The sequence below is a fragment of the Gopherus flavomarginatus genome, chromosome 10 (assembly GCF_025201925.1).
Source record: "Gopherus flavomarginatus isolate rGopFla2 chromosome 10, rGopFla2.mat.asm, whole genome shotgun sequence".
NCBI lineage: Eukaryota > Metazoa > Chordata > Testudines > Testudinidae > Gopherus > Gopherus flavomarginatus.
In genome coordinates, this window is record NC_066626.1 from 82604893 (window position 1) to 82746258 (window position 141366).

Genomic DNA, 141366 nt, shown 5'->3' on the forward strand with positions numbered 1-141366 from the left:
CTCCTCCCGCCCCTCGTCCTCCCCTCCCCCTCCACACCCCTCCCCAAACACACCCACCCTTCCCCTCCCCCTCCACAGACCCCCCCGAACTCCTCCCGCCCCTCGTCCTCCCCTCCCCCTCCACACCCATCCCCCGCCCCTCCCCCCCCACAGACCCCCCCCCCCCGAACCCCTCCATCCCCACACTCCGCCCCGGGACTCCCAGCTCCCCTCCCCCTCCAGCATCTCACACCCCCCCCGAATCCCTCCTCCACCCCCCGCCCTCCCCCACAAACACACCCACCCTCCCCCTCTACAGACCCCCCCGAACCCCTCCCGCCCCTCGTCCTCCCCTCCCCCTCCACACCCCTCCCCAAACACACCCACCCTTCCCCTCCCCCTCCACAGACCCCCCCGAACCCCTCCCGCCCCTCGTCCTCCCCTCCCCCTCCACACCCATCCCCCGCCCCTCCCCCCCACAGACCTCCCCCCCGAACCCCTGCATCCCCACACTCCGCCCCGGGACTCCCAGCTCCCCTCCCCCTCCAGCATCTCACCCCCCCCGTCTACACCCACCCCGAATCCCTCCTCCACCCCCCGCCCTCCCCCACAAACACACTCACCCTCCCCCTCCACAGACCCCCCCGAACTCCTCCCGCCCCTCGTCCTCCCCTCCCCCTCCACACCCATCCCCCGCCCCTCCCCCCCACAGACCCCCCCCCCGAACCCCTGCATCCCCACACTCCGCCCCGGGACTCCCAGCTCCCCTCCCCATCCAGCATCTCACCCCCCCCCCCCCCGAATCCCTCCTCCACCCCCCGCCCTCCCCCACAAACACACCCACCCTCCCCCTCTACAGACCCCCCGAACCCCTCCCGCCCCTCGTCCTCCCCTCCCCCTCCACACCCCTCCCCAAACACACCCACCCTTCCCCTCTACAGACCCCCCCCGAACTCCTCCCGCCCCTCGTCCTCCCCCGCCCCTCCCCAAACACACCCACCCTTCCCCTCTCCCTACAGACACCCCGAACTCCTCCCGCCCCTCGTCCTCCCCTCCCCCTCCACACCCCTCCCCAAACACACCCACCCTTCCCCTCCCCCTCCACAGACCCCCCCGAACTCCTTCCGCCCCTCGTCCTCCCCTCCCCCTCCACACCCATCCCCGCCCCTCCCCCCCATAGACCCCCCCCCCAACCCCTGCATCCCCACATTCCGCCCCGGGACTCCCAGCTCCCCTCCAGCATCTCACCCCCCCCCCGTCTACACCCACCCCGAATCCCTCCTCCACCCCCCGCCCTCCCCCACAAACACACCCACCCTCCCCCTCTACAGACCCCCCCCGAACCCCTCCCGCCCCTCGTCCTCCCCTCCCCAAACACACCCACCCTTCCCCTCCCCCTACAGACCCCACCGAACTCCTCCCGCCCCTCGTCCTCCCCTCCCCCTCCCATCCCCGCCCCTCCCCAAACACACCCACCCTTCCTCTCCCCCTCTACACACCCCCCCCGAACTCCTCCCGCCCCTCGTCCTCCCCTCCCCAAACACACCCACCCTTCCCCTCCCCCTCCACAGACCCCCCCCCCGAACCCCTCCCGCCCCTCGTCCTCCCCTCCCCAAACACACTCACCCTTCCCCTCCCCCTACAGACCCCACCGAACTCCTCCCGCCCCTCGTCCTCCCCTCCCCCTCCACACCCCTCCCCAAACACACCCACCTTCCCCTCCCCCTCCACAGACCCCCCCCCGAACTCCTCCCGCCCCTCGTCCTCCCCTCCCCCTCCACACCCATCCCCCGCCCCTCCCCAAACACACCCACTCTTCCCCTCCCCCTCTGACCCCTCCCCCTCCACACCCATCCCCCACCCCTCCCCAAACACACCCACTCTTCCCCTCCCCCTTTACAGACCCCCAACCCCTCCCGCCCCTCGTCCTCCCCTCCCCCTCCACACCCGTCCCCGCCCCTCCCCAAACACACCCACTCTTCCCTTCCCCCTCTACAGACCGCCCCCGAAGCCCTCCTCCACCCCCCGCCCCTCCCCAAACACACCCACTCTTCCCTTCCCCCCCTACAGACCCCTCCCGAACCCCCTCCATCCCCACACTGCGCCCCGGGACTCCCAACTCCCCTCCCCCTCCATCATCTCACAAACCACCTGTCTACACTCCCCCAACCCCTCTCTCACCCCCGTCCTCGCCTCCCCCTCCACACCCATCCGCCACCCCTCCCCCCACAAGCACACCCACCCTTCCCCTCCCCCTCTACAGACCTCTCCATCCCCACACTGCGCCCCGGGACTCCCAGCTCCTCTCCCCCTCCATTATCTCTCACACACCCCGTCTACAACCCCCTTGAACTCCTCTCCCACCCCTCGCCCCCCCTTCCCCCTCCACACCCATCCCCGCCCCCCACAAACACTCTTCCCCTCTACAGACCCCCCCGAACCCCTTTACCACCCCCGTCCTCCCCTCCCCCAACACACCCACCCTTCCCCTCCCCCTCTATCCCCACACTCCGCCCGGGACTCCCCTCTCCTTCCATCATCTCACACACACCCCGTCTGCAACCCCCCTGAAACCCTCTCTCACCCCCCGCCCAGCCACACAAACACATCCACTCTTCCCCTCCACGTCTACAGACCCCCCCCCCCCATCCCTCCATCCCCACATTCCGCCCCGGGACTCCTAGCTCCCCTCCCCCTCCATCATCTCACACACCCCCATCTACAACTCCCCGAACCCCTCTCCCCCACAAACACATCCACCCTTCCCCTCTACAGACCCCCCCCCGAACTCCTCTACCACCCCAGCCTCCGCCCCAGGAGCCCCTCGGCTCCACTCCGTCCTCCCGCTCTACAGACTTCCCCGAACTCCTCTATAGACCCGCCCCAGCGCGCTGACCCTTCACTCTAGAGACACCCCGCACGACCCCTCCCAGCACCCCGCCCCGGGACACCCCCAGCGCTCTGACCCTTCACTCTAGAGACACCCCGCACGACCCCCCCCAGCACCCAGCCCCGAGACACCCCCCAGCGCGCTGACCCTTCACTCTAGAGACACCCCGCACGACCCCCCCCAGCACCCCGCCCCGAGACACCCCCCAGCGCTCTGACCCTTCACTCTAGAGACACCCCGCCCCGGGACACCCCCCAGCGCTCTGACCCTTCACTCTAGAGACACCCCGCACGACCCCCCCCAGCACCCAGCCCCGAGACACCCCCCAGCGCGCTGACCCTTCACTCTAGAGACACCCCGCACGACCCCTCCCAGCACCCCGCCCCGGGACACCCCCAGCGCTCTGACCCTTCACTCTAGAGACACCCCGCACGACCCCCCCCAGCACCCAGCCCCGAGACACCCCCCAGCGCGCTGACCCTTCACTCTAGAGACACCCCGCACGACCCCCCCCAGCACCCCGCCCCGAGACACCCCCCAGCGCTCTGACCCTTCACTCTAGAGACACCCCGCCCCGGGACACCCCCCAGCGCTCTGACCCTTCACTCTAGAGACACCCCGCACGACCCCCCCAGCACCCAGCCCCGAGACACCCCCCAGCGCTCTGACCCTTCACTCTAGAGACACCCCGCACGACCCCCCCCCAGCACCCCGCCCCGAGACACCCCCCAGCGCTCTGACCCTTCACTCTAGAGACACCCCGCCCCCCCCGCTCCGGGACACCCCCCAGCGCTCTGACCCTTCACTCTAGAGACACCCCGCACGACCCCCCCCAGCACCCCGCCCCGGGACACCCCCAGCGCTCTGACCCTTCACTCTATAGAAACACCCCGCCCAATCCCCCCAGCACCCCGCCCCGAGACACCCCCAGCGCTCTGACCCTTCACTCTAGAGACACCCCGCACGACCCCCCCCAGCACCCCGCCCCGAGACACCCCCCAGCGCGCTGACCCTTCACTCTAGAGACACCCCGCACGACCCCCCCCCCAGCGCTCTGACCCTTCACTCTAGAGAGACACCCCGCCCACCCGCACGACCCCCCCAGCACCGGGACACCCCCAGCGCGCTGACCCTTCACTCTAGAGACACCCCGCACGATCCCCCCAGCACCCCGCCCCGGGACACCCCCAGCGCGCTGACCCTTCACTCTAGAGACACCCCGCACGATCCCCCCAGCACCCCGCCCCGGGACACCCCCAGCGCGCTGACCCTTCACTCTAGAGACACCCCGCACGATCCCCCCAGCACCCCGCCCCGGGACACCCCCAGCGCGCTGACCCTTCACTCTAGAGACACCTCGCACGACCCCCCCAGCACCCGCCCCGGGACACCCCCAGCGCGCTGACCCTTCACTCTAGAGACACCCCGCACGACCCCCCCCAGCACCCCGCCCCGGGACACCCCCCAGCGCGCTGACCCTTCACTCTAGAGACACCCCGCACGACCCCCTCCAGCGCTCTGACCCTTCACTCTAGAGAGACACCCCGCCCACCCGCACGACCCCCCCAGCACCCCGCCCCGGGATACCCCCCAGCGCTCTGACCCTTCACTCTAGAGACACCCCGCCCCCCCGCTCCGGGACACCCCCCAGCGCTCTGACCCTTCACTCTAGAGACACCCCGCACGACCCCCCCAGCACCCCGCCCCGGGACACCCCCCAGCGCTCTGACCCTTCACTCTAGAGACACCCCGCCCCCCCGCTCCGGGACACCTCCCAGCGCTCTGACCCTTCACTCTAGAGACACACCCCGCACGACCCCCCCCCAGCACCCCGCCCCGGGACACCCCCCAGCGCTCTGACCCTTCACTCTAGAGACACCCCGCCCCCCCGCCCCGGGACACCCCCCAGCGCTCTGACCCTTCACTTTGGAGACACCCCGCACGACCCCCCCCCAGCGCTCTGACCCTTCACTCTAGAGACACACCCCGCACGACCCCCCCCAGCACCCCGCCCCGGGACACCCCCGAGCGCTCTGACCCTTCACTCTAGAGACACCCCGCACGACCCCCCCCCAGCACCCCGCCCCGGGACACCCCCCAGCGCTCTGACCCTTCACTCTAGAGACACCCCGCACGACCCCCCCCCAGCGCTCTGACCCTTCACTCTAGAGACACCCCGCACGACCCCCCCCCAGCACCCCGCCCCGGGACACCCCCCAGCGCTCTGACCCTTCACTCTAGAGACACCCCGCACGACCCCCCCCCCCCAGCGCTCTGACCCTTCACTCTAGAGACACCCCGCCCCCCCGCTCCGGGACACCCCCCAGCGCTCTGACCCTTCACTCTAGAGACACCCCGCCCCCCCGCTCCGGGACACCCCCCAGCGCTCTGACCCTTCACTCTAGAGACACCCCGCACGACCCCCCAGCACCCCGCCCCGGGACACCCCCAGCGCGCTGACCCTTCACTCTAGAGAGACACCCCGCCCACCCGCACGACCCCCCCAGCGCGCTGACCCTTCACTCTAGAGACACCCCGCCCACCCGCACGACCCCCCCAGCACCGGGACACCCCCAGCGCGCTGACCCTTCACTCTATAGAGACACCCCGCACGACCCCACCCCAGTACCCAGCCCCGGGACCCCCCCCCAGCGCGCTGACCCTTTACTCTAGAGAGACACCCTGCCCTCCCGCACGACCCCCCCAGCACCTCGCACGACTCCCAGCACCCCGCCCCGGGACACCCCCCAGCGCGCTGACCCTTCACTCTATAGAGACCCCGCACGACCCCCCCAAGCACCCCGGCCCGGGACACCCCCCAGCGCTCTGACCCTTCACTCTAGAGACACCCCGCACGACCCCCCCCAGCGCTCTGACCCTTCACTCTATAAAAACACCCCCCCCCAAGGAAGCCCCCGCCCCCCGGGGAGCCTCACACCGGCGCTGCCCGTGGCAGAGCGCTGGGCAGACGGGCGGTCCCGCCCAGCAGGGCTCGGGGAGCTCCGGGGGACGTGCCCAGCGAGCCAGGCCCTGCGGCCGCAGAGTAGCCGGCGGGAGCGCAGCTCTCCAGCCGTGCTACGGAGGGTCTAGGCCGTTGCGAGCCGCGCCCCAGCCCCACCCGGGCTCTGGCCCCCTTGCGGAGTGCGCTGTAGCCAGCCCCGGGCGGCTCCCTCCGCCGGCAGCGCCCCCCTTCGCAGCGCCCCGCCTCCGCCCCCAGGCTCGGGTTAGGCTAGTCACCAGCGCGCTTGCCCTTCTCCACCCGGCAGGTAAGTGTCGGAGAAGCCGGGCTGCAGCTCCGGGATCCCGGCGAGAGCCGCGGGGTTCACACGCTGCTCGGCTCTACCGGAGCCCAGGGGTGACTCCGGTGTCGCCCCGCCGCTGGATGCCAGTTCTGCGCAGCAATCCGGAGTCGGCCGCCCGCCTGGCGCTTGGAGGGGGCGGGTGGTCCCGCGCTGACCAGCCCGCATGGCCCGTGCGGTGCGGGGGCCGGGCTGTCTGGGGCCACCGCCCGGGGGTTGCTCTGCGGCCCACGGATCTGGAGGGGTGAGGCAGCCCGCGGAGGAGCCGGCTCCCCTGGCCGCAGCCTACCTGGGGTGGTGCCGGATGGCTGGGCTGAGCTGGGGCATGTGGTGGGAGCTATCCTGGCAGAGCGGGTGGGGGTGGTGGCAACTCCCTCCGCCTCTTATATCAGCCCGGGGAGAGGGTGGGCGCGCAGGTGAGCTCCGGCGTGCCGAGGTGCGGCCTCGCTCAGGGGTAGGCAGGGCAGTCAGTGGGGGGCGCTGCAGGGGGTTCCTGGGGAATCAGCCCTGGTGTAACAACCTCGAATCACCAATTACTGGCAGGCATTTAATTTCAGAGAGAGGAACTATACAAAAATGAGGAGGTTAGTTAAACAGAAATTAAAAGGTAGGTGACTAGAGCAGGGATCGGCAACCTTTGGTGTGCCGAGTTTTCATTCATTCACTCTAATTTAAGTGTACCAGTAATACATTTTAACGGTTTTAGAAGGTCTCTTTCTATAAGATTATAATATATAACTAAACTATTGTTCTATGTAAAGTAAATAAGGTTTTAAAAATGTTTAAGAAGCTTCATTTAAAATTAAATTAAAATGCAGAGCCCCCTGGACTGGTGGTCAGGACCTGGGCAGTGTGAGTGCCACTGAAAATCAGCTTGCGTGCCACCTTTGGCACACGTGCCATAGGTTGCCTACCCCTGGACTAGAATGAAGTCCCTGCAGGCTGCATGGACACTTCTCAAAGACATCATAATAGAGGCCCAACATAAATGTATACCCCAAATTAAAAAAAACACAGTAAAAGAACTAAAAAAGAGCAACCGCTCTTTAACAACCATGTAAAAGAAGCAGTGAGAGAGAAAAAGGCATCTTTTAAAAAGTGGCAGTCAAATCCCAGTGAGGTAAATAGAAAGGAGCATAAACCCTGCAAATTAAGTGTAAAAATGGAATAAGAAAAGCTAAAGAGGAATTTGAAGAACAGCTAGCCAAAAGCTCAAAAGGTAAAAACAAAATGTTTTTAAGTGTATCAGAAGCAGGAAGCCTGCTAAACAACCAGTAGGGCCCCTGGACCATTGAGATACAAAAGGAGCACTTAAAAGATGATAAAGTCATTGCGGAGAAAGTAAATTAATACTTTGCTTCAGTCTTCACGGCTGAGAATGTTAGGGAGATTCCCAAACCTGAGCCGTCCTTTGTAGGTGACAAATCTGAGGAATTGTCACAGATTGAAGTGTCACTAGAGTAAGTTTTGGAATTAATTGATAAACTTAACAGTAACAAGTCACTGGGACCAGATGGCGTTCACTCAAGAGTTCTGAAAGAACTTACATGTGAAATTGCAGAACTATTAACTATGGTTTGTAACCTGTCCTTTAAATCGGTTTCTGTACCCAATGACTGGAAGGTAGCTAAGGTAACTTCAACGTTTAAAAAGGGCTTTAGAGGTGATCCCGGCAATTACAAACCAGTAAGTCTAACGTCAGTACCAGGCAAAAATAAAATTGTCAGACACCTAGAAGAACATAACTTGCTCGGCAAACAACATGGTTTCTGTAAAGGGAAATCATGCCTTACTAATCTATTAGAGTTCTTTTAAGGGGTCAACAAACATGTGGACAAGGGGGATCCAGTGGACATAGTGTACTTAGATTTCCAGAAAGCCTTTGACAAGGTCCCTCACCAAAGGCTCTTACATAAATTAAGATGTCAGGCGATGAGAGGGAAGATCCTTTCATGGATTGAGAACTGTTTAAAAGACAGGGAACAAAGGGTAGGAGTAAATGGTACATTTTCAGAATGGAGAGGGCTATCTAGTGGTATTTCCCAGGGGTCAGTCTTAGGACCAATCCTATTTAACTTATTCATAAATGATCCGGAGAAAGGGGTAAACAGTGAGGTGGCAAAGTTTGCAGATGATACTAAACTGCTCAAGATAGTTAAGACCAAAGCAGACTGTGAAGAACTTCAAAAAGATCTCATAAAACTAAGTGATTGGGCAACAAAATGACAAATTAAATTTAATGTGGACAAATGTAAAGTAATGCACGTTGGAAAAAATAACCCCAACTATACATACAACATGATGGGGCTAATTTAGCTACAACAAATCAGGAAAGAGATCTTGGAGTTTGTGGATAGTTCTCTGAAGACATCCGTGCAGTGTGCAGCAGCAGTCAAAAAAGCAAACAGGATGTTAGGAATCATTAAAAAAGGGATAAAGAATAAGACAGAGTATATCTTATTGCCCTTATATAAATCCATGGTACGCCCACATCTTGAATACTGCGTACAGATATGGTCTCCTCATCTCAAAAAAGCTATACTGGCATTAGAAAAAGTTCAGAAAAGGGCAACTAAAATGATTAGTGGTTTGGGTCCCATATGAGAAGAGATTAAGGAAGCCAGGAATTTTCAGCTTGGAAAAGAGGAGACTAAGGGGGGATATGATAGAGATATATTAAATCATGGTGTGAAGAAAGTAAATAAGGAAAAGTTATTTACTTTTTCTCATAATATAAGAACTAGGGGCCACCAAATGAAATTAATGGGCAGCAAAATAAAAGGAAGTTCTTCACATAGTGCACAGTCAGCCTATGGAACCCCTTGCTGGAGGAGGTTGTGAAGGCTAGGACTATAACAGGGTTTAAAAGAGAACTAGATAAATTAATGGAGGTTAAATCCATTAATGGGTAATAGCCAGGACGGGTAAGGAATGGTGTCCCTAGCCTCCATTTGTCAGAGGATGGAGATGGATGGCAGGAGAGAGATCACTTGATCATTACCTGTTAGGTTCACTTCCTCTGGGGCACCTGGCATTGGCCACTGTTGGTAGGCAGGATACTGGGCTAGATGGACCTCTGGTCTGACCCAGTATGGCCGTCCTTATGTCACAGCTGCACAGGCGACCAAGGCATGAGCTGCAGAACTGCTGAGCTCTGTCGGGGCCTGGCCATACCCAGGACGTGGCTGCCCTGGGCTGGGTTGGCTCCCACGGGCACCCAGTTCTTGCCCAGCAGTCTCCCCCCCCCCGTGTGAATGAACAATAGATTGCGTTATGCAGCCAGTACACATCTCCTAGGCCGCTTTTGTGTTGTGCCTTTATAAACACGTTAGCAAACCCAAATCCCCTGCCAGTGGGTCCCGTTATCTGCACTTATCAAAAGGGAAACGGAGTCAACTTGGAAATGCACGACTAAGTGCACAGGGGGTGTTTGGCGAGGCTGGGAAGGGAACCCAGATCTGCTTGGCTGCTTCTTGGCCTTTGCTGCAGGGAAACAGCTTCCCGCTGTGCTCTATCCCCTGGCGATAGACCTGGCCTGAGAGACTACGGGGCAGCTGTGGACATTGGGCCCAGGGCTGTGTATTGCCTGCATGGCTCCAGGAGCCCCTCGGGCATTGCACATGATACAATGTCTGTACCTGATTGTGGGGACAGAATTGGGAATGTGTGAGGGAATGTGTGAGGGGTGTGCGTGCAGACGGTGTGTATGACTGTGTGATGAGAAGGGAAGGTGAGCAAAAGAGGTGGATAGGCGTGGGGAACTGGGGGTGTGGGAGCAGGTGGGTGTATGTGGCCGTATTAGGGGGCATGTGTACAGTGCGGGCTGCAGCCTTGTGTGTGTTCTGGAAAGCAGGAATTGTGAGGCTATTTGCACCTCAGTGTGCACAGACCAGCCTGCGGGTGGGGCGGGGGTGTGGAATGAGGGGTATCATGCACCTGGGGTGGGAGTGGGCACGTTGGAGCAGTGTGCACACACCTGCCTGGAGGGCGGGCCGGAGGTGTGGAATGAGAGCCAGGTGTGTGTGGAATGGGGGGGGGTAGCATGCACCTGGGGTGGGAGTGGGCACGTGTGATCAGTGTGCACACACTTATTTGCCGGGGGGGGGGGGGGGACGAGAGGTAGCATGCACCTGGGCTGGGAGTGGGCACGTGTGATTGGTGTGCACAGACCAGATTGCAGTGTGTGTGTGTGTGTGGAATGAGAGGGGACGGGGAGTATGGAATGAGAGCGGGGGGGGGGAGGGCACGTGTGACCAGTGTGCCCACACCAGCCTGCGGGGGGGGGGGATGTCGGGTTGCATGTGCCAGGGGTGGGGGGGCACGTGTGACCAGTGTGCACAGACCAGCCTGCGGGGGGGGGAGGTTGGGTTGCGTGTGCCGGGGGGGGGGGCACGTGTGACCAGTGTGCACAGACCAGCCTGCGGGGGGGGGGAGGTTGGGTTGCGTGTGCCGGGGGGGGGGGCACGTGTGACCAGTGTGCACAGACCAGCCTGCGTGGGGGAGGGCGGGGGATTGCATGCCCCGGGGTTGGAGCGGGCACTGTGACGGCAGCGCGCAGGGTAACGCGCGGAGCTGGCCCCGCGTCTGCGCTGCGCCTTGCGGGCCGGGGGAAGCCGATCGCTGGAGCTGGTGCGGAGCAGCCGCAGGAGGCGTGTCTCTCCAGGCTGTCGCCTGTGCCGGAGGCCGCCCCAGCCCTGCGTGACTCACGGCGGCCGGGTTCGGCGCTCGCGGCGCGGGATTTCCAGCGCAGCCAGCCGGAGCGGAGCCCGATGTGGTGCATGGCTGTGTGGCTGCTGGAGAAGCGGAGGCGGCGGCAGTGCCTGACCCAGCAGCCCTCCCTGGCCCCCAGCAGGGACATGGCCGCATGTTGAGCGCTGTCCGGCGGCGGCCTGAGCGGGGCGGGAGGGAGTCCTGCGCAGCGCCGTGTGTCCGGGGACCCTGGCCGGAGGCGAGCGGCTCTGCTTCCTTCTCCGCGGTTGCGAGGTACGGTACTAGCCCGCCCCCCGCCAGCCTCTCTCCTCCATCGCCCTTTCTCAGCAGCTCCGCGCCGTGGCATTGACACAGACGTGTGGCCAGGAGCCTGTCTGGAGTCCCCATCGGCAGCTTCTCCAGCCTGGGCTGCTTCCACAGCCGCCGCGCCGAGGGCGGCCAGCCCTTGCTGGGGTCCGTGTTACCGCGGGCTGCTGCACTGAGTTTCTGACGCGAGTTTGCAGGCTTTCCCAAAATGTATGGGCTAGAGGGGCACCTCCCTCCGGTGCCAGCCAGGAAGCCCTGGGGCGCGGACAGCGTGCAGGGGCGATCAAGGAAAGGGAAAGGTTTGTGAGCCACTGAAGGTGAGACAGCAAAATTACAGCGCTAGTAGCAGGTGCACAGGGCATATAGGTGGGTCCCTGCCTCCCAGTGCTGCAGGCTCCTATGTAGCATGGCACCTATGTAGCCTGCACAGGGTCCTCTTTTCCCGTTGCTGTAGACTCCTGCATAAACAGGGTACCAGCAAAATGTGTTCCACTCTCCGAGAGGCATGGGCACCCGTACACATGGTGCTGGCAGAGCTGGCCTGTGAGTCTCACCTTCTGGTACCACAGGCTGGCTCCTAAGTACCTGTGGTGCCTGCACACCTGATATCTGCACTATTGCTTCCTGATGCTGCGTGTTCTGTGTTTTCATGAAGTGTCCATGCACCCTGCGCTGGGTCCCTATCTCCCAGTGCTGCAGGCTTTCATGCACCGCCTACATATTTGTCTGAGTCTCCCGTCTCTGTAGAGTCATGTGTACATGCAGTACATGTCTAATCAGCTTGTGCATGTGAAGCACACACAATATATTGTCAGGGTACATCTCTGTTCCTTTCTTCCTGAGCTGTATGTGTCCCTCCATAGCTACCCAGAAACCCAATTGTAGGGACCTTCCTTGTAATTGTCTCTTGTATTAATACCTCATCATCTGTGCATGATTTCTCTGTCTAGATCAGACCAGTGCTCCATCTAGTCTAGTATCCCGTCTCTGATGGTGGCAAGTATTGGAGGCTTCAGGGGAAGGTGTAAATATCCAAAGTGGACAGTTGTGGATATTCTCCCCTCAGGCTACCCTGTCTAAAGTAACCATCATCCATGTAAATGTCAAATCCCTTTCTGAATTCTGTTGTGCTCTTGGTTTCTCTGATATCAGTGGTGATGAGTTCCATGGGTTAATTAGGTGGTGCATAAAAAGTTTTTCCCATTCCTTAGTGTTACATTTGTTAACACTTTCAGTTTCATCCTGTGTCCCCTTGTTTTTGTGTTATGAGAAAGATTCTGCACTCCTATTCCCCCTATCTTTCCAGTTCTGATCAAGTTCGTATACCGGGCCTACCACCTTGGCATCTCAACACCTCTTTTTTATTTTAATGCTTCTGTTATATCCCCTGTTGTTCATCTCCTCTCTGAACTAAACAGTCCCAGTCAATGTCTCTGCATAGGAAAGTCTTTCCAGGCCCCTAATCATTTTCCTCATTTGTCTTTGAACTTCTTCTCTTTCTCCTTTTTCTAGCTGCTTAGTCTACCGTCTACCACCTAGATTCTCATACTGTTTCTATCTCCATCCCTCTGGTTTTATCTCAACCCACTTAGTTGGGGCTGCTGCTCTTCATGGGATTATAGATGTTAAGAGATGGAAAATGCCTCTTAGCCCACATCAAAACTCCTTTTCCAGGGAAGCCTGGAACAGAATTGTTCCTCACAGGGTTCTTTCCAGCCTTGCTTTCAGTGTACCAAACAATGGAGTGCCTACCACTTCCCTCAGGAGACAGCTCCAGAGCCTGGAAAATATTCTTGCATAGCTAGGTAAGTGTACGTGCTACAAAGTCCCTGTCCCCAGAAGTTTGGGTGGTCAGACTTGGCCTTCTCACTGGGCCCTTCTTACAAAGAACATCACCCATTTCAGACCCAGTGTTACCTCTAATCCAGAAGAATGTAGAGGACCAAATTCAGAGGTGGTGCAGGTTAGGATCCTTACGGTGAGACTACCTTAAGCCTACCTAGGACCTATTCTTCCAATAGGGAAGGAATCTTAAGGCTTCCATCCTGCAGGTTGCTCCAAGAGGAGGGATCCCAACACCAGCATGGAATCCCACTGAAGTAAATGGAGAACTGTGCGGTGGGAATTGCCTAAGCTACAGTAACGTGCCTCCTTTAATTTATATCCTCTCACCCACTCTTATTAGCTGCTTTCCTCACTGTCTTCCTCTTCCCCAGCCCCTCAGTGTTTGTTACAATGTAAACAGGTTCTCTTCCACTCAGCTAGACTCTGGGCCAAATTTAGAGCAGAAGTGTGTGAGCATGGAGGCCGTATGTTACACTTGGGTAAGTGAGACAGGTTCAAGCTAGTTTAATTCATAAGGCGAGGGGGATAGGAAAAGTGTGAGCTACATCAGCGTACGCTCTTGTAGACTTTAATTCTTAGCCTCCGTTTTGAATCAGGTATGCTGTCATGCTTCTATTATTGTAAATTAATTACATCAGGAATGTTGAATCATGGACCTAGAGACAACTTTGTAGACACTAAAAGGATGAAAGTCTCAGTGTTTAAAATTTCTTTGACTGTTGTTTTTTCTTGTATTCCTCATATGAAAACCCATGTGGAGACCATAGCAGACTGGGATGTTCATATTCACTTGTAGATCTCTCTGCCACAAAACTTTCCTCAGATTAAGCTTGAATTTCCCTTTCTTAATTTCAGATTGATCCTCTTGAGTTACACTTTGTTGGGCCCCCTTGGAAAAAAAAAATCCTTCACTGGTGTTTACACCCATGAGATCTTTCTAGACTGCTGGCATGTTCTCTCCACTCCCCGCCTTAGTCATCACTTATCCAAACTAGACTGATGTAGCTCTTAATCTCTCTTTTTAAATCAATCCCTCCAGCCCTTAGACTTGTTCTTCTCTAAACTCCTTTCAGGTTATAGGATAGGAGAAAATACCCTGCGAGAATGGTAGAAGAGCCACAAGAATGATTAAAGGATCAGAAAACATATAGACTCCAGGAACGCAATTTAATTAGTTTAACAAAGAGAAGATTAAGGGTTGACTTGATCACAGTCTGTAAGTATCTTCCTGAGCAGGACTGGCTCCAGACACCAGCCCAGCAAGCAGCTGCTTGGGGCGGCCAACAGTGAGGGGCGGCACATCTGGATCTTGGCTGGCAATTCAGTGGCGGATCCTTGACTCCCTCTTGGAGCGAAGGACCTGCCACCGAATTGCCGCCTAAGACTGAAGCGGCGGCGGTAGAGCTGCAGATCGCGATCGTGGCTTTTTTTTTTTTTGCTGCTCAGGGCGGCAAAAACCCTGGAGCCTGCCCTGTTCCTAGGGAACGAATATTTGATAATGAGCTCTTCAATCTAGCAGAGGAAGGTCTAACATGATCCAGTGGTTGGAAGTTGAAGCTAGACAAATTCAGATTGGAAATAAGGTGTACGTTTTTAACAGAGTAATTAACCATTGGAACAATTTAACAAGGGTCATGGTGGATACTCACTGACAATTTTAAAATAAAGATTGAATTTTTCTTTCAAGATCTGCTCTAGGAATTATTTTGGGTAAATTCTATGGTCTGTGTTATTCAGGAGGTCAGGCTAGGCCCTTATGGCCTTGGAATCTGTGAGTCAGACCAGGGGCTCAGTATCCTGTCTCTGAAAGTATCTGATAATAGCTGTTTCAATGGACAAGGAGATGAATGGACAAGGAGAGGACATGTTCCATACAAATCCCTAATCCTATTGTTAACCTCACTAACAACTGGCCTTACTGTATTGTGGTGCTAAGTTCCGCAGGCTAATTATGCCTTCTGTAAGAAAGTGTTGTTTCCTTGTATAGGTTTTACATTTGCTGCCTTTCAGTTTCATTAAGCACCTGTTCTTATGTTGAGAGAAGGTAAAGAAAGATGCCCATTTTGCCTTCTCTCTGCCGTACCTTACTATACATACCTTTATCATGTCCCCTCTTAAACTGAACAGCCCCAGTCTCTTTAATCTGTCTTCAAACAGATGTTTTTCCAAGCCTCTCATAATGTTCATTGCCCATGTCTGATCCCCTTTACTTCTGCTCTATCTCTGTTTAGCTAGATGACCAGAACTCAATAGAGTATCCCCAGGAAAAGTGTCTCATGGATTTACAGAACAGCGTTGGAATATTTCCATTGTTCTCCATCCCATTCCTTACAAAGCCTGACTTTGTGTTTGCTTTTCAGACTTCAGCTGCACAGGGAGCAGATTTCTACTAAGTTACCCAGGTCTCATTCCTGAGGGGTTACAACTATTTTAGAACCCAGTGAGATGTGTGAGAGGTTCAATTTCATGTGGGTTCTAATGTGCATTATCTTGCATTTGTCAGCACTGAGGGTGAAATTCTGGCTGTGTTGAATTAAATGGCAAAACTCCCATAGACTTCAGTGGGGCCAGGATTTTGCCCTGAATTTCATATGGCCCATACTGCCCATTCTCCTAATTTTGTGAGTTCCATCTGAAGATCTTCACAGTCTTCTCCAGTCTTGACAACCCTAAATAATTCTGTGTCATCTGTACTTTTGCCACCTCCTTGCTCAGTCTCTTTCCAAGATCATTAATTACAGCTCTGGTTGTAGAGTGGATCCTTGAGATACCAATTGTTAATGTCTTTCTGGCATTGTACCCAGAACTGAATGCAGTATCTCACACGAGATCCCACTAGAGCCACATGGAAGGGTTTTGGTCACCTTCTTGTCAGTGTGGCCTGTGAGTGCAGCCTCAAAATTGCAGTGTACTTCTTTGTAGACATATCCCGCTTCGGCGGCACTTCAGCAGCAGGGGGTCCTTCACGTGCTCCGGGTCTTCGGCAGCATTTTGGCGGGGAGGGGGTCCTTCCGTGCCACAGAAGACCCGGAGTGAATGAAGGACCCTCCACTGCCAAAGTGCCGCCAAAGACCCGGACCGCCACCGGGTATTTGAATCAGGCCCGCAGTTCCTAAAGCCGGCCCTGCCCAAGCTATTCCAGGCCACTCCAGGCAGCCTGCTGGCCCAAGCCACTCTGGGCCACCTGCTGGCCTGACCCCTGGGCCACCCACTGGAGCTGAGCCCCCTCTGGCTTCCCAGGAGAGGGGCATAAGGAGGAATGTGGCAGGTAGGGGGGCCTCATGGAGCAGTGGGGAATGGAAGGACATGGCAGGCGGGGGGAGAGGGATGCCTCGAGCTGTGGGAACCTCTATGGGGGGCACTGGAGTGAAGGAGAAGAGGGAACGACTCGCCAGGTAGTGGTGGGCGGTGGGGACCTCGGGGAAGGGGTGGAGTGCAGGCAGTCCCAGGAGTCTGGTGGTGGCTGCACCAGGGGAGGCTTAGTGTCCCCTGGCCATACCTGTCGCCCATGACAACGATGCTCAATGTGGAGCACATCCTGAAAGAAATCTTTTCCAAAGCCCTGCTACTGGCCTTCAGACAACCCCCCAGCCATACCAAGCTCATCATCAGAAGCAATCTCCCCACAGACCAGGACACACCCACTCAAAGCAGCACCAGATCCTGCCAGAACAGATGCAAAACCTGCAGATATTTTTCCACTGCTACATTGATCAAAACACCCCATAACCAGAGGTGGATTAACTTTTATTGGCACCCGGGGTTCAAACAACATTTGGGCCCCCAGAACTGGGAGGTAGGGGAAGGAGGGTTAGGCCAAGGGAGACATGGCTCTCCCATTTTTCAAAGTTATGCTATGAAACAGGGAGAATAGGAGTTCCCAATCTCCCTTCTTTATTCCCATTCAGTATTTTAGCTACTTCTCTCATGTCCTCTCTTCTTCATCTCCTTTCTAAAGTAACAATCCAAATCTTTTCAGTCTCTCTTCATAGGAGAGTTTTTTCAGGCCCTTTATCATACTCATTGCCCATCTCTGACCCCCCTCTATGTCTACAGTATCCCGTGTGAGATGTGTTGCCTGGTACTGCACACACGATTGTACATTAGGCCACACCATTGATTTACATAAGGGAATTATAATATTTTCTATGTTGTTCTCCTTCCCATCCCTTATGCTCTTCACGTCTTGTTTATAATTCCAGTTGCCCATTGAGCAGGGGTCTCCATTGAGCTGTCTACGGAGCTGCCCAAATCCCTTTCCTGTATTGATACAGTTCCTTTAGAACTCTGGAAAGTGTATGAGAAGTTTAAGATTTTTCTTCTAATGTTCATTGCTTTGCATTTATCAACACTGAACCACTTGTCCTCGTGTTACCCATTGCCCTAGCTTGTTTAGGTCCCTCTGAAGTTCCTCACAGTCCTCTCTGGAGTTAACTCACCTAATTAACATGGTAATCTTACTCTGCCTACTCCCATCCCATCCTCTCTGCATAATGGCTTTCTTGGTTTATCCTTCCCATTGGGGGTCAACTTGTTATCTGCCTTTGCACAAGTACATGTGGGAGTGGGGGCACAAGAAGCCTTTTCTCCTCTTGTAAGAACAGAGCACAGGAGTAGTCCCAGTGAGCAGGGACAGCTAAGCCCTTGCTCCCTCTCTGGTATAAGTCATTTGGAAAGGGGCAGAGATGTCTGGGCTATGTCCTCCCTTCCACACTGGCTAGTGGACCAGGGCTGGCACCAGGCAGAGCAATCTGTGCTATCCTAATGGAGCTCTCCATTTGCTCAGCACAAAATCAAAGCCTTGCACTGCTAGGTTCAGGGGCTGCCCAATGAAGGGAGGATGTCCTGACTGAACGGGAGATACTGAGCCCTTTGCATATGGCAGCCAGTGGAGGGATGAAGGGCCACAAGCAGGTTAGTGCAGCAGATGACAGATTGTCTTGTCCTGCTCTCTCCCCTCAGGTTATGACACTCTCCAAGTTTTCTGGATGCCTTCACATGAAAGAGAAAGGTTGAGATTTGCCCAGACTTGGCATGACGGTCCTTAGGTCTTGAACCAACATGGCAGCTGGAGAGTCCCCTCCCATAGGAGGTGTCTTCGTCAACCTGCAGCAGGTGAGGTGGAAATCCAACAGTAATGACTCTGGCCCTTCCTAAGGAGCCCTGTTCTTGCAGGACCATGTGCAAAGATCTGCCTGTGCTCTGGCCAGGGCATTCACAGAATCTGGGGATGTCCTTGTTGGTCTCCCAAGTGCCTCAGGCCTCGGTGAGAGCAGGGACAGGCGTGCGCATGGGGTGCGCCCTAATGCCCATGGGCCGGATCCAGCCTGCGGGATTTGCCCCCGTGGTGCCGCAGGCCCCGTGCTGCTCTCAGAAGCAGCCGGCCCCATGTCCCTGGGGCCCCGGGGGGAGGGGAGGGGGGCAGAGGGCTCCCTGTGTTGCTTCAGGCACCGCCCCCCACAGCTCCCATTGGTTGGGAGCTGGGAACCGTGGCCAATGGAAGCTTTGGGGGAGGTACCTGGAGGCACAGCACTTGGAGGCCTGGGCCCTCCCCCAGGGGCTGTGCCAGGACGTGGTGAGCAGGGTGGCATGGGCAGGGTCGCTCAGATGGGGGAGCAAGTGGGGCAATTTGCCCCGGGCCCCGCAGGGGTCCCCACGAGAATATAATATTGCAACTTTTTTTATGGAAGAGGCCCTCAAAATTGCTATGCCCCAGGTCCCCTGAATCCTCTGGGCAGCCCTGGGTGTGGGGCCAGGGCAGGCAGGCAGGGAGCACGCCACTGCAGGTAAGCGGTGATGGGCTGGAGCCTGAACCCCTCCTGCACCCCACCCCCCAACTCCCTTCCCTGAGCCCCCTGCCTGCACCCTGTACCCCTTCTGCACCCCAACTCCCTGCCCTGAGCCCCCTGCCTGCACCCCTCCTGCACTCCAACTCCCTGTCCTGAGCCCCCTGTCGCATCCCTTCTGCATCCCAACCCCCTGCCCTGAGCCCCTTCCTGCACCCCGCCCCCAACTCCCTGCTCTGAGCCCCCTGCCACATCCTGTACCCCTCCTGCATCCCAAACCCCTGTCCTGAGCCCCCTGCCTGCACCCCTCCTGCACTCCAATTCCCTGTCCTGAGCCCCCTGTTGCATCCCTTCTGCATCCCAACCCCCTGCCCTGAGCCCCTTCCTGCACCCCGCCCCCAACTCCCTGCTCTGAGCCCCCTGCCACATCCTGTACCCCTCCTGCATCCCAACTCCCTGTCCTGAGCCCCTGCCTGCACCCTGCACCCCTCCTGCACCCCAACTCCCAGCCCTAAGCTCCCTGTCTGCACCTCGCACCCCAACCCCCTGCCCTGAGCCCCCGCTGCACCCCCATGCACCCCAACTCCCTGCCCTAAGCCACCTGCCTGCACCCCAACCCCCTGTCCTGAGCTCCCTGCTGCACCCTGCACCCTCATGCACCCCAACTCCTTGCCCTAAGCCACCTGTCTGCACCTCACACCACTCCTGCACCCCAACCCCCTGCCCTGAGCCCCCTCATAAACTCTGCACTCCTCCTCTGCCCCAATCCCTTGCTCTGAGCCCCTTCCTGCACACCGCACCCCCTCCCACTCCCTGCACTCCCTCCCGCACCCCAACCTTTATGATGTTCACCTTTAAAAAAATAAATAAATAAAATTCCCTGGGTACACACCCTAATGAAATGTGCTGCACACTCCTGTGGCCAGAGAGTCAAAGTGGAGAAGACAGTGCATCGCTTGGGCTTGGCTTCGATGGCAGCTGTATAGCTGAAGCCTTTTGAAAGTCAGATTCACACTCCCTGCCTTATAGGGGTGGCTGATGCCTGGATACTGAGGTGAATGACAGTGACAGACAGATGGACAGACAAAGTCTTGCACTTCTCAGCAGTATCACGGCTTTTCTCCCCACTTCTCCCTTTGTCCCCATCCTCCCCTCTGCCTCGTGGCCCTTCTGGGCAAGGAGAACTGGACACAGCTGGCTTCAGCACCCACCAGAGCGCAGTCACACCAAGTGCTCCTTACAGGACAGAGTAAAGGGCCAGGGCCTGCTGGGTCTGGTTTCTATGAGGCACAGTTCCCAAATCCCTGGGCAGCCCACAGCAGGGTAGCAGCTCCTGGCAGCTTGCAGCAGCGCCCCCAGCTGGGCTGCTGGGGCTGAGAGCAGGCTTGGAGTGTGTGGGGGAGGTTGGCTGAGGCCATTTTGCTGCCTATTCCAGGTCAGCACAGACAGATCTGTCACAGTTGGCCCTCCTGTTACCGTGGAAACAGAGGAGTCCACAACAGCTCAGCACTGGCATTTTGGGCTATGCTGGTGGAAAATTTTACCAGCTGCTTCTGCTTAGGAAGTGAAAGGGGCCGAAGTGCCAGAGCTTAGCGTTCAAGCTAGTGTGGTAGCCTCTGTACAAGGAAAAAGCAGAGCACTGACATGTGCATCCTGAGATAAAGAGGCAGCAGGTGAGAAACTCCTAAGTAAACCAGCAGGGTTCAGACACCCCAGAGACTAGGGGCACAGGCCTCATCAGAGAGGGGAGAGTGTGGGGCAGCCAGTGTCATAGGAGCAACTGTAGGGAGGAAGCCTCACCTCTGAGTTCCTCACTCACTGGGGCCTTGAGAGTGGGTTTGAGACATTAGCCCCTCATCCCTATTGAAAGTGGAAGCTCCAGGACACAGTACCACCCTCACTACGTACCTAAAGGGAGCAGCAGGATTGTAGGGTGAAAACTAGCACAGACTCTGCAGTTGCCTGAACCGAGCAGGGGAAGTTCCATCAAAACACAGGATATATTCCTTATCTGTGAGAGCAGTTAGGCAATGGGATGGACCCCTCACTAGTAGGTGTTGTAAGCGCCTTCCCTGGGGAGAGACTGGAGCAGCACAGACAAGGTACTAGTGGCTGTGATGATGAAGAGAGGCCACTGGGATATGGGGGGTCCAGGCTTGAGGCCCCTACTGTGTTGTTTTTTCTGGCTCTCAGTTCAGATTGGGGTTCTGCTCCCAGGTACTTTCATAGCCTGCATCACTGTGGTGTGAGTAGCTTCACAGTGTTTGCCGCTTCATGGTAGCTCCTGAGCCCATGCGAAGTGGTGTGCCATTTGTGGGGCCCTGAGATCTGGAGGGCTATACAGGGTTTGATTGCTATCCGGCTGTTTCTGTGCAGGACAGCATTAATGCTGAGAAGGCCTTTCTCCCTGCCGAGGATGATGAGGATTTGGATAAGACCTTGTCAATCAAGAGGTTTGGGGACCTGATAAGCAAGTCAGCATCAAGGGATCTGGAAGAGCAGAGACGCAACTACAGTGAGAGAGATTTTGAATGTACGTAGGTTTGAACACTCTACCCGCCTCTGTGCCCACAACTGTCCTTCAGACCAAACCCCTCTATACCTTTGGGGCTCAGTCTGGTCTGCAGATCTCAGTAATGTGCTGTTTACCCACTTCTTGCAGACCGTTAAGGGAGTGGTTGCATATACCCAGTCTCGGCCCCATGCCTGTAGCCCCCATTCTCTGTCAGCTACTTTTTATAGTCACCTCTTGTGTAAAGGTTTAGCCACTTTCAGTCCACAGGATAGCATTCCTCAGAGGCTGGGAATACACTCACCTCCTCACCCTGGCAACTGGGAACCATCACAGCAATTTCCACAGAACTTAAGTTTTCTGTTGAAAAACATCTCTTGACCTTATGTCTGTGAAGAAACTTCCAAATGCGGCCTGAAGACAAGCTGCTTTTCTGAATCTGCAGATAAACAGCTTCAAAGCTCCTGGTGCCACAGGTTCAGGCATGCCTATAGCTTTCTCAATAGCGGCCATGAAACTGACCAGAATCGTGTTCTATGCAATGGTGTTGTAGCCACGTCAGTCCCAGGGTATTAGAGTGACAAGGTGGATGAGGTAGTATCTTCTACTGGACCAACTGCAGTTAGTGAGAGAAGTTGGTCCAATAAAAGATATTACCTCATCCACTTTGTCTTTCAGAATCATGTTGGTTTCATTCTGCAGCTGCTTGGGGAACAGCAGGAGAGGCAGGCATGGGAGCTGTTCACAGAAGGGCCAGAGCAGCAGAGACTGCCCTCAGCAGCCAGGGGTGAGGGACAGAGAGGGAAGCCAGTAGATTTCGTCTTCTGACTAGCAAGTGTCTGACAAATTTTCCAAGCTCTGGTGTTTCACTGCACGTCAGTTTCAGATTATTTTCCAGTTTAGATTTTGTGTGAGACAATCTCAAATATGTTATTAAATTTCACATATATCACACATGCTGCTTTCTAGTTGGCCACTCCTTTGGAATTTCTGTCAAAAAAGCACTGATGTCTCTGTTTGCTATAAACCATGCGCAACAGCTGCTTATTACTCATGCTTCCATTTCCCCCAGCTTCCATATTTTCAAAACATCAGTGCACGCAATCACCTGGACATGGAGTTGCTGGGCACTAACAGTTGTGTCTTAAGATGACAGATTCTAACACCTGAATAGATTAGTGATCGAACTTCCACTCAGAAGTATCACCTGCATACACCGGTGTTAGTGCTGGAAGTGTGTGCATGGAGGTGTTTGCTTGTGCCACCAGGACAGAGGTTTCTCTGAAAAACTGACTCTAGATTTTTAGTGTCCAATATTTTTCTGGAGAGAGAAGGAGCCTTATTGAGTGGTGATTGAGATGCTCATTCTTCTTTTCTTTTTTGGAAGTCAGGACCACATTTGTTTTCCTCTAGTATTTTGATGCCTCTCCACATTAGCCAGGACTCTTCAGAACTAATTATCAGTGGGTCAGTAAATTCATGAGCTAATTCTCTTAAGATCCTAGAATGACATCATCTGAGCCCACGGAATTGTATATGTTCAGATTTTACAAACATCCCCTGCTCCTTGCCAGGAGCCATTGTACAGGCTCTTCCTTCCAGACGGATTGTTCAAACTCCTTTTCTATATTTATCTTGTTGAAGACAGATTTAAAAGGAGCGGTTGAGTGTCTGAGCCACCAATGAGGTAGAGCATTCCAGGTGGACAAGAGAGGCCGTGGAGCAGGGAAGGAGAGGATATGCTGGGTGCACACAAAGGGGCAGAGGGACAAGTTGGGAGGAGGTACCAAGGTGTGGGTGAATCATGGGAGAATGTGCAAATCCTGTATTTAGAAGAGAGAAGTGGTGGTTTTAGCTCTGAGATGTGCTTTCTTGTTACGAATGCTCAATCCTGACTCAGAAGGCCCAGTGCACAGAGGTCAAGTGTAGAGTTCCTCTCTTCTGGTGGCCAAGCAGGCATAAGCCAGCCCTTTCTCAGCACTGTTTTGGGATAGAGATTGCAGAATCTCTTGCCCTTGGCAGGCAGCTCAAGCCTTCCATCAGGTCAGTGTTCAGGTTCTCTGTCTCAGCTTAACTTGCCACATGATGACCCATTCCAGTGGTCTCAGAGGGGAGCTGCAAAGGGAAGAGTGGGCTTGCACCTTTGTTTGTGCCTTTATGCTGGTGAAAGAGCCCCGGTAGCACTGGTGGATTTAGGTCTGTCATTCCCCCCCCCACCCACTTAATAGGTCTTAAGCAATTCAGGTCTTGCACACTCTGGAGACTCTATTGTGAGCAGAGAAGAGCCAAGGGAGTGGAAGCTGGAGCAGCACCACAAGGGGGATTTTTGGTCTGCCGTCTGTGTAAAGTGCTTTGGTTCCAGTTTGGTTTTGGGCATGAATATTTAACTCAAATGGCCAATGAACGTTTTGGGTGAAAGAAACTTTTGTTAAAGAGTAAGAGCTCTGCTCCTTCAATTGATGCCTGAGAGCTCATAATACACGTCCCTGAGGCACCCTTCTGCCTGGCCAAAAGCTTCTCCAGTAGGACCAGGGCAGGGCAGACTTAACAATCCTGATATTTCTCAGGGAAAAAAACAAGTCCAAAAAACAAACAAAATCCCCTCCCACCCAAAACACCATTACAAAATGCTTGAAAAACCAAACCAAAGCAAAACTGGAACAACAGTGAATCTGGCTGGCTTGTGTACAGAGGAGCGGGTGCAAGCTCCCATTTTAAACAGTCCTTTGTAGACCACTTTTCAATCCAAGCAGATTTTATTGGTTTATGATAGGAAAGAGGGGAAAGCCTGAAATAAAAGTGGATTGCACAAAATGTGGCAGAAAGAGCTGCTACGTAGATCCAAAGCTGCACACCCTGCGTAGCCACCAGTGTTTTGGTGACTTCCAGCTGCCTCTCTGGCTGTCTCAATGTCTCTGCTCCAGGTCCCACAGGGTCAGTGTGTCTCCAGCAGGTTGTCTTGGGGAGACTCTCTGTCTCTAGTAAAACCCTGCAAAAGCAGCTTTCTTTCCTTTCATGTGGAATGATAAGTTTATGTTTCCTAGTACACCAGTGTGGTGACAATTAGTGTATTTGAGGCAATGCACAGTAATGCCGCTAATTTCTTCTTGTTGCACAGTCCCTGTGACTCCTGTGGCTTCATACCAGCAAATTCCTTTCTGTGGATTGGTTCAAACGAAAAGCTTGTCTCTTCTTGGTTTTGATCCAGATTTTTAAAAAGTAGCCTTCCATTGGTACCTGCAGGCCCAAGTTCTATCACGCTGGTCACTAAGGACTGAATTTGCACCTGCAGTCAGGTACTGGGCCGCCTACATGGTTGTGCTCTCATGGTGCACCTGGAATTAGAAGGCCCTAAAAGATGTGGCCTCTAGCATTTTTGTGGACAGAGGAGGGCAGTTTGTAAAAGGTCCATCCTACTTCTACCAGGCTAAGGAGCACGGGCAGCCTGTTGGCCTTGAAGCTCTCAGTAGCCCACTGGATGTGCCCTCCCCTGCCTTGCAGCGCATTGAACAGAGACAGCTCCATCATGGAGTGTAATGATGGGCTAGTGAGGGTTACCAAGCAGGCCTGGCTCATATCCTTGCCACATAGCTAAGGAGGTTTACTCTGGCCCTGTGGGCTCTCCTCCAGCACTTAATCCCCCCTCCGTGCAGATTCCTGGAGTGATTTCTGAGGTGTCTGGCAGTGTTTGTCCCTGCTGCCTCCTGTCCCTGACTCTCTCTGTCTTTCTCAGTCCATCGCCAAACCTCCCACCACATCCACCATCCCCTTTCCACCCACCTGCCTCCTGCCCTCAAGTTCCAGAAGAGGCTCTCCCATGCCAGCCGGAGGAAGAGGAGAAAGAGGAAAAAGAAGAAAACCTCCGTGCCCCCCTCAGACATCACTCCCACCATCCAGGAAGTGAAGGAGGAGGAAGAGGGGGACGAGGAGGAGGAAGGAGAGTCGGAGGCAGAAGAGGCCCTGGAGAAAGAGGTCTCACCAGAGTCAGAGTCAGAGGCTCATGAGAAGAAGGACACTCCTCAGCCTGAGCTCCCTAGCAAACCAAAGGCAAGGCTGGGGTGGGAGGGGCCGGGAGAGTCTGGCAGGCTCCACCACTGTGTGCTGGGGGTCAATGAGGGGTAGAGTCTGGGATGGGCTATGCTCTAGGTGGTGAGAAGAGCTGAGAGAGTTCACGTTCTGGGGAGGAGGGGCTAGGATGGTCCATACTCTGGGTGGCATAGGTCTGGCTGGCTCTATACTGTGGGTAGCAGTGCTTAGTGGGGAGGGTATGGGATGGTCCATTCCCTGAGTGGCAGAGGGTTAGGTCTAGAATGGCTCACATCTGAGGGGAGCAGTGGGGGGAAGATCTAGGACCATCCTTTCCCTGTGGGGAGGGTCTGGTTCTTGTGCTCAAAGATGTCTCCTCTCTGCAGTTCACCATTGGGAGTGACGATGAATCCTGCAGTGCCTTGGCCTCTGCATGGTTCCATGTGGAGAAGGAGTGTGGTGTCATGTCACCGATGCCACACCGTGCTGACTTGCTGCAGGAGACGAGCCTGGCCTCTCTTGGCAGGTAGGATGGACTTGACCTGGGGCTGGCTGATTGATCAAAACATAACATCATCGCTGATAAAGTTTGCAGATAATACAAAAATTATGGGAGAGGTAAAGAATAAAGAGGAGCAATCATTGTTGCAGCGCAATCTGGAGGCCTTGGTAAGCTGGGCGCAAGCAAACAATGTGCACTTTAATGGCTAAATGTTCCTAGAAGCATGAATTTACAAAGAATGAAGGCCATACATGCAGGATGGGAGACTCTCTCCTGGGAAGCAATGACTCTGAGAAAGATTTGGGGGTCATGGTGAAGAATCAGCTGAATATGAGCTCCCAGTGTGATGCTGTGGCCAAAAGAGCTAATGGGATCCTGAGACGCACAAACACAGGAGTCGAGAGGTTATTTTACCTCTGTATTCGGCACTGAGGTGACCGCTTCTGGAACCCTGCACCCAGGTCTGGTGTTCACAGTTCACGAAGGATGTTGATAAATTGGAGAGAGTTCAGAGAAGAGCCACAAGAATGATTAAAGCATTAGAAAACATGCCCAGGCTAGGAGTAGTGTAGACCTGGCCTAGGCTTATTTTCTAATGCTTTAAAATCCACATCCTGAGCGACGCAGTTACACTGACCTAATCCCCAGCTTCTCCCACTGACATAACCCACTTGCATGAGAGGTGTAGCTAACTCCCCCGATAGGAGAAGCTCTCCCGGCAGCATAATAACATCTTCATAAGAACATAAGAATGGCCGTACTGGGTCAGAGCAAAGGTCCATCTAGCCCAGTGTCTGTCTACCAGCAGTGGCCAATGCCAGGTGCCCCAGAGGGAGTGAACCTAACAGGCAATGATCAAGTGATCTCTCTCCTGCCATCCATCTCCATCCTCTGACAAACAGAGGCTAGGGACACCATTCCTTACCCATCCTGGCTAATAGCCATTAATGGACTTAACCACCATGAATTTATCCAGTTCTCTTTTAAACGCTGTTATAGTCCTAGCCTTCACAACCTCCTCAGGTAAGGAGTTCCACAAGCTGACTGTGCGCTGCGTGAAGAAGAACTTCCTTTTATTTGTTTTAAACCTGTTGCCTATTAATTTCATTTGGTGACCCCTAGTTCTTGTATTATGGGAATAAGTAAATAACTTTTCCTTACCCACTTTCTTCACATCATTCATGATTTTATATACCTCTAACATATCCCCTCTTAGTATCCTCTTTTCCAAGCTGAAGAGTCCTAGCCTCTTTAATCTTTCCTCATATGGGACCCTTTCCAAACCCCTAATCATTTTAGTTGCCCTTTTCTGAACCTTTTCTAGTGCCAGTATATCTTTTTTGAGATGAGGAGACCACATCTGTACGCAGTATTCGAGATGTGGGCGTACCATGGATTTATATAAGGGCAATAATATATTCTCAGTCTTATTCTCTATCCCCTTTTTAATGATTCCTAACATCCTGTTTGCTTTTTTGACCGCCTCTGCACACTGCACTGTGTGAATGTCTTCAGAGAACTATCCACGATGACTCCAAGATCTTTTTCCTGACTCGTTGTAACTAAATTAGCCCCCATCATATTGTATGTATAGCTGGGGTTATTTTTTCCAATGTGCATTACTTTACATTTATCCACATTAAATTTCATTTGCCATTTTATTGCCCAATCACTTAGTTTTGTGAGATCTTTTTGAAGTTCTTCACAATCTGCTTTGGTCTTAACTATCTAGAGCAGTTTAGTATCATCTGCAAACTTTGCCACCTCACTGTTTACCCCTTTCTCCAGATCATTTATGAATAAATTGAATAGGATTGGTCCTAGGACTGACCCTTGGGGAACACCACTAGTTACCCCTCTCCATTCTGAGAATTTACCATTAATTCCTACCCTTTGTTCCCTGTCTTTTAACCAGTTCTCAATCCATGAAAGGACCTTCCCTTTTACCCCCTGACATCCTAATTTACGTAAGAGCCTTTGGTGAGGGACCTTGTCAAAGGCTTTCTGGAAATCTAAGTACACTACGTCCACTGGCTCCCCCTTGTCCACATGTTTGTTGACCCCTTCACTAAAGCACTACACCGACACGGCTGCACAGGTGCAGCGCTGTGCGTGAAGACAAGCCCTGATAGTCATAGATTCCAAGAGCTCAATCTCTTTTGCTTATAAAAGAGAATATTAATATATGACTTGATCACAGTCTATAAATACCCATATGGGGAACAGATCTTTGATAATGGGGTCTTCAGTTTGGCAGAGGAAGGCCTAACATGAGCCAATGGCTGAATGTTGAAACTAGACAAGTTCAGACTGGAAATCGGGTACATTTTTAATGGTGAGAGTATTTAACCATTGGAACAACTTACCAAGTGTCGTGGTGGATTCTCCATCACTGACCATTTTAATTCAAGACTGGAATATTTTAAAAAGCTCTGCTCTAGGAATTATTGTGGTGCAGGTCTCTGGCCTGGGTTATTCCGGAGGTCAGACTACATGATCCCAAGGATCCTTCTGGCCTTGGAATCTGTGAATTCTCCTTGGACTCTGACACAAGAGGCGGAGGCTGGGGAAATCCTTGGATCCAAGCTCCCCTTCCTTCCACTTCCCCGTCTCTCTCACCATGTGGGTTTGCCTGAGAAGGAGGGAAGGGTGCCAGCATGTGCCCACCCTGGTCCCCGAATCACTCACTTGCTCAGCCAGGTGGGCTACAGGACCCAACTGGGGCAGGGTCTGGATACAGCCTTCTTGGTTCCCAGGTACAGATGGTTGCCCCCACACTAGGCTCCCTTACCAGCAGGGGTATCACCTGGGGGGCACCATGCCAGGGAGGGAGGAGCTTGCCCTTCCAGACTGACTTTCCTTTGTGCCTTGTTCCTGACCCACAGGCTGGGACGCAGCGGTGCAGGCCAGGCCAGGGCTTGTGGACACAGAGCAAGAACTGTGAGGCTGTGGGCCCAGAAGGGAGTTCCATCCCGTGTAAGGAAGGGGGGCTTACCGTGTGGGAGAGGAAGCAGGAGCAGTATTCACTGGACCTCGCTTCTTGAAGGGCTAAGGGTGAGCCCCTAGCTATAGTTTGGGAGTCCCTGTGACATGGCTGCTCCTCAGAAGCTGTTCAGATAACTGGGTCTGAGGTCAGGGCCGGGGGGACCCTTCAGCCCAGAGGATGATCTCGTGAGAAAAGACCTACAAAGAGGAGCTCAGACTGGGAACAGCCTCTCCCCGTTCCATCCCACTCCAGCGCTGCCAGCTCTGCTTTGCTGCTACTGCCAGGTTCCTCATTTGTTTCCTCAGCCTCCCGGGGCCCAGAGAATGTCCATCTTGGGGATGGGACAGGCGCAAGCCCTGGAGCCAGGTGGTGAGTGGGCAGAGGGTGAGTTATGACCTGAAGGAGCGGGTGTGCATCGGCAGCATGACCACTCTGGAGAGTGCAGTGTACCAGCGCGTCCCTACCGATGAGGCCGAGGCCCAGATGCTGGCGTCTGCTGACCTGGACGACATGAAAAGTGAGGCCCAGCTTTGTGACATTTGTACAAGTGTCATCCACCCTCTACCCAACCTGTAGGCATCAGGCCTGTGCATTTCTTCCCCCCAGGCCCATCCCCCAGGCATTTCTTCCCCCCCACCCACCGGACCCATCCCTCTGGGTGTCAGGCCTGGGCATTTCTCCTCCCCACCCACCCCCAGACCCATCCCCCTGGGCGTTTCTTCCCCCACCCCCCGGCCCATCCTCCTGGACATCTGGCCTGGGCATTTCTCCTCCCCACCCACCCCAGGCGTGTCCTCCTGGGCATCAGGCCTGGGCATTTCTCCCACTCCCCCCCCACGGCCCATCCCCCTCGGCATCAGGCCTGGGCCTTTACCCCCAGGCCCATCCTCTTGGGTCTAAAGTCTGAGTAACCCAGCCATACCTTCCCTCCCCACTTTGTTTCATCCCTAAGACTCTGTCATCCCCCTGGGAGCTGAGCCTGGTGGATGGTCCCCCCATTCCTTGGATGCAGGGGCCAGGAAACATGTCCCCTGCTGTTTTCCCAGTGCTGTGCTGAATTTTAGTTGAAAAGTTGAACCGAAGTCCTGGCAGTTTATGGTGAGTCGTGACAGACCCCAGGGTCCTTGTAGCAGGGGTGCGGTTTTAACACCCTTGGCCTGATCCAATTCCGCCTGGGGGAATTGCAGTCTGCCTCCCTAGATACTGCCAAGAGTTTCCTTTGGTGACAGGATTTTGCTTCACTTCCTGTCTGAACCTGGTGTGCAGGGGTGCTGGGACTAGCGATTATGAGGGTGTGGCAGCACGCCCTGGCTTGACTGTAGTAATAACCAAATATATAGTCGCCACTTTCAGCACCTCTGCTATAAAAATGATCCCAGCTCCCCTGCTGGTATGTGGTGTCCCTGTGCTTTGCCCTCCCCTTCCCCCTACCGCGAGCTGAGGCTGCCTGACAGCGAGGGTGGGTGATTCCTGGGGAGCTTGTATCAGTTTAGTGAGTTTGTAAAGAGTTTTGGGGTCTATAGAACCATCCTCATTGTCACACAGGGAGCTGTCCCCTTCTGGTGTGGAATACAGGGGACCTTGGAGAGAGACCCAGGGCCCCAGTTACCAGATGTGCCTCTGACCTGGCGGTTTAGACAGTCTCGAGTCTAAACACTTCTTACAGCTTTGTCTGGAGACCGTTCACTGCATTCGCAGGCACCACTGTCTCAACAGTCACTTACTGTCCTGGAATAAGAGACCTCAGCTAACACTTCTTCCCCATTAGCTCTCCACCCTTCCTGCTATTCCAGCCCCAGGCTTCTCCCTTCCACTCTGCTGATGCTCTTCTATCCTGCCCTGCAGTCCTTAGCTCTCTTTCCCATTCCCACAGCTCTGCTACTGTCCCTCAATCCCAACCTGCAGCCCCCTTCTGCCCTGCCTCTGACTCCCCGCTTCCACTCTACTTATGCCCTCAGTTCAGACTCACTCACGTAGCTCCAAGCCTTTCCTCACCTCCCACCCCTTGGCTCTGTGCTTTTCTCACCTCCATCCTTTTACCCTCTTGATTTTAGGGCTCCATGCATCCCTTAGTTCCATTCCTCTCCTCTTGACGTACTTTCCCAGCTAGCAGTGACTTTGCTTGCCAGGACAGTGCCAGTATTGCAGCAGCCTTGTATGAGGAGCTGTCCTCTCTGAGAAAGGGAGAAACCCCTGCTGAAATGACTCTGAGGGAGCTCAAGCCCAGAATCATTGGATAATTGTTGCCCAGCTGGGACCTGTGACTTGTGTTTCCTGTTGTTTAAAGAGGTACCTGGGGCCCTTGGGGTGCAGCATGTGTCCTGAGATCTGCCCCGTGTGTACATGAGAGCAGATGGAAGAGACGTCATGGAAATGCATGCTCTGGGCCTGAGGACATGGAGAATTCAATAGGCTGCTTTCCAGGCTGGAGAGGGAGGGAGGGAGTCACCAAAGCTGGGAGAGCAGGAGAGGAGCAGGCAGTGCTACACATGCACAGGGTCTCTGGCCCTCCAGCAGGAAACTCCTCTGCTGACGAAGAGCCCCCCTTGGCTCAGGGAGCGAGTGGAGAAAGCTCTGCATTACAGTCTTTCCTGCAGCAAACCTCCCCCAGTGGAACCTTTCTCTCCAGGAGTTCATCAGTTACTAGGGCTGCTGCCACCAGCATCACATGCCTTCCCCCAGCTGAGGGGGACCCAAACAGTGAGGGCATAGTGGTCTCCATGGTGCTACGAAAATCCTGACAGGTCATCCAGAGCAGAGACCTTGCTGGGAAGCTCGTCTTCTGGAACTCAGATAAACGACACCAAACTCTGGTCTTGCAAGTGTGGTGCATAGCTCATGAGTCTTGACCCCTGACCTTGCCAAGGACACAATGACGGCCATTCATGATGGAGATGAAGCAGGAGGGGGTGACAGCCCAGAGTTGGGGATAGGCAGCTGCATCCACAATGCAGTCGGCTATGAAGACTTGGAGGAGTTTGCCCTCAGTTTTGAAGATTATGATTTATGGGAGGTCATCAGAAACCAACTGGGTTACCCTGGTGGGGAGCCCGTCTGTAAGTACCTGACCTGCACTCTTGCACTGCAGTGAAGGGCTCAGAGCCCTGACTGAGCTCTCTCTCTCACTCACTCACACATGCAGAGTGCTGTCTGTCCATTGCTCTGTGTCTTAGAATAGGTGCCCCTGAGATAGAGTTTGTGGCACACAGCTCCCATCCAGACAGTTCCCACTGTTTCCGCTATGTGCCCCTGTGTCTGAGCACTTGGAAGACGCTGCCCACTGTCTGTGTTGTGTCTCGGTGTTTGTGTAGGACCAATCACTGTGGTGTTGAGGCATTTCTCTGTCGCTGTCTTACCTGAGCAATCTTGGATGCAAATCCGGAGTGGTCTGCCCCACAGCCAGGGAAGATGCAGCTCTGGACTGGAACTTATTGTGGAAACAACATTTTGTCATTTGTCTTTGGCACCAAGCTGGCGTAGCCTGGTCGTCTGAGGATATGCAAAGCCTAGGGCAAAGTCTCAGGCTGTTGCTGTTTGCAGGAATTTGAGCTGGGGTCTGGGATCTGACTGCACTATCAGCTGGTATCAAGTTCTCAGCTCTGCAGTGTGGACTGAAGATAGTGAGGAAGGATTTAGTAGTATGTGTGGCCCTGGGTGTGAAACCTGCTGCTGGGCAGCTGGGCAAGGTCCAGTGACTGGAGAAAGAAGAAAGATGAGAAGAGGCATGAAAGAGAGGAGGAGTATGTGCATGTGCCTGTGCGAAAGAGAGAGAGAGAGAGGGAGGGAGGGAGGGAGAGAGAATATGCTGGGAGCAGTTTCTTTCTCCTCTCCTTTTATCATCACCTTGTCCATCCACTCACCTGGTTTTGGAGGCCCTCCCAGCGATTATATAGAAATCAGAGAGCCCAGCCCTGGGTCCTGTTGCCCATCTCTTCCCAGGGCAGGGTAGGCTGCATGGGTGTTGTTATGTGGGTTTTGTTAGGAGGTGGCAGCAAAAGCAGCCTGAAGCCAGCAGTATTACTACTTGTGTTTTATTGCGGTAACTGCCCAAAGGCCCCCCCCTTGTCTTGGGTGCTGTCCCAGGCCCAAGGAGCTCACAAGAGGCAAGATGGGCTTGTGGTTAAAGCCCTGGGCTAGGATTCAGTAGCTTGGGATTCCATTTCTGGCTCTGCTGCAGACTCTTGGTGTGAGCCTGGGAAAGTTGCCCCATCCCCATGTGTAAAACGGCGATAACCCTTCCTTCCTCTTGCCCTCTTTGGAGCGGACATACTGGGGGGCAGGCACTGCCTTGCTTTGGTCTGTGCAGCACCCAGTGTGCTGGGGTCTTGCCCTTGGCTGATGCCTTGAGGTGCTGCTGTAAAACTGTTGCTAATAAAGATGATGGGAATAGAAAGGAAAGTGCTTGATGAGTTGTCAAGCCCACTTTTTGTTACTTCCATTCTTTGAAATTTGATGATTTACACTTGACTCCGGCATTCCCTGGGTTTATGTGGCTGGTCTTCCCCCACCTTCTTTGGTGGTTTATTTTTACCAGCAGCGGTTTCTGAGTTGGACTGACTCAGTGCTCAGTCTCTTTGAAAGCTTATCTTAAGGGTGTGGAGGAAGCAAAGATGGGTTTCTTTATCTTCACTGTGACATCGGTAAATCTCAGTCAGCAGATCTGTTCTTGGTAAAGCACAGCATGGTCAAGCTAGGTGGTCTCAGTCCAGTCACAGATTGGGGTGCTCCTGTCAGAAGTTTTTTAGTTTGCAGATGCCATCCCTCAGGTTTCGCTGGAGCTGTTGTTTCAGGGAAGAGAACAGTCTTTTTTGTTTGAGTTTCAGCCAGCAACATGCACTTTGATTCGTAGATTCCAAGGCCAGACCATTGTGATCATCTAGTCTGACCTCCTGCATAACACAGGCCAGAGGCCTGCCCCACAATAGTTTCTTTTGAACTACAACATATTTTTTTTTAAATCCAATCTTGATTTAAAAATAGTCAGTGATGGAGAATTGACCACTATGCTGGGTAAACTGTTCTAAGGGTTATTTATTCTCACAGCTAAAAATATACACCTTATTTCCTGTCTGAATTTGTCTAGCTGCTTCTTCCAGCCGTTAGATCCTGGCAGATCTTTGCTAAACTGAAGAGCCCATTATCAAATATTTGTTCCCCGTCTAGGTGCTTATTGGCTATTATCAAATCACTCCTTAACCTTCTCTTTGTTAAGCTAAATATATTGAGCTCCTTGTGTCCGTCACTATAAGGCAAGTTTTCCAATCCTTTATTCATTCTCGAGGTTCTTCTCTGAACCGTCTCCAATATATCAACATCCTCCTTGAACTGTGGACACCAGACCTGGGTACAGTATTTCCACAGTGGCCACACCAGTGCCAAATACAGAGGTAAAATAACCTCTCTGCTCCTACTTGTAATGCTTGGATCCATAAGCAGGGGAATTTCATTAGCGCTTTTGGCCACAGTGTCACACTGATGGATCATGTTCTGTGAATTATCCACCATGATCCACACGCCTTTTTCAGAGTCCCTGCTTGCCAGGATAAAGTTCCCCACTTCCTGTAAGTGTGGCCTGCAGTCTTTGTTCCTATATAGATACACTTACATTTAGCCATATTAAAACAAGTATTGTTTGCTTGTACCCCACTCACCAAGTGCACCAGATCGCTCTGTATCGCTTACCTGTCCTCTGCATTATCTACCCGTCCCCAGTCTTTGTGTCAGCTGCAAAATAAGGTTCTTTAGGTGCTAGGGAGCTTTGGGCCATGGCTTGACTGTCTGGCACAGGTGCTGCTTGGCTGATGAAGGCCGGGGAGAACCTGCTGAGTCTCTTAGTGGAGGAGACTCTCGATGACTTCCTTTGGGAGGGACACGTACCAATCATTAGATCTTTGATCAATAAACTGTGTTTGGAAATTGAACATGAGAACAGCCATACTTGGTCAAACCAATGGTCCATCTAGCCCAGTATCCTGTCTTCTTACAGTGGACAATGCCAGGTACTTCAGAGGGAATGAACAGAACAGGCAGTCATCAAGTGATCCATCCCCTCTCTCCATTCCCAGCTTCTATCTCACTAGTTATCATCCTGTCTCACACTTCACTCCTGGCACAATCACAAAAAGGTAGTGATAAGGCAACTACTGCAGTCTCTGGTGTTCTTAGATGTTTGGCTTTAGGCCAGGGTGGGGCAGACGACTATGCTGAGTGTGTTAGGGCTTGTCTACACTGAACGCAGTGCTCAGCAAGCTGGATGAAAGCCTACAGGGCACTGGCAAGCCACACATTAACTGGCCACATGGACCTTGTTATTGCACACTAAAGTTCCATAGGTTGTAACAGCAGGACGTCAGTGCACTAGAGTAGTGGTTCTCAACCAGGAGTCTGGGGTCCCCTGGGGGTCCACGAGCAAGTTTCATGGGGTCTGCCAAGCAGGGCCAGTGTTAGGCTTGCTGGGGCCCAGGGCAGAAAGCCGAAGTCCCACTGCATGGGGGAGAAGTGTTGGGGCCCTGAGCCCCACCACCTGGGGCTGAAGCAGAAGCCTGAGCAACTTAGCTTCACAGTGCCCCTGGCAACTGCCTTGCTTGCTACCCCTGAACGCCAGCCATTGCTTTTAGATGCAGAAAACCAGTTACTGTGGCACAGGTGGCCATGGAGTTTTTATAGCATGTTGGGGGGGTGCTCAGAAAGAAAAAGGTTGAGAGCCCCTGCACTAGAGAACTTTTAGTGTGTGGTTGCAGGGCCACACAGTGACTTAGAGCACAGCAGGCTTGTCACACATTAGGCCTCTGTTTACACAAGCCTTAGCCGATAGTCTCCTGCTGCTGACTCAGAACAAGGGCCAGATTTACAATAGTGACCTCTAATTTTAGGTGCTGAACTTCAGATACCTTGAGCTTGATCTGTGGATGGGCAGAGCACCCAGAACTCCAACTGAAGCCATTGGGAGCCCTTCTGAAAAAACTGGGCCTGAGGTGCCTCAGGCTGGGTCCCTTACTGAGATACCCAAACCCATGGCTGGTTTTGGAGGATGTAGGCCCATCTTTCCATGTTGAGTCCTTTAGCTTTGTCAGCTGCCTTCCATCATGGTGACCAAGGGATCCACCGCTCCTAGCAGAGGTAGTGAGAGATTCCAATGCTTTCTTCCAAAGAGATCCCCACAGGCAGTATTTATAGGGAATTGCTCACCTGCCCTGAGTGCCCTTATGCAGAGCCTGCCAAGCTCCATCGTCTGGCCCTTCGTATTTACCGACTACAAGAGGCCACTAGAGGAGGTAGTGAGAGGCTTGGCCTCTTCAGTTTCACAGGCAGGGCCTTGCCATGGCTTCTCAGGCTCCTAGAACCTCAAGGGAACGTTACCTGGGGCTGTTCCTCAGGAGACCAGTGCAGAATGCTGCCCCTGCTATTGGATTGGGGTTTCCCATTGGGAGATTCACTGTGTGACCTCAGGCTTGTTGGGCCCCTGTTGCCACCTGCAGCATGGGGATAAATAACATTTCCCTACATCACGGGTGTGTTGTGAGACTAAATGACGCTCATATTCTCCAAGGATGGAGGCGCAGAAATGTATACATCAGCAAGTCAGTTTGGTATGTGCCTTGTGAACATAGTGTTAAAAGGTGTATTCACATCTTGTGCCCTCACTTCATACAGATCACACATGCTCATTGCACTCACACACCAGCCACACGCTTCTTTTCACATGCATTCGCATCACATCCACATTCATAAAGCACATTCATGCACAAAGACACACACCATACAACTAGTGAAATCCGTATGCATGCACATGACTGCAGAGACAACATGCGGCCCCCGTGCAGTGCAGCTCCCAGAACACCACCAGCAGCTCACTGGCGTCGATGGGCAGTTATTGGCTTCCACTGATATTCCAGTAATGGAATATGGAGGAGTCCAACTGTCAGCAGGACTCACATCAGCCGCGCAGCCAATCCCCACAGGCTCAGTATGGATCTATTCTATCTTTAACGTAGTGACCCAGATTCCCGAGGAGCGAGGCTGTGGTGTGGCTGTCCTGGCACTGGAGACCTTCCTGTGGCTGGAAGGGGCCCACATTCCCGTGGGTACAGGGGCATAGTGCTGCAAACCGTTCTGACGTGCTGCAGCGCCAGCGGGGAAATTGCTTTGCTTTAAAGTCTGGTGCTTTTCACATTCTGAAGGTCAAAGTTCTTGAGGCCCAGCTGACAGAGGACAGCGCACAGATGCTGCTTTTCATCCTGGGCAGGGCAGGGCTGTCCTGAGAGACTTGGGGGCCCCAGGCAAGATGACTCTCCTTTCCTGATGAACCTCTCAGGGGGAACAGATCTTGGCTTCCCCTGCAGGCTGGCCTGAGGAGGCTCCACAGATCCCCACATAATGGGAAACAGTGGACTGGCCTAATCCACCTTTCGCTGTGGCTCATCACCTTGTAACAAAGCCCAGAATTTCATTGCTCCCTTTCATCTGTGTTCTCCAAGGAAGCTTCAGCTTCTCCACCTTGGCTTGGGCAATGGCATGGGAGCCTCACCCATCCACAGCACACTGTTGTCACAGCACCAATGCAGTCAGAAGGACAGTCACTGTTCAGGTCTGTTGCATAGGGGTTGACGTCTGCTATCCCTTTTCTCTGGTATTGCTAATGCCGCCAGCACTGCAGGAGCCAGGTCTGTAGATATAACAACTAGCATTGTCAGCGTGCAATGGTCAACCTGTAAGGCAGCTTCGCTGTTCCGGTGTCTTTGAGTCAGCCAGCTGGACGCTGCAGCTCAGAACTGGAAGTGATCATGAAAGCTGCATGACTGATCCCTTGGAAGTCAGAGATTGCTAGAGTTAATTGTGCAGCCTTCATTCTGGCCCCTTGTGTGTGTTGCATTATTACACTGCAGCCTTTCACTACATGATCATGTAACACAGCATGTCATCCAGTGTTTTCTGCAGCCATAGATACTTCCACATATCACTGGCAGTGGCTGAGGAATCCCTCCCCTCCATGCTACAGGGCTGAGTTAGGCACAGTCACATATAGCATGGCCTTTCTGCATGTGGAGCATTGACGGAAATGGCCTTAGAAAATGAACCCCACGCCCCAAGCTCTGCAAGGACACACAATCTGATCTTCAGACTCTCCCAGCAGAGCCTAATCAGACCTAATTTTCACCATGTTACAGCAAAAACCCCACAGTCTCAGCCAGGAGAGCCCCTTTCCTGGGTGAGGTTTGTCTCTTGCTCACAAAGAGCAGAGGAACATTAAAATGGAATACAAAAATACTCTCCCACTGAGGGCTTCTTACCCAGCCCTAGGCATCGTCTCCCTGCGAGGCTGTTCCTGGAGCCACCGTTAGTGCCTGGCAGTCCCTGGGCATTCAAAGGCACCTCTCACTTGGGGCCGTTCCCCTGTCAGATTGTAGCATTGCACTCCCCGATGCTGTGGTGCTGGACTTGGCCCAAAAGGATCCAGGACATTGCTACTCCTGGGAAGTGCGTGTGGAATTTCGTCACTCACCTCCTACTCAGAAATGGGATAACCATTTTACTTGACCTTATATTGACAAATTCACGCTCAGGCAGAGAGCAGCTTGGAAAGCGTCGTCCCAATGGGTGATTGTTCTCAAATGTTAGAAACAGCCACGTACTAGGGGCTACAAGAACTTGACTTGCTGGAGCATGAATGCTCCAGCTGACATGGGAATGCTAGTAGGAGCTGCTGAGAGACCTGTGTGTCTGCCTTCCTGCCAGCACATTTCCACTAAACACACCATCCATCTTTCCTTCCTTGCTTTGTCTCCAGGCCACCGCTTTGAAGATAACCCTGGTGTGAGGCGGCATCTGGTGAAGAAACCATCTAGGAGCCAGAGCACCAGAACCAGCAGGAAGATGGTGTCAACCCCGTCTGTCAAGAAGAAGAAGAAGAAGAAAAAGCTGGACAGGAGGCCCCATGAGGTATATAAGCCACACCCTCTCCCGGTGGCCACAGATCACGTCAGGCCCCCAAAAGCAGGAGATGGGCTTAGAAATAACAAGACTTTAAACGTAGTAAATGTGGTGTTGTGATTGTTTGCTTTCTGCCTTCTGGTTTTAGGGTTCAGATTTTCAATCTTTCTCCACAGCCAGGATGGCTAGAAACTTACTTTTTAACATGAAAGCAGAGATTCTTACAAAAATCATATCCCTGCAGAAGGTCCGGTTTTAAGAAACACATCAAATATCCTGATAATTGCAATAAAATCAGGGGAGTTGACAGCACAGTAATGGCACCACTTTGCTGAGAGCAGTGACTGGATGGGAGGTCTCTTGGGCAGGGGGGAATCTGATTGGTGAGAGAGGCAAAATCTTCGCACTAGAGACAATGAGAGCTGCAGCGTAGAACCATTCACGTCCCTCCAGGGTCACTGTGTGCTCTGGAGTGGCATATGTGAAAGAATGGGTGTGCTAAGCTCTGGTGTTGTGCATTGCTGGGGACTCCTGCCAGCTGTCCCTGGGATATTTGTTCTAGCCACTTCTGGTCACCAAACCTTTCGTACGTTAAAGGAGAAAGGACACCATTGCTCCCCCATTCCTTTAGGTGGCCTGTGCCTGGGCCAGTTAGCAGAGCCCTTTGGCCCGGTGCTCTCTGCTCAGCTGTTGGAGTGAGGTGAGGACAAGGTGATATCGCTTGTGGAGCCGGTATTGCTGAGGAGGCTCCCCGCTGCTGTCGAGTTAAATGTTTTTGCTTTAACCCCGGGCGGCAGGTGTTTGTAGAGCTGAACGAGCTGGTCGTAGATAAGAACCAGGAGATGCACTGGAAGGAGACAGCGCGCTGGATCAAGTTTGAGGAGGACGTGGAGGAGGACACAGCACGGTGGGGGAAGCCTCACGTAGCCTCACTATCCTTCCGCAGCCTGCTGGAGCTCAGGAAGACCATTGCTCACGGTGAGTCTCAGCAGCCTTTGCATGACCGATGGACTCCTGCAGAGAGAGAACAGGAGAACTGCCCAGGTGAATTTGGGCCTCACCATGGAGGAAACATTTATAGGGCAGCTGCTACTCGTGGGTTCTGTGTCCTTAATAGATACTTCAACAGTGTCTCAACCCATGTTCTTTTAAGGAAAGCTAAGGAAGTGAGAGAGGCTCCTATGGCCTGTGTGACCAGGCTCTGGCATGGATGTCAGAGTTCCCACTCTGGTGTGCCAGGCCCATGTCCTATCAGACGCAACTGCTGACTCCAAGCACTGGCTGGAACATGTCCCCTATGTCAGGGCCTGCACATTGGGTCAATAAAGAGGCCAACGGCATTTTGTGTTTTAAAGTTTGTCTTTTCCATAGGAAATTCAGGTCCTCTCTAGGCAGAAGACTGTGCAACCTAGATGGGAACTCGTGAAACAGAACACACCATTGCCAAGAGCTGTGCGGTTGTGAGCTGCTGGTCGGAGGTGTTTTGTTGAAATGAGTCACATTCTCTAAAGCCCAGAATGGCCTGGGAGCCTCCTCCCAGGGTGACACCTCTTCCCCTGGTCCACATGCTCACAGCAGCACCTGAGCCAGGGCCCCCTCAGTAGGAAAGAGCAGGGGCTACTGGCAGGGCATTCTCTGGGTGGAGCTATTGACTTTGGAACTCGCTCCCCCTGGTTTGGAACAGTCTGAGTCTGCTGGCAGCCCCTGTGTGAGCAAGCATTTGGACAGGGGGGTTATTGGAGCAATGGGGCTGGGAGACTGGTGTGAGCCATATTGGCTGCCTGGGGCTCAGTGCGTTTTTGTTGGGGTAAGGGTGGCAAATGTGCTGCTCTTTTAGCACTGACATGATTTTGTATTGTATGTTGTAATGAAAGGTACCCAGAGCCCAAATGTAACAGGATGGCACCTCATCCTGCCCGAAAGGGGGTAGGCAGGCAGGGTGAGGTAAGACTCTGCCTTTACACAGAGAGGACTGGGGAAATGGGCTGAACAATCCTGAGGGAGGAGCCCTAGGACCAGTCTTGCCGACGGAGAAGGTCTGAGCTGAATTTATTTCTATGCTCTGAGAAGAGAAAGACTTTGCGCTGTTCCTAGCATCTAGACTATGTGGGAGAGCAAGTTGGAGAGGCCTCAGCCCACCCAGGAGAGGCGTTCTTTAGGTGTATTGGATTTAAATGCTCTGTACAAGAGCATCTCCAAAGAAACATGCACCTGCTAGAACCCTCCCACAGTACCAGGACCCTGGAGGTCACTCTGGGAGACATATGTCAGGATATTCAGAAAAAGCCCCAAAACAAACTAAAATGTTACTGCATGAATGTGAGTCTGAACACGTCTGAAATGATACAGGCCTGTGCCTCAGAATAACACGAGGGGAGCTTCAGACAGCCTGTAAAAGCATGGCAATAAAACGCTTCTCAGGTTTTCTAGGCCTGAAAGAAACCACTAGCAACATAGCCTCCCGATACACTGTTTCTAAAACTATTCAGTGCTGTGAGCCAGCTGCAGTGCTGCAGACAAACCCTCTGCACATGGGAACTTCACCCCCAACAGCTGCCAAGCAGGACCTGCCAGTCCTACTCTTTGACACCCACAACACAACACTCCTGCTACCACCTCAGCCAGTGCAGCAAAGAGCCCCTTTGCCCCTGTAACAGAGCGTAGCTGGCCCTCCTGGCTCCTGCCTCTGCAAGGCTCAGATAAAGTCACTCTGAGACCCTCCGGTTCTGAAACTACTGGTGCTTTTATTTACAAGTTTGTGCTCCCACCACCTTCTCACCATACAGCTTATGCAGTGCTGGGTTTCTTGTGCCTGAACCGGGGGGGAGGGGCTTTCTCTGTCTCTCTGCCTGCACTCCTTTACTCTCCTCCGTCCCACCACCCTGCTGCCTTCTTTCTACCTCTTCTATATCCCTGGGCTAATTGGGCTGGCAGCTGGCTCTCATTCCCCAATTACAGCAGGCTCTTTCCAGCCAGCTTGACTTTATTCACCCAGACGGGGCTGGCTTGGCAGGGGGCTGATTCTGCAGTCTTTCTAATCAGCACCTTGTCACAGCCCCCCACCTCAAAGCATAAGTGGGTCAGCAGCTAACCCCAAATGCAAGCAAGGCCCATTCCTCCAGCCTGGGTCCCCAAGGGCAGCAGCCCTGATTCCGGGGGCAGGGCAGTTTTCTCTCTCGGCAAAGCAAACAATTCTCAAGCTGCTAGACTCTGCCAGGAAACCCCAATCTTGGAGTGACTGGGACACACAAACCCAAACCAATGACAGATGGGTCTGGGCAGAACTACACCGACTCTCTCCCGATACAGACTCTCTGTGTAGAGGGAAACCAGGAGACACAAAGCCCTGACCAAGCCCAGAGAGGGCAACTGAGCAGCCAGCAGGGCAGAGGAGAGACAGGGACAGACACTCACATTGACTCCTGGGCCCAGAAAAAGGGAAAGAGCTTTCCTTAATTTGCTGGGGATGGTCCCAGACTTCATATCACCAAGTGATGAGGAAGCTGTGTGCAGCCCTGGGCAATGGAGAGAGATGCAGAGATGGTCCTACACAGCCACCACCTGAGTCAGGAACAGACACTAATGACTACGGTTAAGGTTTTGTCACAGTTATTTTTAGTAAAGGTCCCGGGCAGATCATGGGCAATAAACAAAAATTCTCAGAAGCCCATGACCTGTCTGTGACTTTTACTAAAAATAATGGGGGGGAGGCTGGCTGGGGGAGGGAGGACTAACAGCTCCAGTCCTTGCTGCCCACGGCGGCTCGGAGCTGTGGGGCCACCCCCACTCCAGGGGACAGGGCTGAAGCTGAAGCAGAAAATGTCTCAGAGGTCTCTCAAAGTCACAGAATCCATGTGACACAATCTTATCCTTAGTAATGACAGAGGATCATAGAAGCAAACCCTGAAGGCTGCATGAAGCCCCATCTGTGCAAAGGCCTGAGGGGTCTGTGTGACACACTGGCAGCTCCCATATAGCTCATCCGCCAGCGAGTTGCAATTGAATGGAAGCGTGTGGATGAGTGTGAGAGAGGAGTGACTGATGGGGGGGGGGTGAGTGGCTCGGGTGGATGAGAGTGTTAGGGTGTCTGGTGCCTGGGCATGAGTGTGAGGGGTGACTGCAGTGAGTGTGTTATGAGTGATGGGGATGTGTGGGGTGAGCCGTGTGCATGTATGAATGTAATATGGGCAGCCGCCTTCTGAGTGTGCCCTTGTGGCCAGAGGTGGCTCTGGAGCACCCTGCCTCTGCTTCCCCCCGTTATGCAGGCCCCTTTCAGTACTCATTCAGTTCACAGGTAGTTCAAACAACCCCTTCCTGGGGTCCAGTCCCCTCAGGTGCATGCTGACCTCTAGTCTCCAACTCCAGTTCAGTCTCTGTCTCCCGAGAATCCAGAATAACACAAAGTCTCACAAAAACAGAACACGAACTGACAGTGTTCATCCCAGCCCACCTCTCTGAGGGACGTTTTTCTGCTTCCCAGCACCTCCTGCCTGGAGTTTGGCCTTCTCCACAAGCCTTGCCGTCTCTCCCAGGCCTCCCTGCCTGGAGAGTTTCCTCACTCTCCTGCTTCTTGAGCTTTCCCCTTCTGCTGACTCAGGGTCCTTCAGGGTCTACAGACATAACTGCAGTTTCTTGGGCTTTCCTGTCCCCTCCCACTTCCTTCTCTCTTTGTACTGGAGTCATCTGACTCCTCAGGGGGATCATCTGGTAGTCAGGGCTGGCTTAGTCCAGCCCATGGGGCAAGCCATTCCGTCACAATGAGTGTGAGGGGTCAGTAGAGTGTGTTCGTGTATGCACATAGGTGTGGTGGGGGTGAGCAGTGCACATGTGTGAGAGCGAGGGGAGAGTGGTGTGTTTGTGGGTGAGGGCTCAGTGGTGCACATCTAGCTAGCTCCGGTAACAACAGCAGCAAAGCCGTGGGCACACTGGCTAGCCATTTGCATATGTACCCAGGTGTACACATCCTGCACTGCCATTGCTTCGCTGCAATTGTTCTTCAGGCTAGGTAGCTCAAAACTAGCCTGGGTATGTCTGCAGTGCTGCAGTCTGCCCTCTGACTGCAGTGCAGACAAACCCTGAGCATGTAATGTGGGTGAACGGTGGTGAGGGGCAGAGGCACATGCGGGGGGTGGGGGAGTGTGAGAAAGTGGCTGATGCCAGTGTGTGTTTGACTGGCCATGGGGGAAGTGCCAGGCCCCTGGGCCTTGCTGAGCCCTGCCTAAAGGCAGTGCTGGTGATTGCTCTCTCCCAGCTGGCAACACCAGTATCTGGGCGGGGTCTGTGGGGATGCTGGAGGTGGGCATCGTGACCAGCTGTCTCCCCCTCCCTCGCCCAGGTGCTGTGCTGCTGGACCTGGAGCAAACCACCCTTCCTGGCATCGCTCACCTTGTGGTGGAGACCATGATTATCTCCGACCAGATCAAAGGGGACGACAGAGCCAACGTGCTGCGTGCCCTTCTGCTCAAGCACAGGTAGGCGGTCAGGAGCTGGGGACTGCGTGAGGGGGTAGCGGGGGTGAGGAGGGGATGCAGGAGTGATGGAGAGACTTGGGGTGCAGAGATGGAAGCAGAACCAGAGGTGAGAGGCTTAGAGAGCTAGGGCAGTAGAGGGAACAGAAAGGGAAGGGATGGAGGTACACAGCCTGAATTCAGAATAGGGCCTGGCCCTGGTGGCGGTGATGAAGTGGAGGAACCAGAGCCTCTGAGGGAGTGATGGAGGGGAAGGCAGGGCGTGTTCATTAGAGCAGGGCGATGTTGAGGGGGAGCAGGGAGAGATCAGAGCCTGAGGGCAGAGGGGGAGCAGGGAGAGATCAGAGCCTGGGGGCAGAGGGGGAGCAGGGAGAGATCAGAGCCGGGGAGCAGGGAGGAGTCACAGCCTAGGGTCACAAGGGAAGCAGGGCCATGCTGAGGGGGAGAGGGACTGTGGGTGTCATAGCCTGGGGCAGAGGGAGCAGGGCCACAGTGTGGGCTGGGGGAATTGGGAGGGGAGCAGAGCCTTGGGGGAGGCAATGGAAGAGCTAGCGAAGGGCCCTTGGGGCAGGACTCCTGAGAGGTTGCCAGGGGAAGGCGAATAGAGGGAAGGGAGGTGGGAGAGTGAACAGAGACAAGGCCTGTGGCCGGTGGTGAGGTAACTGCCCCTGATGGAAGCAAGGTGGGGACTGTGGGGCCAAGATGATGATGAGGTATAAGGGCTCTAGTGGGCAGTGAGAAGGGGTGTGGGGTGGAGCGAGCAGAGAGGAGCGTCCCAAAGGGATAGGAGCAGATCAGAGATCAGTTGCTTTAGTTCTTGCAAAGGGAATGTAGGGCACAGATGCCCTGCCCTGCCCCAGCCAAGTGCCGTAAACCTGTCCCCTGCATTCAGAGGGAGTTCAGTCCCTGTGTTCGTTTGGATCCGGGCTTCTGTCTCCCAACAGCACCTGCTCCCCCAGTGGGCCTGGCCCCTATCTAGACTAGAGGAATCTCTGAGTGGGGAATTCACATGTCTCCTGCCCAGCCACAGCTGGTTTGTGGGGATGAATTATTGATGCCTACTCAGTATTGGGCTTCCCAAACTGCAAGCGGCAGCTGAGTGCAGCCCATGAAACTCCTGCTGGAGTGTCCCAGCATCCTGCCTTTGAAAGGAAGCCAGAGGGCAGTGACTGTCCCATTGACACCCACTAGCACTTTTGAAAGCTGCTGGTGTCCTTTCCAGTCACCCCAATGATGAGAAGGAGGGGTTCTTCCCCCGAAACCACTCCAGCTCCAGTATGAATTCGATAGCGGGGAACCACCATCACAACCACAACCACACGGCCGACACGTGCGTGGCCCTGATGGGTGAGGAGCGCATTGAGATGCTGGACCCCAGAGCCCAGGACTCGGAGTGCAAAGAGGTGAGGGAAGGGGGACTTGCAAGTTATTGCTTTGCCCTCGCCCTACCTCCCCCGGCCCTGCCATGGAGCTTTTTGGGGCAGGGACCAGGGGGTGCAATCCAGCACCCTTTGGGGGCTAGATACTCACCACTGAAAAAAGCAGAAGCCTAGAGTGAGGCTTTAAATCTATCAATAAATATATGGAGCTGTACCCTATCTCATAGAACTGGAAGGGACCCTGAAAGATCATTGAGTCCAGCCCCCTGCCTTCGCTAGCAGGGCCAAGTACTGATTTTGCCCCAGATCCCTAAGTGGCCCCCTCAAGGATTGACCTCACAACCCTGGGTTTAGCAGGCCAATGCTCAAACCACTGAGGTATCCCTCCCCTCTCAAACCCATCTCTAGGCATTTGAATAAGTGGCCTGATCACCACTAGAGCTAAGTGCCTGGCAGCTCCCACTGAATCAGCAGCAGTTGCAGGCAGCCAGCACTTTGAATCCAGGTCGCTTATTGAGGTGCCTAAATATGGATTTAGGAACCTAATTTTAGACTCCCATTTTTGATGAATCTTGGTCTTAATTTATGGTGTGAGTGACAGCTCCCCAGGCAGCACTATGCCTCAGACCATTCCCCTAGACAGTGCAGTGCTGCTGCCCTCATTCAAGGGCTGGTTGGCTGCTGCATCACCTCCGAGTCTGCCTGCCTCTCTATCTCTTGTTGGCGCTAATGATGAGCGAGAGACTGGTGAGGATGCTGAAGGGGAGCCGTGTGAAGATGAGGATAAAGGAATGGAACTGGTGCAGGGAAGGTCTGGAGCCAGCTCCTTCTGGGGGTTGAGGGACAATATGCCACAACAGCAGAGGAGGAAATAACTGACCTGTGGCACCAGTCTGTGTTTTGGATCTTGTCAGTCCTCTGTGTGATCAGAAGCGTAGAGCAGGTGGGGGTGGTTTGCTCATAGACTGTGCTTGTCTCCTGGAGAAGTTTTTAATCAGCAGCATATGCCCAGAGACAGGAGAACAACTTTACTGGACCCAAGCGTTCCTGCTGGTTTGATGTATCCATATAGAATATCAGGGTTGGAAGGCACCTCAGGAGGTCATCTAGTCCAACCCCCTGGACCAATCCCCAGACTGTTTGGTTTTTTTTAACCCCAGTTCCCTAAATGGCCCCTTCAAGGATTGAGCGCCCAACGCTGGGTTTAGCAGGCCAATGCTCAAACCACTGAGCTATCTTTCCCCTCAGATGTCAGCACCTGTCTTAGATTGTGAGCTCCATGGGGCACGGACCTTCCCTTTGTGCCAGGCGCTGTACACATACATAACAAAGAGGCCCAGCTCCATGGCTGGGACCGTAGACGTGGCTGCAGTACATAAATATACTACTCAGCCTCTGCCCTTCCCAGCACCTTCTGCCCACAGATTTTAAAGTGCTTTACAAACATTATGAGTTAACCCCTCCAGGTCTAAGTGTAAATGCTGACATGCTGTGCAAGGTGCGGGATTGGGCCCAGGTGTAAATGGTGCCCTGCAGCACGTGGGGGGGGGGTCACTCGGGCGCAGGTGAAATGGTGGCGCAGAGAGAGTTGAGCCTGGATGTAGATGGTGAGGGGCAGCTGGGGGAGTCACGCCCAATGCAAATGGTGAAAAGCGGGGCAGGGGATCAGGCCCTAGAGTAAATGGCAACACATGAGGGGGTGGGGAATTAGATCCAAGTGTAAATGGTGACATGCAGCACTGAGTGGGGAAGGGGAGGAGTCTGGCCCAGTGTAAATGGTGATGCAGGGGGCTGGGTGGGGGAAGGGAGGAGTTGGCCTGGTGATGCAGGGGGGCTGGGTGGGGGAGGAACGGGGAGGGGAAGAGTCGGGCCTGGGAGTCCAGTCCTCACCTATGCATGTTTCTTTCTGACTGGGATAGAAAAATCTGCATCTCCACAGTTCCGAGGGGCATCGCGGCAAATATCTGAAACTGATGGAGAAGATTCCTGAAGATGCTGAGGCATCTGTGGTCCTCGTGGGTAAGAAGTGCCGATCAGAACCCTGCTGGGGAGGCCCAGTTCAGAGCCCAAGCTGGGGCCCAGCCAGACACATGCGCTCACCAGCCAATCTCTGTTATCCAAACTTTAAGGTGGGAGGGAACCACTTTCCAAGCCCTGGGAACCTCCCTCCAATAGCCCCTTCTTGCCTCTTCCTGCTGTCATCAGCGGGGGCTCCAGGCACTAGCACAGCAAGCGCATGCCTGGAGCGGCAAGCTGCGGGGGGCGGCCTGCCGGTCTCTGTGAAGGCGGCAGTCAGGCAGCCTTTGTTGGCACGCTTGCGGAAGGTCCGCCACCGCTGGTCCCGCAGCTTCAGTGGTAATTTGGTGGCGGGTACGCCGAAGGCGTGGGACTGGCAGATCACCCACAGAAATGCCGCCAAAGGCCACCTGACTGCCGTGCTTGGGGTGGCAAAAAACATAGAGCCTCCCCTGGCTGTCATTTTATGGGGGACTTGGTGGCTTTTGGGGGTATCCTTCAGGCCCCAAAAGCCTCTCTGCTACAGTCAGCTTGCCAGGCCATGCCCTGAGGGGGGACAGCATGTCCCTGGACTTTCCACAGGAAGAGCTGCTCCCAGCTTGGATGGTGGGGAGTGGAATGGGGACTAAGAAGAAGGCAAATGTTTGGCCCTGCCCGTCTCAACCCCCTTCTGGGAGGGAGGAATATTGGGTGGGGACCCTTCATTGAACGTTTCAGAGCCTTGTCAAGCATTGGATTCACTTTCCGATGACACTTGAGTATGGTGCATTTTCAAAATTGTTTTGCCCATCTCTGCTTAAAACCACATGCTTGGGCCAGTTTCAGAGCCTAGATAAGCAGGCTGGGTAAAAGCCCTGAGCCTCACCGGTAGAATTTGGTGTGAACCCTGCAGTGTTGTGTGAGTTGTGGTATGAGAAGCTGCCCAATAGCCAGTGGAATGACACTTCCCCAGGCACTTAGGCTGGCTGAGAAAGGGTCAGGATGGCCTCTTGCTGGCTGTGTGGACCACATAGCGGATACAGTACAGATACATTCTTCCTTCTCACAAGGAGACTCTAGAGCAAGGGAGGGGCCAGCTCCCTCCCTAAATCTTTCTGCAGACTCCTTAATTCAGGAATTTTGGTGGGGAAGAAATGGGTCAGGAGGTGTCATTGGAACTGGCTTCAGAGGAAACTGTTGAAAGTGAAGGTGTCCCTGAACATGGTGATGTAGGAAAAGGAGTGAGCAGAGAGGTGGAAAAATAAGAGGACACAAAATTATTTAGGTTAATCAAGACTAGAAGAGACTGTGAGGAACTACTAGGAATAAAAAAAGCAATCTATAGCCAATGAAAAGAAGGGGAAGTGGATACCAAGCAATGTAAATTAGGAGTTATGAAGTGCAGAACATTTGATTCAGGTATTTTTAAGGATGTCAGGAATGAAAGAAATCCTAGCAATGTTATAGGCACATTGCTAGCTGGATATGTAAAATTGCTAGTAATGATGCAGAGAAAACAGAAGTATTTCTGTTCTGTATCTGGAAAGAAGCGGGATGATGTACTTGTAGCATATGGAGACGATGAAGTACTTTCTGGTCCATTAGGAACCAAGAGGAGGATGTTAAACAACATCTGTTGGGGATAAACATTTTTAAATCAGCAGGCATGGATAACTTGAACTAGGGAGACCTAAGACGTTAGCAAAGCTTTGATATGGTCTCTCACAGTATCTTGCCAGCAAGTTAAAAAAGTATGGATTGGATGAATGGACTGTAAGGTGAATAGAAAGCTGGCTAGATTGTCAGGTTCAATGGCTCCATGTCTAGTTGACAACCGGTATCAAGCGGGTTCGGTCCTGGGGCCAGTTTTGTTCAACATCTTCATTAATGATCTGGATGATAGGATGAATTGCACCCTCAGCAAATTTGCAGATGACACTAAGCTGGGGGGAGAGGTAGATACGTTGGAGGGTAGAGATAGGGTCCAGAGTGACCTAGACAAATTGGAGGATTGGGCCAAAAGAAATCTGATGAGGTTCAACAAAGACAAGGGCAGAGTCCTGCACTTAGGATGGAAGAATTCCATGCATGGCTAATGGCATATTGGGCTGTATATGTAGGAGCATTGCCAGCAAATCGAGGGAAGTGATCATTCCCCTCTATTCGGCACTGGTGAGGCCACATCTGGAGTATTGTGGCCAGTTTTAGGCCCCCTCACTACAGAAAGGATGTGGACAAATTGGAGAGTCCAGCGGAGGGCAATGAAAATGATCGGGGGCTAGGGCACATGACTTACGAGGAGAAGCTGAGGGAACTGGGCTTCTTCTTCAAGTGCTGTCCCTGTGGGTGCTCCACTCTAGGTGACAGTGCGTCCCAGCGCTGTCGATCGGAGATTTTCGGTAGCAGTGCCTGGTTGGGGCGCACGCACCCAGATGGTATCTCTCGTCTAGTTGGAATCTTCCTGAGTGCGTGCGCCCCACACCCTCCTCAGTTCCTTCTCAACCGTCCTCGGCTGAAGACAGGACTCGGGGCAGTGCTACCTTCTCTTCCCTGGTCTCTATAGAAAACAGTAACAAAGAACATAGAAATAATTATTAGTTACATCCCAGTTGTTTCCCTTCCTTTAGTGTAGTTACATAGTTAGTTACTTAGTTTGGAAAAAAAAATCCCTCAGGCTTGTCTCCCATTGAGAGACTCTCCTCGGCCATCTCTGATTCATAATGCCAGGAGCTTCAGCATTCAAAAGGCGTATTTCCTGTCAGAAATCCATGCCACGGGCAGATGGGCACTCATACTGTGTGAAGTGCCTCGGGGACACCCACATCCCTGTGAAATGCCCCCCGTGCGCGAGCCTCAAGTCAAGAGCTCGTCGCGACAGGGATCTGCAGCTCAAAATGCTGATGATGGAAAAATCCTTACAGCCGCTTTCGGAGATGGGAAAGGTCAAACCCACTCCCACACGCGCCCAAGCCAGATCAGAACCGGTGGGCAGCATTGCTTCACCCTCCCTGGAGCAGAGGCAAGAAGCAGAACAGTCTCACAGGAGAGACTTTAACAAGGGTAGGGGGTCTCCCGCGAGATCCCTACCCTCTGTGCTGACAGCACCAAAGGCAGGTGCCTCAGCTTTTCTAATGCCTCAGCTGCAGCTCTAACAGAGCGCAGAGGCAGGGACCCGACCTCCCAGGTAAGGAAGGTCCTTGTGGCTCCGGTCCCCTCGGCACCGCAAACGGCCGCGGTGCTGGCGGCGCGCGCTTCCTGGGCACCACAAACGGCCGTGGGGCTGGCGGCGCGCACTTCCTGGGCACCGCAAACGGCGGCGGTGCCATCAGCGCGTGCCTCCTGGGCACCGCAAATGGCCGCGATACCGGCAGCGCGCTGCTCCTCGGCACCGCAAACTGCCGCGGTGCCGGCACCGCGCTGCTCCTCGGCACCGCAAACGGCCGCGATGCTGGCAGCGCAATCCTCCCCTGCAGGGAGAAGAACGTTGGCACCGAGACTATCTTCCCCCCGGGCACCAGTAGCAGACCCCCTGCAGGGCACCTCCAAGCAGTCTGCAGCACTACTGTCACTTGCACTTTCTCCTGCTAATGAGCTAGAGCAGAGAGCAGGCTCAGCTCAGCCAGGGAGCCGGAGCAACAGTTTCTCACTCAACGTGACCTTCAGTGCCACCTGAGCCCCACTCCCCGCTCCTAGGTACACAGGGCTCATTTTTTGAACCACCGCTCTCTTCACCTGAACTTTTTTTCACTGACGGTGAACTTGATTTACAGCAACAAGCGGAGTTCTCCCCTCCTGCTTCTCCTCCACAGGCACCTCTGCCACTTCAGGTCACAGCTCAAGGCCACCAGCCTCAGCTTCCCTACTTCGCCCCCCTATGGGCGACACCTGGATTCTCCCACCCTATGCCTTGGCTTCAGTGATACCCTTGGCAACATCCTCCTACTAGTCATCCTCCTTCTGAGCATCAATCTCCTCCTCTGTCCACTTCTAATGTGCCTGAACCCCCTCCTGAGTATGCAAATTACGCCATATCCTTAACTCTCCATTAGCCCTGGAAGAAGCCCTCCTCCCTCTGCCTCCACGGGCCGTGGACAACTGTAAACAATTTCAAGAACTTTTCAGGAGGTGGCACTCAGTCAAGATATCCCCTTTCAAGAGATTCAGGAGATGCAACACAGACTCCTCAATCCTTCAACTGTCTGTACCCTCAAAAATCGCACTCCCTATAAACGAAGCACTCCTGGAGCCAGCTGACACTCTCTGGCAAACCACAGCGTCTTTAGTACCAACTTGCAAAAAGGCCGAACGTAGATACTATGTCCCTGCTAAGGACGCTGACTTCCTATTTTTTCATCCACCACCGAACTCCCTTGTCATGGATGCAGCTGCACAGAGTACGAAACAGTCACAATATCGACCCACCCTGCAAGACAATGACCTTAAGACGCCTTGATGTCTTGGGCCGCAAGGTTTATATGTCCTCCACACTACAATTCAGAATTGCAAACTATTCTGCTCCCCTTGCCAGTTACGACTTTGATAATTACACTATACTTTTGAATATGCCTCCTACATTCCAGAGGATATGAGAGCAGACTTCAAATCAATCCTCACTGAGGGCCAACTGATTTCCAGAACAGCCCTACAGGCATCTCTAGACACGGCAGACACAGCAGCCTGTACAACTGCAACTGCTGTGATTATGCGCAGATCATCATGGCTCTCTGCATCTGGCATCCCCAAAGAACTGCAGACCAAAGTGGAGGATCTCCCTTTTGATAAGGACAAACTTTCTCCTACCCTCCTACCTTTCCCCGTCCCTCTTCAGGGACCCTTCTCACGACCACTTACTTCGCACAGAAGTGGTGCATCTTCTACAACTAGGTGCAGTGGAACCTGTGCCGACGCAAAATCAAGGGACAGGTTTCTACTCCCGTTACTTTCTAACTCAGAAAAAGACTGAAGGATGGAGGCCTATACTAGATCTACGCCGACTGAACAAATTCGTGAGGATACAAAGATTCAAGATGGTCACACTGGGCACAATAATACCTGCACTGGATCAAGGGGACTGGTTCAAAGCCCTCGACCTACAGCATGCTTACTTTCATATATCAATTCATCCAGCTCATAGACGCTTCCTACGATTCACAATCGGTCATGACCATTTTCAGTACAGAGTTCTTCCTTTCAGACCCGCCACAGCACCGAGAGTTTTTTTCCAAAACTCTAGCTGTGGTCATGGCTCACCTCTGCAAACACGGGGTCACGCTGTTCCCATATCTGGATGATTGCCTTATCAAGGGCAACTCCTATGGCGAGACACTTCAAGCTACCCGTTTCGCCATCTCCCTCTTTCACAGCCTAGGCCTCCAAATAAACATCCAAAAATGCACTCTGACACCTAAACAACAGATCGAGTTCATCGGAGCTCATCTCGACTCAATCCAGAGCAGGGCCTCGCTCCCATATCACGGATTCCTCGCTATCATGCAGCTCAAATGCACGCTCTCTATTCGTCCCAGGACACAGGCAAGATTTTGCCTACAGCTCCTTGGTCACATGGTAGCCACTGCCTTCGTGGTTCACCACGCCAGGCTACACATGAGATGTCTCCAGGGCTGGCTCAATTCTAATTTCAAACCCAACAGACACACCTTAGGGATGCTGCTAACTCCTCCTCCCAATGTTGTAGCTTCTCAGCATTGGTAAACAAGTCCAGAAAACCTCTGCACAGCGGTTTCCTTCCAGCAATGTTCCCCAACACTCATGCTCACCACGGACGCTTCCCTAATTGGTTGAGGAGCGCACCTAGGGTGGCACAGGGCACAAGGCCGGTGGTCCGCATCAGAGACGCACCTACACATAAACCTCTTAGAGCTCAGAGCAGTGAGGTGAGCATGCCTTCACTTTCTTCCCCTCAGAAAGAACAAAGCTCTTTGGGCCTTAAAAGACAACATAGCATGCATGTACTGCATAAACAGACAAGAGGGAGCCCAATCACATTCCCTTTGCATGGAAGCCATTCAACTATGGAATTGGTGCATACGACATCGAATACAAATCATCACCTCCTACCTACCAGGCTGCCACAACACTACTGCCGACATACTCAGCAGGCACTTTCTGACACAACCCGAATGGGAACTGCACCCCGCAGTACTCCAACAGCTCTTCTCCCTCTGGGGCAGCTCGTCAATAGATCTCTTTGCCACTACCTAGAATTGAAAATGTTCCATTTTGCTCCAGAGCGGGACTGCATCCCTAGGAGATGCATTCCTCATCCCATGGAACAACTCCCCCCTGTATGCCTTCCACCAATCCCTCTGTTACACAGGGTTCTTTGGAAGATTGCGACGGCAAGGCCTGAGTCATCCTTATTGCCCCAGCTTGGCCAAGACAGATGTGGTATCCCTACCTACTCTGCATATCCTCCTGTCATCCACGGGCTCTCCCCAACAGGCCAGACCACGTTTCCCAGGACAACGGACGGGTTCTTCACCCCAGCTCCAAAAGCTCCACCTCACAGCCTGGTTCCTTCATGGTTCCAAACCCATGAACTAGCCTGTTCCGAGCAAGTCCAATATGTCCTGCACAGTAGGAAAGACTTCACTCATAAAACCTACCTGCAGAAGTGGAAGCGTTTTGCTCCCTGGTGCTCACGTAATCACTTAGCACTCAATAACATGACCCTCCCTAACATTCTAGACTACCGCCTGAAACTAAAACAGGAAGGACTTTCGCTCAGCTCCATCAAAGTGCACCTGGCGGCGCTTACCACCTTCCATGACCGTTATTCATTCTTTACCCACTCCACCATAAAACGCTTTCTCACGGGCCTGCAAAATCTCCGCCCTGAAATTTACCCAACAGCAGCTGCATGGAATCTTAACCTTGTTCTTCATGTTCTCATGAAACCTCCATTTGAGGCCTTGGCTACCTCCTCTCATCTTCATATGTCCATGAAGGTGGCTTTCTTAGTTGCCATAACATCAGCAGGGAGAGTTGGTGAAATGAGCACCCTGATGGCCCACCCTCCCTACACAATCTTCTCCAAAGACAAAATCACTTTGAGACCACATCCTAAATTTCTTCCTAAGGTGGTATCGACCTTCCACCTCAATCAACCTATATACTTACCTACTTTCTATCCCAAACCTCACAAGACTCCGCAAGAGGCAACCCTGCATACTCTCATCGTCAGGCGAGCAATCACCTTTTGTTTAGACGGGACCAAACCATTTCGTCAGTCCCCATGACTCTTTGTTTCCATTACCGAACGATCAAAAGGTACGGCTATCTCTAAACAACATCTATTCAAGTGGATCTCTGACTGCATCAGATCCTGTTACCATGCGCAAAATCTTCAACCGCTCAAAGGCATTAGAACTCATTCCACTCGAGCCATGTCAACATCTGTTGCCTTCCTGCACTATGTTCCCATTCCTGACATCTGCAAAGCGGCTATGGGGTCATGTGAACACAAGTTTGCAAAACGCTATGCTCTCACGCAAGACACCAAGGCAGACACCATAGTAGACCATACAGTACTATCTACAGTACTCACTGCTGCATCTCCAAAGTCCCACGAACCATAGTGGGTACTGCTACACATTCACCTAGAGTGGAGCACTCACAGGGACAGCACTCGAAGAAGAAGAGAAAGTAACTCACCTTGCAGTAACTGAGGTTCTTCGAGATGTGTGTCCCTGTGGGTGCTCCACACCCCGCCCTCCTCCCTTCTACTTTGGAGTACTAGTATGATGCACCACGGTAGAGAAGGAACTGAGGAGGGTGTGGGGCACACGCACTCAGGAAGATTCCAACTAGACGGGAGATACCATCTGGGTGCATGCGCCCCAACCAGGCAGTGCTACCGAAAATCTCCGATCGACAGCGCCGGCACGCACCGTCACCTAGAGTGGAGCACCCACAGGGACACACATCTCGAAGAACCTCGGTTACTGCAAGGTGAGTAACTTTCTCTTGTTTAGTCTGCAGAAAAAAAGAGCGAGTCGGGATTTGACAGCAGCCTTCAACTACCTGAAGGGAGTTCCAAAGAGGATGAAGCTAAGCTGTTCTCAGTGGTGGCAGATGACAGAACAAGGAGCAATGGTCTCAAGTTGCAGAGGGGGATGTCTAGGTTGGATATTAGGAAACACTATTTCACTAGGAGGGTGGCGAAGCACTGGAATGGGTTACCTGGGGAAGTGGTGGAATCTCCATCCTTAGAGGTTTTTAAGGCCCGGTTTGACAAAGCTCTGTCTGGGATGATTTAGTTGGGGTTGGTCCTGCTTTGAGCAGGGGGTGGGACTAGATGACCTCCTGAGGTCTCGTCCAACCCTAATCTTCTATTATTCTAAAAGAATCAGTTGAGGAGATTGCTGGCCTGGTGCTGTTAATTATTAGTAAATCCTGGAAAAACAGAGAAATTCCAGAAGGGTGGAAGAATGCTAATGTGCTAGTATTCAAAAAGTGCAAAGGGGGATGACGGGATAATTGTAGGCTAGTTAGCTTGACATCGATCCCAGACAATTTAATGGAGAAGTCGGTGTGGGATTCAATTAATAACAAATTAAAGGATTGGAAAATAATTAATACCAGTCATCACTGTTTTATGGAGAATGGTCTTGCCAAACAAACCTGATTTAATTCTTTGATGAGATTACAAGTTCGGTGATAAAGATAACTGCCTAGATGTATGTTTGACTTAATATTGCAGAACATTCTGATTAAAAAAGGACACTGTACAATGTCAGTGGCGATTGATTGATTGGTGATCCATTGATTCAAGGATGACCTCTATCATGGATTTACATTTGGGTCCTGAAATGACTGAGGAGTCCGATCCTGGAACCGCAAATCCTCCCACAGTAGGTACAGATATTTTGTGGTGGGTCAGCTGCCTGCCGAGAGAAAGTTATTTCTTTTTCCTTCCTCTTCTCCCTCTTTTCAGCTTCGAGGAAGGGTACTTCTCCTCGAAGCAGGCCACTGCCTCATGGAGGTTAGGACACCATTGGGGCTGGCTTACTCTTCCCAGCTTGTGATATCCACATTAGTTTTCTTAAGATGTGCTTTCAGTGTGTCTTCGTAGAATTTCCTATGACCACCATGGGATCTCTGACCACCATGGGTGAGCTGAGAGTAGAGGACTTGTTTTGGAAGGTGAGAGTCTGGCTCCGCACACAATGTCCGGCCCAGCAAAGTTGGTGCAGGAGGATCATTGCTTCAATGCTGGTGACCTTGGTTTCAGCGAGGATGCTGGCATTAGTGCAGGGATCTTGCCACTTGAAGTGAAGGATCTTCCGGAGGCATCGTTGATGATACCTCGCCAGACTCTTTAAGTGCTGTCGATAGGTCACCCAGGTTTCGTATCCATAGAGGAGTGTATGAACAATTGTCTCATAGACCTGGTGTCTTGTCATAGATCACAGTCCATGAAAACACATCAGAGCAATTTCCCAAAGGAAGCACTTGCGCACTGGATTCTGTGCTGGATCTCACTGTTGATTTTTTTTATTTTGAGAAAGTTGGCTACTGAGGTAGCAAAAGTGCTCAGCTGTCTCCAAAGTCTGTCCCTTTATGGTGATTTGTGGTGGGTCATGTGCAAGGCCTGAAGCAGGTTGATAGAACACTTTAGTCTTCTCAATATTGAGTGAGAGTCCTAGGCTCTGGTAAGCTTATGCAAGAAAATCCTCTCAGTGTGCAAGAGGATGATGCAATCATCACCATACTGCAGATCAGTAATGGACACCTGAAGACTTTAGACTTTGAGCAGAGACGTCAAAGATTAAAGAGCCACCCATCCATTCTGTATTGAATGTCAACTCCATTGGGGAGGTGATCTTTAAAAAGGATCAAAATGACTGCTAAGTAGATGGAAAACAGGGTTAGGGCAACAACGCATCCTTTCTTAACCCCAGTTTTGATGACGAAAGGTTCCATCTCAAGGCCATTACAGAGAAATGTGTCAGTCATCTGATCACGGAGAAGCCTTAGGACCTTAATAAATTTCGGAGGGCAGCCAAATATGGCCAGGAACTTCCACAGGGCTTTGTGATTGACAGAGTCGCAGGCCTTTGTCAAATTGATGAAAGCCATGTACAGGTCCTAATTTTGCTCCCGAGATTTTTCCTGGATTTGGTGGTCAATGAAAATCATGTCCGTTGTCCCGTGGGATGGTCTAAAACCCCATTGAGATTCCAGCAATATTTCCTCAGCAAGGGGAAGTAATTGGTTTAAGAGGGTGTGGGCAAGAATTTTCCCTGCTGTAGATAGCAAGGCAATGCCTCAATAGTTTCAACACTGTGACTTATCTCCTTTCTTAAAGATTGTAACAATGTTGGCGTTCCTCAAGTCTTCTGGAATCTTCTCGTTCTTCTTCGAGTGATTGCTCATATCCATTCCAGTTAGGTGTGCGCGCCGTGCGTGTACGTTCGTCAGAAGATTTTTACCCTAGCAACTCCGGTGGGCCGGCAGGTCGTCCCCTAGAGTGGCACCGGCATGGCGCCTGATATATACCCCTGCCGGCCTGCCCGCTCCTCAGTTCCTTCTTACCGCCGTGTCAGTCATTGGAACGGCGGAGTGCAGCATAGCTGTCCTCCACGTCCCTAGCTCTCCATTGTCTCGTGTTCTAATAGTTGTATATAGTTATAGTTGTAATTAGACCTTTTAGTATTAGTTGTTAGTTGTAGTACTTGTTGTAAATAGTTAGCGGGCTTGGGCGCGAGCCCTCCCCCGCGCCCAGCGCCGGGCCCATGCCCGGCTCGCCAGGGTTTAAACAGTGCTCAGCCTGCAAGAAGCCGATGCCAACGAGCGATCCCCACGACGCTTGCCTGAAGTGCCTTGGGGAATTGCATATCTCTGAAAAGTGCCGCATTTGCAAGGCATTTAAGCCAAGAACAAAGAAGGAGAGGGATCAGCGCTTAAAGACCCTCCTAATGGAAGCAGCGCTTAACCCTCCAGCCTCGACGCCGAGCGCCGGCTCTGCTCCGGCACCGCACCGCTCCGGCACCGGGAAGACGCTCCGGCACCGGCCTTCCCCGGCACCGGGCCCAGAAGCAAGGCCTTCAACATCTGCCACTCCAGCCAAGCAGACGCGGATGGAGCGCCCGGCACCGTCTACTGCCGCGGCACCGATGATAGGGATTCCGTCGACTCTGGGCCCGGGAGGTCCGTCGAGTCTGGTCCCTCACAGCTCCCCCATAAGATCCGGGGTAGAGCTAGTGGTTCCCTCGACGCCGGAGACATTTGCTTCGGTGCGGGACCTGATTGCTTTGACTGAGCCTACGCTACCTCAACCCCTGGGGCCTCCGGTGCGGGTTCTGCAGTCAAAGGGCAAGCCTACGGCCTTGCGACCTCCATCGCCAGGTTCACCAAGCTGGCACCGATCCCCATCAAGGTCCCGGCACCGTGGACGATCTCGGTCAGGACACCGCTCGCAGTCCCGGCACCGCTCCCCACAGTGGTACCGGTCGCACTCGCGGCGGTACCGGTCGCACTCGCGGTGGTACCGGTCGTACTCGCGGTGCCGATCCTCTTCACGGAGATCCCGGTACTCCTGGCACTGTTCTGGCTCGAGCCACCGCTACCGGCACCGAGATTCCAGAAGCCGCTCCCGTCATCGGCGTTCGGCATCCCGGTCGACCTCCCGGCACCGCGCTGGTAGTAGGTCCCGGCCTCGATCCCGGCACCGGTACGACTCTCGGCACCGGTCCCCGGCACCGAGTAGGTCGACGTCGTCTAGACGGAGGGACCCGTATCAGTCCCGTTCGGCTCCACCTTGGCCATCCCGACAACCGTCTGTCTCCTCTCACACAGAGCACGTACGCTATGGACGCGGACAGACCTGCTGCTCTCTTCCAGGAGCCCCCTCTGCAAGAGCATGGACCACAGCAGTGGGGCTTCTGGACCCCCTGGGCATACCATCAAGCCCAAGGGCAGCAACAGGTTCCCCCGCATCCAGCTACATCGGAGCACAGGGCTCTGGAGGCCACACTATCTTGTCCTCTCCAGTCCCCTGCAGAGGAGGGATTGTCTCACCAGCGGGACCCTGACCTTCCTCCAGAGCTGGAAGCATTGCTCCAGATGGAGCATCCTGCAGATCCACTTCTGCCGGGGGTCTCTTCGTCATCCTCCTCGGATGAGGCAGTGGCTGGAACGATATCCACCAGCCCTCCTCCGCTCGATCTCAGAGCGCATCAGACCTCCTCCGGCGCGTGGCGCAAAACATGAATTTGCAGACCGAGGAGGTCTCAGAAATTGAGGATCCGGTGGTGAGCATACTGTCTGCAGATGCTCCCACTCGTGTCGCCCTCCCCTTTATACGGACCATTCAGGCCAATGCCACTACCATCTGGTAGTCGCCGGCATCAGTTCCCCCCGTGGCACGCGGCGTGGAACGCAAATACATGGTGCCCTCGAAAGGATACGAGTATCTCTATGTCCACCCACCCCCGTGCTCCCTCATCCTACAATCTGTGAATGAGAGGGAGCGTCACGGCCAACAGGCCCCGGCACTGAAGTCTAAAGAAGCGAGGCGCATGGACCTGGTTGGCTGAAAGGTCTATTCTGCGGGCACTCTCCAGCTTCGGGTGTTGAACCAACAAGCTCTCCTTAGCCGCTACACTTATAACACCTGGGCGGCAGTGGACAAATTTAAGGAGTTGCTTCCACAAGAGGCACGTCAGGAATTTGTGGCAATCCTTGACGAGGGCAAGAAGGTGGCACGTACTTCTCTGCAAGCATCCCTCGATGCCGCAGATTCGGCCGCCAGGACTCTGGCTTCTGGCGTGACCATGCGCAGGCTTTCCTGGTTTCAGGTCTCTGGTCTTCCTCCGGAACTCCAATACACCATTCAGGACCTCCTGTTTGAAGGCCAGGGCCTGTTTTCGGACAAGACCGACCCCAGGCTGCAAAGCCTTAAAGATAATAGGGTCATTATGCGCTCTTTGGGGATGCATACACCAGTCACCCAGCGCAGACCCTTCCGGCCCCAACAGCAGCGCCGGCCCTATCCTCAACCTCGCCAGAGGCAGGACTTCACCAGACGCCGAAGTAGGAACGGCCGGCGTAGGCAATCAGGCAACCAAGGGGGGCAAAACCAGAGCTCCTCCAAGGCTCCCTCCTGTCCGAAGCCTTCATTTTGAAGGTGCGCCCGAGGGCGATGCACCAGTTTCCCTCCCGGATCCATCCCCGCCATTCTCCAACCGTCTTTCGTTTTTCCTCCTGGCGTGGTCCCGACTGACATCAGACCGTTGGGTCTTACGCACATTACAAGCTGGATACCATCTGCAGTTTGTTTCGCACCCCCCCTTTCGCCCTTCTCCTCCGTCCCTCTTCAGGGACCCCTCTCACGAGCAACTCCTTATTCAGGAGGTGCGGACGCTCCTCGCCAAAGGAGCCATAGAGGAGGTTCCGGAGGCCCAGCAGGGCAAGGGGTTTTACTCCCGTTACTTTCTGAGCCCCAAAGCCAAGGGAGGCCTCAGGCCTATCCTCGACCTGCGCGAACTCAACAGATATGTCGTGAAGTTGAAGTTCTGTCCTTGGGGACCATTATCCCGTTCTTGGTTCCTGGAGACTGGTATGTCGCCCTCAACATGCAAGACGCGTATTTTCATATAGCCATCTTCCCGCCGCACAGACAGTTCCTTCGTTTCGTGATCAACCGCTGCCACTATCAGTTCGCGGTCCTCCCGTTCAGCCTCTCCACGGCCCCGAGGGTGTTCACCAAATGTATGGCTGTAGTCGTTGCCCACCTCCGTCGCAGCCGCATACATGTATTTCCATACCTCGACGACTGGCTGATTCGGGGGTCATCAGAGGCGCAGGTCCTCAATCATGTCCACCTAGTCAGCAGTCTCTTCGAGAACTTGGGCCTCATCCTCAATATAGAAAAGTCAACGCTAATCCCCACTCAGAGGATAGAGTTCATCGGTGCACTTCTGGACTCGACTCTGGCCAGAGCCGTTCTGCCTCTAGCAAGGTTCCAGACCTTGACGGGCATTATACGACGGCTGCAGTCAGCACCCTTGACCTCCATACGGATGTGCCTAACTCTGTTGGGCCACATGGCGGCTTGCACGTTTGTCACGTGGTATGCGCGGCTGCGCATGAGGCCCCTCCAGTCCTGGCTCATCAGTCAGTACCGTCCGGCCCGGCACCTTCTGGATGCGATTGTTACCGTTCCCCAGGACGTATTAGGTTCCCTGAGGTGGTGGCTGGACCAGTCCGTGGTATGTGCGGGGATGCCGTTCCATCCACCCCAGCCTTCGGTGTCCCTGACAACAGATGCCTCAGATCTAGGTTGGGGGGCCCATCTCGGAGCCCTACGGACACAAGGTTGGTGGTCACCTCACGAATTAGCCCTCCACGTACGAGAACTGAGGGCAGTCCACCTTGCTTGCCAAACATTCCATCTTCAACTTCAAGGTCGCTGTGTCTCAGTATTCACCGACAACACAACGACCATGTATTACATCAACAAGCAGGGCGGCACGAGGTCCTCTGCCCTGTGTCAGGAGACCGTGAGGCTTTGGGACTTCTGCATAGCCCACTCCATTCACCTCATCGCGTCCTACCTTCCCGGGGTTCGGAACACACTGGCGGATCATCTGAGCAGATCCTTTCTTTCCCACGAGTGGTCCCTTCGCCTGGACATTGCCCTTTCGCTCTTCCAGAGGTGGGGATGTCCCCGAATGGACCTCTTTGTGTCCCGAGGGAACAGGAAGTGCCAGATGTTCTGCTCCTTTCAAGGCCGGGAACCAGGTTCGATAGCAGATGCCTTCCTTATCCCCTGGACGACGCATCTGTTCTACGCATTCCCTCCATTCCCGCTCGTCCACAAGGTCCTTCTGAAGGTGCGCAGGGACAGGGCATGCTTGATCATGATAGCTCCAGCGTGGCCCAGGCAACATTGGTACTCCATGTTGCTGGACCTGTCTGGCTGACCCTGTCCCCCTGCCCCTTCACCTGGACCTGATCACTCAGGACCACGGCAGGCTACGTCACCCAGACCTGCAGTCCCTGCACCTCACGGCATGGCTCCTGAGTGGCTGACCCGGTCCGAGCTCCGTTGCTCTACCCCAGTGCGGAGGGTGCTCCTGGGCAGCAGGAAGCCTTCTACCAGAGAGACTTATTCAGCGAAATGGAAGCGCTTCACCTGCTGATGCGCGGAACGCAGTCTCCTCCCCGCTCAAGTCTCTGTTGCCATTATCCTGGACTACATCTGGTCCCTTAAGGAACAGGGCCTGGCGATATCATCTCTTCGGGTTCATCTGGCGGCCATCTCCACTTTTCACCCGGAGGAGGATGGCCGATCGGTGTTCTCTCACCCTATGGTGACGAGATTCCTTAAGGGATTGGAGCGTCTATACCCCCAGGTTCGACGCCCTACCCCTACCTGGGACCTGAACCTAGTTCTCACCCGGCTCATGTCCCCTCCGTTTGAGCCATTAGTGACTTGCTCCCTACTCTGTCTCTCCTGGAAGACTGCCTTCCTGGTGGCCATCACCTCAGCCAGGAGGGTGTCGGAGCTCCGGGCTCTCACCGTAGATCCCCCCATACGGTGTTTCACAGGGACAAGGTCCAGCTGAGACCGCATGCAGCCTTTCTCCCCAAGGTGGTCTCAGCCTTTCATGTCAACCAGGACATCTTTCTTCCTGTATTTTTTTCCCAAAACCCCACTCCTCCCACAGGGAACAACAGCTCCACTCGTTGGACGTCCGTCGAGCACTTGCATTTTATATAGAGAGAGCCAAGCCGTTCCGCAAAACCCCCCAACTCTTTGTGGCGATAGCGGAACGGGCCAAGGGGTTACCTGTGTCCTCTCAAAGAATCTCCTCGTGGGTGACGTCCTGTATCCGAGCCTGCTATGACTTAGCTCATACTCCTCCGGGTCACGTGACTGCGCACTCTACCAGGGCTCAAGCCTCATCGACAGCTTTCCTCGCCCACGTGCCCATCCAAGAGATCTGCAGGGCAGCGACCTGGTCCTCCGTCCACACCTTCGCTTCCCATTATGGCCTGGTCCAGCAGTCCAGAGATGACGCGGCCTTCGGCTCCGCAGTGCTACACGCCGCGACTTCTCACTCCGACTCCACCGCCTAGGTAAGGCTTGGGAATCACCTACCTGGAATGGATGTGAGCAATCACTCGAAGAAGAAAAGACGGTTACTCACCTTTGTAACTTGTTCTTCGAGATGTGTTGCTCATATCCATTCCACACCCGCCCTCCTTCCCCACTGTCGGAGTAGCCGGCAAAAAGGAACTGAGGAGCGGGTGGGCCGGCAGGAGTATATATCAGGCGCCATGCTGGCGCCACTCTAGGGGGCGACCTGCCGGCCCACCAGAGTTGCTAGGGTAAAAATCTTCCAACGAACGTGCACGTGGTGTACGTACACCTAACTGGAATGGATATGAGCAACACATCTCGAAGAACAACAGATACAAAGGTGAGTAACCGTCTTTTATATCAGATATGAAAAAAAAAGTGTTTGGAGTTTCCCTACCAGTTCTTCACCTCCAAACTTGTAGATTTCAGCTGGTCCTGCTGCCTTGCTGTTGTGAGTTTACATGTGGCTCATGTTACTTTTTTGAAGGGGGGAGGCGGGTCAGCAAGAGATTCTCTTTCATGTCGTTGAGGTATAGATTTGATACTGGCATCCAAGACCATTGACTCACAGTTCAGGAGTAGCTCAAAATGCTCCTTCTATCTGGCTTTGATGGCTTTGCTGTCCTTAAAATACATTGACCCGTCCTGGGCTCGGAGTGGTGTGGGGCCATGGGAACATGGGCCATAAATGGCTCTTACTGCATGAAAAAAACTCTTCACGTATGTTTATCAACATAGAGCTCTATCTCCTTGGCCTTTTCTTGCCACCCCTTATTTTTGATGTCATGGATTTTCCTTTGGGCTTTAGCCTTGAGTTGCTTGTATGACTCTTTCTTCTGCTGGTGTGATTTGTCATTTTGCCACATGCCATGAGCTTTTCTTTTTTGGTCAGGCAGGCTCTGAATCTCAGCACTGTTCTCATCAAACCAATCTTGGTGATGGCGGGTGACACAGCCAGTGGACTCAGCACGTGCCAAGAGAATGGCAGTCTTTAATCCCTTCCAGAGATTTTCATTATGATCATCAGCTGTAGGCATAGCAGTCCCCTCTTTGGGGACCATCACCTTGTTGTGGTGAAGGGGCTTGCGTGTTCCAATGATCCTCAGAGCTAAATTGTCAGGAGCTTCATGTTCCTGGTAGGGTTTCTCAAGGTGAACAGGCCTAAGGGGAAGTCCCAAACAAAGCATGGTCCAATCCCCCAAGTCCTTAATGGTGGATCAGGTGGAAGAGGGTCCTTGATCTCAATGCCTGTGAAAGCAGGTGAAGGCTGCAGCAAGTGGAGATCTCCAGTCGTCTTGGACTTTCCTTGCCACTGGGCCTCAAAACTCCAACTTGTCATGATCATGTGGTCACTGTAGGTGCACCTGCTTCCCCACGTTAATAGAAATCATGCGCAGGCTTCTACCATGGGAAATAATATTTTTCCAACCTTCCAAGCCCTGCGGCAATGGACTAGTGGTGATGAGGACAGGATTAGTGAATCTGACAGTCCCTAGCCACGAATCTGCACGTAGGCGGCGGTAGTTAGATGTTCGTCTGGCACCTGAACTGAGATGGGTGCAGTTCAGTAGCTACTATCACAATTGAGCAGTCCTTTTTAGGATCCCCTCTTGTCAAGGCTGATTCCCCACTTTGGCATTTGAATGCAGGAAGTGGGGGTCTGCAAGGATTCTAAAAATTAATACTGGTCACTTCAGGCTAGTATTAAACTGCCAAGGTTACAGCTTTTCTTTGACCTTGGATGGGTAGATGCTGCCACCACCCAACTGCAAACCCTCCCCCTTTGAAAACCCAGGAAGGAGCACTTGGGAATTCCTTCCTGTAGGGTACCCTCAAGGCTCTACACCACCCTGTCTGGGGAAGAGCTGAGAAAGAAACTGTCAAAGTTCCCTCTCCACGCTGAACTCTTGGGTACAGATGTGGGGACCTGCATGAAAGACCCCTGAGCTTCTTTCTACCAGCTTAGATTAAAATTTTCCCAAGGCACAAATCCTTTCCTTGTCCTTGGATAGTAATGTTGCCACCACCAAGTGATTTAGACAAAGATTCAGGAAAAAGGCGATTTGGAGTCCCTGTTTCCCCAAAATATTCCCCCAAACCCCTTCACCCCCTTTCCTGGGGAGGCTTGAGGATAATAATATAACCAATTGGTACAATGTGAGCACAGACCAAAACCTTGGGGTTTTAGGATACTGAAAATCAATCAGGTTCTTAAAAGAAGAATTTTATTAAAAAAAAAATAGTAAAAGAATCACACCTGCAAAATCAGGATGGAAGGTAACTTTACAGGGTAAATACAAAGATTTAAAACACACAGGATTCACCTCTAGGCTTAGCTTCAAAGTTACAAAAAACAGGAATAAAACTCCCTCTTAGCATAGGGAAAATTCACAAGCTAAAACAAAAGACAATCTAACACATTTCCTTGCCTTTACTTACAATTTTTGTAATCTTAGATGCTCATTTCAGGTAGGTTTTTAGGAGATGTTTTTTCCTGCCTGATCCCTCTCTCGCCCAGAGAGAGAACAAACAAAGAGAGCGCAAACAAAACTCCCCCGCACCCCAGATTTGAAAACATCTTCTTTTCTTATTGGTTCTTTTGGTCAGGTGCCAACCAGGTTATTTGAGCTGCTTAACACCTTACAGAGAAAAGGAGGGATTTTATGATACCCTTAGCTGTATGTTTATGACAGAAACAAAATCAGCTGTTGCCACCAGCTAATTAAACAACATGCACAAATCTCTTAGGACACAAAAATCCAATCTTGTTCTTAAAAAAGGTACATTTTATTAAAAACAAAAAGAGAGAAAATACATCTAAAAATGCAGACTATTGCTAGATTTTAAAAAGAACTATATATAAGGATTAAGCATCAAAATAACTTCCTTGAGGTGCAGCTTAAATATTACAAGCAAAACAAGAACACCTGGGGTTAGCACAGAGGAGTCCACAAGCCATAAAGTAATAGAAGAGATAAACCTAATCGCGTCTTCCTATACATTTCCTGATCTACTTACATATCTGGGGGTTTCAAATGAGTAGTTTCTAGGGATGTGTAAGAACCTGAAGGATAAGGGTTAAAAACAGCCCTAGGGAGGGCTGTAGCTGAGAGAAAGCAGCTACTAGGCTGACTGGGGAAAGCAGCCTCAGCAAGGGGGCCATGCCCCAATCAGGCCGAGGCTGGCTTAATGAGGGCCCAGCTGGCCCTTATAAGAGGGCTGGGGCCAGAAGCCAGGGACAGACTGTCTCTGGCTTTGAGAGGGAGGGACCTGGCTGCAGGGAGCTGAGAGAAGGTACCTGGAGTAGAGCAGGTCTGGAGGAAGGCCAAGGGAGCTGGGGAGCTTTGACCTGGAAAACCCCCAGGCTGTGGCCTAGTGGAAGGCCAATTAGGTACTGGGGTTGCAGGGGGCAGCCCATGGGTAGGCAGAGGCAGTAGGTTCAAACCCCTCTTGCCTATGATGAGTGGCTTTTACAGTGCAGTCTGCCCCAGTGAGCGAGGGCTAGATGGTGACTGGCAGTAGCCCATGACTGAGGCAAGGTGGGGATAGGGGTTGAGGGTTCCCCTGGGTGGGGTGACCCTGAGACTGTGGGAGTATTGCCAGGGGGCAGCATCCCAAAGACAAGGGGCACTGGATCCTGGGGAGGGACCTGAGGGCCAGTGGCAGCAGGGCACCATCCTGCAGAGGGCGCTCCAGAGCCTGGAAATGCTAATTCCCTGAGACGACCAGCAGGAGGTGCTGCAGCAGTGAGTCACACACCCCGACTGGATGATTTGATGATTTTTCATACCTGGCTCAAAGCTTCTTACAGCATTGCTGCTCTGTGTCTCCTCTCCGGGAGAACAACCACAGATAGACAAAAGAGGAGTCTTGTTTCAATTTTAAACAGTTCCAGCCTTCCCATTGGCTCTTTTGGCCAGGTGCCTACTCACTTCCCTTTACCTATTCATGGCAGCTAGACTTGTTAACCCTTTACAGGTAAAGCAAGTAGAGAACAGCTACTAACAGGGATTTTATAACTAACTGACTGGCTGGATGTCCATAAAAGATAGCTACCTTCCTTTATTTATCAAACCTCTGCTCATCCCGCATGGGAAGAGGGCTAGAAAAGGTGCCCTAAACCTAGGATGTCTCATACATTCCTGGCTGGATTACCACGTCTAGTGGGATCACTCTGCCTGCGGTTGAAGCTATAAAAAGAGAGTGACTTTCGCTGCATATAATGTTCACACCCTAATGGATAACAAAAATAATATACGGCCGGAAAGAAGAACTGCTACCTTCGCCAGGGAACTTACGAGATATAACATCGACGTCGCGCCCTGAGTGAGACAAGGTGCGCAGATGAAGGTCAATTGAGAGAAAAAGGTGGAGGCTACACGTTTTCCTGGAAAGGAAAATCTGTAGAGAACAGGCATGTTCATGGGTTTGTTTTGCTATTAGGAATAAGTTTGCCATTCAGCTTACAGAATTTCCTGTAAGAATCAATGAGCATCTTATGACTTCATCTTGGGCTCAACAACACTCGTATGCCCCAACGCTTGATTCTATCGAGGCTATCAGACAACAATTCTATACAGATCTTGACAGTCTTGACCAACATTTCCAAGGAGGACAAGATCATTCTCCTCAGAGATTTTAATGCTAGAGTCGGGTGGGAGTCAGGTCTCTGGAATGGATCTGGAGTAGGAAAGGCTAACTCCAACAGCATCCTCCTCCTGGGCAAATGTGTAGAACATGACCTGATTATCACGAATACCCTCTTTAGACAGGGTGAGAAGTGTAAGACCACCTGGAGACAGCCTCACTCCAGGCATTGGCACCTTTTTGACTATGTTCTTGTTAGAGCTCGAGATCGGAAGGATGTTTACATCACAAGGGCCTAGTGTGGTGCCTATGACTGTGCCTATATGGTGCCTATGACAGACCATCACCTCGTTAGATTAATCATGAATTTCCAGGTCACCTCAAGGCATCGCAAGCAGGCAAAATCAGTATGAAATAAATTCAACGTCAAGTCCCTTGAAGATATAGTGACTCAGGAGAAACTTCAGAAGTGTCTCCAAGAGAAGTTTGCCACAATATCAGTAGACCACAATGAATTGCAGACTGGCTCACAGACAGCTCTCAAAAGTAGGGACTCATGGGGGAGGGTGCTTTTAGTGGGGTTTTGCAGGGATCAGTGGTAGGCCTGATGCTATTCAACAGTCTCATCAGTGATCAGGAAGTAAATATAAAATTGCTTCTGATAAAATTTTCAGATGACACAAAGACTAGGGGAGTAGTAAATAATGGCTGGTCAGGTCATTGGTACTGAATGGTCTGGATTACTTGGTAAGCTGGATCCATGGAAACAAAATACATTTTAATACAAAAACAAAGTTGTACATCCAGGAACAAGGAATGCAGGCAACACCCACAGAATTGGGGCCTGTATCCTGGGAAGCAGTGGTTCTGAAAAGGATTTAGGGATCATAGTGGCCAAACAACTCAACATGAGCTGCCAGTGTTATGCTGTGGCAAAAAGTGCTAATATGGTCCTGGGATGTTGTGACATTGTGTTGTCCTGCTTCTGCCTCTTGTCTAGCCACAAACCACTCAGAGACCTTCTGGTCAAACATCTTGTGCAATTTATTTACGCTGTTCTTTCCATACCACCCTTACAAACTGGTGACACTCTGTATTTACCGTGGCATACATTGTCTAGCTCATTCCGCCAAGGAGGGGGGGAGATAGAAAGTATTTTCCCTCGAGAGATCTTCTTGGCTCTTGACTCTCAAAAGCCTGCCAGTGCCTCTCTTTTCCCCAAGCACTTCCTTCCTGTGCCTTTCTACTCTCTGGGCTAGTGAGTTGTAGCTCTCTCCATCCCATCCCCAGTCTGTCAGCCGGGCACAGCTTTGCCCTGAGGTCTACTCCAGGGTGACCCAATGATCAGAGTGCTAGTACAGCTGCTGTTGGCCAGCACTCTGTCGCAGTTGTATGAACAGGAGTAGCGAGTAGCAGGTGATTTTACCTCTGCATATGGCACGGGTAGGATGGAATTTGAAACACTGCCATGGGTGGTTGAAGGGCAGGGGAATGGGGACTTGTGGCTCCAGCCATGGAGGGAGGGGCAGGGCAGGGGGTCTTGGGGCTCCAGCTGTGGGGAGGGCACAGGCGGAAGGGGGGAGCTGGGGGCTAGCCCCCCCTCAAAGGGGAACTCCATCCTGCCGCCCACGAGTGCTGCGTTCAGTTCTGGTACCCACATTTTTAAAAGGATGTTGAAAAATTGGAAAGACTGCAGAAAAGAGACATAAAAATGATTGCAGGGCTGGAGAAAGTGTGTTCTTCAAGTGATGTCCCTGTGGGTGCTCCACTTCAGGTGTTGGTGCATCCATGTGCCACTGATCAGAGAATTTCAGCAGCAGTGCCTGTCTGGGTCGTGCATGCACTGTTCCTGTCTCACGGCACCGTTGGTGCCTCATCTAGCACATGCAACCCAACCCCCTTAGTTCCTTCTCAGATGTTCTCAGCCAGAGATGGAGCTCCCAGTGGTGTCCTGACTAGCTTGTTAAACACTTATAGAAATAGTTAAAAGTTTATAGTTCGTTACTAGTTGGTTACTTATCCTTCTTTGTGTTAAAAATATTATTTTTTATTTCCCTCTCAGACCATTAGGGTCTACATGGGGCTAACCATGCCCATCCAGTTATGCCTGGTTCACCAGGATTTAAACAATGCACATCATGCCCCGACGCTATGTCTGTGTCGGATGGACATTCACTCTGCGTCCTCATGGCAGATGAAATTCAGTGTTGATAAATGCAAAGTAATGCACATTGGAAAACTATACATATAAAATGATGGGGTCTAAATTAGCTGTTACCACTCAAGGACGATCTTGGAGTCATTGTGGATAGTTCTCTGAAAACATCCACTCAATGTGCAGCAGCAGTCAAAAAAGCAAACAGAATGTTGGGAATCATTTAAGAAAGGGATAGATAAGAAGACAGAAAATATCATATTGCCTCATTATAAATCCATGGTACACCCACATCTTGAATACTGCGTGCAGAGGTGGTCGCCCCATCTCAAAAAAGATATATTAGACTTGGAAGAGGTTCAGAAAAGGGCAACAAAAATGATTCGGGGTATGGAATGTCTTCCATTTAAGGAGAGATTAATAAGACTGGGACTTTTCAGCTTGGAAAAGAGACGACTTGGGGGGGGGATATAACTGAGATCTATAAAATCATGACTGGTGTGGAGAAGGTAAATAAGGAAGTGTTATTTACTCCTCCTCCTAACACACAAACTAGGGGCCACCAAATGAAATTAATAAGCAGCAGGTTTACAACAAACAAAAGGAAATATTTCTCCACACAACGCGCAGTCAACCTGTGGAACTCCTTGCCAGAGGATGTTGTGAAGGCCAAGACTATAACAGGGTTCAAAAAGAACTAGATAAATTCATGGAGAATAGGTCCATCAATGGCTATTAGCCAGGGTGGGCAGCAATGACATCCCTAGCCCCTTTGCCAGAAGCTGGGAATGGGCGACAGGGGATGAATCACTTGATGATTCCTTATTCTGTTCATTCCCTCTGGTGCACCTGGCATTGGCCACTGTTGGAAGACAGGGTACTGGGCTAGATGGACCTTTGGTCTGACTCAGTATGGCTGTTCTTATGTTCTTATGCCTTGGTGAGTGGCGTATTCCCCAAAAATGCATTTACTGCAGCATTCTGAAAGCCAGACGGGCACTGCTACCGAAACTCTCTGATTAACAGTGCAGGGACGCACCAGCACCTGAGGTGGAGCACCCACAGAGAGACATATCTCAAAAAACCTTTTACTGCACAGGGTGAGTAACCGTCTCTTACAGTGACAGACTGAGGGCTTGTCTAAATTGAGAGTTAGCGCATAGAAAGCTGGGGTGTAAATATACAGCACACTAGCTTGTTGTGCACTGTCTGCCTGTGTGGATTCTGCTACTGTGCACTAGAAGTTCCATCGTGCTCTTTGATCAAATGCTGAACAGGAGACCAAAGCATGCGACAGGACTGTTGGTGCATGGCAGAAGGGTGCATGACCAGTTAGTGCTGTGGCAAGGAAGTGCCCTGCAAACTTACACTCACCCTTCCCACACACTAACTGTCCGTATAGGACAAGCCCCTAAAGGGCTCGGTCTGTTCACCTTGTCGTAAAGAGATGGCAAGGTGCCTTAACTTCAGTATCTAAATACCTTCCGGGGGAGATAATATGGGACACTAAAGGACTCTTTAATCTAGTGGAGAAAGTCACCCAAACATTTACGGCGGAAGTTGAAGCCAGACAAATTCACATTAGATATAGTTTTTTCACAGTGAGCGTAATTAACCCTTGAAACAAACTCTCAAGTGAAGTGGTGGATTCTCCAGTTCTTGATGGCTTCAGATCCAGACTGGAGGCCTTTCTGGAAGGGATGCTTTAGCCAAACACAAGTTATTGGGCTAAAAAGAGGGGGAAACTGGGTGAGATTCTCTGACCTGTGCTCCATAGGTGGTCAGAGCGGATGGTTCCTTCTGGTCTTAAACTATGAATCTATGAGGTTATTTTGAGGGGAGCTGTATCTTAGGAGCCAACTGAACAAATGGCCCTAAATGTACACCACAGTCTGTACCCCAGGCCCTCAGCTGGCATAATAAGGGCTTGTCTACACACTGTTTTTTTACCATTTAAATTTCATCAGTTTGAAACTTGTATAGGTAAAGTGGTACAGCCCCTTGTGTGGAGGCAGACAGTTATAAAGGTCCATCAGTGGCTATTAGCCAGGATGGTCAGGAATGCAACCCCATGTTCTGAGTCTCTCTGACAGGCTGCTGGGCTAGATGGACCTTTGGTCTGACCCAGTCTGGACATTCCTATGTTCTTAAATCTTTATACTGGCATAGCTTCTTGCTGTGAATATAGGGACTGTAAATACAAGGCACCTTTCTACCAGTTTATCTGTGTCCACACTAAGGATCATGCTGATTTAGCTATTTGAATAAAGAATTGCATCCCTAACAAAAATAGTAAATAGTTACAAACACTTTGTCGATGTCATGGATCCACAGGGTTGGTGCTACACCCTGGCTTTGGAAGGGTCTCTAGGAGGAACCCGTCAGTGAGCCAGACCCCCAGTGGGTCTCTCTCTTCCTCCAGGGGAAGCCATGCAGCTTCACTGCCTCCTAAGATTGGACCTCTGGACCGTTAGCCCCCCTGCTCCAGCCCATGAGCTCCTCCCACAGCAACAGACCCCAAGGGAGACTTGTCCATTCTTCAGGGACTAATGCACCTCACCCAGCATATGAAGGGACACTCCCAGCACAGAAGTGTCGGGTTATTGGTTAACTGGAGACAGCACAGGAAGGCCTTTGGGTAGCCTTGAGAACTGAAGGCTAAAGCACAGTCCATCCTGGTTAGCTCAGAGCCCAGCCCAGCTGTAGCAATCCCCTTGAGTCAAGCTCTGTCCATCCCTCCGTCTGATCTCCTGTGTCAGACTGCAGGTGAGAGCCCCCATTCCTTCCAGCAGCCAGCTCTGATCCCCTTCTTCACACCTCCCCCGGCCTTTGTTCTGCAGCTGGGGGATTTTGCTCAGCCTCTCTGCTGAGAGGTAGGGAAATCGGTATCCCTCCAGGACATTGGCTGCTAGTTGTCACTGTCCTGGGGACTGGATTTGCCATTGTCTTCTCCAATGCTCCATTGCTATGGGGACCGGACCAGACCCAGACAGCTTGGTGACACCCACATCTATGTCTCCTGGCCTGTTCTGAGTGGCCTTTTCCACCCACTGGATAACAACATGGCACATAGGGGAAATTGAGGCACATACTAGACTCATAAAAATATTACAGAACAGTCTCACTTTGTCACAGTAGACCAGGGCTACATTTCAAGCCTGTTTGAATGTGCCTGTTAATTTTAAAGCACTTTAAAAATGGACTGCTTGTTCGCTTTCACTAGCTGAGATAAACTCATGTCAGTTCCTTGTTGATCCTGCCTCTCTTTTTTCCCTAGCTGCAGGGCAAAAATACACTATAAGAGCCAGCAAATTTTTAAATGAGGTAATTTTGGTGGGGGCTGCATCTTAAGAACGTCTTGACCAACTGATCCCAACCTGGCATCACTAACTGTCCCGGGATCCTCCACCAGCACAGTAATGTTCAGACCAATCTCAGTATGCATGTGGATTGTAGAGCACTTTGAAAAATTGGCTGTAAACAGAAACCTCTGGACAACCTTAACTATGGCACTACAAGGGCTACCTCATACTACGTTTCCAACCCCATCCAAAAGGTTTATGTCAGGAGTGTTGTCAAAGAAAAGAGAGTTTATTTGTATTTTCAGTGACAGCTGAGATTCAGGTTTATGTTTCAGTTCCCTCAGATGTGAAGTATGTCTCTGTCAACATGTTACCAGGGCATGTCCTGGCAGATGGTGCAGGGAGGTCATATGCCTGATTGAGAGAGTTGCCATGGGGCATGTGCCCAGGGGATCCCTTCTCCATGCCAGTGCTGCTCTGGGGCTGCAGTCTCTGTCACCTGGAACTCCTGACTTCTGCCATGACCTTGTGGTTTTGTTCTTTGCCTCCTGGTAGGCTGTGTGCAGTTCCTTGAACAGCCCACTATGGCTTTTGTCCGGCTGAATGAGGCTGTCTTCCTGGAATCTGTCCTGGAGGTCCCAATTCCAGTCAGGTTCATCTTTGTCCTGCTGGGACCCAGTCAGGCCAACGTCGATTACCATGAAATTGGACGGTCCATTTCTACCCTCATGTCTGACAAGGTAGGCGCTGGGCATGCATTCCTGCTAGAGTGTGGGGAATGGTGGTATGGTGGGACAGAGGTCAGACACAGGACAGAAAAGCTGCAGAGATGCTGCACCAAGTCCCTTCTGGACAGGGGTTAGGGACAGGGAGTACTGGGAGGCACAGGTCTTATCAGAGAAGCCAAGCCTGGGACAGGGAGGATGGCCCGGTACAAAAGAAAAACGTTTTCACTCGGAGCGTGGTGACGCACTGGAATGGGTTCCCTAGGGAGGTGGTGGAATCTCCATCCTTAGAGGTTTTTAAGGTCAGGCTTGACAAAGCCCTGGCTGGGATGATTTAGTTGGGGATTGGTCCTGCTTTGAGAAGGGGATTGGACTAGATCCCTCCTGAGGTCCCTTCTGACCCTGATATTCTATGATTCTGTGAAAGAGAGAGACCAGGACAGACATCAGGCTGGGGCAGGAAGTGCTAAAATGGGAGGTGAACACAAAAGGAGAGATCCCCAGAAACTTCATTCCAAGGGCAGGAGTGAAGGGGTCCTCAGAGGCTGGCAGAGGAGAAGAGGCTGTTGTGTACAGCTAGTGTGTACTTCCAACATCCAGCGCAAGGCAGTAGGGAGAATCTGCTCTGAAATGGCAGAGGAAGAATGAGAGGAGGGTTGATGCTTTTCTGTGTCAGTGCCCAATGCCCGGCATAGGGAACTCAGACATCAAGGGCTAGAAGTGATAGTGGCTGTTGCAGATTATTGTCTAATCTTAGATTCCAAGGACTAAATAGCATGGCAATGAAACTCATTCTCTGACAAGGAAAGACAAAGGAGAGACAATTATAGGCACCTGCTACAGACATCCAGGGTTGGAGGAGAGTGAGAATTAAACATTCCTGGACTAGCTTTCAGCGTCCTCTTGGCTGCAGGAGATTGTACATAGGAAACTTTATATCTCCAGCTGTTTGCTGGGTAACAAACCCAGCCAGATCGGCGTCAGCACAGAGACTCCTAGGCTGCATGCAGTGCAGCTTCGTGATCCAGAAGATGGGAGTCCATCCAAAGAAGCCTGGAGGTTCTGCTGGTTATTGCTCAAGAGGGACTGACTGGAACTGTGAGACTAACAGGGAAACTTGAGTGATTGGAGGGGAGTTTGGCCGAATGCCCTGTGCTCGGCTCTAGACTGTTCATGCAGAGCAGGTGGCTCCTTGGTTTCTGAGGGCTCTCGGCTGAAAGACACCACAGAGTGAGGTGCATGGGCCTGATGGGCCGAGCCCTGGACTGAGAACCAGGAGACGTAATGTTCTAACCCTGGCTCTGCACTCACTTTGTGGGTGGCCCTGGGCAGTTCAGTTCTCTCTCCCTCCACTTCTCTGCCAGTGAACTGAGGAGGATGGTAGTGACCTGGCACACAGGTGTGAGGATTAGCTAGTTAGTGTTGGTGCCATGCTTTGGCCATGTCAACTGCTGGGTATCAGAAAGCTGAAGGACCAAGTTAGCCTTGCCAGGATTTGAAGCTGCAGCTCCATGGAGTCTGTATGTTGCAGAGAGCTCAGCTGTCCCTGACCTCCTTACAGGCTTCTAATTCCGTCCTAATTCCCTGACCCTTTCACTGCAGACATGCTCTGAAAGCAGTGCATTACCTCAGCCATTTCACAGTCCTCATTAAACTCCTCCCTCCATTGTTAATGGGCCTGCTTTTTTCCTTGCACTCCTTGTTACGGAGTGTGGGGAGTCCGGCCCTGCACCCCTCTTCCTGGGACCCACAGTGACTCTTAGCCAGCCAGTAAAACAGAAGGTTTATTGGACAACAGGAACACAGGTTACAGCAGGGCTTGCAGGCACAGTCAGGACCCCTCCACCGAGTCCTTCTGGGATTTCAGGGTGCTTGGATCCTAGCTAGGATACCCTGAATTCCGCCCACACAGCCCCAAGCCCAAACTCAAACTGCTTCCCTCCTGCCACTCCCTTCCTTTGTCCCCCTTCCCGGGTAAAGGTGTTGACCTTTCCCCTCCCTTACCTAGCTCAGGTTACAGGCTCTGGCATCGTCCATCCCCTAGAGTCCTCCCCTGCTCTCCCACTCCCCACACAGACAGTCCCTACTGCATCACATCTCTCCCCCCTTCGAGACTGAACTGAGCAGGGTCACTCTGCCCAGTGACCTGGGGAAGTTCAGGGTCCCCTCTCCGGGACAACGCATCCTCTGTCAGGTTGGCACTTCCCTTCACATGGACCACGTCCATGTCATAGTCCTGCAGGAGCAGGCTCCACCTCAGGAGCTTGGCGTTGGCTCCTTTCATCTGGTGCAGCCAGGTCAGGGGAGAGTGGTCGGTGTACACGGTGAAGTGTCGCCCAAAGAGATATGGCTCTAACTTCTTAAGGGCCCACAGCATGGCCAGGCATTCCTTCTCGATGGCCGCGTAGCTTTGTTCCCGGGGTAGCAGCGTCTTACTCAGGTACACGATGGGGTGTCTCTCCCCCTTTTCATCCTCCTGCATTAACACCGCCCCCAGTCCCGTGTCTGAGGCATCGGTGAACACCATAAAGGGTTTGTCAAAATCTGGGTTTGCCAGAACTGGGCCACTAACCAGAGCCTCCTTCAGCGCCCGGAAAGCCTCCTGGCACTGCTCAGTCCAGGTCACCTTGTCTGGCTTCCCCTTTTTGCACAGTTCAGTGATGGGGCCAGCTATGGCACTAAAGTGGGGCACGAACCTTCGATAGTACCCCGCCATCCCACTAAAGGCCTGGACCTGCTTTTTGGTTTGGGGGGCAGGCCAGTCTCTGATTACCTCCACCTTGGCTGGTTCCGGCTTCAGGCAGCCGCTCCCCACCCGATGGCCCAGGTAAGATACTTCAGCCATCCCCACCTTGCACTTCTCAGCCTTTACTGTTAACCCAGCCTTTCGGAGTCAGTCCAGGACTTGTTTAACCTGGGACATGTGGTCCTCTCAGGTCTGGCTGAAGATGCAGATGTCGTCAATATACGCCATGGCAAAACTCTCCATCCCCCTCAGTAGCTGATCCACCAGGCGCTGGAAGGTGGCCGGTGCTCCCTTGAGGCCGAAGGGCAGGGTCAGAAACTCATAGAGCCCCAGAGGGGTGATAAAGGCCGATTTCAGCCTGGCATCTGCGTCCAGCGGCACTTGCCAGTAGCCTTTGGTAAGATCCATAGTGGTGAGGTACCGAGCACCTCCCAGCTTGTCTAGGAGCTCGTCAGGCCTGGGCATAGGGTAGGCATCAGATACGGTGATGGCATTGAGCTTTCGATAGTCCACACAGAACCGGATTGACCCATCCTTCTTGGGAACCAGCACCACTGGCGAGGCCCAAGGGCTGGAAGACGGCTGGATCACCCCCAAAGCCAGCATGTCCCTGACCTCTCTTTCCAGATCCTGGGCAGTTTTACCAGTGACCCAAAAAGGGGAGCATCTTATAGGGGGATGTGACCCGGTCTCCACCCGGTGGACAGTCAAATTAGTGCGTCCAGGCTGGTTGGAAAACAGCTGTTGATATAGATGCAGCACCCCCCTGATCTCAGCGTGCTGGCCCGGGGTCAGCTGATCAGAGAGGGGAATCGCCTCCAGGGGGGAACCCGCTTTGGTCCCAGGGAATAGATCTACTAAGGGGTCATCTCCCTGCCCCTCCCAATGTCCACACACAGCCAACACCACATTCCCCCTGTCATAGTATGGTTTCATCATGTTCACATGGTACACCCGACGGTGATGTGCCCGGTTTGACAGCTCCACCACATAGTTTACCTCATTCAGTTGCTTGATAACCTTGAAGGGCCCTTCCCAGGCGGCCTGGAGTTTGTTTCTCCTCACGGGGATAAGAACCATCACCTGATCTCCGGTGGCGAAGGCACGGGCCCGTGCCGTGCGGTCATACCAGACCTTCTGCCTCCTCTGGGCTCGGGCCAGATTCTCCCTTGCCAGGCCCATGAGCTCAGCCAGTCTTTCCCAGAAGGTCAGGACATACTCCACCACTGACTCTCCCTCGGGAGAGGCCTTCCCCTCCCATTCGTCCCTCATCAGGTCTAGGGGCCCCCTTACCCGCCTTCCATACAAGAGTTCGAAAGATGAAAACCCGGTAGATTCCTGGGGCACCTCCCTGTACGCGAACAGCAGGTGAGGTAAGTACTTGTCCCAGTCCTGCGGGTGCTGGTTCATAAATGTTTTTAGCATCATCTTCAGCGTCCCGTTGAACCTTTCTACCAGCCCGTTGGACTGGGGGTGATACGCTGAGGCCCAGTTGTGCTGGACCCCACATTTCTGCCATAAGGACCGGAGCAGAGCCGACATGAAGTTGGACCCCTGGTCCTTTAAGACCTCCTTGGGGAACCCCACCCGGCTGAAAATTGTCAGCAGCGCATCTGCCACTGTGTCGGCTTCGATAGAGGACAAGGCCACCGCCTCAGGGTAGCGAGTGGCAAAATCCACCACCACCAGGATGTATTTCTTCCCTGACCGGGTCATCTTGCTGAGGGGTCCCACTGTGTCCATAGCCACCTTCTGGAAAGGTTCTTCTATGATGGGTAAAGGCCTCAAAGCCGCTTTCCCCTTGTCCCGGGCCTTCCCCACCCTCTGGCAGGGATCACAGGATTGACAGTACTGTCGGACATGGGTAAAGACCCCAGGCCAGTAAAAGTTCTGTAGCAGCCTCTGCCTGGTGCGTCAGATTCCCTGGTGCCCTGCGAGAGGGATGTCATGGGCTAGGTACAGCAGCTTGTGACGAAACTTCTGGGGAACCACCAGCTACCTCCTGATCCCCCATGACTCTACTTCCCCTGGGGGAGCCCATTCTCGGTACAGGAACCCTTTCTCCCACAGGAACCTCTCCTTGCAACCTCTCCTCATGGTCTGTACCGCACTAAGGTCAGCCCGATCCCGGTGCTTCCGCAAGGAGGGATCTTTCTGCAACTCGGCCTGGAACTCAGCAGCTGGGACAGGGATGGGGACCGGCTCTCTCTTGCTGGCTGGGTCTGAGGCCGCAGCCTCTCTGCACCGTGCCCCTGGGCGTTCCCCGCTCCCTGGGTTAGGGTCCTGCACCTCGGGTCGAGTACCTTCCCCGTTGTTGGGGTGCAGTGCCCTTTGCCGACTCTGACTACGAGTCACGACCAGGGCACTCCGGGTGTTACTAGGCCAGTCCTCGAGGTCCCCTCCCATTAACACGTCAGTGGGCAAATATCGGTGTACCCTCACATCCTTGGGGCCCTCCTTGGCCCCCCATTTCAGGTGTACCCTTGCCACGGGCACCATGAATGGGGTCCCACCCACGCCCATCAGGGTCAGGTAGGTGTCAGGCACCATCCGATCTGAGGCCACTACCTCGGGCCGGGCCAGCATCACTTCTGCGCCCGTGTCCCAGTACCCAGTGACCTTCCTCCCATCTACCTCCAGGGAAACAATGCACTCTTTCCGGAGGGGCAGCCCCGCGCCCACCCGGTAAACCAAAAACCCGGAGCCTGGAGCATCCACAGGTGGTACGTTGCCAGCCCCCCTTTCCTGGGAATGTAGCCCCTCCTCCGATAGGGTCTTTTACCCAGTCCACCCTCTGCGGGTTGGGTCTGCTTGGTCTGTCCCTGAGCTTGGGGCACTGGGCCCGTATGTGACCTCGTTGGCCACAGCGATAGCAGCCCATGTCTCGTGGGTCCCCTTGAGTGGGTCGGAGGGACCTGCCGCTGGATGTTCCCCTTTTGGGGGGGGTTCTCCATAGGACCCCGCTGGGAGGTCCCATGATGACTCTCTCTCTCGGTTGAGGCAGGCTTGCTCCTTCGAGACTCCTCCCTGCCATCCCCTGCCCGACTGTCCACAAATTGGTCGGCCAGCTGGCCTGCGTGCTGTGGATTCTCCGGCTTCTGGTCCATCAACCACAGCCTCAAGTCGGACAGGCACTGCTCGTACAGGTGCTCCAGTATGAATAGGTCAAGCAGGTCCTCTTTAGTTTGGGCCCCAGCTGTCCACTTGCGGGCATACCCCTGTGCCCGGTTGACCGTTGTAGGTATGTGACCTCACGGGTTTTACGCTGGCTCCGGAACTTTTTCCGGTACATCTCAGGAGTCAGCCTAAACTCACGGAGTAGGGCCTGTTTGAACAGTTCGTAGTCCCCTGCCTCCGCCCCTTTCAGTCGGCTGTACACCTCCACGGCTGTGGAGTCCAGTAAGGGGGTGAGAACTGCGATCCTGTCTGCAGGGTCAACCCGGTGCAGCTCGCAGGCATTCTCAAAGGCCGTCAGGAAGGTGTCTATGTCCTCCCCCTCCTTACGCCGGGGCAGCAAGTGCTTATCAAAGCTCTTTGTAGGCTTGCCCCCCCCACTCACAGCAGCCAGGGCCCCACTGCTCGCCAGCCGGGCCAGCTTCAGCTCATGTTTACACTGGTTCTCCTTCTCCTCCCACTCACGCTGGCGCTGGTTCTCCTCATGTTTACGCTGTTTCTCCTTCTCCTCCCGCTCATGTTCACGCTGTTTCACCTTCTCCTCCAGCTCTTGCCTCTTTAACTCAAGCTCCTCCCATTTCAGCTCCCTTTCATATTCCAGCCGCGTCCGCTCCACGGATGCCGAGCGTTGCCGGGAGGATCCCCTGCTGGGGGGTGGGCTTCGCCGGGCGGATCCCCTGCTGGCCGGGGGTGTCACTGTGCCCTCGGTATACACTGGGCTCCTCCCCGCCCTTTCCCTAGGCCTAGGAAGGGGGGGTCTTGGGAAGCCCTCATCTGCCGGCTGACCACTCCCAGCGGGGACAGACGCTGGTGCCTGCGCTGCATCTGCCCGGCTGCTTCCCTCAGAGACAGGGCTCCGTTCGTTCATGCTGTCTCCCTGCTCCAGTTGGTCAATCAGCTGGTCCTTGCTGAGCCTCCCTGGGTGCAGCCCCCTGTGCTTGCACAGCTCCACCAGGTCACACTTGCGCCGCTTGGCATACATCTTCCTGCTGGCCACTCACAGGCCGGGGTGCTCGCCGCTCCCCACGGTTTCCAGGGGGACCCCTAGTGCACCAGCCCTTCTTGAGGTCACCACCTCTCTGCCAGGGTCGAGCTGCAGACTCCTCCGCCCCTGGGACCGCTCGCTGCAATCCCCCGGGGGACACTGTTACTGCAAAGTCCTTCTCACTGGGCACACACTCCCAGGGGTTAACCACCCCTTCGTTTTACTGCTCCCCAGTCACTTACTGCAGGAAGCGCCATCCACGGGGTGCAGTATATCCCGCCGCTGCCACCAATTGTCACGGAGTGTGGAGGAGTCCGGCCCTGCACCCCTCTTCCTGGGACCCACAGTGACTCTCAGCCAGCCAGTAAAACAGAAGGTTTATTGGACAACAGGAACACAGGTTACAGCAGGGCTAGCAGGCACAGTCAGGACCCCTCCACCGAGTCCTTCTGGGCTTTCAGGGTGCTTGGATCCTAGCTAGGATACCCTGAATTCCGCCCACCCAGCCCCAAGCCCAAACTCAAACTGCTTCCCTCCTGCCACTCCCTTCCTTTGTCCCCTTCCCGGGTAAAGATGTTGACCTTTCCCCTCCCTTACCTAGCTCAGGTTACAGGCTCTGGCACCGTCCATCCCCTAGAGTCCTCCCCTGCTCTCCCACTCCCCACACAGACAGTCCCTACTGCATCACACTCCTGTCCCCCCTGCTTTCTCTAAACCTCTCCTCTTCCTTTAACCCTCCGGGCAGCAGAAACAGGCACGGTTTACACTTGAAAGTTAGGTCGACATCTCTACAGCTTGCAGAGGTTCACACCCCTGAGCGCTGTGGCTATGACAAGCTAACCCCAGTGTAGATGCGGCTAGCTCAGTGGAGGAGTGCTTCCGTCGACCAAGCTACCACAGCTCGGGGAGGTGGATAACCTACAGCAATGGAAAAACCCCTCCCGTGGCCACAGGTAATGTTTATGCTACAGTGCTACGGCAGCCCAACTATGGCAGCACTGTAGAGCCATTAGGGTGACCAGATGTCCTGATTTTACAGGGACAGTCCAGATATTTGGGGGGTTTTTTTAATAAGGACTCCTATTACCCCTTACCCCATCCTGATTTTTCACACTTGCTGTCTGGTCACCTCAGAGCCGTAGTGTAGGCGTAGCCTTAATCTCCATTTTTCCTGTCCTTTCCTTGCAAGGATTCCCTCTGGCAGTTCCCATTTGGCTGCCTCCCCCATGTTCCATGTCCTTACACTCAGGTCTCTGAGAAGCCCCTGGCACCTACTGCCCCTTGTGCCTGGCATTCCAAGTTCTTTCATAGTTTCATAAAGTTTAAGGCGAGAAGGAACCATGAGCTCATGTGCTATCACCATTTGTATACCACAGGCAATTAAACTTCACCCAGATATCCTGTGTTAAGCCCAAAGACCTGAGTTAGACCAAAGCATGCAGAGGGAGGTGAACCCCCCCACCCCACAAGGTTTCTGCCAATCTCACCTGAGGGGTGGAGCAGAAATTCCTTCCCCACTCCAGATCTGGCGATCAGAATGACCCTGAGCATGTGAGCAACACATCCCAATCAGTTGTTTAGAAAGAGTAATAATAATAGGAGTTATACCTGTCTCCTAGAACTGGAAGGGACCTTGAAAGGTCATTGAGTCCAGCTCCCTGCCTTTGCTAGCAGGACCAAGTACTGATTTTTGCCCTGGATCTCTAAGTGGCCCCCTCAAGGATTGAGCTCACAACCTGGGGTTTAGTAGGCCAATGCTCAAACCACTGAGCTATCCCTTCCCCTCACTCTGTACCACCTCATTACACTGTCCACCCCACCAGTGTGCCATCTCCAGTTGTGGCCAATCTCTGATGCTTCAGAGGAAGGTGAAAAAAACCACCCAGAATACATCTGGCCAATTGTGCACTGGGAGGGAAATTCCTTCCTGACTCCTGCAGGCGTGTGGATGAAGCCTTGAAGCATGACGTTTGAGTATAGTCATTTTCTTAAGGCAGAACTGGAGATGATTCAAGCATTGAGGGCAGTCCAGGCACCGCTATTCTCTTGTGCCCTAGTTACAATTTCCAGCCTTTTCCCACAACGCTGGTTTCCTCCCTGCTAGTCTGTCAGTGCGGCAGAGTGCACAAGATGAGACTAGAGAGAACCGTGCTCTTTTCTGTCACATCAGGAATTTGGATTCTGATCCAAGTGGACCAGCGATCTGATCTATTTATGCACCATCTATCCAGTTTTTATACTCCATCCATCTCTGTGGTCCCTGAGTGCCTGACTCACCAGTCAACTGGATTCTGAACTAGAAGGAGCATCTCTTTGATTCCTGGCATTTAGAGACCATGGGGAAAAGTCCCTTAGAACAGCCTAAAACTGCTACATAACCCTGGTGTGACAGGAGCGATGATACTAGCTAGATGAGCACATTGCTCTGATACCAGGTGGCAGGGATACCTAGCTAGCAGCCTCACTGGTCTGATCCAACACATGAAGGAGAAGAGATCCCAGGGGAGATGGGAGTTGATCTGGCATGGAAAGGGGGGCAGGGATGCTGGAGCATGTGGGTCTGTTAGGCTGTGGCAGTAGGGCAGGTGCTGTGCTCCTGAGTCCTGCAGCTGCAGAAGTAGTCTGGTGGTGTCTTTGGGTTGGTTGAGCCTCCTGTCTATCTTGCAGCTCTTCCACGAGGCTGCGTACATGGCAGATGACCGCCAGGACCTCCTCAACGCCATCAACGAATTCCTGGACTGCAGCATTGTCATCCCCCCGTCAGAAGTGGAGGGGAAAGACTTGCTCAGGTCTATCGCTACTTTCCAGAAAGAGTTACTGAGGAAGAGGAAGGAGAGGGAGCAGAAGAAGTCCACGAAGGAAGGGGTTGTCCAGGAAGCTAAAGGTCTCTTCACTCTGTTTTTGGCAGATAATAAATTTGCATCCAGTGTCTCCCTGTCTGCCCTGGGAGGGTGCAGTGGGGGCTGTGCCATGGGCACTACTGGCTAGGAGGCCTCTGCCCCCCTCCCCATGCACAGGATAAAGCGAGGACAACTAGTGTGGGGTGAGCGGGGCTGAGTCCTGCAACAGAGATGGGGATGTGTGGGAGGCCCCGGGGGGGCATAGTGTGGCCAAGGGGTTGGCAAGCCCAAAAGGGCAGAGAATGGCCATGGGGGTGGGAAGCCTGGGGGGGCAGACCGGTCATGGGGGCGGGCAGCAGGCAATGGGGGCAGAGCACGGCTGAGGGGGGAGAGTCCAGGATTCAGGTGGGGCGTGTAGGGAGCCTGCTGAGCTTCCCCCCTGCTCACCTGTTCTGTGGGAGATGAGTGTGTGCCAGCATCTGTCCCCAGGAGAGAGGGGTGGTTCTCGTTCCTATGTTCCCATTATAACCCCTGTACACCATGTCTCCCCAGAGCTGTGTGAAGTGAAGGCTGAGGAGGAAGAGGAGGGGGATGCTGAGGACGACCCATTGAGGCGAACCGGCATTTGTTTTGGAGGTCTGGTTCAGGACATAAAGCGCAGGTACCCCAAATATCTCAGTGACATCAGAGACGCCTTGCACAGCCAGTGCCTTGCAGCCGTTCTCTTCATCTACTTTGCTGCTCTCTCTCCTGCCATCACCTTCGGGGGACTCCTAGGTAATGGGCCTGCTTTCTGTCTGCTCTTTGCACAAACGAGCCCAGGCTGGGCTGGGGGCGCTGGCTCTGCCATCAGATTCTGTGCTGGCCTGGCCTCAGGGCTTCAGTGCTGCTCGCTCAGGAGGCTGTAGCTGTGCTGCGCACATGGCTTGTACTCTCTCCCTGTAACTCGGCCTCTCCAGCTCCATTTGTGGCTCTTTTCTGAGCACCCTGCAAGGTGTTTGAATGCAGGATTCTAAGAGTGGTCACAGCAGAGCTAGAGAGGGGTTCTACCCTCAAATGTGAGACCCCCTGCCCAGTGCAGGACGGTTATGTCTGTGCAGGGGGGAGGAGGGGTCTCCCTGCCCATGCATAGTGTATCTGCACCAGAGTAACTCTGTGGGGGACTGCTCTCCACAGGGCTTCTTATCACGTACACGTTGTTCTCTCTTAGGAGAGAAGACAGAGGGTCTCATGGGGGTCTCAGAGCTGATCATCTCCACCTCAGTTCTGGGGTTCCTGTTCTCCCTGCTTGGAGCTCAGCCGCTCCTTGTCATCGGTTTCTCGGGGCCCCTTCTCGTATTTGAAGAAGCTTTTTTCAAGGTACTTCTAAGCCATCATGTCACATGTTGCCCCACGCTTCCTCTGCCGTTGTACTATGCTTCACTTGCCATGGTTTGTCTGTTCAGAGGGGCTAGCTGCACTCCCCTGATGCCAAAAGGGGTGACTCCTAAACATTCCTGCAGACTGTCACCATACCACAGGTCATCCAGGGCTGCCTGGCCCTGCCTTCCTGCCTGTCCTTTCCAGCTCACGCCAGTCAGTTCTGCCTCCTCTCACCATGGTCCACTCCACTGAGTCTGTCTAGGATTGTGATTTTATTAATGCTTCGCAGTGCTGCCCTAGCCAGCAGCCCTGATATAAGCTCCTGCCCAAACTAGGCCCTGATCTGCATTGTTGTGGTGAGTACTTATACATGCAGCCCACACTCCTTTTCTCTGTCACTTTTTCTCCTCTCTTTTGGGTGAGGATTTTCCAGATTCAGCTAACTGTATCCCAGTGTACCCTGCAACCCATGCAGTCCAGTCCAGTCTCTCTAGGAGAGCAGTAACAGCTCACCTAGCATTATTCTTCATTTCTAATGTGGATTTCATGTTGTGGTTATTTGTGCTCCCTCTTGCTTATCCCCGAGTTACGTTCAGGGAGGGTCTATGCCAGCCAGTTTGGAGATGTCTCATTCTTGTGCATCTTTACGTTGTGGATTGTGGAAAGAAAAATGTCTTTCAGTGTCACGTACAGCAGTTCTAGTCACTTTTTTCCACATTTCCAGGGAGTCTGTCTCTCTCGGTTTTCAAGTGCTTTCTCTTATGCCTCTCTATTCCATGCAGAATGTATGGGAATCACCACTGTCTTCCATCTTTGCCAGTCTCCTGCTGCAGTCTTAACTTCTTCCCATGTCATTTTGGGAGCTTTCCATTCTGCTTCTGTTGTGTGTTTGCATGTTGGTCTCTCTTGTTAACCTCTCGCCCTGGGGCTCCATGTCTTGTCATGTTATTCAGGTCTTTTCTCCACATGTGTCCTAGCCAGCTCCATTTTTGCTCCATAACTTCCTGTCCTATTGGTTTCTGTTTCATCCTCTTTCAGAGTTCCTTGTTTGTAATATTTTTCTGGCCATCTAGTATTGAGCATTTGTCTAAGGCAGCTGTTTATGAAAAATTGGAATTTTGATAGAAAGGTTGAAAGAAGTCTCCAAGTTTCAACACCACTTCGTAAGACCAGCTTTACAATTGTATTAAATATCTGAAGTTTAGTTTGGAGAGCAAGATTTCAGTTTTTCCAGGTTGACTTTAGAGTTACAAAACATGTCTGGCTTTTGCTATTCTGGCTTTAATGTCCTCATCTGTTCCACCTGTTGTACTTACAGTGTTACCAAGATATGTGAAACTCTTATCAGAACTCTTCTATGTCAGTCCCAGAAAGCGGTGGTGTTAGTGTGTCTTGTTATGTGTTGATTCTCATGGTTTTAGTTTTCGCTGTGTTGATCTTCAACCCTGCTAACTGTGCATGGTCCTGGAGATAATGCATTTTGGTTTACATGTCTTGCATGGGATAGCAAGTTGATGTCCTCTACAAAGTCAAGGTCCTCTAACTTCTGTGTGACAATCCATTGCACAGGTGCTGACTCCGTAAGTGCTCCGGGGCTGGAACACTCACAGGGAAAAATTGGTGGGTGCTCTGCACCCACTGGCAGCCAAGCTCTCCTCCCCGCCCCTCTGCCTCCGCCTCTTCCCCTCAGCGCATTGTGTCCCCGCTTCTCCCCCTAGCTCCCAGCACTTGCCACCATGAAACAGCTGTTTCGCAGCGTAAAAACCTCTGGGAAGGAGGGGGAAGGAGCAGGAACACGGCTTGCTTGGGGAGGCGGGGCCAGGACAGGGGTTTGGGGAAGAGATTGGAATGGGGCTGGGGCAGGGTGGAGTCAGGGCAGGGCCAGGGGAAGGGGTGGGTCGAACACCCACCGGCGCCAGCAGATATTGGCGTCTATGCTCACTGTGTGCCCCTTAGTTGTTCTGTAGTCTTTCTCATTACCCAATCCACTACCAGTAAAAAGATCGTGGGTGCCATAAGACATCTTTGTCTGATGCGCATAGTAACCGCAAATGGCTGCGTCGGTTATGTATTAATTGACGTGTCATATTTTCATAAAAGCTCCTTATGAAAATTTCTGAGGATTCCATTGTAGCATAGCAACTTCCATAACCCTGTTCTATCCACTGTATCCATGGCTTTTTGGAAATCCATACAGTTCATATAGAGTGGTGACTGCCATTTGATTGACAGTTCTCTGGTGATCCATAGTGTTTGTTATGATTCGATTACTACTTTGGGGTTATGGATTTTGTAATGGGTGAAGGCCTGTCGGAGTTCTTTGCCTCTCCCTCCTAGAGAGCAGCACAAGTGTTTGTGATTTCTTCTTCCCCATGTGTAGTGTTCTCTGTGCTTGAGTGGGGTGGTCTGTACCGTTGTTCCTGGCATTAGGAGCCAGGCTTGCATAGGAGTGGAGCGTGTTTATGGTTTGGGGCTGGAGTGTGCGGCGCTTTGACTGAGGTGGTCTCCGAAGCACAATGTCCTGTGCATTGATCAGCAGAGGGAGTTTTTCTAGGTCTGTTCAGCTGCCGTTGGTTGGGAAAGTTCCTTTGCATGCCTACAACGGGGCTTGTTGGGCATTTTTCCGACAATCCCGGCATGCAGACTGGGGGGGCTAGTGACTAGGCTGAGCAGTTTTCCTGGGGAGCTGTGCTGGTGTCATGGTTTCTTTGTAGCATGGGAGCAGGGCAGAGGGGATGTGCAATGCACAGTGTGCCCTGGGATGCACCCTAGTAACTAGCACTACAGTCTGAGCAGGACAGGCCCAGTGAAACAACAGATAGTAAGTCTGTCACTTTACTCATCAAATGAAGCATTTCCTGTTCCCTCCAGCCCTACCTTAACCCCTTCCCTGCCAGGCTACATGGAAAAATGTACACACGCCATCCCAGAAATTGATAAAGAACCATGTAGAATGGGAGAGGAGGGAGGAGGGAGGGTGTGGGAGAGCAGAGGGGAGAGGCTGTCCCATGGACTGTGCTTAACCCTTCATTTTCCTATTTCAGTTCTGCCAGAGCCAAGGCATCGAGTACCTGACGGGCAGAGTGTGGATTGGCCTGTGGCTCATTGTCTTCATCTTCATCATTGTGGCAGCTGAAGGCAGCTTCCTGGTGCGATACATCTCGCCCTTCACACAGGAGATCTTTGCCTTCCTCATCTCCCTCATCTTCATCTACGAAACCTTCTATAAACTCTACAAGGTGAACCAGCCCCAGGGAGGGGTGCTAGTATCTGCCCAGCTGTCTGATCTAGGCACCTGCCACCGTCGTGTCCACGTGTCTCCCGCAATCAATAGAGAGAACAATAGCAGCAACATCTCTGATGCAGACCAGAGTGCCGTAGCATTTCTGGCTGGGCCTGCGAGACCATTCTTTGCTGCCTCTCAAGCCCCCAAACACGAGTGCCCCCTGTGTGCTGTAACCATGTTGCTGTGCACAGTTATTGGGTGGAGCACAGCGGGACACACCCCAAACCTTCCCTCCATTCCCCTGCCGCAGTACCTTGACTCATAACTAGTTTTTTCTTTTCTTTCTTCCCCAACCTTCCTGGTGTGGATAGATTGTGAGATGAGCTATTTGAGGAAGTGCAGTGATGGGGTGACAACACACAGGGCTGTCCTCTCTTGCACCTCTGCCTAGGTGGTGACTGCACCCTCCGCTTGTCTCGCCTGTCCAGGTCTTTGCAGAGCATCCTTTGCTGAAGTTTTACCCGCCAAGTTTGCAGAGTGGCTTGAACGCCAGCACGCTCTCTGCTGATGCCATGTCTCTGGGAACCAGGATGCAGCCCAATACTGCCCTCCTCTCACTCATCCTCATGCTGGGCACCTTCTTCATCGCTTTCTTTATGCGCAAGTTCAAGAACAGCCGTTTCTTAGGAGGCAAGGTAAGATGCTGAGCTGTGGCCCTTTCATCCACCATGCATCCCTTCTGGCTGCACACGTCTGCCCTCTGTAGCACCTGCATTATCTGTTCTAGCATGTCTGGACCTGGTGCCCTGTCCTGGCTCACATGGTCTTACGAGGCCTGTGTGAGCAAAGGGCTGTCTGTGCTGATAGGAAACTGCCTGACAAGAGAGCTGGCACCCTGGTGTGTTGTTGTCTCTCTCCAGGTGAGTCTGGTGCCATCAGGAACTGCCCCCGTAAAATAAACACCAACAGTCCTCTGAATGCCATTGGAGAGGGCAGGCTCCCTTGGCACAAGGCCATAGATAAGACCTGGCTGCTGCTGACACTTATCTGTCCTACCCACATCTGCCCCAGGGTATCTTCAGATGGCGGGATCCAGCTGCCCAACTGCTGCTTGGGCCTAAACACTTCAGGCCCTCAGCAGGGCTTTTCTTGTTGGATCCGGAGTCAAGGGTCTGCTAAACTGGAGCTTTACAGCTGTAGGGACTGGTGGTTATATGAGTCTCTGTAGGTCAGGCTAATCTTAGGGGACTGGACTCCAGTATGTATCAGAGTGACCTGGCATGGAAGAAGGGATAAACTTAATTTTAGTTCTCTCTCTGATCCATCTGTCTGCCTATCTGAGGCACTAATACAGCACTCAGTGCCATGGGACCCAAGTGCTTCTCTAAGGCATTTCCAGCTAGAATGTGCCTGGTGAGTGCTGGCTTCCCAACCAGTCTCCCAGGGGCCAGGTGGTGTCTGGAGCAGCCCAGGTACCTGAATGTGGCTAGAGAGCAGCTGAGGCCCAACCAGGGAGAAAAGCAGCCCAGTGGGGTCAGGGAGTGACCAGAGCTCCTGTATCCTCTGCTCATTAGCAGCATTCACATTTGTAGTGGGCACCTTGCCCGTCCCTTGGCTGGGGTGGATCATCGGCCTGTCTCAGGGCTCAGTACAGCTCCTGGCATTGTAACAGTGTCTAAGTGCTTGGCCTGCACATTCCCACTGAAACGTGTTTGCTTTGCAGGCTCGACGGATCATTGGAGACTTTGGAATCCCCATCTCGATCCTGGTCATGGTCTTAGTGGATTACACCATCACAGACACGTACACACAGGTAGGTGCTGGCGCTCCCATCAGGCCGGACACCAGCCCAGCGCGTTTGGGGCTACTGATTGTTCCATTCACTGTGCATGTGTAGCTAGATGTTTTTGTGTTTCTCACTTTCTCAGTGCAAACCAAAGAGAGATTTTTGTGCACATACCTCTGCGAATCAGAGCTGTGGGCTTAGCCCTGGGAGGCATTGAGACCTACCAAGATGTGGGTCAGAGCCGTGAGGGACTGAGGGTTCCTGTGACACCAGGAGCCAGATCAGAGCTGTGCAGGTTTGAGGGTCTGTGTGTTACAGAGAGCTGGATTAGAACTGGGTGCAGCTGAGGTCTGTGCAAGCTAAGTAGGAGAAGGGAGGTGGTATTCCCTCTGAATACAGCATTGTGAAACCCATTATTGGAGGCTGTGTCCAGTTTTGGTGCCTGCACTTCAGAAGGGATACTGAGCACCCGGAAGGGGCTCAGACAGAGCTCAAGATCTGGAAAACCTGCTTCACAGTGAGACTAAGAAGCTCATTGTATTTAGTGTATCCAAGAGGAGTGAGGAGGTGACTTTTTCACTGTCTGTGAATACCTTCCCTGGGGAGATTTCTGGCTTGTCTATATGGTGCATTAGTCTTCCCCGAGGGTGTAAATTCTAATGCATGCTAGCGTGTTGTGGACTAACTGACCTATGTGGACCCTGCTGGGGTGCACTAAAAGTTCCCTCGTGCTCATTGATACAGTATTGTTTGAAATGGGAACTTTTAATCTGCACCAGTAGAGTCCCCCTGGGCCACTTAGTACATGAAACCCTGGTTGCATCCCTGCCTCAGTTTCCCTGAACACACTTTCAAGAAGTCCAGTGAAGCTTATCTACATCGAGCTGTTAGAGGGCTTATTCCTTCACTCTCACCCTTCCCTGGCCCTTCTCGCGTGAACAGAGAGCAACAAGACCCGATGTCTGAAGGTGCAAACAATTCGATGTGCCTCTTCGGGGGTCTAGTGTATTAACTTCACATGGTGAAATGTGCTGGGCAGATGAGCCTTCACATCAGCATCCGGGATGGAGGGAGAGAAGGGAGAAAGGGGCCAAATTAACCTTAGTCTATCAACTCCACTTACGTCTCTCTCCTGCCTCCATCCAGGGTCCTTACCTGTGAAGCGCTCTTGACCCAGGATCCTCCTCTGGAGTCAGGGCCTCTGGGCAAAGGTCCCCACAGAGTTCAAACCAAGGCAGCCCTTGGCATATAATTCCTCTGTGATCTGCAGTTCCTGGTGAGGTTCTCTCACTGGGATCAAGTTCTGCTAGGGCTTGGCATTCACAGCTCTTCTCTTTCGAAGCCTCTTCTTCGGTCCCCTCGCCTGCTGCGCACCGCACTGACCCCAAGAAGAGCTCTCCTTAGGAGCTCTCTGTCCCTCTGCTCCACTCTCTGTCTGAGCCCTCATGACCTGGGTAAGGCCCGGGTGCTCCTTGCCTACTGACCTGCCTGTCACAGGCAGGCTGGGTACCTGCCCCCTCCAGAGCCAGCCCCCAGGAGAGGGCGACACACTAGTGTTCAGTGGGATTGAGACTCCTGAACCAGGCAGACATGCCCTGAGAACCAAGGCTCTTGAACCCAGCAGACAGAGGCAGAGTGACACCCAGCGGCTGGGAGCTGAAGTGAGACAAACTCAGACTAGAAATAGGGCACTGATGTTTAACGGGAAGGGGAACCATCCACAGGAACAGGGCACCCAGGGACGTGGTGGCTTCTCCATCACCAGGAGTCTTCATATCAAGCTCAGGCATTTCTTTCTATAATCTCCACCGCTGCTCAACCACAGCTGATGGGCTGGATGCAGGAAGGGAGGGATGAGGGTCTCTGGTGTGGGCTATGCAGGAGCTGAGATGGGGGGGATGATAATGGCCCCTTCTGGATTTAACATGTACGATACCAAGGGCTGGGTCAGAGCTGTGCAGGGCTGAGGATCCCGGCAGTACCGAGAGCCAGGTCGGAGCCACAGGGGGTTGAGAATCCCAGCGGTACCAAGAGCCAGGTCAGAGGCATAGGGGGTTGAGGATCCCTGCAGTACCGAGAACCAAGTCAGAGCCATAGGGGGCTAAGGATCCCTGCAGTACCAAGAGCCGGGTCAGAGCCATAGGGGGCTGAGAATCCCGGCGGTACCAAGAGCCGGGTCGGAGCCATAGGGGGCTGAGACTCCCTGCAGTACCCAGAGCCGGGTCGGAGACATAGGGGGTTGAGGATCCCGGCGATACCAAGAGCCGGGTCGGAGCCATAGGAGGTTGAGGATCCCGGCGGTACCGAGAGCCAGGTTGGAGCCATAGGGGGTTGAGGATCCCGGCGGTACCGAGAGCCAGGTCGGAGCCACAGGGGGTTGAGGATCCCAGCGGTACCAAGAGCCAGGTCAGAGCCATAGGGGGTTGAGGATCAGTGGTACCAAGAGCCAGGTCAGAGCCACAGGGGGTTGAGGATCCCAGCGGTACCAAGAGCCAGGTCAGAGCCATAGGGGGCTGAGGATCCCGGCGGTACCAAGAGCCAGGTCAGAGCCATAAGGAGTTGATTCCCGGCAGTACCCAGAGCTGGGTCGGAGCCATAGGAGGTTGAGAATCCCGGTGGTACCAAGAGCCAAGTCAGAGCCATAGGGGGCTGAGGATCCCAGCGGTACCCAGAGCCAGGTCGGAGCCATAGGGGGCTGAGGATCCCTGCAGTACCGAGAGCCAGGTCAGAGCCATAGGGGGCTGAGGATCCTGGAATTACTAAGAGCCAGGTTGGAGCCATAGGGAGTTGAGGATCTCAGCGGTACTGAGAGCTGGGTCGGACCAATGGGGATTGATTCCCGGCAGTACCCAGAGCTGGGTCGGAGCCATAGGAGGTTGAGAATCCCGGCGGTACCGAGAGCCAAGTCAGAGCCATAGGGGGTTGAGGATCCCGGCGATACCCAGAGCCAGGTCCGAGCCATAGGGGACTGAATTTCCCTGCAGTACCAAGAGTCAGGTCGGAGCCATAGAGCAGCGAAGATCCCTGCAGTACTGAGAATGAACTCAGAGCCACAGGTGGCTGAGGATCCTTGCAGTACCCAGAGTAGGTCAGAGCCATAGGGGCTGAGAATCCCAGCGGTACTGAGAGTCAGGTCGGTGCCATAGGAGCTGAGGGGCTTAATGTCATTGAGTAAATGTTTATTTTTTTCCTGCTCTCACAGAAGCTGAATGTTCCCTCTGGGCTCTCAGTCACGTCTCCCCAGAAGCGTGACTGGTTCATTCACCCCCTGGGCAGCCGACAGGCCTTTCCCATGTGGATGATGTTTGCCTCAGCCATCCCTGCGCTCCTGGTCTTCATCCTCATTTTCATGGAGACCCAGATCACTACGTGAGTACTGCTGCCTCCACCCATAGCTCCTTCATCCCACTGGGCTCCCAGCTAGAGCCTGGCAGCTGTACGGGGAGATGGACGAGGTGGGGGGTTCTCGACGTTGGGCTGGCCCCTGGATGTTCAGCCGCAGTCACAGGCTTGGACTGCGGGATACCCAGACTAGATGTGAGGAGGCAGGTTTCTGCTCCCTGGGACTCTCCTGTCATGGCCCTTCCTGCACAGCAACTGTGGCTGTGGTTTCCCCTCCCCTGCCAGGTGGAGCCTGCACCAGCCTCGCCCAGGAAAGGAGCCTGTCCCTGGGCTTGGCAGACAGAAGAATGGCCAGGAGCGGCGAAGGACATCCTCTCTTCCCCCACGTGCAAGGCTCGACTCTCCCCTGCCTGGCAGCTCGGTTTGCCAACTGCACCTCTGTGCAGCGCATAAGCAGTGCTCCCAGATCCAAAGGCCACTGGGCACATGTTCTGCCCCAGCAGCACAGGCACAGGGAGGACCCGGGGCTGAGCAGGCCTGGCGCCAACAGCAGGACCCTCTTCTCCCCCCAGCCTGATTGTCAGTAAGAAGGAGAGGAAGCTCATGAAAGGCTCTGGTTTCCATCTGGACCTGCTGCTCATTGGTACCATGGGCGGGCTCTGTGCGCTGTTCGGGCTCCCTTGGCTGACCGCCGCCACCGTGCGCTCGGTCACCCACGTCAATGCCCTGACGGTCATGAGCAAGGCCATCGCTCCGGGGGAGAAGCCGAAGATCGAGGAGGTGAAGGAGCAGCGTGTGACAGGAGTTGCAATCGCTGTCCTTGTCGGTGAGCCCCAAGCTACTGAACCTGGGAGGCAGAGGTTGTCCAGGGATAGGGTTAGCAGCATCCCCACAGCCAGCAGCCCTACTCCGCCCCCCAGCCAGCATGTTGAGATTCCCTCCAAGACCTTTCTACACAGCTTGTCCAATTCTGGGAGAACACTCGACCTACTCTGTACCTCATCTCTGTATTCCTAGCTTATCTCGTCTGTTGTTAGTAAAGGTTCCTGGCTGTTCTCCCTCCTGTCTCAGCTGGCTCAGACAGTCTGTCTCTTGCAACCTAATGGTCTCTACACCTCTCAAATTCTAGCCTCCAAGAAATGAGGCCTCCCTCCAAGTGATAATTACTCATGTCAGGCCAGGCCTAGTTACACAGCGCCCCTACTTCGCGGCCAGCACCAGTGCCCTGCCCACAAAACCAGTGCCCCGCCCCACTCCCCATGGCCATCGCCCCTACCTCGCAGCCAGCACCAGTGCCCTGCCCACAAAACCAGTGCCCTGCCCCACTCCTTATGGCCAGCACCTCTGCCCTGGCCCCAAAACCAGCACTGCTACTTTGCAACCATCGACCTTACCTAGCATGTACAACCAGTGCCCTACTCATTCCCCGCAACTAGTGCCTGACCTGCCCCCCACGGTCAGCACCCCAGCCCTGCCCCTGAAAGCTCCCCATGGCCAGTGCCCCTCCCCGCCCCCACAACTAGTGCCCAACCTGCCCCCCACGGCCAGCACCCCAACCCTGCCTCCGACAGCTCCACACAGCCAGTGCCCTTCCCCGCCCCCACAACTAGTGCCCGACCTGCTCCCCACAGTCGGCGCCCCAGCCCTGCCTCCAACAGCTCCCCACAGCCAGCGCCCCTCCCCGCCCCCACAACTAGTGTGCGACCTCCCCATGGCTGGTGTCCCAGCCCTGCCCCCAACAGCTCCCCACTGCCAGCGCCTTAGCCCTGCCCTGACAACTTTCCATGGCCAGTGCCCTAGCTGCTCCTTCCAGCCCATGCCCCTCCCCTCCCCCACAACTAGTGCCCGACCTGCCCCCCATGGCCATGGCCACCGCCCCAGCCCTGCTCCCGATAGCTCCCCAGAGCCAGTGCCCCTCCCCACCCCTACAACTAGTGCCCAACCTGCTCCCCACAGCTGGCGCCCCAGGCCTGCCCCCAACATCTCCCCACAGCCAGTGCCCCTCCCCACCCCCCACAACTAGTGCCTAACCTGCCCCCCATAGCCGGTGCCCCAGCCCTGCCCCCGACAGCTCCCACGGCTCCAGCCCTGTCCCCGAAAGTTCCCCACAGCCCTCACCCCAGCCCTGCCCCCGAAAGCTCCATAGAGCCCCCGCCCCATCCCGCTCTCCACAGCTCCCCCAGCTGGGGGCTCCTGACAGTGACCGCCCCTGCCCTGTACTGTGCGGCAGCTAGAGAGATGCAGGCGGTGTCAGGACAGTGGTCCATGTGCAGCGGACATGCAGCTGGGGTACTTGTATCTGAGCTCTGTCCTTGCAGGCTTGTCCATTGTGATGGGCAACATGCTGCGCCGGATCCCCCTGGCTGTGCTCTTCGGGATCTTCCTCTACATGGGGGTCACGTCGCTCACTGGCATCCAGCTCTACGAGCGTCTCCTCCTCATCTTCATGCCGTCCAAGCACCACCCAGACCATGTCTACGTCGTCAAGGTGAGTGAGCAGGGGCAGTTCAGGGAGCTGGGGCTGGGACTGGGACATGGGGGTGACTGGTGGGTGGGGACCAGGGAGAATGAGAGGCCCTGGGTGGGAGATGTAAGAGGGGAACTGTCCGTGAACTGTCTGGAGGAGCCGAGCGTTCAGTGGGGCCGTGCTGTAGACAGGGCGCCGGTGCTGGGAGGTCGTGGTGATGCACAGACGGGTGGGGCCGTGCTGTTGATGGGATGCTGGGGCCGGGAGGTCATGGTGACGCGCGGGCTGGAGGGGCCGAGTGTTCAGTGGGGCCATGCTGTAGACAGGGCGCCGGGCTGGGTGGACAGAGCGACCTGCAGGCGGGTGGGGCCGAGCGTTTAGTGGAGCCACGCTGTAGATGGGGCTCTGGGGCTGGGTGGACAGAGTGACCTGCGGGCTGGTGGGGCCAAGCGTTCAGTGGAGCCACGCTGTAAACGGGGCTGGGTGGACAGAGCAACCTGCAGGCGGGTGGGGCCGAGCGTTCAGTGGAGCCACGCTGTAGACAGGGCTCTGGGGCTGGGTGGACAGAGCGACCTGCGGGCGGGTGGGGCTGAGCGTTCAGTGGGGCCATGCTGTAGACAGGGCGCCGGGGCTGGGTGGACAGAGTGACCTGCGGGCAGGTGGGGCCGAGCGTTTAGTGGAGCCACGCTGTAGACGGGGCTCTGGGGCTGGGTGGACAGAGCGACCTGCGGGCGGGTGGGGCTGAGCGTTCAGTGGGGCCATGCTGTAGACAGGGCGCCGGGGCTGGGTGGACAGAGTGACCTGCGGGCAGGTGGGGCCGAGCGTTTAGTGGAGCCACGCTGTAGACGGGGCTCTGGGGCTGGGTGGACAGAGCGACCTGCGGGCGGGTGGGGCTGAGCGTTCAGTGGAGCCACGCTGTAAACGGGGCGCCGGGGCTGGGTGGACAGAGCAACCTGCAGCTGGAGGGGCCGAGCATTCAGTGGGGCCGTGCTGTAGACAGGGCGCCAGGGTTGGGACGTCGTGGTGATGCATAGGCGGGTTGGGCCATGCTGTAGACGGGGTGCCAGGGCTGGGAGGTCGTGGTGACGCGCGGGCTGGAGGGGCCGAGTGTTCAGTGGGGCTATGCTGTAGACGGGGCGACGGGGCCTAGCGTTCAGTGAGGCCGTGCTGTAGACAGGGAGCCGGGGCCGAGTGTTGAGTGGAGCCATGCTGTAGACGGAGCACCGGGGCTGGGTGGACAAAGTGACCTGCGGGCGGGAGGGGCCGAGCGTTCAGTGGGGCCATGCTGTAGACGGGGTGCCGGGGCCGAGCATTCAGTGGAACCATGGTGTAGACAGGGTGCTGGGGCTGGGAGGTCGTGGTGAAGCGCGGGCTGGAGGGGCTGAGCATTCAGTGGGGCCATGGTGTATATGGGGCTGGGAGGCCGTGGTGACGCGCGGGCGGGAGGGGAACGTGGCTCATCTCCCTGAGGGATGGTGAGTTACTAGGCTGGACTCGTGTCCCCAGGTGAAGACCTGGAGAATGAACCTCTTCACCTGCATCCAGCTGGCCTGCATCGTGGTGCTCTGGGTGGTGAAGTCAACAGTGGCCTCGTTAGCTTTTCCCTTTGTCCTGATTATGACGGTGCCCTTACGACGCTTCCTGCTGCCCCGCTTCTTTCAGGACCGGGAGCTCAAAGCCGTAAGCAGTTGTGTGTGACCCGCATCCGTCTCCTCAGGGCAGGGCCATCTTTAGTTCACTCAGGCAGCTGGCATGTGGGGCACTGCCTGCCGAGAGGGGCCAGGAGTTTTCTCCATCTTGTTGTGGATGGTGATTTTTATGCAGTAGTGCCTCGGCCAGGCCCAGCACTTTCCAGCAGAGCCAGGGGACCCTGCCCCAGTGAGCTTACAGCCTAGGGGGTGGGAAGGGCACAGATGCCAAGCAGAAGTCTGGAACGGGGGCTTCCCGCTCCATCTCTCTCTCCACGGTCAGGGCTGCCGGATCTGGTGAGGTTGGGCTGGAGCTATCTGGCTGTCTCCTCCCTGGTGACAGTTGGGACAGCCCAGTTCCCCAGACGTTGAGTATGTCAAACACAGGGCTCTCCAGACTGAGAGCCCAGGGACTGGGGCCTCTTCCCATCTTCTGTGGGTGGCGTCCAGGGTCCTCGCCACCAAGAAGAGCCTGCGTCAGCAGCTGGAGGTGTGAAGGAGCTTCACAGCCTTTCCTAGGGGCTGCAGCTACCTAGCAGAGGAGCCAGCACCAGAACTGCCAGGGGAACACCAAGCCGGAGAGTGGGAAGGGAGGAATGGGGTGCATGGGAGGGGGAAGGAGACAATGTGAGCGCCCTGCGACATAACGGGCAAAGCGCTCAATGCCAACATCCCCCCAGCAGGATGGGTGAGGGCCCTCGCTCCTGCCCCTGGGCTGGGGTCTGAGATTGGCGAGACAGCCACCAGGAGCCTCGCTCTGGTCGCTGCCATGCCCCTGTCCAGCTTCTGTCTCTGCCCACAGCTGGACTCGGAAGACGCAGAGCCGAACTTTGACGAGGACGGCCGGGACGAGTACAATGAGATGCACATGCCTGTGTGAGCGGCTGCTCCACCCCCTCCCTGTGGAAAGCTGCTCGTTCCCACGTGTTCTCATTGGCTACGACCCAATCCAAATGGCTTGGAACTTACTACACGTCAGATGTTTTCCTGTCGGGACCAAAGAGCAGCTGTGTCGGAACCCTGGAGGGAGGTGGGCAGGGCCGTTCCTGATCCCACCCCTCCCCCACTCAGTGGAAGTGAGTCTGTCTCCACCTGTACCCAGCGGGAGACGCTTCTCACATCCAGAGGTTCTGTAGGGGCCTGCACTGCCTCGGGTCATGGGTCTCCCTTACTGGAGATGGGGGGTTGCATTGGTATGTGGGTTAGCAAAGGGGGGCCAGAGCCCCAGTCACAGTGCCCGGCCAGACTTTGCCTGGACAGGGCAACACTCCAAGAGTTGTCTGCTCTGCCGCCCCCAGCTGGGCTGCCCAGCTCCCTTAGCAGGCACACAAGGGGCTCCTTGCACAACTCCCTGCCATAGGCTGCTTCGCATCTCAGACTGCCCTGCCTGGTTTGCTAACAGTGCTCCTGTGCCATCCTGGGCTGCAGCACGGCCAGGATTATGGGAACTCAGGAGCCTGTGTCCAATCTGCCCCAGGCTCTCTGTGCTACTGGCCATGCACCTGTGTCCCAGCAGCAGGCAGTTTCCCTGTGGATAGGCAGGGCCTCAAGGAGTTCAAGTCCCATTCCCCTGCCCGTCGGAGCCCAGTCCCTGCTGATCACTCCAAGCTGTATTTCTGGGGTGGCGGGGTCTGAGGTCATAGGCATTGCCGTGGTAACCAGCTGTGATGTCAGTGTTAAGGCTTGTGATGTCTGCAGCGGAAGGAGCAGCAGGAGCGGCCGCCTAGAGCAGGCAGAGCTGAGAGGAAGTGACTCTCATGCAGCATGCGGCGGGGTTGTAGCCTGTCAGTCCCAGGATATTAGAGACACGAGGTGCAGGACCCGCTTCCGCTGGTGAGAGAGCAGCTTTGGAGCTTGCACCAAGCTCTTCTTCAGGCTGAAAGCTCCTTTCTCACCAACAGGAGCAGGTCCAGTAAAAGATGTTCCCTCCCCGCCCTTGTCTCCCAGCAGCAGGCATCCACAGCACGGGTGTTGGGGTCATCAGAACACACAGCCTCCACCACAGTGACTGGGCCACCCAGGCCCTGGTGACTGGGTTGCTGTGGCCCCCAACCTCTCCTATCCCCATACCTGGGCCACCCACAGTGTCTGGAGGCACCTGATAGCCAGAGCCCCTGGCACCGAGGTCTGTCCCTGGGCAACCCTGAATGTCTTCCCACCTGGAAGGCCCGAGGTCTCTACAGCCGTCAGGGTCTGAGGCCTCATGTGGGTCACTGCTGGGCCCTTCAGTGCCCAGCTCTCCCTGTAGTGCTCACAGCCTGGAGTGGGGTAACCTGGCAGCTGCCATGGAGCCTGAAGGTCACTGGTACCAAGGTTCAGTGGGGCAGGAGGCCCTGTGTGACAAAGCCAGAGAAGGCAGGCACCCGGCTCCTCCACACAGGCATGAGAGGAAGGGGGACCTTGTGGTGCAGGCACTAGCCTGGGAGTCCTGCCTCCACCAGAACTTCCTGTGGGACCTCAGCAAAGCCACTGACTCTCCCTGCCTCTGTTTCCTATCTGTGAAATGGGGCTGATCCTTCCCTACCTCACGTGCGGGGATGCTCACTACGGTGTGGAAGGCTCAGACGCTACAGCAACAGGGCCATATGGATACCCAGCCCTGTGGAGGGGAGCCTTCAGAGCCGGGGACCTGCTCCTGCCGGGCCACAGCCTGGCACACCAACAGCGCCTGTGATGCCAGTGAAGCCTCTTGGTTAGGAGATGTGTGTGTCTCTGTGGCTGCGTGTCCTGTCCCTGTGTAGTGTAGGAGGCCTGCTGTTGCTGTGTCCCTGCCAGCCCGGCTGTGCGTTGTGACTCATCTACCTGTAGTGGAAATGGCTGCACCAATAAACCCTTCACAGGAACTGAGCTACCGAGTCTCTGTGCATGCTGCAGCCCACGGGGGAATAGCTGCTTCTCAAGGGCAGCAGGTCCAGGAGACCACTGGGGCTGCCTGATCATGTTTCCACCCCATCCACCCCTCACTACCCAGGGCCTGGGAACCCTGGAAGTGGCACTGACACCCAATGTCCACGCAAAGTTGTGGGTGGGGGAAGCCAGGGGCAGGGGCGGCAGGTTATATGGGCTCAAGGTGCTCAAGCATGAGGACTATTCAAGGCTGAGGGCTGTGCTCCACCAATATTTGGAGCTGGGTTTCTCCCCGGGCCCTGCTGGAAAGAAAACAGCCAGTGCCTCTCTCCCTTGTTTGTGCTGCTTCTGCCTAAGGCTATAGAGATCAGCGGCAGGCAGCCTCTTGGAGCACCGGGAGAGGGGAAGAGGGAGAGAGGAGGGGGAAGGAGGCCCACACGGGTTTGGGAGCTCTCTGCCCCACCCCCTGGTACCCACGGGCAGCAGCAGGGGAGGCCACACATGATGGCAACCCCCCCGCCCCGGTACCCACCATAGGGGAGGCGAGTGGGCTTTCTGGACCTGAGAGAGTCCCTAGGAGTATGTGCAGTGACTGTGGTGCAGAGTGAGTGTGCTGCGGGGGGGGGGAGGGTTCCTCCCCTGGAGCTTGCTGCTGCCAGTAAGGGGGGTGGGGAGCAGGGCCGGCACCTCCATTTAGGTGGCCTAGGCAATCGCCTAGGGCGCCAGGATTATTGGGGGGCGGCAGGCGGCTCCAGTGGAGCTGCCGCAGGCATTCCTGTGGACGGTCCGCAGCTCCGGTGGATCTCTCGCAGGCACGGCTGCGGCCGCTCCACCGGAGCCGCGGACCAGTGGACCCTCCGCAGGCACAACTGCGGCAGGTCCACCGGAGCCGTGCAACCAGCGCGTGGGGCGGCAAAATGGCTGTGCGCCTAGGGCGCTCAAAACACTAGCGCTGGTCCTGGTGGGGAGTCCTCTCTGGCCCTAGCCCTGGGGAAGCCTGTCTGCATCCCAAGTTCCTTATCCCCAGCCCTGCCCCACCCCAGAGCCTGCGCCCCCAGCACTCCAACCCTGAGCACCCTCCTGCACTGTGAACCCCTCATCCCCAGCCCCACCCCCGAGCCCTCACCTGAGGGGAAAAATGTGCAACTTAAATTTGGTGGTCAGTTTGGAGTACCATTGTGTTTAGCACAGTACTTGATTATTTTACACCCTTTAAAGTATATAACTGGTCGTATACAGGTGTTACAAAGTGGGAATGTTCTGAATGTTTTCTCTGAATACTGTGTGGGTGCCTCAGTTTCCCCTACGCATTTCTCAAGGATCTAGATGGTGGGATAAGGGGGTGTGATTGTTGTAGAGCCCTAGAGGGCCAGTGTGATGCCGTCTGCACAGAGAATGGCTGAAACCCTGTCTGGGCAACTGATGGCCTGGACCCCTCTCCTGCAAGGTGCCAACTGAAGGTGTTGGAGAACAAAGAGATCAGGTGGCCTCCTAATGCCTGGAAAAGAGACGAAGGCCAGAGGAGGGAGTGTCAGTGCCTGTGCGGACTTCCGGGAAGCGCATGGTGTGGAAGAGGATGCTGGGATGCTTTGGAACTACTCCATACAAAGCCAGTCAGGACTCTGGGGGAGCCTCCTCTCTCTGAGCAGACTGTCTCCAGAGCAAGAAGCTTACACCTTCCTGGATCTGACCTCGGAGCATTCAGCATGCCTTTCCACACTGTGCGCTTTCTACAGCGAGTCTGCCCAGGCAGGTCCTGGGGCAACCAGAGGTCCCTGCACCCCAACTCTGCAGTCAGACGTGACGCTCAGCCGGCTAGTAAAACAGAAGGTTTATTAGACGACAGGATTGCAGTTTAAAACAGCTTGTAGGTACAGAAAACAGGACCCCTCAGTCAGATCCATCTTGGAAGGTGGGGAGCCCAGACCCAAGTTCTGGGCCTCTCCCCATTTCCCCAGCCAGCTCCAAACTGACACTCCCTCCTCTGGCCTTTGTGTCTCTTCCGAACAAGGAGGCCACCTGATCTCTTTGTCCCCAGCACCTTCAGTTGGCACCTTGCAGGGGAAACTGAGGCACCCATGCAGTATTCAGAGAAAACATTAAGAACATTCCCACTTTGTCACAACAGGTGCAACAAAATATAATACCGTATATTGAAGCAGGCAAGTGCTGCTTCTGACTTTCCACTTTTAACTGACCCTTGTAATCTTGTGGTGCCGACCCGTTATAGCTTCATTTTATATCAGATTAGAGGGCGGGAGCAGGGGGGGCAGGTACCACCATTTTGGGCACCACCAAAAAATATACAAACCTGCCGCCTATGGCCAGGGGACTGAATTCCTGCTCTGACCCATTGGTGCCACTCAGAAAATGGGGAAAGGGTGAGAAGAGCAGGGCTGGGGGAAGCCCCACAGAGCGAAGGTTCTCACTGCCCCCAGCTCCATGGCAAAGAGGAGCCCGCAGGCCCTACCCAGCTGAGTCTCCTGGCTGGCAGCCCTACATGAAGCAGGCTCCCTTTCAGCTGGCTCTGTGCACTCAGTCTCGAGGTTAGAGCAGGGGTCAGCGGGACGCCTGGTTCTAATCGAGCTCTGCCCTGTATGCCTTGGCTGAGTCCCTTCCCCGCCCCATCTCAGTTTTCTCCTCCCGGGCCTGGCTTTACCCTTGTTTGTAGAGCCTGGCCCAACCCTTGCTGGAGGGGTGGGGGAGCACCTATGAAAAGGCAGCTGCTCGCACTCTCCCATCCCCTGCATCTCTGCCATGGTGCTGAACTGCTTGGAGTTACAGGGGAATCTTGCCTACAGCAGAAGTGACTGGTCCCTGGGGTAATGGGAGTGGCTGCCCAGTCTCCAGCTACCCCAGATTCATGCAGCAGAATTCAGTGCCCAGGACAAGGATGTAAACTCCACAAACGTGCGAGTCTCAGCCTGGCCAAGCTGGGCCTGAGACGTGGTCAGCTGGCTCATAGGCATAAGCAGAGCAGTTCCCAAAGTCTGGGTCGTGGCCCCAAGTGGGTCGTTCCATCCGTGGCAGGGCTGTGGAAGCCCAAGTGCACAGAGGATGCCATTTTGGGCTCCTAACTAGTGTCCTCCATGTGGCATGACCCGATGCATACCGATACTGTGCATGCAAAGTCACGCTGCGCAGAGGACGCCATTTTAACTCATGCTGTCTGGGGTCACGGGGAAGCAATGGGAGGGGGGGGGCAAAGATTCCTAGCAGGGTGCTCTGGGGGCCCTAGGGCTGAGCTGGCCCAGGCCTTTGCTCATGGCATTTAATATGGATAGCTCCAGCCCTCGGCTGGTCCCCGGGGAACTGGAACAGCTTGTGGCCTCAGCTGGACACAGCACAGACACCCCACAGGGGTTACCTGGAAATACTGTTGTCATTACACAGCATCCTGGGTGCATTTTCTGACCCCTCTGGCGGCAGAGTCTAGAGCTGCTGCTGGGGGTCCCAGGTGGCATGTAGGCTGAGTGTTTGGACGGCAGGGACACTGCCAGGCAGGATAAATTGAGCCATACACGGCTGGGGACGGGGATGTTCGCTGCTCAAGGCTTTTGGCCTCAGCAATACTGAGCTGGCCTGGGGGCCTGGACTCTGCTGGGCAGATGCCGCGATTCCTTGCAGTCACAGGTAAGGGAGCTGAGTCCCTCCTGCTCTCACTTTCCAGGTTTAACTTCTGTTCCTGAAAGATGTGCCCCCAAATCTCAGAGAGGCAAGAGCCGCTGGCAGCAGCAGCTGTGGGGCTCCCACCCCTGGAAGGCAGGTCAGAGCTGCAGGTCAGACTCCAACTAGCAGAGGGCAGTGGGACAGACACGCAGGCACACGTATGTACGTTGAGCATTGCACATACACATGCACACAGAGTCTATCCAGTGGCAAGCTGGAGCCGGTCCACGCCAGTTCATGTGAACCGGTTCTTAAATTCTGAAGCGGTTTTAGAATCGGTTGTTAACCCACTTCCTCTCGGGAAAATACCGATGTATGGTAACCCTACTGGTACAAAAAATACATACCGTGGCACATCCCTTAAACCAGAACTTTGTACACAGAGCCGGTTGTTAAGATTTTGGCAGCTCATCACTGAGTCTATCAATTAACAGAGGCAGCAAAACAGGGTCCAGTCCCTCCTGCCATTGTCCCTCCCTGAGGGCAGGACTCAGGCTTTATTTGTCGGCATGGGAGACACGGTGGAGCAATGCCCTGAGTCACACAGGGAAGCAGAGTCTGTCCTACTTGCTGGCAGGAGATGCTGTAGTGCGGCCTGGTCCTTGGCCTGTAGCGACTGCTCCAGCTCTCTGCAGCGCTGCTGCAACTGGGGAAGAGGAGAAGGCATCACTCATGCGCTGGCCCCTGTACTGTCAGCGGGGTCTGGCCATACAGGCCGCGTGGCAGAGGATTTGAGGATTCCACTCTAGCTGCCACATCTGTCCTGAGAATCCTCCCCCACCCCTTGCGGGAGCCCCATTCTCCTACTAGATGGCCCTGTCCCTGGTCCCTCCTGCTGCCCTCAGTCTCAGCTGGCCTGAGATCCATACACTGGCTATCAGTCTCTCCCTTGGGTCCCACGTGGCCATTTGCATCCACAAGCCCATGTTCATCAATTTGCGTGTGTGCACACACACATCCCAGGGCCTCTTTCTCATGTACATATGCTCACTCGGAGGCTCAGGCCCACACACACCCCTGGCCCATTCTCTCACACTCTCAGGCCCACAGACACCCCACACCCCTTCTCACACACACACGCTCACTCACACTCTCAGGCCCACAGACACCCAGAGGCCCCCACACCAAAAACAGGCCCACGCCCTCACTGTGTGTGCGGGGGGGGAATGCACCTGACACTCCAAAATGTGGCATCACCCGCACACCATTCAGGGATGAGATTCGTGACCCATGACAGCAGCTAAGCCTCTTACTGCATCAAGCTGCCGAATAAGACCTGGTCTGAGCTCCAGCTCCAGCAGCCAGTCACTCTGCAAGATGCTCTTACGATACTTCTCCAGCTCCATGTGCCGCCCCTGGTCCTCCAGCTCTCTGAGCGTTGCCTGGCACTGGCTTCTAAGCAGCGGTATGCTGTCAGGCACGTCCCAGTCTGCCTGCTCCAGCCTCTGCTGGAAAACGTCCAGCTTGCGCCTTGTGTCTTGCTGCTCCAGCTGCAGCCTGGAGATGCTCTGGGTTAGCTCGTGCAGCTGAGTTTCCAGCACTCCAGCTCGTTCCACTCGCCAGAGCAGGGCCATCAGCTCCTCTCGACTCTCCCGCAGCTTGGTTTGCGTCGCACTGACGCTGCCCAGCCAGCCACCTCCATCATGGGAGCTGCAGCTGCTGCTGCTTCTCCTGGGTCTGGGAGGTACCCGGCCTCCTGAGAAACTGCTGCAGCCACTGGCAGACTCAGGGAGGCTGATGGCCACTCCATTCCTCCAGGGCTCAGAGGTGCCAGCAGCCAGCCCAGTTCTACGCTCGCCCTTCTCCTGGCCCGGCTCTGACAGCAGCTGGAAGATGCTGTATCTGCTTCCATGGAGACTGAGCCACTGGCTGGCAAGCGCCGCCATGGCCAAGCTCTTGTGAAAGATGTCAGGAACCAGCCTCAGAACCTTCACGATGGGGCCAGTGTTGGCAAAGCCCCGCAGGGTGCACAGGCTCTGGGGGCTGAAGACCCGGTCGTCAATCACCCCCCGGTTGAGCAGCAAGGCCCACTTCCTCCTGACGGCAAACAGTTTCTTGGCGATATCTGTGATGGAGGTCACAGTATGGGGCCTCTTCTCCCCGCTGTGCCCAGCACCAGATCCGTTGTGGGAACCCACAGGAGACCGGCGCTCAGCCCCGGCATCCAGCTCCTCGTGGACATACAGGTGCTCACACAAAGGGAATACGACCTTGGCATCAAACGTCTCTTTTAAAGTATTTAAGTACCCCAGGTAGGAGCCAAGCCAGGCGACATAGCCAGGGACATCACAACTCTCAGCGCTGCCTGTAATTTTCACGGTGTCCTGGCCTGGCCAGGCCCTGCCCTCAACAAGCTTTTCTAGCTGCTCCAGGCTTTTCACCTCCCAGGTCGGGCTCCCGGGGAGCAGCAGCAGCAGCACATTGTAAAGCGTGTGCAGGTCAAAGTCTTTCTGGCAGCTCTGCACGTGTGCCTCGAAGGCACAGATCTCGTCCTGGAGGGCAGAATACAAGGTTTCCATGGATGACCTGGGTGACCTGAGATGGCAGAAAGGAGGTGGAGAAATGTGAGCTGAGCATGCACCACTTTGGCCCCCAGAGCCAACCCCACAGACCCCACTGCAGCCAGTGAGCAGCTGAAAGGTGGGCAAGTAGCAAGGACCATCGGAGAAAATACATGATGCAGCTGCTGGTCAGTGGGTACTTTGCACTGAGCAGCAACCTGGGAAGGGAGAAGCGCTAGGCTAGCCAATAGCCATCTTTCTATCTAGCATTATCCAGGCAAATCAAATACATATGATCTGGCGCAGAACAAAAGTAACAGCCTGGCCAAAACTGGGGAGAAAGAGAGACCATCGACGGTGAACAAGTTGCTGTGCCCTCTCTTAGCTCAGCTGCATGTACTCAGCCTTCATCGATGTGCTCCACTGCTGATGATCTCTGGTGTGTAGCTCAGGCAAGTTTCAGATCAAACTGCAGTACCTGTGATCATGGGCTGGCACTCACCCCCACAGCGAGCATGGCAGCCAGGCCAAGCAGAATTCATAATTCTTACAGCTGCATGTGACACAATGTGGCACACCGGCCTCCTGTACATACTGTCACTGGGCTCTCAGGGCTATAGAGCTGCGGCCGAGAGGCCACAGATTCCAAGCTTCTCTTGGACAAACACCAGCATATGAAGGTCCCAAAACAAGGGTCTACCTCAGGGCTCTGACACCTTTCAACCTCTTCACAAATGACTTCCCAACAGTACGACCAGGCATTTTATCTGCGCAGATGAGAGCTGTCTGGAAGCACAGGACCAGGGTTTCAATCACAGCAGTCCTGAACGGTGACATGAAAGAGAGATGGCCACTGCTGCAAAGGATGGAGACTTAAACCTTGTACCAAAAAGATTATTTCTGGTTGGCTTCTTTCCCCACTCACGGCCCCGGGTCTGCTGCAGGGAGCAGGTAGAGTCTCTCCCCGCTCCCCCCTCCTGTGAGAACGAAGGATGGCCCTCTCCTCCTGCCCCTCCCTCCCCGCAGCGCCCAGCTGGGAAGGGGCAGAGGGGACCCCTCTGCAGACTCCCTCACCCCAGCCTGGGAGAGCAGGGTGAAGATCCCTAGGAGGAGCAGAGGTGAGAAGTGTGGGGGGATTGATGTGATGGCTGGGGGACAGGATTGATTCCTGGCCGGGGGGACATGGGGATGCGCAGATGTGGGACTGTGCTAGTCATATACACCCCCCTCCATTTTTCCAGACCACGTTAAGCGCTGAATGGCAGGTGAGAATAGCAGTGGTGTGTAACCCACACCTGCCTGTTACAGAGCAAGCAGGAGCTGGCAAAACATTGCTGTGTTTAATGCGTTCATAGGGCACATGTTGGACGTGTGTGTTAAATCCGTTGGGTATTGATACTGATGTGCTGCTTGTGCGGAAATTGGGGCCCGGCCTCAGGAAATAGCTCACCTGTGCTGTGCGGGAAGGCAGCTGCAGCAAGCATGATCTCAGGCGTCTGTGCTCTCTTGCAGCAGGCTGGAAATTCAGTGGCAGCCTGAGCTAAACTACAGATATGAAGTATTTATGCAATGAAACAGGAAAATAGGCTTCAGCCAGAGCCAGGCCTTGTCTTCTCTACTTCAACATCCAGTTAAACATCATTTTACTGGTAAGCCGTTAGTCCTGGGGCCTGACCCCCTAGAGAGCCGTAGAGCACAGGCCCGAAGGGACCAGCAGATCATTCTAGACTGACTTCCTGGGTCTCACAGATCTTACCCAGCACCCACACACTAACAACTTAAATTAGACCAAAGTATTGCAGCCCATAGGAGACTAGACTTTACAAACAGGAGGGACCGAGGGACATCAGGAACCAAGGACCCTGCAATGTTAGGTAAATGATTAGATAATCCTGGCAAATGACCTGCACCCACACACTGCAGAGGATAGTGAAAAAAACAGAAGGTCCCTGCAAATCTGACCTGGTGGAAATTCCTTCCTGCCCCCACATTTGGTGGTCAGTTAGAGCCTGAACATGTGAGCAGGAGCCAGCCAGCCAAGCCCCTGAGAGAGTGTGCTCGGTGCCATCTCAGAGCCCTGGCCCTCCCCAAGGAGATTAAAAAGCCTTTCCAGAATACGCTAGGGGAAAATCCCTTCCTGACTCCTGCACGTGACTAGCTGTAACCCTGAAGCATGAGTTTTTAGGCACACAAGACATAAACCAGAAGTGAGTCCCAGGGCTGTTAAGCCCTCCCCTCTCCCCAAGCAACCACATCCCACAGTTGCACTCATAGGCAGCTTGGTAGTGATATCTCTTGGTGAATAGGGAGCAGAGCAGCCCAGAGCTGCAGGTGAGCTCCAGACAGGCAGGGAGCTTTCTGCTGGCAGCTGTTATTGAGCCTGGGGAAATGAGAGAATGAGCCAGGGCCTATTTGCATTTCAGTTATGTCACAGTTTGGGGCATTCTGCTTAAAATACAATTAAGTTTTGAGTTTGGGGGCAATAAAGTGCTATTGAGCTTGTTGGGAAATGAAGGGACAAGAGATCAACACCACGACCGACCGTAGTCAGGAACAGTTGGGTGAGGCAGATGTGATCAACTTTTTTCCTTTTGAGGCCCACCAACATGCTATAAAACGTTCATGGCCCCCCTGTGCTACAATAGCTGGTTTTCTGCATATCAAAGCTTAGGCTGGTGTTAGGGGGTAGCAAGCAGGGTAACTACCTGGGGCCTCATGCAGCTACATTGCTCAGGCTTTGGCTTCAGCCCTGGGTGGTAGGGTCCTGGGCTTCAGGCAATGGGGCTTTGAATTTCTGCCCTGGGCCCCAGCAACTCTAAGGATGGCCCTGCTTGGTGGACCCCCTAAAACCTGCTTGTGGCAGCCCAGGGGGCCCCAGACTTCTGGCTGAGAACCACTGGGGTACGGGAGCCTGGAAAGGGCAAAGAGGAAAAGTGAAGAGATTTTTAGTAGTGGGTGAGTGTATCTGGCTGGTGCTACGGCATCTGTGGGTGATCAGCTGTTTGTTTTCTGAGGAGCTAAGCGTGCTGCAAAATAAAGGTACACGACTGGGGGATGGCCGGCTGGGCTGAAGCCATAGGGAGAGAGTACCCTAACTAAGGCATTGGAATGTGGGCTTTCCTAGTAAGCAATTAAAGCTGAAATCACTCCTGATGGGACAGATGAGAGAGCCCCTGAAGCAGCCCATGCAGCACTGCCCTGTTATATTCCTTCAGTTTTACCAACCCAGGACAACAATCTGTGAGCAAGGGAGCTGGGGAGGAGGGAACTGGCCAGAAAACAACAGCGCACAGGTGCCAGAAAACTCAGGTTGGGGTTATTGTTCAGATGCTATGCAGTAGGATGGAGAGTTTACCTAATATTGCTAATTTATTAACTGCTGCTTTTCCCACATTCTTTCTGTTGCCCCTCTTGTTAGTCTCCCTAAAATGTCTCTTTATTTTAAATCCCTGGACTCAGTGCTTGTGAGTAAGGGAATAGCGCCTCTCAAAGGTGCCCATGGGGTATATATTGTTTCCCAGATTTGTGGGGAGACCAGCTGTGATGAGGTGTACTCCCCACACTGTCCCTGAGAGGGCTGAATGGGGCCCACTGGGCCTCAGCCGCTAATTAGGCTACAAAGAGGGGAGATGATCTAGAGGAACTAATTAGACAAAGACTTACCTGTGAGGGAAAAGGTTGGGCTTCTCCAAAGCCAGGTGGAAGGTAGCAGTTCTCCTCCCTGAGTTGAGGGAGAAGGAAGCTGCCCAGGAGGAAGGACTGCAGGGGTGAGACCAGTATGATGGTGGAGATGCAGATCTGAACTGTTCACTGCAGGGCCCTGGCACCCAGATCAGAGTGTGGGCCTGGGCTCCCCTACCAGCCACTGCAGAGTGGGCCTGTTTGAGGACAGCGAGCAGGAAGACTGCTGGAGTGACAGGCTCAGGGCAGTGGGTGTGAGGACAGATGCTGACTGTGTGGATAGAAGAGATTTTGAAAGACTGCCCTGGAAGGGGAGCCCACTTAGCGACCTGGCCAGAGGGTGAGTCACGAAGAGGCCGCAGAAGCTCCTGGGCTGAGGGATGCTGTGTGACTCAGGAAAGGGGCCTTCCTTGGCTTTGAGCTATTCCCCAGAGCCACCAGGCGGAGGTGTCATCCCAGCAGTGAGTAAAGCCCCCCTCTAAGTCAGTATTATTTAAGCCTCTAGGAAGAACCCCTGGAAAATTGAACCCAGACCTTTTTGTTGTCAACAATACCCGATAGTTTCCATAAATTTTCAGTTTTTCAACTGGCTGCAGAATTTTGTTTTGAGAATGCAGAAATACCTGGCAGGGACAGAAGAGGGTTTTTTCCAGCTGGGTTGGGAGCAGCAGGTCTTTGAGGCACAGGTGACAGTTTGAGATTATGGGGTAATTGCATTAACTAGGTGTCCCTTCTTAAATGGATAAGCTGTTGACTATGCTGATACTTTCATTGTTATCATTATGGTTCAGTCTAACATGCTATTGAGATGAATGGGGCAGGTAGGGTGACCAGACAGCAAGTATGAAAAATTGGGACAGAGTGGGGGTAATAGGTGCCTGTATAAGAAAAAGCCCCAAATATGGAGACTGTCTCTATAAAATCTGGACATCTGGTCACCCTAGGGCAGGTCACTGGTCTCTGTGAAGACTGCATCAGTTACACTGTTCATGTTTCACTGTCTTTTTGTGCGCGCACAGACTAGAAATGCTATTCTTTTAAATGAAAGACTAGATGCTGGACCACTGTTATGCAGCAGAGTGGGATTCTGTGGCAATTTCACATCTGTAGAATGGAGCCTGTAGCCATTTATCAAAGATCTAGGTGTCTGTAGTGTGTGCAGAGGGTGGGTTGTGGAAAAGGTTGTGTGTGATGCCCTGTCCCTTTAAATGTTCGAGCACTCCCCCTCCCCAGTTCAAAGCCTCCCTTTCCTGTTGGCTTCAGAGAGCTGCAAGAAGAGTCAAGCAATCACAGTACACAGCTAGGTTTGTCTGCTCTGTCTAGGGCCATGGCTACACTGGCACTTTACAGCACTGCAACTTTGGCACTCAGGGGTGTGAAAAAAACACCCCCCCTGAGCCTGCAAGATACAGCGCTGTAAAGCCTCAGTGTAAACAGTGCTGCAGCGCTGGGAGCACGGCTACCAGCACTGCAAGCTACACCCGTAGAGGATGTGGAGTACGTGCAGCGCTGGGAGAGCTCTCACCCAGCACTAGCGCTGCGACCACACTCAAAACTTCAAAGCGCTGCCAGCAAGTGTAGCCATACCCTAGGTCAATCTCCTTCTCTGCTGGGTTCAGAAATATAATGGTGTGGATCAGTATTGTCTGAGCTGATTTCACTAACGAGCTGGTGGGAGGAGGAGCAAGCTACTCTCACCTGACACTTCAGATTAAATTAAACTGGGAGGAGCTGTGAGTGCCAGGGAACAAAAGGTGCTGGGGGCAGGAAGGGATTCAGACACGAGTGATGGGCACCAAGAGAGGAGCTGAGGGACATCAAGAAAGATTCAGCTAATAAATCGGGGTGGGGGGAGCACCCAAACCCTAATCCATTCCCGGGATCACTGGGGAGCAGGAATGGCTGAGAACAAGCAGGCAGTTGAGGAGGGAATTAGATGCAGATGTGCAGTGGGGTATAGCTGCAAGGTCTGGGCAGTTTAGGTCTGAATGCACAAAGGCACCATCACCTAAGAGAGCCCAGAAGTCACAGTGCTGGTGGGCTGCACCTGGAATGAGGTTAAATTCTGGGTCCCTGATCATCAAAAGTGCCTGGAACATCTGGGCCTGGGAATGCTGAGAAGAGCCAAATGCAGAGCAAGTCTGGGGGGATTTCTGCTCTATCTTGGAATGTGCCACTGGGGCTTGGTGGGGTGTGAAGACAGGCTGCACATCTGGAAAGGGCATGAAGCCCAAGTGAGGAGAGGCTGGCTTGGTTGGGAGCTGTTGTGAAATGAATATTGGGAACTGCATTTTGAGGGTGAACTGCATTATATACCAGAGGAATAAATACCAGGGAGGGAGAGGAATTATTTAAGCTTAGTACTAACATGGACACAAGAACAAATGGATATAAACTGGCCATCAGGAAGGTTGGACTTGAAATTAGATGACGGTTTCTAACCATTAGAGGAGTGAAGTTCTGGAACAGCCTTCCAAGAGGAGCAGTGGGGGCAAAAGACATATCTGGCTTTAAGACTAAGCTTGAAAAGTTTATGGAGGGAGTGGTATGATGGGATAGCCTAATTTTGGCAATTAATTGATCTTTGACTATTAGCGGTAAATATGCCCAATGGGATGTTAGATGGGGTGGGGTCTGAGTTACTACAGAGAATTCTCTCCTGGGTGCTGGCTGGTGAGTCTTGCCCACATGCTCAGGGTTTAGCTGATCGCCATATTTGGGGTTGGGAAGGAATTTTCCTCCAGGGCAGATTGGCAGAGTCCCTGAGGGAGGTTTGCCTTCCTCTGCAGCGTGGGGCACGAGTCACTTGCTGGAGGATGCTCTGCACCTTGAAGTCTTTAAACCACGATTTGAGGACTTCAATAGCTCAGATATAGGTTAGGGGTTTGTTACAGAAGTTGGTGGGTGAGATTCTGTGGCCTGCATTGTGCAGGAGGTCAGACTAGATGATCATAATGGTCCCTTCTGACCTTAAAGTCTATGAGTCTATTAGGCTGTGTCTGTGTTTCCCAAGCACTGGACTGGCTAGAAAATGTCCTGTAGGGGCCATGCCTGGCCAGGCCTCTAGGTGGATGCAGCTAACAGCCAGATGCCCCAGAGATAAGTGCTGTGGAAATGCTGTCAATACAATAAACTAACAGATCTCTTCAATGTGGACCATCTGTGCTTCCCCTGCATTCCCCTCCACTGCTCCTCTCTCATCCTTCCACATCCCCTGTCTCCTCCCCTACAAAGCCAGTTCCTCTCTGAAGCTGAAAACTTACCAGCTCTGGGAAAGGCAGCCGCTGGCAGAGGGAAGGAAGTGCTGGAGCTGGGTTCTGCTGCACTGAGCCCTTTGCTCTGTGCCATGGAGGAGAGGCAGGATTCACAAACCTACCTCACCATGGAAACAGCAAGTTCAGACATGCTGCAAACACTGGGATCTCTAAGCACCAGCTCTGTAGCCTATCATGCCCAGCCCCAGGCAGTGGGGGAGGAGTGCAGGATTCAGGGGGAGGGGAATGGTACTCCTGGGTACCCCAGTCCTGACCCAGGGCTGAAAGTGTCCTAGGCCTGGCAAATCAAGTTTTCTACAATTCCAGGCAGGTCCCTGGGGGCCACGTTTTGCCTGTCAGGAATCAGGGCCTGCAGCGCAGCCAGCGTCTGGGCCGCCTAAGGAGGACAGCTGGCCTGGCAGGCTGGCTGATTAGCTGCCCTGCCGGAGAGAGAGCAGGAGTCAGCAGACAGCCCTCAAGCCCAGCACCAGCAGCAGGTGGGTGGCTGCTTAGAGCATTGGCCCATGGCTCCGGCTCCTGCTCCTGCCTAGCTTCAGGCCGCCTGGCTACTGATTTCTGGCTCTGGTCCTGACCCGAGGCCTCTATCCCTGGCTATCGACTCCTGCCGTAACTGCCTGGCACAAGTGCCTGCTGACACAGCCCTGTCTGGTGGGGAAAACCCCTCTGCTGGCTGCTTTCCCCATAGCCTCGCCTCGCCTCCCCCGGGCTGCGGTAGGAGGCAGGCAGAGCTCCCTGGCCCCTCCAAAGATGAGATTGTTCTCACAGGTCAGGGGGAAGGAGGGAGCAGGGAGAGCCCAGCTCTTCAGGACAAACCTGCCCCCTCCTCCTCCCTGTAACACCTGGCCTGGGAATGGGCACAGGGACCCTGCTGCAGCCCCATGGAAGAGCAGAGGTGAGGGACATGGATTACTTCAATCTATGTCTGGCATCCCCCAACAGGGGGCGCTCTGGGGAACGGGGCAGGAGCGCTGGCAGTGGGGGTGCTTCTGGCTACTCCAGACCCAGCCTCTCTCCCAGCAGGGGGCACTGTGGGGGATGGGGCAGGAGCACTGGCTGGGGGGGAATGCCTGGCTATGCCAGGCCCAGCCTCTCCCAGCAGGGGGCACTGTGGGGGATGACGCAGGAGCCGGCAGTGTGGGGAGTTCTGGCTACGCCAGCTCCAACTTCTCCCAGCAGGGGATGCTGTGGAGAGGGGGGCAGGAGCGCTGGCAGTGGGAGGAGTTCTGGCTACGCCAGGCCCAGTCTCTACCCTAGGGGGTGCTGTGGGGGACAGGGCAGGAGCGCTGGCTGTTGGAGGGGCTTCTGGCTGCTCCAGCCCCAGCCTCTCCCAGCAGGGGGTGCTGTGGGGGACAGGGCAGGAGCACTGGCTGTTGGAGGGGCTTCTGGCTGCTCCAGCCCCAGCCTCTCCCAGCAGGGGGCGCTGTGGGGGATGGGGCAGGAGCGCTGGCTGTGGGGGTGCTTCTGGCTACTCCAGCCCCAGCCTCTCTCCGCAGGGGGTACTATGGGGAGAGGGCTGCCATTGGGCTGGTGGCCAGCAGGCAATGTAGGTAACACAGGGTCTGCGCAGACACTGTGCTGCCCCAGTGGCACTGATCTCAGCGCTGCGCCTCTCGTGGAGGTGGAGCTGTTAGGTCGGTGTAGTGGGTGACTGACATTGGCAGGAAGAGCGCTGTAGTGCAGATGCTGACAGAGTTCGGTCGACGTAAGCTGCCATACACCAATCTATCTCTGTAGTGTACACTAAGCCACAGTGACCTTGGAAACAGAGATCTGGCCTGAGGGGTGCCCCTGGGTGGGGCTGGCCACCTCCCCTGGATGGGTTTGAGTTGGGAGCGTTGACAGTTGTGCACTAAGCATGTGCAGAGAATTGTGCACTCAGAGGCGACACTCCCGAGTAGCGTGACCCTGCTGATGTCAGGGCAGTTACTCCTGAGTCAGACCCAGCCTGCACAGTGCTCAGGGACAGATGGGAGCTAGGAACTCTGGCATTCAGACTCTTACTGCAGGGCCTGGGTCTGGTTACTTCCTCCCTATGGCCTTGCCTACACAAACCCACTCTCCCTTTGCTCAGACTGGCTCAGTCTCTTGTGGGAGCTCTAATGCAGCTGCCAGCAATTTTCAGGTGCCAGGTCACAGAGACCTGCTCTGAGCTGCATTAGACAACAAGGTGCTCAAAATGCTTGTAGTTGTGTGGAGTCCTGTCTGCTCAGGTGCTTCCTCCACCGGGTTAGAACAAATTGTGGCCATGGCTCATAACTTGACCAAACTAGTCCCTGTGCAGACAGTTTGTCTCCTTTTCTCCAGCTGTACAAGGGAGACTAATAACAAGAACCCAGCTCCCAGCAGCGGGGCTGTGAGGCTGAATGAATCAATGCTTGGAAATATCCTTGGATGGGACATGTTTGACAAACAGGGTATTATTCTTCTCTAATGTTGTTATTCATGCTCTTGCCCACTAGGAAGCAGCACAGAGTTAGATTGCAGCATTGGACACAGATTGTGAGCTGTCCCTATGGCCAAGTCCTGGTCTCTTCGGGGGGCTGTGGAGCAGTGTACTCAGCATAGGCGCCTGTCTGCAGTAACTTGGCCTTGGCTCCTGCATGGATGGTGGTGCACTGAGCTGAGGCTTAACACTTCTGCACATGCTCATCCCCAGAAGGGAGATGTACCTCATCCCGTTCTCATCTGAATCACAGAAAAAGGGAAACTGGAATTTAGATGCAGACTTTTTACAGCAAGCGTCATTCAGCATTGGAGCAGCTTCCAAGGGTTGTTGTGGATTCTCCATCACTTAGATTCATAGATTCCAAGGACCACTGTGATCATCTAGTCTGACCTCCTGTATCACACTGGCCAGGACCTTCCCCGATGTAATTCCTAGAGAAGATCTTTTAGAAAAACATCCAATCCTGAATTTAAAATTGTCAGCGATGCAAAATCCACCATGACCCTTCATAAATTGCTCCAACGGTTAATTACTCTCTCTGTTAAAAAATTATGCTTTATATCCAGACTGAATGTCTAGCTCACAATCCAGTGACTGGGAGCTATTAGACCTTTCTCTGCAAGGTTGAGGAGACCATTATTAAATATTTGTTCCCCCTGTAGATACTTGTAGACTATAATTGTCACGCCTTAACCTTCTCTTTGTTAAGCTAAATAGATCAAGCTCCTTGGGTCTCTCACGATAAAGTGTGTTTTCTAATCCTTTAATCATTCTCGTGGCTCTTCTCTGAATCCTCCAATTTATTCACATCCTTCTTCAGTTGTGGGCACCAGAACTGGACACATTATTCTAGAATGGTCAAATATAGAGGTAAAATAACTCCTCAGAAGAGCTCTGTAGAGCTCAAAAGCTTGTCAGTTTCACCAACAGAAGCCAGTCCAATAACAGATATGACCTCACCCACCTTGTCTCATACCTTGGGACCAACATGGCTACAACAACTCTGCAAACAACTCTCTGCTCCTACTCTAGGTTTCCCTGTTTCTGCATCCCAGGATCACATTAGCTCTTTTGCCCACAGCATCACACTGGTGTAAAGCCCAACGTATAGGGGAAGCTGTTGGGCCAAAAGACCAATGGGAGCAGCACAAGCTGGGTGCTCAGGAGCAGCCTCGTGGTGTTTAGAATGGTGGGGGGGTATTTTTTTTTAAGGGAGAGACTGAAACAGCAGCTCGGTGTGTGGGTGTGTGTGGAGAACTTCAAAGATTCTGGAGCAGCTAAAGCAGTGGGAGCTCAGGAAGGTTTTTTTTAAGGGGGACGGGACAGTTGGGGAGAGCAGGTGCCAGCTTCCCCTTCCATCCCAGCACTGCTGGGAGCAGGCCCAACAGGTAACTCAGAAACGGCTGGTGGAGTCTTGAGGGAGGATGCCCAGTGATGTGGGAGAAGGAGTCCAGGAGCGAGCAAGGGAAAGCAGCAATTGGCATTAGAACAGAAGGGACAGTAAGTGGGAAGCCAATGCAGCACAGTTGTGTTGTTGTCGGAGTGCCGTGAACAGAACTGAAACTGAGAGATTCCGGTTCAGGAGGAACAAGAAAGACAGAGATAGTAGGAACTTTAGTAGATTCTATTTAACTTCCTCCAGATATACTAGTGGAATGGAAATAGTGTATCACCATATGATGAGACTATATCATCTGTTTTTCTCCCCCAAATACAGAACAAAAATATTTATTGAATGCTTGTGCTTCTTCTGAATTGTTGAAAATTCTACCATTCAGGGGCACTGGAACAGAGGGGGCCATGCCCCTGCATCACTTTTTACCAGCCGTAAGGGCGAACGATGGAGGAAATGGAGAGAGAAGAGTGAGTGGGGGGTGGGGCCTTGGGGGAAGGGGTGGCATGGGGGGCGGGACCCTGGTTTGGGTGTCAATGGCCACTCCACTTTTAGGAAGCTTCTGCTGCTCCTGCTGCCATTTCTATCTAGTAATGGGCCAGTACTATTGTCAGGAGTTTTTTTGTTTCTAATATATATTTTTTTAAACTCATTGTCCTTAACTCTGCTGGCCATAGATTTCTCCATGTGTCCCTCATGTACCCCAAATTAAAAAACATAACCAAAAAAGTGCCACCATGGCTAAACAGAAAAGTCAAAGAAGCAGTAAGAGACAAAAAGGCATCCTTTAAAAAGTGGAAGTTAAATTATAATGAGGAAAATAGAACGGAGTATTAACTCTGGCAAATGAAGTGTAAAAATATAATTAGGCTATAAAAGAATTTGAAGAACAACTAGCCAAAGACTCAATAATAATTTTTTTTTTAAGAACATCAGAAGCAGGATGCTGCTAAACAACCAGTGGGGCCACTGGACAATCAAGATACTAAAGAGGCACTCAAGGACAATAAGGCCATTGCAGAGAAACTAAATTAATTATCTGCATCGATCTTCACGGCTGAGGATGTGAGGGAGATCCCCAAACCTGAGCAATTCTTTTTAGGTGACAGATCTGAGGAACTGTCCCAGGTTGAGGTGTCATTAGAGGAGGTTTTGGAATAAACTGATAAACTAAACAGTAATAAGTCACCAAGACCAGATGATATTCACCCAAGAGTTCTGAAGGAACTCAAATATGAAATTGTAGAACTGCAAACTGTAGTCTGCAACCTATCATTTAAATCAGCTTCTGTACCAAGTGACTGGAGGATAGCTAATGTGACGCCAATTTTTAAAAAAGACTCCAGAGGTGATCCTGGCAATTACAGGCCAGTAAGCTTGACTTCTGTACCAGGCAAACTGCTTGAAACAAAAATTGTCAGATAGAGATGAACATAATTTCTTGGGGAAGAGGCAACATGGTTTTTGCAAAGGGAAATCATGCCTCACCAATCTACTAGAACTCTTTGAGGGGGTGTCACAGAGTGTGGGGGAGTCAGGATCCTGCACTCCTCATTTCTTGCAATTCACCGTGACTCTCAGCCAGCCAGTAAAACAGAAGGTTTATTAGATGACAGGAACACAGTCCCAAGCCGGGCTTGTAGGTACAACCAGGACTCCTCAGCCAGGTCCCTCTGGGGGGCAAGGATCTTAGACCCCAGACTTGGGGTTCCCTGCCTCTTCCCAGCCAGCACAAAACTGAAACCAAAAACCCCTCCTTTCCTCACCCTCTCCCTTTGTCCAGTTTCCTGGGCAAAGGTGTCGATTCACCCCGGCCCCTTCCTGGCTCAGGTTACAGGCTCAGGTACCATTCCTCACCTAAAGGCACCCCCTGCTCTCCCATCCCCCATGCAGACAGTCTCAGTAAAAGTAAACGATATCCCCAGGTCAATCCACCCCTCTCTCTACTGTGTCACAGAGTGCCAACAAGCATTTGGACAAGGCGGATCCAGTGGATATAGTGTACTGACTTTTTCAGAAAGCCTTTGACAAGGTCCCTCACCAAAGGCTCTTAAGCAAAGTAAACTGTTATGGGATAAGAGGGAAGACGCTGTCATGGATTTGTAACTGGTTAAAAGATAGGAAACAAAGGGTAGGAATAAATGGTCAGTTTTCAGAATGGAGAGAGGTAAATAGTGGTTACCCCCAGGGGTTTGTACTGGGACCAATCCTATTCAACATATTAATAAATGATGTGGAAAAAGGGGTAATCAGTGAGGTGGCAAAATTTGTAGATGATACAAAACTACTCAAGATAGTTAAAGTCCCAGGCAGACTGTGAAGAACTACAAAAGGATCTCACAAAACTGCATGACTGGGCAACAAAATGGCAGATGAAATTCACTGTTTATAAATGCAAAGTAATGCACATTGGAAAACTATACATATAAAATGATGGGGTCTAAATTAGCTGTTACCACTCAAGAAAGAGATCTTGGAGTCATTGTGGATAGTTCTCTGAAAACAACCACTCAATGTGCAGCGGCAGTCAAAAAAGTGAACAGAATGTTGGGAATCATTAAGAAAGGGAGACAGATAAGACAGAAAATATCATGTTGCCTCTATATAAATCTATGGTTCACTCATATCTTGAATACCATGTGCAGATATGGTCGCCCCATCTCAAAAAAGATCTATTGGACTTGGAAAAGGTTCAGAAAAGGGCAAAAAAAATGATTAGGGGTGTGGAACGGTTGCCATATGAGGAGATGTCACAGAGTCACCGGGCGATGCTCTGGAACTGCTCCCCACCAAGCCAGTCAGGACTTTGAGGAGCCTCCTCTCCCTTGGAGCAGACTGTCTGCAGGGCAAGAAGCTCACACGGCTTCACCTCCTGGGTCTCTCCTTGGAGCATTCAGCATCCTCTGCCCCTCCGTGCGCTTCCCACAGCGAGCCCGCCCCAGCAGGGTCCTTGGGAAGCCACCGGGTCCTGCACCCCCACTTTGCAGTCAGACGTGACTCTCAGCCAGCCAGTAACACAGAGGTTTATTCAATGACAGGAACAGAGTCTAAAACAGAGCTTGTAGGTACAGCAAACCAGACCCCTCGGCCAGGTCCATTCTGGGGGTCAGTGAGCCAGACCCCCACATCTGCACTCACTCCTTGTCCCCAGCCAGCCCCAGACTGAAACCACCACCCCCCCAGCCCCTCCTCTCTGCTCAGCCCCTTTCCCGGGCCAGGAGGTCACCTGACCTCTTTGTCTCCAACACCTTCAGCTGGCACCTTTGCAGAGGAGGGACCTGGCCATCAGTTGCTAGGAGACAGAGTGCCAGGCATTTAGGCGCACTGGCCCCTTCCTCTGCAGCAATCACACACCCTTATTCCACCACCTAGATACTTAAGAACTGCCTAGGGGACACTGAGGCACCACCACAGTATTCAGAGAAAACTTTAAGAACATTCCCAGTTCATCACAGGAGAGATTAATAAGACTGGGCTTGGAAAGAGATGACTAAAGAATGATATGATAGAGGTCTATAAAATCATGACTGGTGTGGAGAAAGTAAATCAGGAAGTGTTATTTGTGCCTTCTCATAACACAAGAAGTAGGGGGTCACCAAATTAAATTAATAGGCAGCAGATTTAAAACAAACAAAAGGAAGTATTTCTTCACACACTGCACAGTCAAACTGTGGAACTCCTTGCCAGAGGATGTTGTGAAGGCCAAGACTATAACAGGGTCCAAAAAAGAACTAGGTAAGTTTATGGAGGACAGGTCCATCAATGGCTATTAGCCAGGATGGGCAGGAATGGTGTCCCTAGCCTCTGTTTGCCAGAAGCTGGGAATGGGCAACAGGGGATGGATCACTTGATGATTCCCTGTTCTGTTCATTCCTTCTGGGGCACCTGGCATTGGCCACTGTTGGAAGACAGGGTACTGGGCTATATGGACCTTTGGTCTGACCCAGTGTGGTCGTTCTTATGTTGGCTTTCTACAATTCCTAACTCCTGATTTATATTTATTACTATCAATGTCGCCTTTTTCCCATTTGTTATATTTTATTTTTTATAGCTGCCTTCATTACTCCACTAAGCCAAGTTAGTGTTTTAATCAGTATGACCTTCTTCCTCAGCTGTGGAATGGTGGCTTTTTGGACATCTAGTAAGTGTTCTTAAATGATTCCCAATTATCATTATCATTTTTCTGGTTAAATTCTTCCTCCTGGCTGTTTTGACTAATAATTGTTTTTAGCTTTATGAAGTTGGCCCTATTAAAGCACCAAGTGTGTGTATGTATATATTACTGGTCTGGACTTTACTTCACTCGCACATTATAAATGTGACCAAGTCATCATCACTTGTACCTAACTACCATTAGTTTTCAATTCCATAGTCAGTTTGCGTTCACTTGGGGAAAATGCTGTATGCACTCGGGCTGGAGCAGCTGTGAGGTGGGTCTAAGGGTGCGTCTACATTACCCACCGGATCAGCGGGTAGTGATCGTTCTATCCGGGATTGATTTATGGCGTGTAGTGTAGATGCGATAAATCAATCCCCGATCGCTCTCCCATCGACTGCTGAACTCCAGCTCAGCAAGAGGTGGAAGCAAAGTTGACGGGGGGGGTGGCGGCCGTCGATCACACGGCACGAGGACATGAAGTAAGTGATTCTAAGTCGATCTAAGATACGTCGACTTCAGCTACACTATTCTTGTAGCTGAATTTGCATATCTTAGATCAGGCCTGCACAACATGCGGCCCGCGTGGGCTCACTGTGCAGCCCGCGGGGGGTGAGTAGGCAAGTGGTGGGTGAGGTAGGGGGGCTGAAGAGGCAGGTGGGCTGTGGCGGGGGGGCAGGTGAGCCGGCAGTGGGGAAGAGGGGCTGAGGAGGTGAGCGGGCAGGCAGTGGCGGGGGCTGAGGAGGGAAGCGGGGGGGGGTGGGGGGCTGAGGAGGCGGGTGGGCAGTGGTGGGGGCTGAGGAGGTGATTTGGGGGGGTGGGGGGCTGAGGAGGCGGGCAGTGGTGGGGGCTGAGGAGGTGAGCCGGGGGCTGGGGGGCTGAGGAGGCGGGCGGGCAGTGGTGGGGGCTGAGGAGGTGAGCCGGGGGGGTGGGGGGCTGAGGAGGCGGGCGGGCAGTGGCGGGGGCTGAGGAGGGAAGCGGCGGGGGCTGAGGAGGCGGGCGGGCAGTGGCGGGGGCTGAGGAGGGAAGCGGCGGGGGCTGAGGAGGCGGGCGGGCAGTGGCAGGGGCTGAGGAGGGAAGCGGCGGGGGCTGAGGAGGCGGGCGGGCAGTGGCAGGGGCTGAGGAGGCGATTTGGGGGGGTGAGGGGCTGAGGAGGCGAGCTGGAGGGGTGGGGGGCTGAGGAGGTGGGCAGGCAGTGGTGGGGGCTGAGGAGGCGAGCTCAGGGGGGGTGGGGGGCTGAGGAGGCGGGTGGGCAGTGGTGGGGGCTGAGCAGGCAAGCCGGGGGGGTGGGGGGCTGAGGAGGTGAGCGGGCAGGCAGTGGCGGGGGCTGAGGAGGTGATTTGGGGGGGTGGGGGGCTGAGGAGGCGGGCAGTGGCGGGGGCTGAGGAGGCGAGCCGGGGGGGTGAAGGGCTGAGGAGGCGGGCGGGCAGTGGTGGGGGCTGAGGAGGCAAGCCGGGGGGGTGGGGGGATGAGGAGGTGAGCGGGCAGGCAGTGCTGGGGGCTGAGGAGGCGATTTGGGGGGGTGGGGGGCTGAGGAGGCGGGCAGGCAGTGGTGGGGGCTGAGGAGGTGAGCTGGGGGGGTAGGGGGCCGAGGAGGTGGGCGGGCAGTGGTGGGGGCTGAGGAGGCGAGCCAGAGGGGTGGGGGGCTGAGGGGGCGAGCGAGGAGTCAGTGGCTGACCTGTTCTACTGATCTGATCTGGGTCCCATTCCCTCTCCAAGGGTTGCAGCTGTCTGGAGGTGCTGCCTTCCATGCCTTCCTCAGTCACACCTCATTCATTCAACTGGGCAACTGATTACAAAGTGGGGGGAAGATTTTATTCTACTTCTAGCAAAAATACATTTTTCTTTTACCTTAATTATACTATCTTAGGGGCCCGCTATAACATATTACCAAGGTTCAATACCGCTGTTTCAGTGGGGCAGTGCTGGGGAAGGAGGGTTTGTTTCTGTGGGGTGGGTGGTGCTGGATGGGGGGAGTATTTCAGAGGGCTGGGCGGTGCTGGAGGTGTTGTATTTTGGGGGGGCTTGGCGGCACTGGGGGAGGGTTGGCAGGGCCGGAGGGGTTCGGCCCTCAGCTGTTTTATTGGGAGTAATATGCCCTCACTGCTTTACGAGTTGTGCAGGCCTGTCTTAGATTGATTTCCTGCCCCCCACTCCAGTGTGGACCAGGCCTAAAACAGTGTGCACATTATACTTGTGGGCAGGAGTCTATAGAGGGCAGTGCAGGGACAGGTGTTGGCTCTGATCACTAAGTGCAGAGTTGTAAAGTGAACATGCAAAATTACAGGCAGAGAATGCCAAGCCCAAAGGGACTGCACAGCTATGAGAAGGGGAATTCCCTTGAAGCATGGAACTATTATTGCAGGCTGAAACTACAGAAGCAGAGCAGTTACCAGGAAGAGGAAATGTATGAAATGTATCCTGGTCTTCAGCACCCAGACAGCCAGTCAGCAAATCTCACTGCTGCTGGACCAGCCCCATTGGTAATGATTAACACCATGTAACATCTTTGTGTGCCTGGCTGGGTCCTGTAGGCAGCAGCTCTGCACCAGGTACAGAGACAAAGGCCTTAGCTACACTGGCGCTTTACAGCACTGCAACTTTCTTGCTCAGGGGTGTGAAAAAACACCCCCCCAAGTGCAGCAAGTTACAGTGCTAACCCTAACCCTGTAAGCTAATCCCCTCAGGGAGGTGGAGTACCTGCAGCACTGGGAGAGGTCTCTCCCAGCACTGGCGCCGCGACCACACTCGCTTGTCAAAGCGCTGCCGCGGGAGTGTAGCCATACCCAAGTGTAGCCATACCCAAAGGTAGAGAAGGACTCTCTTCTCGCTATCCTAATGAATTAATGTTCCTATTGTAAGTAGGAGGTAGAACATCCCTAAACAGCTCAGCTTTCTTACTCCAGGAACTTCTATCCCACAGCCAAGACTATGCTCCAGAAAGCCACATTATGAAAGCACATCTCCATGCACGCAGATTGGAAGGAAATGCTGGCAGGAAACAACCATTCTGGGGCTGTCAAGGTTCCTTCCCCACTCTGAACTTTAGGGTACAAATGTGGGGACCTGCATGGACACTTCTAAGCTTAATTACTAGCTTAGATCTAGTAACTCTGCCACCATCCAGAAATTTCAGTGTCTGGATCACTTCTTGTTCACCCCAAAACCTTCCCCTCCCTGGGCAGCCTTGAGAGGCTTCACTAATTCCCTGGTGAACACGGATCCAAACCCCTTGGATCTTAAAACAAGGAGAAATTAACCATCCCCCCTCCTTTTCCCCCACCAATCCCTGGTGAGTCCTGATCCAATCCCCTTGGATCTTAAAACAAGGAAAAATCAGTCAGGTTTTTAAAAAGAAAGCTTTTAATTAAAGAAAGAAAAGTAAAAAAAATCTTCTCTGTAAAATCAGGATGGAAAATACTTTACAGGGTAATCAGATTCATATAGCTCAGAGGAACCCCCTCTAGCCTTAGGTTCAAAGTTACAGCAAGCAGAGGTAAATCCTCTGTGAAAGTAGAATGAATTATATTGTGAAAATAGAAAGGATTAAAGAAATGCTGTCTGTACCTTCAAGCAAAATTGTTGGAATGCTGCAATCCAGGTGTGAGGAATACAGACATTAACATAGAACAATTGCACCGTTTAAGGGCAATTGGTGAAGTATTAGCCTTAGATGGATAAGAGTTAGTAAGGAAGTAGGATATGTATGCTGTGCCCCAGGTGAATTTTACAGTTTTGCTTTCTTTGTCCCTTTGTCTAATTCCCGCTCTTTTATCTGTATAAATAAGACTGTTTGGGTCTTGCATGGCCACTCACATTATCTGGGTGCTATTGACGGAGTGCTGCGCTAGTAAAACAGAGTGGTCTGACAAACTGTGAGTCCTGAGTCTAACTTTGACACCTCTCAGCAAAAATGGTACATTTACAAGTTGAGAAAACAAAAATAAAACTAGTCTGCCTTGCCTGGCTGTTACTTACAATTTTGGAACATGAGAGACTGATTCAGAAAGATTTGGAGAGCCTGGATTGACGTCTGGTCCCTCTTAGTCCCAAGAGCGAACAACACCCAAAACAAAGAGCACAAACAAAGACTTCCCTCCACCAAGATTTGAAAGTATCTTGTCCCCTTATTGGTCCTCTGGTCAGGTGTCAGCCAGGTTTACTGAGCTTCTTAACCCTTTACAGGTAAAAGAGGCATTAACCCTTAACTACCTGTTTATGACAGGGGCGCAACTTGAAAATTGGAACTAGGTATTCCGATACTATGGTGAGGTGGAAGCCATGCCCCCTCAGCTGCAAAGATGCAGCTAGGGAGAGATGATCCAGAACCATGTCCAAGGGAGGGAGAAACCTGGGCCATTTTAACAGGATTCAAACAGTAAAGCTTGGCCAAGCAATAACTAAGATATGGTCAGAGGGAGGCCATGATGTTCAGTCTGGACTAAGAGGTAGGACTGCCAACTTTCTAATGGCACAAAACCGAACACCCTAGCCCCGCTCATTCCCCCGAGACTCTGATCCCACTCACTACATTCCTCTTTCCTCGGTGGCTTGCTCTCCTCCACCCTCACTCACTTTCACTGGGCTGGGGCAGGGGTTTAGGGCGCAGAAGGGGGTGAGGGCTCTGGGGTGGGGCTGGGGATGAGGGGTTCAGGGTGTGGGAGGGGGCTCTGGACTGGAGCAGGAGGTTGGGGTGCAGGGGGTGAGGGCTCTGGGGTGCAGGAGAGGGCTCCAGGTTTGGGGGGGCTCAGGGCTGGGGCAGGGGGTTGGGGTTTGAGGTGGGGGTGCGGGCTTACCGCGGGCAGCCCCTGGTCATTGGCACAGTGGGGCAAAAGCAGGCTGCCTGCCTGTGCTGGGGCTCCATGCTGTGACCCAGAAGTGCCAGCAGGTCTGGCTCCTAGGCAGGGAGGGGGGCCAGGAGACTCTGTGGCATGCACTGCTCTCGCCTGCAGGCGCCGCCCTCCCAGATCCCATTGGTCAGGAGCCAGCCAATGGGAGTGCAGAGCCGGTATTCAGGCAGCACGTGGAGCCCCTTGGCCCCACTGTCTAGGAGCTGGACCTGCTGGCCGCTTCCGGGGCACAGTGTGGTGCCCCAGGACAGGTAGGGACTAGCCTGCCTTAGCACCGCCGACCAGGCTTTTGACCAGAGCTGCCAGGGTCCCTTTTTGACCAGGTGTTCCAGTTGAAAACCAGACACCTGGTCACCCTACTAAGAGGGGATATGATAGAGGTACATGAAATCATGAATGGTGTGGAGAACGTGAATAAGGAAGTTATTTACCCCTTCACATAACACAAAAACTAGGGGTCACCCAATTAAACGACAAGGCAGCAGGTTTAAAACAAACAAAAGGAAGTATTTCTTCACACAACACATGGGCAGCTAGATAAGTTCCTGGGCAATAGCTCCATCAATGGCTATTAGCCAAGATGGGCAGGGACGCAAACCCATGCTTTGGGTGTCTCTAAGCCTGACTGCCAGTGTGACACTCTATACCTTGGGGGAACATCCTGCACCCCCATGTTCATCCTTATAATATGATTATGTGGTATCCAATGCAAAGTTTGTCATATCGGGCAGCGGTGAGCTGCAGCCAGTTCACGCGAACTGATTGTTAAATTTAGGAGCCAGTTAAGAACTGGTTGTTAAAGGGGTGGGCAAACTCTGGCCTGTGGGACCGTCCTGTCTGGCCCACCTGAACTCCTGGCTGAGGAGACTCCTCCGGCCCCTCCCCGACCTTCCCCCCTCTTGCAGAGCCTGGCGCCAGCGCTCTGGACCGCTCCTGGGCAGCTCGGCAGCTCCTGCCATTTTGAGAAGCATGGTAAGGGGGCCGGGCTGGGGCTGGGAGGAGGGGTTGGATAAGGGGCAGGGAGCGGATGGAGGGGTTGGAGGTTCTGGGGGGGTGGTCAGGAGACAGGGAATGGGGGGTTGGGTAGGTTTTGGAGTTCTGGGGGACTGTCAGGGTGGTGGTAGATGGGGTTGGGGCAGTCAGGGGACAGGGAGCGGGGCGAGTTGGGTAGGGGGTGGGTTCCTGGAGGGCAGTTAGGGTGGGGGGTCTCGAGAGGAGGTGGTCAGGGGACAGGGAATGGAGGGGTTGGGTAGATGTGGGAGTTCTGGGGGTCGGTCAGGGTGGTGGTGGATGGGGTCGGGGCAGTCAGAGGGCAGGGAGCGGGGCGAGTTGGGTAGGGGATGGGATTCTGAGGGGCAGTTAGGGTGGGGGGTTTTGGGAGGGTGTGGGCAGGTTTTTTTTGGATGGGTTGCAGGTTCTGAGGAGGGCGGTCAGGGGCAGGATGTGGGTGGGGGTCGGCTGCGGGGGAGGATAGGCTGTTTTGGGAGGCACGTTAGGCTTGTGCTCACCAGGCGGTTCCCTACTGGGTCTTCGGCGGCACTTTGGCAGCGGGTCCTTCACTCGCTCCGGGTCTTAGGCAGCACTGAAGGGCCTACCGCCGAAGAACCGGTAGGGAACCGGTTCCTAAGATTTTGGCATCTCATCACTGATGTCGGGAGTCTTTGGAAGGCTCACGATGCACTGAGCATTGTTGTTACAGTACTGTTACAGGTTATAATTTCATGTATATAGTTATGAGGCTGAAAATGTCTCCTCATGGCTTAAAACAGGCCCAGGCAAAACTCTCCAGAAGCAGAGGGGCAGTTCACACCTCATCAGGGAATGTAGGGGACAAACCCAGCCCAGCATCACAGGAACAAAGGACACTGGCCTAGGTAGCAAAAAAGGATCTGTTGGACTCTTGAGCAAGTCACCCCCTTCCCTTGGTCAGTTTGGGACTGCGATGAGGTAATGCTCACCTGACTTGGGGGGGAGAGGGGCAAAGCCAAGAGGGAAGAAAGAACATGATAAAAGGGAGAGACATCTGCCAGGCTCTTCCTCTCTCTTCCAGCTCCAGCTACAGACACCACCACTAAGCAACTGAAGTGCGGATCAAAGTGGAGAGCCTGAAGGGCAACCAGCCAGCCTGTGAGGAGAAGCATCTAAGTTTGTAAGGACATTGAAAGTGTTAAAATCGGCTTAGAATGTGTTTTGCTTTTATTTCATTTGACCAAATCTGACTTGTTGTGCTTTGACTTATAATCACTTAAAATCTATCTTTTGTAGTTAAAGAACGGCTAGCCAAAAACTCCAAAGGTAATAACAAAATGTTTTTAAGTACATCAGAAGTAGGAAGCCTGCTAAACAACCAGTAGGGCCCCTTGACGATCGAAATATAAAAGGAGCGCTTAAAGATGATAAAGTCATTGCGGAGAAACTAAATGGATTCTTTGCTTCAGTCTTCATGGCTGAGGATGTTAGGGAGATTCCTAAACCTGAGCCGGCTTTTGTAGGTGACAAATCTGAGGAACTGTTACAGATTGAAGTGTCACTAGAGGAGGTTTTAGAATTAATTGATAAACTCAACATTAACAAGTCACTGGGACCCGATGGCATTCACCCAAGAGTTCTGAAAGAACTCAAATGTGAAGTTGTGGAACTATTAACTAAGGTCTGTAACCTGTCCTTTAAATCGGCTTCGGTACCCAATGACTGGAAGTTAGCTAATGTAACGCCAATATTTAAAATGGCTCTAGAGGTGATCCTGGCAATTACAGACCGGTAAGTCTAACGTCAGTACCGGGGAAATTAGTTGAAACAATAGTAAAGAATAAAATTGTCAGACACGTAGAAAAACATAAAGTGTTGACCAATAGTCAACATGGTTTCTGTAAAGGGAAATCGTGTCTTACTAGTCTATTAGAGTTCTTTGAAGGGGTCAACAAACATGGAGGGGATCCAGTGGACATAGTGTACTTAGATTTCCAGAAAGCCTTTGACAAGGTCCCTCACCAAAGGCTCTTACATAAATTAAGCTGTCATGGGATAAAAGGGAAGGTCCTTTCATGGATTGAGAACTGGTTAAAAGACGGGGAACAAAGGGTCGGAATTAATGGTAAATTCTCAGAATGGAGAGGGGTAACTAGTGATGTTCCCCAAGGATCAGTCCTAGGACCAATCCTATTCAATTTATTCATAAATGATCTGGAGAAAGGGGTAAACAGTGAGGTGGCAAAGTTTGCAGATGATACTAAACTACTCAAGATAGTTAAGACCAAAGCAGATTGTGAAGAACTTCAAAAAGATCTCACAAAAGATCTAAGTGATTGGGCAACAAAATGGCAAATGAAATTTAATGTGGATAAATGTAAGGTAATGCACATTGGAAAAAATAACCTCAACTATACATACAATATGATGGGGGCTAATTTAGCTACAACAGGTCAGGAAAAAGATCTTGGAGTCATTGTGGACAGTTCTCTGAAGATGTCCACGCAGTGTGCAGAGGCGGTCAAAAAAGCAAACAGGATGTTAGGAATCATTAAAAAGGGGATAGAGAATAAGACTGAGAATATATTGTTGCCCTTATGTGAATCCATGGTACGTCCACATCTTGAATACTGTGTACAAATGTGGTCTCCTCACCTCAAAAAAGTTATTCTAGCACTAGAAAAGGTTCAGAAAAGGGCAACTAAAATGATTAGGGGTTTGGAGAGGGTCCCATATGAGGAAAGATTAAAGAGGCTAGGACTCTTCAGCTTGGAAAAGAGGAGACTAAGGGGGGATATGATAGAGGTATATAAAATCATGAGTGGTGTGGAGAAAGTGGATAAGGAAAAGTTATTTACTTATTCCTATAATACAAGAACTAGGGGTCACCAAATGAAATTAATAGGCAGCAGGTTTAAAACAAATAAAAGGAAGTTCTTCACGTAGCGCACGGTCAGCCTGTGGAACTCCTTACCTGAGGAGGTTGTGAAGGCTGGGACTATAACAGTGTTTAAAAGAGAACTGGATAAATTCATGGTGGTTAAGTCCATAAATGACTATTAGCCAGGATGGGTAAAGAATGGTGTCCCCATCCTCTGTTTGTCAGAGGATGGAGATGGATGGCAGGAGAGAGATCACTTGATCATTGCCTGTTAGGTTCACTCCCTCTGGGGCACCTGGCATTGACCACTGTCAGTAGACAGATACTGGGCTAGATGGACCTTTGGTCTGACCTGTTACGGCCGTTCTTATGTTCTTATGTTAATAAATCTGTTCATTTATTCTATCTGAAGCAGTGCGTTTGGTTTGAAGCATGTCAGAGACTTCCCTTGGGATAGCAAGCCTGGTGCGTATCAATCTCTTTGTTAATTTGATGAACTCGTATGAGCTTGCAGTGTCCAGTGGGCATAACTGGACACTGTAAGACAGAGGTTCCTAGAATTGTGTCTGGGACCGGAGATACTGGCTAGTGTCATTCAGTTACACAATCCAAGCAGCAGCTGGCCAAAAGTGCTCACTCATGTAGCTGAGAGCAGCTTACATGCTAGAGGCTGTCCGTGAACATCCCGGGAGTAGGGGTGGCTCCTAGAGTCAAGGATTGGAGTGACCTAGAAGATCACCAGTCCAGATAACACCAGGGGAACATCACAACCAGATGCTGGGAATGGGCAACAGGCAGGGGCAGCTCTAGCTTTTTTGCCGCTCCAAGGACGGCAGTCAGGCAGCCTTCGGCGGCGCGCCTGCGGAAGGTCCCCAGTCCGGCGGATTCAGCATAACCGCCACTGAATTGCTGCTGAATCCGTGGGACCGGTGGACCTCCCGCAGGTGCGCCACCGAAGACAGCCTGACTGCTGTCCTTGCAGGGACCGGCAGGGCACCCCCATGGCTTGCCGCCCCAGGCATGTGCTTGGAATGCTCGTGCCTGGAGCTGCCGTTGATGAAGGGATGGATCACTTGATAATTACCTGTTCTGTTCATTCCCTAGGAAGCACCTGACATTGGCCACTGTCAGAAGACAGGATACTGAGCTAGGTGAACCATTGATCTGACCCAGAGCGGCCATTCTTATGAGTGTCACCCCCAAGGAAGGAGAGCGATTGTTTAGAGTGGACTAGGGAGATGCAACAGGGAAATGAAGGAGTGTTCTGGGCAGGTGCTGCAGAGCCATAAGAGATGTTGCCCCAGAGCATCTGTGCAGCAACACGCTGGTGTATGTTCCATGCAACGTTCCCCTAGGGCCTGGCTGCTCCCAATGTCAGTCTGGTACAGGGAGTGTAGATGGAGAGGACAGCTTATCATTCTGAGCTTTACATTGGTGGCTACAGTTAGTTGGCACATTTCGCCTTGTCTAGATATATTTGCATCAACATAATCCAATCAGTGTAGTTCAAGGGGTGCCGATATCATCCTTGCTACAGTCCTGCTGCCTTGGCACAGGATGGGATTGCACCGCTCTAGTGACATTCCGTAAGGAGATGGTGGGACCAGGGTGCCTGACTGAATCCCTGGCGGGGGGGGGGAGCGGTACCAGTGCCTGTGTGGGGGTGGGTGCAGTGCGGGTGTATGAGTTAATTCTTGTTGTGGGGGATGGGGGCAGTGCTGGTACCTGAGTGAAGCCCAGTGGGGGGAGGGGCAGTGCCGGTGCCTAAGTGAATCCCTGTTGCTGGGGGAGGGGGGTTGCAGTGAAGGTGCCTGAGTGAATCCCTGTTGTGGGGGGTGGGAGGCGGTGCCTGAGTGAATCCCTGTGGGGAAATGGGGGGCCGAGTGGGTGCCTGAGTGAATACCTGTTGCAGGGGGTTGGGGGGTGTCAGTGCCTGAGTGAATCCCCATTGAAGTTGGCCCCACTGGCTGAGGGTGGCTCTTTGTGAAGAATCTTTCCCCTCTCTACCAGCTTGGGGGTGGTTTCCTGGGAGCTGCCCAGGACCCTCCTTGCTGGGAAATTAAGAACTTCATCAGGCAGCTCCCTTCCTTCCTTCCTCTCCATCAATGGGAGCAGGTGCTGCAGTGCCTGACGTCAGCCTGTGAAAGCCTTTTCAGCCACCCTAATCTCATTCCTCTGGAGCGAGGACACATCTGATGTGAACACGATCCTGTCTCTGAGGAATCAGTGCTAATTCCTTCAAAAGGCCCCAGTGCCCCAGAGCAGCCTACATACCCCCAGAACAACAGCAGCGCCTGTGCAATATCAATCCATCATCCTTACATTGCAGAGAAAGGGAATAGCTTGTTAGGGATGGGGGTGGGGCAGGCAAGGACAGAGGAAGCAGTGAAGGGTGAGGAATAGGCAGGGGCAGGCGGAGGCCAGGACTCCAGCTGGTCTGGGGTGCAGGCTGGGACAGGAGGCAGCTACCAACGTTTCAAGGAAAGAAGGCCACTGGCTGGAAAAGACAGGCCCAGACTGATTTTGTTAAGAGCCCCCAGTGTACATTGCCCAGAACCAGTCACCAGTGGCAGCATCGGCTTAATGCTCAGCACGTTAGCTCTTAACTGGATGCATCAGGCACCCCCTCCCCTCCCCGGGACAGGTAGGAGGTCACCCTAAGCCAGGGGCACTCAGTAGCTGAACCGCTGGCCGAATCCGGACTGCCAGCTGCTTTTGAACACACCCCAAAATCTTTATTTACTTCTTATAATTGTTGGCTTTTTATTATTATTTTCTCTGAAGTCTGGACCTTGACTGTACCTTGACCAAGAAATTTGGACCTTGACAAACCATAATTGACTACTCCAGCTAATGGAAGTACAGTCAGGGCCTGTTAGACCCAGAGCTGAGGTCCTGTGGACTGTGGGGTGGGCTGTCCCCGAGGATGGGTCTCTTCTGGCCCCACATTTTGAGCAGCGGATGACCTTTGACCTTGGGAATGTGAGAGGAGAAGAGCTGTGGCTAGAAACATCCTCATGCCCAAACACTAGATGGACTGAACCCTGGAGATCAAAGGCAGTCCTAGTGCATCATTCCCTGCTGCAGTGCTTGTGCCTGAGGTCAGGACTGACTGAACACAGGGCCTGGTAGTGTGAATCCTGTGCCTGTGTCACTGTCTCTGGAATCTAGGCATGTGTCCCTCTGCATCCCTGCGTGCGTGATTCTCTCCATGCATGTGCATGAGCCTGTGTCGGTATGCAGTCACTTCCTGCCAGCCTCTGGCTGCAGAGTTGCTCTTTGCATGTGCTGTATGTTCCCCGGGGTGCGCAGAGACCGGCTGCATCTGTAGAAGACCCTTCTCAGGAAGTCTCCTGGCTCCTGCATCAGGGGAGGTTGTTCCTGGGCTGTCTCTGCTCTCTGAAAGCAGAGATTTTGTGCCCATGATAAGACAGAAAGCTGGGCTGGATGCATGCTGCAGCCAGAGAGATGTAATGCAGACACACACATCTCCTCCTCGCCTGCCTCCCTATGCCCCAGGCAGCATCTCCTTGTGTGATGCATCCTCCCCTCCCCCACGGCTGCCTCACCCCAGTGACATCATCCCACAGATTAGAGGGCAATCTCACTTCAGAGAGGCAGGAAATAGAAGCCCACTCTGCCCTTTGAAGTGCTGATCAGGTCAGTGACCAGCAGGGACCTCCTGGCTTCTCCTTTCAGGCGGGGGGAGGGGGGGGGGAGGGGAGGGGAGGGGAGGGGGGGCTGGTTCCTGCTCACAGAAATGGATCCCTTCCCACATGTCAAAGAGGAGTTGCTGCTGCAGCTGCCAGTGTGGCAAATTTTACAATACAATCATTCCCAGCACAGCCTAGAGCCAGCACGAAGCAGGCAAGCGTTGTGCAAGTTCCTCAGAGTGCCCCTCAATCCTGCCCTGCAGCCCCTCTGCTGGCTATTCCACCCATGGGGGATCCCCCTCCTGAGTGCGGGCAATGGATCAGGGGAAGGTGGGCTGCAGAACTGAGGTGTCACAATGTTTCCTCCTAGAGATCCTGCCCTGCAGACACTAATCCTCGTGCAGTGGGAGTGCCCATGCTGGCCTCCCTCCCAGCCACTCTCCTTCCCTGCCTTGTGCCAGCCCCGTGGCAGAGGAAAATGGGGTTGTCTCATTTCCAGGAGGAATTCCTGCTCCTGCTTGTCCCTGCGAGTCTCACATTTGCTGCTTGTTAAAGCCTCACTGCAGGAAACTAACTCACTCTGCTGCCTCTGCCTCTCCTGGCTGTGGGGAGGGTTCCACAGCCTGGAGCAGGGAAGATTCCCAGACTTGCCTTAAAGGTACATGCAGCAGCCTCCAGGCCCCACAGTTCAGTCTCTTTGCAGCCTTTCTCAGTGACTGACCCATGCCCCTTTTACCCCTGAGTTTTGTCCTCCCTTTGCCAAGTTCCTTCCTTTGACTCTGATCCTGAGGAATGACAGTGGGACCCTCTGGACACCATTAAATTAGGCTTGAATAAAGATTGGGAGTGAATGGGTCATTACACAAAGTAAAACTATTTCCCCATGCTTATTTTTTCCCCTACTATTACTTACACCTTCTTGTCAACTGTTGGAAATGGGCCATCCTGATTATCACCACAAAAGTTTTTTTTTTCTCCTGCTGATAATAGCCCACCTTAATTGATCACTCTCGTTATAGTGGGTATGGCAACACCCATTTTTTCACGTTCTCTGTGTATATATCTCTCTTCCTACTTATTTTCCACTGCATGCATCCGATGAAGTGGGCTGTAGCCCACGAAAGCTTATGCTCAAATAAATTTGTTAGTCTCTGGGTGCCACAAGTACTCCTCGTTCTTTTTGCTAATACAGACTAACACGGCTACCACTCTGAAATCTGTCTCAGGGGTTTTTCTCATCCTGGGCTGGCTGCCACAGTGACAGCTCGGATGCTCTTTCAGTTCAATACTCTTCTGGCACCACAAGCTGTACATGTACTGCCAGAGTCATGAAGAGACCCTCCTGCCCAGGTCTGCCCAAGCATTGCTTCACAGTCAGTGCACCCCACCCTTTGTCCCGCCTCTTTGAGGTACCTGGACTAATTGGGAAAAAGCTTGGGAAATGCTGCTCTAGAGAGGTTAGGGTGTCAAATGGAGCACTAGGTACCATGGAGCAGTCACACACAGTGTTTCACTGTCTAGTGTTGGCTTTGTGTTTAAACCATCTGCAGTAGCTGGTGGCGGCAATGCATTTGACATTCAATTCTGACTGATTCACCCCAGCTCTGTCCATTAACCCATCTAGGCCAGGACTGCGTCTCACATTCCAGACCTCAGGATAGGCACTTGCCACTTTGTTTTTAAAAACTTGCCACAAATTTGTTTCTACCCCCCTCCTGCTCCTGCCCCAACTCCCTTGACCTACAGCCGAACACTGGCAATATTCAGTTCTGGCCAAGTGACTGGTTTGAGATCCAGAATCTCAGAAATTGTCAGGTTAGAAACAGGTGCTTCATCCAATGGTAGAGGGGCTGGTAATCCTTCCTTTCTAGTGGGATGTAGCACTAGTCTTTAGCCCTGGTCCATCAAGAATTACTGTCCCTAACAATCCCAATGTTTAAACTGTCTATGTTTAGCTCAAAAGATTTTAAGGCCAGAAAGGACCATTATGATCACCTTAGTCTGACCTCCCACAGAATACAGGCCATCAGACTTCAGGTAATGGACAATCACCACATGCTCTGATAAATTGCTCAAATGGTTAACTACCCTCACTGTTAAAAAATGTGTGCCTTATATTTAGTCTGAATTTGTCTCACTTCAGCTCCTAGCCACTGGATCTCCTTATTCCTTTGTCTGATAGATTAAAGATCCCTCTCCTATCAGAAATCTCCTCCTGATGTAGGTATTTACAGACTGAGTCACCTCTTAATCTTCTCATAAATAAACTTTAGCTTCTTTAGTCTCTCACTAGAAGGCAAGTTTTCAAGACCTCGAATCCTTCTGATAGCTTTTTTTTAACCCATTCAATTTTTTAAACATCCTTGTTAGAGTGTGGACAGCAGAACTCAGTATCCCAGTATCAGTCTCATTAATACTATATACAGAGATAACATCTCCCGGCTCTTACTTGATATTCCCCTGCATTTCCTCCCTTAGCTGCAGCATTGCACTGTAAGAGGAAGTTCAACTGGTTATTTACCACAATAAGTTCTTTCCTGTACCACTGCTTTCCATCTTGTAAGTGTGACTTATGTTTTTTGTTCCTAGACGTATGACCTTGTGTTTGGCTATATTAAAATGTGTTCAAATGAGCCCACTGCCCACCTGACCAAGTGATCCAGAAGCATCTCTCAAGCATCTCTTCGGTAAAGCACTTGGTGGGTGTGGTGTGCAAGTTCCACGTGTCCTGTGGCCCTGGAGCATAATCTGGCCACTGATATTCATGCCTTTAAAAGCTTGTAGTCTCTTTCTAACTGTGTGTGTGATGTAGGGCAAGGAGTTTGTGTGGCTGGGGGAAGTGGATGGTGTTTATCGCTGAGCAGCAGGGTACAGGTGTGGACGGGGAAGTGATGGAAGGAGCAAGACAGGAGTAGTAGATGAGCATCCTTATCTGCATAGCCATTATCAGCACCCTTCTCTCCCTCCCCTCCCCCATCCCATTCCTCTCTCCTTCTCTAGTTCCTTTATTGGCCCTAGAAGGTTGTTATTTCACTGAAGCCATTTGTCAGTTCCTTAAAGCCTAATTTAAATGAGTAAATACAGTGAAACAAAATCTCTGTGAATCTTAAACTAGAAATCTTTGGCACCCAGCTCTGTGCAGGAGTCCTGTGTGCGTAGGAAGAGTGCATGTCAAGTGCCAATGCAGCTGTGTGTTTGTCCATATGCTTGTGTCTGCACAGGCTGCATCCGTATTGGGTGTTGATGGTGGGGTAGTGCCCAGAGGCATGGAACAGGAGTGGGCCCCATTATGCTGGATGCTGCCCAGACAGAGACAGAACCTTCCTTGGGCACTCACACTCTTGGGGTGGGATGTGTGTGCCGGGGGTTAGGTGTGTCTCTGTATGTTTCCAGATGTCTCCAGTGCAGCTGTCTCCCCCCTAAGGTGCACCCATCACTCACATTGGCGCTGGAACAATGGGGAGGGGGGGCACTGAGAGCCATTGAACCAAACTGTGACTCCTGTATGTAACGGAAACCTCTTCAAGCCAGGGGCTGCGGCAGCACCCCTAGCTCCAGCCCCGCACCTACGATCACTCAATTGCCTCCAGGCCGTGCTCCCTGCCCCTCCGCAGAGAAGGGGGGCGCACACTGTCCTGACGGCTGGAGGGGCGCTCCATGGCCCAGAGTTTCCAAGTTCCCCTGCGCTGCCCCAGCTCCTGCAGCTCAGGCCCCCTGGGGCTTGTGCCATCACCGCCGGGGCTTTGCCTAGCTTTGGGGCTCGGCTCCCAGGACCCCTGGTTCTAGCCGATGCCGCTCGAGCCCTGCGCTGGCCCAGCTCCCGTGTCTGCGCCCCGGCGAGCCCCGCAGACAGAGCTTAGGGGGCGCGGGGCCGGGCAGGGCTCCGGCTCGCGGGTGGGGCGGGGACCAGGGGGCCTCGGTGCCCGGCGCTGCTCTGGGCAGGGAGGTGACGCCCGCTGAGCTCGGCCCCAATGAGGCGGCGCGGGGCGGAGCCAGCCGGGGGCTGCTGAGTGCGGGTCCCGCGGGCGGCTCAGAACCGGCGCGCGTGGGCTAGGGCCGCTTCCCGCGTGACACCTCGGGGCCGGCAGCGGCGGAGCCCGTTCAAGCCGACGCGGGGCCGCGGGACTGCGCCTCTGCTCGGCCGCCGGGGCGCTGCGCAACCCACGGACACGCGCCGCCCGCCCGCCGCGAGCCGAGGATGGGGCCGTGAGCGCCAGAGAGCAGCTGCCCGGGGCCGCCGCGCTCCGGCTCCGGCTCCTGCGGCTTCCAGCCTTTCCTGCCACCTGGGCTGCGCCCGGACAGAAACGCGGCTCCGGCGGACCCGGCGGGAGAGCTGCAAATGGAAAACGTCTTCCGAGAGGTAGGAAGCGCCGGGTTACGGGGGCTGAGGGGCGGCGGGGCCATGCTTAGGGGTGCGGGAAAACCTGGCCCCACAGCGGCCCCCCCAGCTGGGAAGAGAAACCAGCCCCAGCAGCTCCCTCGCTCCCCTCTCGCTGCAGCGGGGCAGCCTCCCCTCCGAGCTGCCAGGTCCTGCCCAGCCCCCCGAGCTCTTGCTGCAGCGAGTGTGCAGCCGCAGCCTTGAAGAGCCGGGTCCAGCCTCTCCTGTCCTCATGCAGCATCTGGATGAAGTAACGCTGTGCGGAGTTGCGGCAAACTCCCCTCAGCCCGGCTCTGATTGTGCGGCGGTGGGAAAGGCTTGGAGATGCGCATCGGAGCCGGCTGGGGCTGGGCGGATTCCTCGGCTGAGGGGAGGCTGCAAAAACCCGCCTAACGCTTCCTGCAAAGCGTGTGTTGGTGGCGGGCGGGCGGGAGGGAAGGGTCACGGGCCGGACTCCAGTGAGAAATGACAGCCTCCTGCTCCCCTGTCCCAGAACGAGAACCGAGGTCTTGCAAACTGAGGGCCAGTAAATGCAGAAGTAACCAGAGGAAACACTCAGCTTTCCCGTGCTGTGGAGCCAGCCAGAGTCATGTTCTGGGGATGGGAATCCTTTGACTGGAATTTCTTTGGGGCTGGGAAAGTCTCTCACTGTGTGTGTCAGTTCAGGAGGCTGATTGTGGCTCTGGTTTGCAGTGTGCAGTGCCAGCAGGCTGCTGGGGAACCCTGGGGGGAGCAGGGCTTCTGAAAGGGCCACTGAGCCCTGGAGCTATATGATAGAGGTCTGTAAAATCATGACTAATTGGGAGATGGGGAATTGGGAAGTGTTATTTACCCCAACACATAACACAAGAACTAGGGGTCACCCAATGAAATGAATGGGCAGCAGGTTTAAAACAAACAAAAGAAAGTTCTTCACCTCTCACAGGCAGCCTGTGGAACTCTTTGCCAGGAGATGTTGTGAAGGCCACAACTATAATAGGGTTCAAAAAAGCATTAGGTAAGTTCATGGAGGCCAGGCCCTCACTGGCTATTAGCTAAGATGGTCAGGGCTGCAACCCCATGCTTTGAATGTCCTTAGCCTCTGGCTGCCAGATGCTGGGACTGGGTGACAGGGGATGGATCACTTGATAAACTGCCCTGCCCTGCTCTGTCCCTTTGGAACACCTGGCATCGGCTGCTGTTGGAAGACAGGCTGCTGGGCTGGACGGACCATTGGTCTGACTGTTTCTGTGTTCACTGTCTAAAAGACCAACTAGTGGAGGCTCTAGGTCACAATTTTGACAGGCCTCAGTAACAGCGCCACTCCCTGTGGCATCACATGAGTATGCTCAGTGGCCTGCCATGACTGCTGGGCTGAACGGTGTAGTGTGGGCATCTTCCAACAGTCCGGATGTGTTAGGGCAATGTGCATCCACGCAGCAAAGTGGGGGGCACTGCCCAGCATGGATCCTTCCCTGGGGGAAAAGACTCAGAGCCCACGGTGATGTGAGCAGCTGTGGAGGGGGTGCGGTACCGGGAGGATGAGAGTGGGGTGAGTGCTACGTGCCTGTTGATAACAGCACCATTGCCAGTTTCAGTATTTGCAGTCGAAGTGGGAGTCAGACGTCCTGCCTTAGAGTGTCAGCTAAGCCCCTCAGGATCAAGGGCGAAGTCAGCCAATGAGAAGCATGGCACATTTTGCCTGATGCATGTAGGAGTCTTGCCTTCCTCTGAAGCATTTGGTGTTAGTTGCTGCTGGATGCAGGACATGGGCTTGATGGTCTGGCCCAGTGTTTCTGACCCTCCATGCCCTGTGCCTTGGCAGAGCAGTCCAGAGCCGCAAAGTGTATGTTTGTAACAATAGCACCATGGTAGGTAACTGTTCCCCACACTTAATGGGAGGTTCTGGGGTTTGTGGTTCAGATCCCAGCATGGAGCAACTGTTACCCCTTCCCCTACCCGGTCTCTGTGCCCTGCCCCTTGTCTGAAGGAATAGCCCTCAGTGCAGGTGCCCTTGCTGGGTGGATCTGGGGGTCTCACTTTTAATTTTGAATGTGCAGATGCTGAGAGGGGAAGTGAAGGGATTTAGGTTTTGTTTGTGGGTAGGAGGGGCTGTTTGGATCTTTCCCCTCAGGTGACCGTCTAGTGAGGCCTGCAAAAGCCCTATAAGCAGCAGTAGGTGCTGGGGGAACTGCGAGAGAGGCTGAGCTCCAAATGTATTTAGTTCTCCTAGTTCAGGTGAAGGAGCTCATTGGGAGAGGGCGGGGAAGGGATTCACTGTGTTGGATCTCAGAGTAGCAGCCGTGTTAGTCTGTATCTGCAAGAAGAACAGGAGTACTTGAGGCACCTTAGAGACTAACAAATGTATTTGAGCATAAGCTTTCATGGGCTAAAACCCACTTCATCGGATGCATAGAATGGAACACCCAGAAAGAAGATATACATACAGAGAACATGAAAAGGTGGGAGTAGCCATACCAGCTGTAAGAGGCCAATCGATTGAGATGAGCTAGCAGCAGCAGGAGAGAGAAAAAAACCTTTGAACTGATAATCAGGATGACCCATAGAAGATGTGAGGA

The 141366-nt window shown here is 53.5% G+C and overlaps 2 protein-coding genes across 6 annotated transcripts; one reads left to right on the forward strand and one right to left on the reverse strand.

The window, feature by feature from the left end:
- The first annotated feature begins 6054 nt into the window (after positions 1-6054).
- SLC4A3 (solute carrier family 4 member 3) lies at positions 6055-99155 on the forward strand. Of its 4 annotated transcripts, none has more exons than XM_050969643.1 (23): positions 6055-6135; positions 17992-18144; positions 21192-21348; positions 25061-25374; positions 25740-25879; positions 29147-29358; positions 38629-38780; positions 39569-39749; positions 44107-44242; positions 45462-45642; positions 47538-47637; positions 74324-74508; positions 84066-84282; positions 84791-85015; positions 85449-85597; positions 88645-88839; positions 89315-89521; positions 90550-90639; positions 93815-93981; positions 94527-94780; positions 96273-96442; positions 97928-98101; positions 98912-99155. In XM_050969643.1, exons 2-23 carry the CDS (start codon positions 18091-18093, stop codon positions 98987-98989), a joined length of 3738 nt encoding a protein of 1245 aa, XP_050825600.1. In that variant the 5' UTR covers positions 6055-6135; positions 17992-18090; the 3' UTR covers positions 98990-99155. The 4 variants fall into 4 exon arrangements, with proteins under 4 accessions (XP_050825600.1, XP_050825599.1, XP_050825601.1 ...); XM_050969642.1 differs by lacking the exon at positions 6055-6135 and adding an exon at positions 10874-11151; XM_050969644.1 differs by lacking the exon at positions 6055-6135 and adding an exon at positions 10874-11151 and having other exon boundaries at positions 45510-45642.
- Positions 99156-105056: 5901 nt separating this feature from the next.
- Positions 105057-114138, reverse strand: LOC127059037 (uncharacterized). Of its 2 annotated transcripts, XM_050969675.1 has the most exons (4): positions 114071-114114; positions 108577-108671; positions 105879-107151; positions 105057-105271 (listed from the first exon to the last, which is right to left on the reverse strand). In XM_050969675.1, exons 3-4 carry the CDS (start codon positions 107142-107144, stop codon positions 105116-105118), a joined length of 1422 nt encoding a protein of 473 aa, XP_050825632.1. In that variant the 5' UTR covers positions 107145-107151; positions 108577-108671; positions 114071-114114; the 3' UTR covers positions 105057-105115. The 2 variants fall into 2 exon arrangements, with proteins under 2 accessions (XP_050825632.1, XP_050825633.1); XM_050969676.1 differs by lacking the exon at positions 108577-108671 and having other exon boundaries at positions 114071-114138.
- Between the last annotated feature and the right edge of the window lie 27228 nt (positions 114139-141366).

Coding starts and splice junctions, on each gene's coding strand:
- SLC4A3 (XM_050969643.1), top strand. CDS start 18,091: ATGGCAGCTGGAGAGTCCCCTCCCATAGGAGGTGTCTTCGTCAACCTG. Junction 25,375..25,739: donor AGCTCCCTAGCAAACCAAAG/GCAAGGCTGGGG, acceptor TCCTCTCTGCAG/TTCACCATTGGGAGTGACGA. Junction 38,781..39,568: donor TGGACAGGAGGCCCCATGAG/GTATATAAGCCA, acceptor CCCGGGCGGCAG/GTGTTTGTAGAGCTGAACGA.
- LOC127059037 (XM_050969676.1), bottom strand. CDS start 107,144: ATGGAAACCTTGTATTCTGCCCTCCAGGACGAGATCTGTGCCTTCGAG. Junction 105,272..105,878: donor TTATTCGGCAGCTTGATGCA/GTAAGAGGCTTA, acceptor CCTCTTCCCCAG/TTGCAGCAGCGCTGCAGAGA.